Source organism: Dermacentor silvarum, chromosome 9 (genome assembly GCF_013339745.2).
Source record: "Dermacentor silvarum isolate Dsil-2018 chromosome 9, BIME_Dsil_1.4, whole genome shotgun sequence".
Lineage (NCBI taxonomy): Eukaryota > Metazoa > Arthropoda > Arachnida > Ixodida > Ixodidae > Dermacentor > Dermacentor silvarum.
The window spans coordinates 121,212,371-121,328,398 of record NC_051162.1 but is presented as its reverse complement, the minus strand read 5'-3'; the positions used below and the strand labels follow the sequence as shown (position 1 = coordinate 121,328,398).

At 46.5% G+C, this 116,028-nt stretch overlaps 6 protein-coding genes and 1 long non-coding RNA gene across 16 annotated transcripts; 4 read left to right on the top strand and 3 right to left on the bottom strand.

Moving 5' to 3' along the window:
* Nucleotides 1–3,544: 3,544 nt before the first annotated feature.
* Nucleotides 3,545–12,964, top strand: LOC119464200 (uncharacterized). 8 transcript variants are annotated; one of them, XR_007463431.1, is made up of 9 exons: nt 3,545–4,793; nt 4,868–4,958; nt 5,041–5,239; nt 9,286–9,477; nt 9,554–9,758; nt 9,832–9,896; nt 12,082–12,239; nt 12,698–12,758; nt 12,827–12,964. XR_007463431.1 is itself a non-coding variant. In XM_037725068.2 (7 exons), exons 3-7 carry the CDS (start codon nt 5,127–5,129, stop codon nt 12,083–12,085), a joined length of 579 nt encoding a protein of 192 aa, XP_037580996.1. In that variant the 5' UTR covers nt 3,545–4,793; nt 4,868–4,958; nt 5,041–5,126; the 3' UTR covers nt 12,086–12,958. The 8 variants fall into 8 exon arrangements, 4 of the variants coding, with proteins under 4 accessions (XP_037580996.1, XP_049511957.1, XP_049511958.1 ...); XR_007463428.1 differs by having other exon boundaries at nt 12,082–12,758; XR_007463430.1 differs by lacking the exon at nt 12,698–12,758 and having other exon boundaries at nt 12,827–12,958.
* A 5,160-nt stretch (nt 12,965–18,124) lies between these two features.
* Nucleotides 18,125–19,904, top strand: LOC119464201 (uncharacterized). Its single transcript, XR_005194406.2, has 3 exons — nt 18,125–18,286; nt 18,364–18,566; nt 18,643–19,904. It is a non-coding gene; the product is annotated as an uncharacterized LOC119464201 (long non-coding RNA).
* Nucleotides 19,905–26,659: 6,755 nt separating this feature from the next.
* Nucleotides 26,660–58,337, top strand: LOC119463870 (retinol dehydrogenase 7). 3 transcript variants are annotated; one of them, XM_049655968.1, is made up of 7 exons: nt 26,660–27,101; nt 30,485–30,591; nt 32,785–33,000; nt 33,404–33,610; nt 50,543–50,725; nt 52,439–52,571; nt 57,766–58,337. In XM_049655968.1, exons 1-7 carry the CDS (start codon nt 27,079–27,081, stop codon nt 58,109–58,111), a joined length of 1,215 nt encoding a protein of 404 aa, XP_049511925.1. In that variant the 5' UTR covers nt 26,660–27,078; the 3' UTR covers nt 58,112–58,337. The 3 variants fall into 3 exon arrangements, with proteins under 3 accessions (XP_049511925.1, XP_049511926.1, XP_037580620.2); XM_049655969.1 differs by lacking the exon at nt 50,543–50,725 and adding an exon at nt 33,857–34,039 and having other exon boundaries at nt 26,664–27,101; XM_037724692.2 differs by lacking the exons at nt 50,543–50,725; nt 52,439–52,571; nt 57,766–58,337 and adding exons at nt 33,857–34,039; nt 35,692–35,824; nt 38,252–38,630 and having other exon boundaries at nt 26,705–27,101.
* Nucleotides 46,607–50,507, top strand: LOC125940180 (estradiol 17-beta-dehydrogenase 2-like). The gene is made up of 3 exons (XM_049655970.1): nt 46,607–46,700; nt 49,429–49,644; nt 50,022–50,507. Exons 2-3 carry the CDS (start codon nt 49,440–49,442, stop codon nt 50,234–50,236), a joined length of 420 nt encoding a protein of 139 aa, XP_049511927.1. The 5' UTR covers nt 46,607–46,700; nt 49,429–49,439; the 3' UTR covers nt 50,237–50,507.
* Nucleotides 58,338–65,811: 7,474 nt separating the features above from the next.
* On the bottom strand, nt 65,812–70,593 carry LOC119464198 (short-chain dehydrogenase/reductase family 9C member 7). The gene is made up of 5 exons (XM_037725063.2): nt 70,384–70,593; nt 69,585–69,791; nt 68,107–68,289; nt 67,460–67,592; nt 65,812–66,303 (listed from the first exon to the last, which is right to left on the bottom strand). Exons 1-5 carry the CDS (start codon nt 70,478–70,480, stop codon nt 65,967–65,969), a joined length of 957 nt encoding a protein of 318 aa, XP_037580991.2. The 5' UTR covers nt 70,481–70,593; the 3' UTR covers nt 65,812–65,966.
* Nucleotides 70,594–73,529: 2,936 nt separating this feature from the next.
* Nucleotides 73,530–77,422, bottom strand: LOC119464199 (retinol dehydrogenase 7). The gene is made up of 5 exons (XM_037725064.2): nt 77,024–77,422; nt 76,373–76,579; nt 75,310–75,492; nt 74,659–74,791; nt 73,530–74,108 (listed from the first exon to the last, which is right to left on the bottom strand). Exons 1-5 carry the CDS (start codon nt 77,226–77,228, stop codon nt 73,772–73,774), a joined length of 1,065 nt encoding a protein of 354 aa, XP_037580992.1. The 5' UTR covers nt 77,229–77,422; the 3' UTR covers nt 73,530–73,771.
* Nucleotides 77,423–93,285: 15,863 nt separating this feature from the next.
* On the bottom strand, nt 93,286–100,827 carry LOC119463868 (retinol dehydrogenase 7). Its single transcript, XM_037724690.1, has 4 exons — nt 100,638–100,827; nt 96,220–96,405; nt 94,476–94,608; nt 93,286–93,625 (listed from the first exon to the last, which is right to left on the bottom strand). Exons 1-4 carry the CDS (start codon nt 100,825–100,827, stop codon nt 93,286–93,288), a joined length of 849 nt encoding a protein of 282 aa, XP_037580618.1.
* Nucleotides 100,828–116,028: the final 15,201 nt, after the last annotated feature.

Sequence of the window (116,028 nt, the reverse complement as noted above, 5' to 3'; positions counted from 1 at the left end):
TCGCTCGAAGCTTTGGGAAGTGTTCGCCGGAAGTACATCGAAAGGGGACCGCCGGGGCCGTGATCGCAAAAAAAAGAAGAAGGAGAAGAAAAAAAGAAAAGAGAGAGGGAGAGGCTCTGAAGGAAGGTGCGAAACCATTTTATTAAGGACAAACGCTCAGATCACAAAAGCGGCGTCAAAACAAAACCAGGCCCCTATAGGTCGTCCTGCTCAGCTTAAGGTGCTTAGCTCTCTGTGGCTTCTCGAGCTGTTAATACCTTTGACTAAGAAGTGGAGTTCCTCAGGACCTGAATAAAAGTTCTTTGTCTGTCTGTCTCATGCTTACTTCTTCCTTCTGAGCGTCGCATCCAACACCATTGGAGCAGAGGAAATTACTCTTTACAAGAGCCACAACATCGCAGATGCTGTTCGTGTGCAGCTCTAAAATGCTGAAGCATTCTGTGAATATGTTCTCAAGAGCTTCAATAAATGAGTACAAATCTTGCGACGGATACCAAAGTCCACCGCAGTCTCACTGCTCAGTGTACTCTGAGGGTAACAGGTGTGGCTTCTGTTCGCCTGACGAGGAGGATGTGCTCACATAAACAACAGTTGAGGTTTAGGACGCACTTTATTGCTACGTAGCCTGCTACGTAATATATTAGCCGCGAGTCACTCCTCTCCATTACTAATGATGAATGGCTAGCATGGGGAGCTTCTACTATGGCTAGAGACTCTTCAGCTTCTTCTAACCTCCCTTGGGCGAGTAGCTCATCAACATTTTTTTGAGAAATGTGTGGAGTTTTGTCGGCCACGCTGAGAAGTGCATTTATGATATCAGGGGTGCCATTTGCACCGACCACACTCCTTGACATGTTGTAAAATGACAAACAGTTCACTGTGATAATAAACTGATCTGGCGAGGGGTGGGCATTACAGCGGCTGGACTGGCAGATAATGCCAAACATGTGCTCTACGGAGCCGGTGCTGAGACAAGCAGCCATCAAGTACTTGAACCCTACATTCTCTGCCAAGTACTTCAGGAGAGACAATGTACTGGCAATAGAGACTCTCAGCCCTGTCGCCGTGGAGTTCCAACCTGCCTGCTCCCTTGCGAACTTGTAATGAATGTGCTACCTCCAGCACCTCCTTTGCCTCGTCCATCGTCCGTGACACACTCTCACATATACAAACGTCTTTCGTACGTACGTGCGGCAAATTACTGCACTATACGGCTCTCGCCGTAGTTCATCAGCACAGTCTTCTCAACGGCGACAGTCTTTTTCTCACTGTCCAACGAAGCCAAAACATACCAAACACCATCATAGTTCGGAAACGTGAGCAGTGCCCAATGCTCAGTGGGTTTGGGAATTTCACTCAGTACAAAGGCACGATTTTCAGCGCCGTCACCTATGTCCACAGTTTCACTGGTCTGCAGGTCGTCCTCTTGCAGGCGCCGCCTTTTTGTCTGGTCGCCATGGAGATGTAAGGCAGCCCTTTTCCTTGTGGGTCGTTCGCGCGATGGATTTTTCGAAAGGTACATGGGGAGATTAGGCAAAATCGTGGGTACGGCTTCTGTCGAGAGAGAGGGCTTTCCGCGTGGTGTACGTACCTCTTTGCTTTCGATCACGTGTACGTAATCTCTCAGTACATACTTTCCTTCAAAATGAAGCTCGCATACGGCGTCAGTGGCATCCAGCGGCTTGTCCTTGCGGTGTAGATTCCGCTCCCATGTCAGGCGCATTTCTTCATCCTCGGGGACACTGAACAGAGACAACTTCGGGGCATCTTTCACTCTGCTGTACCCAGTCTTACAACCAGGCGGAAAGCAATAGTTCTTTCGCCGAGATCTCCCTATCTCACAATTCAGTAAATCAGCCAACTCAACGCGCACACGCCACCAACAAAACCACGCACGTGCAACTACAATCGGTAAACACGTCGGGGCCTGTCCGAACGCGTGCGGCGGGGATGCGGCTTCAGGTGACCAGACGGCGCGCGAATATTTCCGTGTGTTTCGCCTCGCCGGCGCTGCCCCGATCCCCTCTCCCTCGACCAACTACCCCTATCTAGTTCACTATACTGCATGTGAGCAGCTGCCGGCCGAGCGCGCACCGAATAAAAACTACCGGTAACCAAACGTCTCGGCAAATGTCGATTCTCCCGTGATCACGACGCAAGTGTTCAGGTGCTGGGACACCACTGCTGGCTACACGAAGCGTTCGCTTGCCAAGGATGGCTGCGTGACGTAATGATCCATCCTATATTTTCCTACCTGCATGTTTGACTCCCATGCTAAGCCTTCGAACCGACGACCACGTGCTTAGTACGAGAACGCCATACATCAATGAGGCCACTGTTGAGAGGTCGCCGCGCAAAGCAAAGACAAAATAATGAAGTTATGAAAAAAAAATTAGGACGCAAACAAAATTCAGTCTACCATCGGCCAGACCAAGGCGAAGGAAGCGGTGGGATCAGATGTATTAATCTTTGGTAAAGAAAGTTTTGGACAATGAATTGAAATACATTTAAAAGTGTGGATTGCGATTAGGTGCTTTATTGAATAGTTCGTCTTGTTGTTTCTAGTGCATGGTTACAAGATATTCATGCGTGAGATTTTCTCGTCCGAAATCTTTTGCCATGTCTTTTCGCCGAGTCATTCAGAGTATAGAAAGAATAACAGCTTTCCATGAACTCTCTTTTCTTCGTTTTTTTTTTTTTTGCGTTGTTAGCAAAGACAGGATGCCAACAGGCGGAAAAAAACGGAAAGTGACGCAAATCATACAGAAATGGAAACGTTCGAAATGCGGATGCCTTAATTTAATGGACGGCGAACCCGTGCCACGAAGCAGACCGTCGCAGTAGTTGATTGGCTGTGGGGTTCCGCTTCTGAGCTCCAGGTCGGGGGTGCAATCAGGGCCGCGGCAACCGCATTTCGATAACGGCCGAAATGCAAAAGCGCTCATGTACGATTTGGATGAGCGTTAACAACAGATGATCAAAATGAACCTGGAGCCCCCAGCTACGGCGTTTCTCTTAATCAGATCGTGGTTCCAGCACGCAAACGCCTAGAATTGTAATTTTTGTTTAAAGGGAAACGGTGCGGCTGGAGCAGGTGGCCCCGTGTACAGACAACTCGAAACATGATGCGACGCGCGCTCGTGAGTTGCAAGTCATGCTCACGGCCGGATCCCAACGCGAATGCCAAGGCGGCCACGGAACCATAGAGAATATGCCGTCGGCGGGTTATGTATATCGATAAAACGAAGGCGACAGTGATAACGCCTTTGCTGTCCAAGAACACAGTGGAAGCATGTGGAAGCTTCTAGAACATTCCGAGTTCGGAAACAGTATACATGCTATATGACTTGTTTTTTTTTTTCTTTTCATTTTATTCCTTTGTTTTACTTTACCATCACCAGTCGCGCTTATCGCGGTGATAACGGCGACGCTGCGGCCAGCGAGCCACTGGCGTAGTTTGAGACTATAGACCAATGCGAGAAGAAAGGAAATGCCCGGGAGTATCAACGCATGCGCGAAAGAGCTTAACATCGCGGTCGTCGTGGTCATATCAGGCCATATAGCGAACTTCCGGGGGTTTGGGCCGCCATTTTGCATTTTTCTGTCGACTTCGATGTTCCTCGTGTCGGCTTCCCTCTGCGTCGCACCTTAACCTGCGGGCCTGCTCTTCCTAATTACGCGCTAACAGTGGCAGCGCTTGACGACGTTGCACGCTACGCGTGTTACTGCCTCCTCAGGCCGACTCTGGAAGAACTGGCTTCATCCCCCGGGCCTGCAAAATATGAGGCACGCTTCGAGAGACTTGGTGCCTGGCACGCCTGCCGACACCGCACCAGCAAACGTTTATACCGGCTGCTACCAAAGACTGCTCACTGCTAGACCTGTGAAACAGCGGTGGCCGCGGACGTTTTCCTCCGTGAAGTTGCTCCTTCTCGGCACATTCGACCTCCCGGAATGTTTTCGACGGCCAGCCGGCATTTAGTCCTTGGGGGCGTAGGCTACGTTACTATACGCAAACGACACCCCAAGTTGAGCCGGCGAAGTGCATGAGTCTCAAGTCGTGCCTGCCGAGTACTCGTTTTTTGTTTGTGTGTGTGTGTTCCCACTCGTCGCCGACGCTTGGACTATGAACTGCGGAGGAGGACCTCTGACCGTGGCTGTTAACGGAGGACCTGCGCAGCAGCCCCTCTTCACCTCGAGCGTCGTCACGGCGAGCTTCCACACTTCGAGCGTGAATGCTCAACAAGTAAAGTGCTATAGATGGTCACCAAGCTGGCGAGGGTGGCGCACGCCTTAGAGAAGTTAACTGCTTGTTGAGTTCCACTAGTTAGCGCTCGCTACAATTGCATAGCTACATTTGAAAATTACGTAAAGTTACTTTTGTTGCTTAACTGTAAGCCCGAGTTTCGTGGGCATGGCTGCGGCCACATCGGGTCTTCTCCGTGCCGGAATCGAAGAGGACGGGCCACCGTGTTCGGGGTGGCGGCGTGTGTAGCTTCAGGCTTAGCTGACACAAGGCTTAGCTCACACTAGGCAGGCTAGCTGACAGCCGTCCTCTTTCGACTGCGTCAGGGACATGGACCCGTTCCGAATTGCGTTGCGACCCGAGACCACTATTTCGTGACAGGGTAGCCCGGGCGCGTCAGTGCTATCGAGCGAAATGTGGAATCGGGGAAGCAAACGCGGCATTCGGAATTTCCTCGCCAGCTTTAGCTACTAATCCTGTTAATGCAGCCCTCGACGCCGGACGTCTCCTTCTTTCCGCATCGGAGCTCGGCCAGGCAGCAGCGACAGTAAGCAGGCCGTTTCGTTGCCATTGTTGCTGTTCGTTTTTCAGTGCGTACTTACTGTCCTCGCTGTCTTCCAGAGCATCACTCGTACCACGGCCTACCCTGTTCCCTCGTCGGTGGGGTCTTGCTGGCAGGCGAGACCATGGTCATCACCCTGAACCAATACGGGTAAGTACCACGTACAGACGAATAGTAGTACTACAGCGATGTCCTCGAGTAGTTTGAAAAATAAGCCTTCTTGTCGTTTCAGAATCCCAACGTCTGCTGTCAACTGCGGCCGACGAGTCGGAAGAATATCCAGTGTGCTGCTGCATACTTGACATTCTCCCACAGGAGATGGCCTTGTGCACCACGAGTACCGTGGCTGACCGCGTTGGCTCCATTGCATTCCCACACCGATGGCGTCCTGCTGCGCAGACCGGACTTGGCTTGGAGCCCTGCTACTACTGGTAAATATCATACGCACGATTTGTATTACGGATATGTCTTCTATTATTTTTTGTTTACAACATTAACGCTCTTGATGGAGAGCATAGCAGGTGGGCATACTTGATGCGCTATCGCGCTGAGTGGGAGCCACAGCGCGGGACCGCTTAGCCACACGCTTTCATATTGTAGCTCATATTGACCGTGATTGTACATGGTAATATTAAAATGAAGATATGCGGATCGCATGCACTGTTGGAATCGATGTAAGCGAAGTTTTCTGTGCTGTTTGCGTTTGACGATTCGGCGTTCGGCGGAATACTCGAGTGGCGAGTTGGTGTTAAACGGTACTTTGCGTACCGTTTCAGGTACCTTGCGTACTGGCGTTTCAGGTCGCATAGCGAGACATGTTTGCTTAGGCGTTGTTGTGCGCCATTGTCTATAGGCGGCGAGAAGGTTCGCACTGTCACTTCCTCATACGACGCATCGCTTCGTGGCAGAAGGGACACACTTTATATTATGTACTGTACGTGTCAAACCTTTGATTATGTACGGCCACACTTTAGATTACGTGTCAAACCCAAATCTCATTGAAGTGCGGGGTCTCCGGATTAATTTTGACCACTTGAGATTATTTTAACAGTACAGGAGCGCTTTCGCATTTGACCCCCGTCGAAATGCGGCTGCCACGGTCGGGATCGAACCCGCGTCCTCGAACAACGCCATAGCCACGAAGGTATACCGCGGCGGGTACGGAAGTCTTGATGTTTTGATTTGATGAGCGGCCAGCTTGTGTAGTGGCATCTATAGACGCAAAATTCGCGTGGTGTTTTTTTTTTTTTTTCATCAATAGTAGAAACGTATGCGGCACCGTAGCTTGAATTTACATTTATCCAGGTTATCCGCAAATGCTGCCCTGTCTAGTTTCGTTGCCTTCGCCTTTTCCGCCCCCCCCCCCCCCCCCCTCTCCCCGCTTGCATGCGAGCAGCTGCAAGCGAGGGGGTAGTAGGTGATGTAGTAGCGAATAGCTGATGTATGTGAGCTAGGAGGAGAAGGGGGTGGGGGGGATAAGGGGGCGGATAAGGGGGCGGCCAAGGAGTGGGCGTCATAATGGTAGTCTGGGCCGGTATTTTGTAGCGATGCGTTATGCTTTATTCTATACTAGTCTTATCATCCACCGCTCACGGCCGTCTAATCCCCTTGATAACGTGAGCGGACCGTCGCTTCCACCACTGACAAAGCGCGAAAAGCTCGAAAAGGCATTAGCATCGGGAAGGCATTGCTACAAAATCGCCCTTATGACTTATTGTACTCTAGTCCTATCATCCACCGCTCACGGCCGGCTGATCCCGTTGATAACGCGAGCGGACCGTCGCTCCGACCACTGAAAAAGCGCGATAAGCCCGAAAAGCAATTATTACATGAAAGGCATCGCTACAAAATACCGGCTCTGTTTCACACTGAGGGGGAAATCTCGGAGCGCATTGCATCGTGATGCGGCGAGCGCTGGAGTCGGGTGCCGGCAGCAGCTCCGCGTGAAATCTTGAACCGCGTCGACTGCTACGGCGGCGCGTGCTGGCCGCATGGGCAGAAAGCGTGCTACTGTCAAGGGCAGTGCACGGATTTCATCGTTACTGAGGGAACTGAGCCGATATTCTTAACTAAACGTTGTGCAACGCCAACCTCTGAGCCTTCATTGGTGATAATGGGGTTCTACAAACTTTTGACAGCACCCTTCGTTCGTTCTTTCGAAAGGCCGGGGTACTGAGTGCGTGCACGTATATTTCTTCAATGTGTCTACCGTAATACGCCGCGACAAGAGACACCAAAATGTGCTCACAACGTTCTCGGTCTTTATTTGACGCGAAAGGAAGACAAAGCACTCAACAATAAGTATGCGGGTCAAACACGATGAACACCTGTCTGGTTTCATGAACTATTGTCGAGAAGAATCACTTCCAGCTGGTTGTCTTAACCTAAAGCACTCCTTTATTCGTATCCGTTTTTTTCATCGTGTTTGACCCGCATACTTATTGTTGAGTGCTTTGTCTTTCTTTCGCGTCAAAGACCGAGCACGTTGCGCGCACATTTTGGTGTCTTGTCGCTGCGTATTACGGTATAACACACACAGCGAAGAAATATACGTGCACGCACTCATTACCCGGCCTTTCGAAAGAACAAACGAAGGATACTGTCAAAAAGTTCTAGAACTCCATTATCGTCAATGAAGGCTTCAGAGGTTGGCGTTGCACAATGTTTAGTTAAGAATATTGGAGTTCCCGCAGTAACGATGAAATCCGCGCACTGCTCTTGACAGTAGCACGCTTCCCGACCATGCGGCCAGCGCGCGCCGCCGTAGCAGTCAACGCGGCTCACGATTTCACGCCTCCTGCGCGAGCTGCTGCCGGCACCCGACTCCAGCGCTCGCCGCATCGCGATGGAATGCGTTCCGAGTTTCCCCCTAAGTGCGAAACAGACTGTACATGCCCGGAACGGCGAATGCCCAAGTAGGAGGTACATATATCGTGCTAACGCCAATAAGCTCTTCGCGATGACTGCCGCGTGTTCATGATTTCCGTATTATGGTACATACCCACAACGGTGACTGAAGAAGTGACCGGTACAATTAAATAAGAAATGAAGAAATAAAAGTCCATATAAGATGCCGCATTATGTAGCACTTGCGTGAGAGAATATGCCCGCGGATTTCTTTCCAGCAAATACGACGGAATGAACCGTTTGAAGAACGCTTTGCTTAATTCAGATTCAAATGTCCTTTGGATCTGCGTTATTTGTTTGCGATCACAATTTATCGGTTATTTTGGTCGCAGCAGACGTATGGCCGATTGCTGATGCATAGCTTGTCGAACACGAGCGGCAATTTTGGTTTTATTACGTTATCTTAGTGTCGTACCTAGCTTTTCTAACTTTACTTCTTTCCTTGCAAAGTATTGCCCGATAAACCAGTCCGTATTTTACGTTTTCAAGTGCCTTTTTTCGGGAATTTAGGCGCCTAGATATAACAGGCCTTGCTTTGTTTCTTGCCTTGCATAAATGGTGGATGCGTTCAATAGTTACCGCTTCCTGACCAAGCGCGTCCTCGTTGAGTTTTTGTTAACTATGCAATGACGAACAGAGCTCACACAGCGCTCCTGCCACTTGGCTGCTGAGAAAACTGAAGCCTCGGCGCTGCAACTCGCGCTAGGCTAGAACGGCTTGGCTGCTCTGCGCGTGACCCGACATAACAGGGCTTCCCGCTGTCAACAAGCCCCGTTGCAAGTTTATTTTTTAGTAGCTTAGTTGTTTCCCATTCCACCTCGGGGATGCCATAGACAATCAAATGTGACCGTCCAATGTGATTTTTTCCAGGTGGTCGTCTTTCACCGAATGTTTGTCGTATGCCATTCACATTACTAACCTCGATTTCGCAAGCATCATTATTTCCACTGTCATTAACGAGTTTAGTTTGGCTTCTATATCAACCGGTCGCTTTTCCTTGATGTCATTGATAACGGCAACAGTTTCCTTCTGTTCCTTAGTAATCTGCGTAAGGTCTAGTCCTGGGTTGGTTTCAATGTCCGCTCCAAGCAGAAGTAGGCTACTTATATACACAGCCGTGTCGATCGCAAAGGAAAATGTCCGTGGCCATGCCAGAACTAGCAAAAACTAAGTGCTCGTTCGAAGGCACGTACGTTTACGCGCTTGCGCAATGTAGGCGAAGGGGTTAATTGCGACATGCATGCTGGTATAGCGCTGCTATGCCCCGTAATCATGACGTTACCGGTGCGGCCTTTTACATTTCAGAGGTATCGTTGCGCTGTTTCGATATGTGCAGAGTGGTCCACACGTGTAACTGTTCGGAGTTGCACCAGATAATCGAACGAAAGGTGTGGCAGGAAGCAGCTTGTGGCGTTGTGCTTTTACACAGCTCGCGTCACGTCGAAACGCTCCGCTTGTCCCACGAGCGCAGGCCGAACTGACGCGAACATTAGCTGTAGAATGTCAGTGAGCGTTTTAATTGCGATCTGAGTGCTGGTCGCGCTGCCATGCCCATGCCTTGTTGTTTCAGGATCCCGACGTCTGCGTTCGATTGCGGCCCACGAGTAGGAAGGGTATCCAGTGCGCTGCTGCACGTTTACCATCCTCCCAACGTCCCAGAGGTGATGGCCTTCAGCACCACTCGTACCGTGACCGACCGTGCTGCCTCGCCGCTGTGGTCTTCCTGGCCGACAAGATTGCTCATCGCCCTGCTCTGCTACGGGTAAGTACCACGTACAGACGACTCGTACTATGGCTGTGTCCTCGAGTGGTAAAAAAAATAAACCTTGTCGTTTCAGTATCCCGACGTCTGCGTTCGATTGCGGTCCACGAGTAGAAAGGATATCCATTGCGATGCGTCACGTCTACCATCCTCCCAGTGGTCTGAAGGAGATGGCCTACAGCAACACCCGTACCGTGGCCAACCGCGTTAGCTCAATTGCATTCCCACGCCGACTGCATCCTGCTGGCAGACGGGACCTTGCTCCTCAGCCGTCACTACTGGTGAATATCGCGTACAGACGACTCGGACTTTGGCTCTGTCCTTGAGTGGCTAACAAGCTTCCTGTCGTTTCAGGTTTCCAGATGTCCATTTTCGATGGTGGTGCGCGACAAGGACGTTCCAGCCAGTGTTTCCAAAAGGTGGGAAGTTCTTTGATGTGAGAAATATTTTGTCGCTTTTTGTTGGTGCAGTGTACCGATAGGGGCAATAGTAATTGATTTTGTTAGTAACCAATTGAATTCAAGCCTTCCGTTAGATGCTGTTTATCATAGTTTCTAATTATGAACATCTTGCGTGAGGCCAGCTTTGGTTACGCTTCCTAAAGCTGACCAGAAGTTGCAAAGTCGCACTACCTAATGCTCACGTAAGCGACCTTATTGAGTTTTGTGGTAAAAGCAGTGCAGGCAAGGCTAAATGTTGGAACTTTCAGCCAAGCTGGTTTGAGGATCGTTTGTTAAAGGGAGGAGTTGCTTCACTTAAGGGCGATGACTACCAGTTTCATTCGTATTGTGCCATCGTGTGTTCCGCAAAAACCTACCCATGTAGCAAACTGAATACTGAGTGATCTTTCATTTTTCTCAGGCAAATATGATGTTGGAAACCCTCTTACGTGGAGGGGCAACTACAACTGTTATTTTACGGATTGCTTGCTTAAGATCAATAATGCTTGATGTGTGAAGTTTAAAAGAGCATCTTTATCAAGGCACTGTACCCGGTTTCGAAACTATTTCCCAACTACTAGTCACACAGGAGCATATGCAGGGTGTTTCAGCGAACACTTAAAAAAAAAAAAAAATTGAAAGTGTGCCTATCGCAAGATAGCACAATTCTTGTTCATGAGGTGCTCTACTCAAAGCGGTGGACGTAACGTTACGTGCACAAAAAATTGAAATCCATAATCGAGTAGTTAACAAAAAGTCACTGAGAGTTTTTAATTACTTTATGGCCCATATTGCAATTTACAAATTGTAGCCGTGGAGTTCGCAAGGCGGATCTACTTGGAACGAATTATCAGGATGACACCAGTTTCGAGATATTAATTCCCGAAATTTGCTGAGGAGTGCATTCGCGTTCCAGTTAATTTGGTGCTTCGATGCATAAGTCAGTCAGTCGTAAAACTTTATTCTCGGTACTGGGAGTGATGGGTTCTGCGACCCCACCAGGGATGGCCCTCAGTCAGTGCTGAAGGCGACCTCTTGGGCTCGCGCTGTGACCCGGACTTGTACTTCCGGATCGGAGCTGGCCAGCAGGGTCTCCCACTTTTGCGAGCCTACAAGCTTCTGGAGTTCTTCGGATGGGGGGGTCTGCGGGGCACTTCCAAAAGATATGTTCCATTGTGGCTCTCTGACCACATTTCGAGCAATCGGGTTTGAATTCTTCTGGGTTGATGTGGTGCATTCGGACCGGGTTTGGAAGAGTATTGGTTTGGAGTTGTCATAAAACGACGTTTTGTTAAGAAAGTAACTGGAACGCCAATGCATTTCTCCGCAATGTTCCGGAATTAATATCCAGAAACTGGTGTCATCCTGAAAACTCGTTTCAAGTGGATCTGCCATGCGAGCTCCACGGCTATAGAATGTGCAAATTGTAATATAGGCCATAAGGTAATTAGTTGAAAACTTAATTACTGAATGTTTGTTAGTCGATTATGCATTTCATTTATTTGCGAGTAATTTCCGCCTCTTGTGAGTGGAAATAAACTTGTTTTAGTTATCTAACACAGCTTAATGCATTACTATAAGACAAATTCGTTCGTTCAGTTTTGCTGTGCGGCGAGCTGCTTTGACAGTATCTATGGGCACATTAATATAAGACATGTGCATGCCTTACCAACGAGAACAAAACAAATTATGCAGAATGTTCAGAACGTCATTCGTATAAGCCGGAAGAGCTTGTGCAACGTAACCTCTTAACGGATTCTGCCTACAGGCAACATACCAGAAAAATTAGGTATATGTTTAACAAGTTTCCGTATATAGTATGAACTTTCCGACTAAATGCTTTCTGCTTACACTTTATGACAGGTAGGAAGCGTCATTTGTTTACAGCACGAACACAGGACACGAAAACGGCTCAATCGTGCTTGTTTGAAGTTCGACCTAAAATAAGTTGAAACCCACTCGATCGCGTTTGGCGAGAATCGATTATAACTGCAGATGCCCGGGAAGTGACTTTGTCGCTGATTAGATTCTTTTTCTAAATAAGTATGTTCATGTAATAAAGGAATGGAAAATTCCGCCCAGGAATGCGGCAGAAATGCGTCACAATTTGGCTGCACTAGTTCGAGCACATACCTATACAAGTATTTTCTTACCTACGTTCCAGATGAGATCATATTCAGCCGCCATCGTCCCATGGCTCCACGTTAGCACGTCGGCCGGCAACTGTGGACGTCGAAGTCTGAGCGTGGAGACTATAACCAAGGACCTGCGGAACAACCCCTTGACACAGCCAGCTTCTACACGAGCTTAAACGCTCGGCAAGTAAGATACTTGGTGGTGTCTAAGCTGGCAAGGGTGGCGCACGCTTTTGAAACGTTAGCTGTTAATTGAGTGTAGCTGTATTCGAAAATTACGTAAGTTTAGTTTAGGTGAATAATTGTAAGCTCGAAGATTGTGGGCAAAGCTGCGGCCACATCGGGTCTACTCCGTGACGGAATCGAAAAGGACGGGCCACCGCGTTCGGGGTGGCGGCGTGTGTAGCTTCAGGCTTAGCTGACACAAGGCTTAGCTCACACTAGGCAGGCTAGCTGACAGCCGTCCTCTTTCGACTGCGTCGGGGACATGGACCCGTTCCGAATTGCGTTGCGACCCGAGACCACTATTTCGTCACACGGTAGCCCGGGCGCGTCAGTGCTATCGAGCGAAATGTGGAATCACGGAAGCAAACGCGGCATTCGGAATTTCCTCGCCAGCATTAGCTACTAATCCTCTTAATGCAGCCCTCGACGCCAGACGTCGCCTTCTGTCTGCGGCGGAGCTCGGCCATGCAGCAGCTATACAGTAAGTGGTCCATTTCGCTGCAGTTGCAGCTGTTCGTTTTTTTGTTTACTCTCCTCCCTATGTTGCAGAGGATGACCTTGAGCACCATTGGTCTCGTCACCGACCGTGTTCACTCCTTCGCATTCCGTCGCCGTTGAGGTCTTGGTGCTGGACTGCACTTCCTTCCTCGCCCGGCCCTACTACTGGCAAGTACCATCTGCACTCGAGTCGTATACTACGGATGTGTTCTCGGGTGCTTAATAAATCCCTGCGTTATTTCAGGTACCGACCATCTGATTTCGATTGCGGCTATTCACAAGGACATCCAGCGCGCTTATGTACACCTAGACAACACCCTACGCTACAGAGACTAAGCTCTGCTCGTCCTATGGCCGGCCGTGTTGCTTCTGCGTTTTCTCGCTGGTGGGTTCCTGCTGTGAGACGGAGTGTTCGACTCCCTGCACTATTTCTGGCAAGTACCAAGCACACACCAATCGTAATGCAGCTGCATTCTCGTGTGGTTTATATTCCTTGTGGCATTCCAGGTTCCGAACGTTCGGTTTTGAATGAAGCGCTGTCAGAAGATGGCTTTTCCAATGACGGCTCTTCGTGTTCTCTCAGTGCTCCGCTTCTTAGTCATGTTTCTAACTCTTCACGGGGCCGCAAATAAACCAACGTTGTGGGCTTCCGAAGAAACTTGCTGTCAGATGTTCTTAATATGCAAACCCTCGAAGTTTCGTTTATGCTTGGGAAAAATTCTTTCGCCACGCAGATTTCCCACAAGGCTCTTAAATCTTGCTCTCAAAGTAAGACGATGTCACCTTTCTGTCACTGGTGATATTTCTTGAGTGGTTTCATTTTGACACCCCTAATTTCTTTCCTGTACTCCGAGTGCCAATATTGTTCCCGACACCTTTGTAAGTTCACGTAGTCGAACCCTTTATTAATCAACAAGATCTATCCGGAGATATCTACTAATACAACATGGGATAAATGTAACGACACCATAGATCTAAGTCATATGCTCTGACGTTGCTCCGCGTTACGCAGTGACAAGGATAACACTAAAGAGCGGTGGGACGCACCTCTACGCAGTCTCACATTAGATGAACAGCTATGGGCAGTCCAACGGGCCCGCGAAGCGGCCGAGAGGCTAGGCCTTTCGGTCTCAACGTGGGAGCGGCCCGCTTCGGACTAGGAAACTAGCGCGACCCAGTGGACCAAAATAGTTTTTCCATCCATCCATCTTTGTTAAAGGTTCCTGCCCTATTCTTCACTGGCTCCTCCCAGTTTTCTGTTGCCGCTAGTCGGGTCCACAGGAGTTAATGGAGTAGGTTCTACAGGTTCACCATAAACGTATGTTAATGATTGGTGGTTTATGATACCACCTACTTCGTATATTACGGTATATAGTTCTCCAAAATGCAGTACACATCGGCCAATAGCTTTTCGCAGTTTTGAAACTAAGGATGATCGTTTCATAGGAACTACCCAAGCGCGATGCGTTTTCCGGAAAGAATTTACACTTGGTGAAATCTTGAGTTTGGCGATGCCGTGTTGTCGTGACCGCGTTCGATTCCTTGTTAGTTCTCCTCAGTCTTGCGTTGTCTCTGAGAACATTTCATTTCTCGCTAGCAAGCACCGAAAAGCTGGCATAAAACTGAGGTGAAGCGTCTCTAACAGTTTCCAAGTGTACAGCGCTTGTGACGGCACATGTAAAAATCACTACATACACTTTGACAGTGTCTTATTTTGTTGTAGTTCCCAGAGAACCGGTGAAATTTTTACGATTGTTGGATTCCAAATAATATTATTGCATCCTCGCCTTTATTTTAACATTCTGTCCATGCTATGGCCGTGTATAGTAGAACTTGGCGGTCTTTTTGCGGTTTAGAAGATGCTAGTAAGTCTATATTTTGCTATCAGCCACGTCGTCTTTCCCTCATTTTATGTCGTTTGACTTGATCTTGTTGATTTTCGTCCTGCACATTTGATTTTGCTTTGCAACGCTTGCAGACGACGGTTGCCTTACAAAATTTTGCACTGTTTTGGCCTCGCGTGCCGGAAGCACTTGTTTTCGTCTCGAAGCTTCTGCTCATGTTATTGATCGGTGGCAGTCTTCAGTGCAGTGGTTTTTGATTATAGTAGCAACATTTTGTCACCGAGTTACTCGCGAAGTTTGATCTATCAATCCATTTTTCTTTAAATTATTTCGAAGACAGTGAAGAAAGAGCTCAGTGCCTCGCTGCACCTTACTTGCAAAAATAGAATGTGTGTGTTTAGAGACTCTGCACTGGACATTCCTTCGTTTCTTTCTCGTACAGACTGTTCAGTTCTGCCTGGCGTAGCTTGCACACACCTCGTAAAACTGGTAGTTTATGAACAGTTCTGGTGTACGCAACAGTACGCTTTAAAATTGGCATCCGCATCAGAGCGTAGAAATCTATTCACTCCGAGCGCTTCCACTCCATTCATGTAAACTGATACCGTCTGGCAGACTTCTCGCAAACCTTTGAATCTTCTAAATTTTGGCTGGTTTTAACTTGATCAACGCATTCATTTGAGTTTCATTTAAATGTTCTTCATTACCGAATTCTTCTTTAGATAATACTTACCATACAGCTAAGTAGCTTTAGGAGTACTGTAACCGTTCAATCAGTGCAGCTGCCTTCCGATCAAGGATATAGTTTAGTGTAATTTCTGGTTAATTCTGTCGAAGATGAATTGCGCTCTGAAGCGGTCTCCAAAGTTTTGTCACGACAGCTTGTTGCCGTCAAACATCTCTAGTTTCGGCCGCTTCGCGTAACTGCCATGATCCGGAGACCGCTTCTCTGACGCTGACTGTTGATTTCCTGTTGCTGCATTATCGCGATCATGCGTCATGACTCAATTGATATTGGACTATTCTTGAAATTGTAATTACCTCCATGTCATATTCCACTACTTTCTAAAATTTGTAGGTCGCTGTTTCCTCGGTGACAAACGGCTCCATCTGTATATTTTCGGCTCCTAAACTGTTATGCCCCCGATTTCACTGGGGGTCATGATTCCAGAATCTACGTCTTCGTCCCTCATTTTTCTTTCTGCGTCTCATGAGGATCATTATCTACATTTTCAATGTTTTCCTCTTCAGCGAAATGACTTTTCGGTTCGTGATCGAAATGCAAGCTTACATTCACGCAGCAGGGAAGGCTAAAACTCATGTGCTGTTGCTGTAGGCCACTTCCGGGCCGGCGTCCGTTCCCGACGGTCAATCGCACGTCAGCTGCCTCGATTTTTCTTCACGGATGTCTCTTGCTGGCGAGGGTCGATCTTGATCACGGCACGATGCTGTGAGCGAAGGAACCGAAGAGCCGTGATCATTAGAACGAATTGCAGCGTCTACAAATTCGACAGCTTTGAACACGTTTTATACACTAGCTCCGCCCCGCTTAAGATTCTTTCATTTAGTATGGGAACCAGGCCACCGAGACATTCATCTGAATGTAACAGCAGGTTCTTTAGCACGAACTTCTCTAAAAGATCCGGTGATATCTGTGCTGCCGGCGACTGCACATGTCACTGCAGCCAGATATAGGCAGTTTTCTTTGACCGAAGACAAGAGCCTCTCATTAGCAAAATCTAGATTTTATACATCTAAACTATTCTTGGAACGAACAGTGGTGTCCTAACCGGCAATTCGAAGTATCATTTACAAGGCTGCATTGCCGTATTGCACAACTTCATTTTTACTTGCAGAGATGTAGTCTGGCGGCATCCCCTTCATGCTATAGCTCTGCAATGAACCGGAATCCGTCGATCACTTTTTTAGTATCGTATCGGTGGTTTTATAATTATAGAAAACGATGTTTGGAAATTCCACTTCGAAATCTAGGACTGCCATTATGCAGTTCTGTTATACTCCCACTTGGAGCAACGGTATTGGGATATAGCCACAGGAACGTTTGTCGAGCCATTTATAATTCTGACACAAAGATTGCCTTATTAGTTTCCCACTTTCCAAGATTGAATTTTTCTAAATTTATAATTCATGGAAGAAAAATAAATCGGAAGGTAAACACACAAATTCACAATTATATTAATATTCAAAATTTACTTACACAATTTTGCGTCTATCCTTTGCTGTATTTTATTAAGTACATATTACTATTCCTGTCTAGGCAAGGCTGACCTAGTATAGACTGCTTTATTTCTTTTGTCGGTTCATTTGTCATCTTCAATTATTTTGCTTTCTTTATTTAGCTATAGGACAGCCTAGACGTCAGTGTCACGTGATCACTCTGGAGGAATTGCCATGGACCTGGCAGTTCAATATAAAGGAACAAATGTAAAAATTCAAACAAAATTAGGAAATAGGTAGAAGATAATCAAGTGTTAGATTGTAATGATTTTACGAAAAGAATAAATGAACGCAAGAAATACAGATAATCGAAATCAATTACGTAGAAACTTAATGCTGACCTTCGCTGGCATCGCGAACCTTCCTGTCACTGTGCCGAAAGGGGGTCGAGGCCCCCAAAGATAATAAAATCAGAACATTTCAGAGGAAGCTATAGCTCGCGGCAACTCGGATGCCACCTATTAAAATACATGGGAAACGCTGAAGCACTTTCATTAAGCAATACCTGGACCAATTTGACAGAAACTTGTTTCAAAGGGAAATATAAATTAATACCTAAATGTAGATTCGGCTTCCACAATTCAATTAATCTTATTTTCCGAAAATTGGCGTGTTTCTTTAAACACAAGTATCAGTTTAAAAATACGTAATAACGCACCAATAAAGAATAAAGTTCTGTAAACTGCATGTGCTGCGTCTAGAGAAAATTTGACACATTAGCAACTTGCGTGAATTTGTTAAATGTTTAGGAGGGTTCCGAAAAACTTCAACCCACAGACGTATATTTCATAGCGATGTATATTACATTACTTTTGTCCGCTTTAGATGCATCAGGCGCAGTTCACGGAATTGTTATAATTTTTCATTTTTGGAATTGTAAACATGAGTTTCGTCTTTTTTTTTGTTTCGCGAAGTTTTTCGCAAAACAATTTTCACCAATTTTTTACTCAAGTTGACAAGTCGACTAAATCGAAATTCCGCTTCTTAGCTTAGTCACTAGATAACTTTTTATCAAATGTAACAAACCTCATCAAACTCTGGGCAGTGGTTGCTGAGAAAAGCGATTTCTTGGTTATATGTTTAGGCCGAAGCCGCCGAGCTAGAGCTTCCTCTTAAATCTAGTCTGTCTTAACGGTGTGGCAAATGTTCTTTTTGATATTGGTAAATGTTTGCGAATAAACGACAAAATGATAGTTCATGTTTCACATAAAAGTAACATGGAGCTGTTCTGAGGAAGGCTGTTCATCTTCTGTTCTCGTTTCTACAGCGCAATCAGCAAGGATATACAGCGTGCGTCCGTACACCCACTCTCCTGCCTCAAGTTCAGCACGACTATACTCCTATGTCCTACCGTGTTACATATGCATTTTCTCGCCGCTGTGGCCCTGCTGGCAGACTGGACTTTCCTGCTCACCCGGCACCGCTATTGGTAAGTGTCGAGTACAGACGACTCGTATTATGGCTGCGTCCTCCAGTGGTTAACAAATAAGCACTGTGTCATTCCAGGTTCTGAACTGCTGTTTCCGATTGCGGCCCACAGGGATGCGCAGCCCACTCCTACACATTGACTCTCCGGTCAACGCTTCAGAAGAGATTACTTCGAGCACCACTCGTCCTGTGACCGACCATGTTTACATAGCGCCATTCTCTTGCCGATGGCAACCTGCTGGCATATTGGACTTAGCCTGGCGCCCTTTCACTTAATACTGGTAAATATCGTATACATACGACTGTTCTGCGACTGTCTTTTCGAATGACCAACGAACATGCCTTGTGTCGTTTCAGGTTACCAGTGTTTATTATGGCTTGTGGCGCAAGAGAATGTTCCAGCATGCTGACCTACAAGAACACTCCCGTCCTTAGCTCAAGAGTGACTATCTTCCAACCGATCGTCCTGCCGCAGACTTTATACAGCACGCTTCTTCTGATCTGTGAAAAGCGTCGTGCACTTTGGTATTGGCAGTATCCTGCACTGCGTTGACGGCGTGTTAATCTTCTTAAGGTTTGCGGTGTCATTGCCGTGCGGCGACCGTCCGTCGGATGGACTCCTACAGTGTTTCGCTGGTGCCTTTTCACGCAGGAGTATTTCATAAGATTATTGTAGCAATGTTTTCTGCTTTGAAATAGTGGTAGATTGCTCAGAGAATGAATGGCGCTTCTGCAGTTAGGTCTGGCTACGTGTACGTGGAAACCACCCAGTTTTTCATAGGAATTGTTGGTGTCTTCATGAGCTGATCTGCAAAATTTTGGTGGCGAGAGTAATGGACATTCATTGACATTGTGCACTTTTGTAGTAGTACGTTGAAATTGGTGTGTGTGTGTGTGTGTGTGTGTGTGTGTGTGTGTGTGTGTGTGTGTGTGTGTGTGTGTGTGTGTGTGTGTGTGTTACCCGTTTATGCACGTTTTGGTTCATTTCGTATGTGCACACCTATTCCATGCCGCCCTTTTCTTCGGTGGGGAACGGACGTATGACCAAGTTTTGCTTGCTATTCGACGCACTTCCAATTTCTTATTCTTCGGTAGAATTTCCAGTGTCACCGTTGTCAACAAAACCCGTTAATGGTTCACTTTTCCCGATTCATCCCAGTTGAAGGTGCCTGGTTTGATGGTTTACTATCGTCTATGGACATCCGCTTTTGGATTGGTTGAACCACTCGTTTCTTTAGCTTTGGTCCATGTGTTGATCTCGGTGCTCGTTTCAGCATTCAGCGGATTTTTTCAGGCAGCTTTCTCGTATCGAAAACGAAGGCTTCGTATACATTCTCGGTTCTTCCACGTCGCCCATCATCGATTCGAAAGATCAACATGCCACTACAGAAGCACACAATGTCAATGAATGGGAAGGGAAGAGTAATTACTCTCGCCAACAAAAAATTGCTGATTGGTTCATAACAATTGCGTCCATTTTAAAACTGGTTGCTGGGAAAGGTTGCCATGTTCGCTGTTTCTAGTTTTTTTGATTTGCTGATTCATTAAATGCTTTTATGGATTGGTCCGCAGGGTTTCTTTCACGGGGTATGGGGCCGCTCTTCAATAAACCTATTTGATGTCGACTTGGGTCACTGGGTATGTCACTGAGTATGTTCTGTGCGCATCGCGAACGCGTGGCCGGGCTTTCCTTTCACGAAGGAAGCGAGCCTTTCATTATTTTCAGACGAAAGCCTTAGCCGGCTCGTGGGACAAAAAAAAAAAAAAAAAAAACCCGATATCCGGCGTTATGGCACCAGAATTCATAGGGAGTCGAACCGACGACCTTTGGACGGACCGACGACGTTTGGAGTTAATTAGGGTCAAGTTATGACAAGGTAGAGGTAAGGAACACGAGCCCGCCATCTTTGGTTGGAGAAAACAATAGAAAGTAAAACATTAGAATGAAAATGTCAAGTAATGTAATGAATGTCTCGGGAGCGGGCAGGCTTTCGCCTTCATCCTGTTTAGCGTATACGTATCTGGTGGCACCCACCCATACTTGTACAATTTGTTGCGCATGCGTGCCGTCGCATCATCACATAACAAGGGAAGAAACCACGATATAAGGCTCTCGCATATTAAAGAACGGCTTGCATGAATTCGTACGCTGACCAATGCAAGTTTGTCGGAGCTTCGCTAATACAGAGACGTTCTTTTTGATAAAGAATGCCTCCAAGGCACCTGTGCCCAAGGTAAACGCGGTTGCCAAACGAGACGTGAGTACTCCCTTGTGAAATGCTCCACTGGAGTCATTTACTCCATCCTAATATGTGGGGAAATATACATCGGCCAGACGGAAAGGTGTGGCAGCGACCTCTTTGGGAGCATGCTCAAGACGTAAAAAAGTGGCCCGCGTCAACCTAGGGTTGACGCGGGGGGAGGGTTGAATTTTTGTGGGGGTGGCGGGGACTTTGTGTGTGTGTGTGTGTGTGTGTAGGAGGGGGGGGGGGAATTTTCGCCCTTACAGGCGAAAATTGCATCCCCCCCCCCCCCCCCCCCTAGAGCTGCTTAAGTGAAATTCAACGCTATGCCATCGAGCACGCGGTTGGCGCACCTTGAATAAATGCAAGACAATTATGGTGTTTTTGTTAATCAGGAAAATTCGAACTCTAGCTACTTCCTGAACTGTACTGACAATGTGAACCGAGCACTGAAGGCTGAAGGTACACGGACTGGTGGGGCTCGACGCATGGGGGGACGGGAAGGGGGGGGGGGGGTGGTTAGAACACCCGGACCCCCTCCCTCCCCGACGGTGCGCCAGTGCGTGGCTGTGTGCTACCACAGATGGCGTGTACGACACCGCCTGTTGATTACAGGTTTTCTGTGGCGCTACCTGTGACACCCACGCATGCGAAGAAATGAGCCACGCGTGAGCCTATTTGGCACGCAGTCCTATAGATGTTAGCGGCTATAAACAATTTAAGTACCAGACCCCGCGCCGAGAGCATTGTTGCGGGTCGGAGATTTGCATTTATCCCGCCGCTGCTGCCTGTTTGTTGAGACTCGGGTAGTGTTTAGGCCGGTGATTCTTCAGCCAAAGGGATGAGTACGTCCGGGAGTAAGAGCGAGAGAAAAAAAGGGTTTATTTTACATATTTACAGTGGCTCCAAATATCGAAGCCCACTCCATGGGGGAGCACTTTGAAAGTCTCGGCTCACTACATGTCTGAGCACATGTCAGAACTCGTCAGGACACACCACTGCACGTAAGGTGTCTCCTTATAAAACGTAGGTCTTCCCTAGTTAACCCGGCTAGGGAATCATATCACCTTGATGCGACCAATCAGAGGGGTCGTATTGTTCACCGAACTCCGCCTCTAATGTTTCACCTTCGAAGAAAGGACGAGACAATCCGGAAACTGGGGGGTGACACTCCTTCCACGAAAGTCGGTGACTTAGTTTCTTACCCTCCACCGGTCAACTTGCCAGGGTCGGGAGAATGACCTTCACGTTAATCCCCGCTTCTAACGAAGGGTGGCGGTTGTCGGTCGCTTCTAAGTGAGCTTCTTTGTCCGAACGTCACTGCCGGTGTGTGGCCGCGTCGCCAGGTAGGCGGCCGCTGCTGAAGGGGGTGGAATCGGGGGAAGCACCCAAAGAATGCGCACTGCCGAGTTTGGGCGCGTGTTTGCCCGTCTCGTCGGTGTCTGGCACTGTCGCCGTCTGGGCGACGCTCATGAAAGGGCCTGCCTTGGTGGGAAACAAAGAATGCGCCCGGCCGGTTCGGGACGCAACAGCATGCAGTCATAGAAATGATTCCAGGTGTAGGTTACAGAACATTTGGACACAGCTACACTCGATCATGAAAATTTCTGCAAAATTATACCAAGGAAACCGTGGCGTTATAGTGTCTACGGGAGCTTCAGGCATGGAGGAAGGTGACGAACTAGGAGCGACCATTACGTCACACAGCTGCCCTTCGCAAGCCAACTCTCTGTGAAGCCGCACCCTTCCCCCTTTTCTCTCTGAAGAGTCGGCCCAACAGGTGACCATGCTCGGCGACCGCGGCCCAGTGGGCTTAGTTCGCGGTAGGGTTGAACTGACGCAACCTTGCTCAGGAGGTCATTTGCCGAACGCTCTGCCCAGCTTCTCTTTATACATGCTTGTGCGACTTCGGTCGTTTATCGCAACGTATACATTAGTCGTATTCGTTGCAGTCTGCGAGTGCGAGAGCAGTCCACGCTACTGTGGCACCCGTTTTCTTTACGGAAGAGCGTGCGCTGAGCGCGTCAGTGGAAGACACTAAAACTTACAAGGACATGATCACGCGTTGGGCCGACCGTCTTGGTTTCAGTTGTGGTGCGCAATGCCCCCTTCTAGTTACTTCCTTTTTCCGCGGCTGCAAGTATTCGAGTATATGGTGTATCAGCCAGGGTATGGTATCAATTTCTGCTATGTTGTTCACTTCCGCCATGTTGGCGTAATGAGCCAATCAGAGAGGCCGTAGCAGCCCTCTGGACCAATGAGAGCTGACAAGATGGCGAATTCGACAATGCGGTGGTATTTGACAATGCCCCGAAATGAAAACGATCAGTTGGCACATTGAAAGACATGGCCCACTGCCGACATGCGCCGTTTCGTCTTGCCGGCTAAACCGCAGCTTCGCTAGACCGACTCCCGCAGTGCGTCCGGAACTGCGTGATCTCGAATAATGGTCGGAGAAGATGATTCTGGCCTCCGTGCAGTAAACGAGCGGATAAGTGCGGCCGTTGCCATATGCTGCCCCAATCACGCTGTCGTCATCTCCATCTTGGTCACGCCGTCGTAATCGCCGCTTTGTCAGGCATGTTGACCGAAGTATGTCGGCGATAACGAGGAGCAGTATATCGCTACTGCGTATTGATTTCTGCAATCTTATTTATTTGACAATCATGTTCGATGCTTCGCGCAACATTTTTTTCTCTAGAAGAGATGTGATTATGTATCCCCTCAAGACACCTTGTACAATACATTACACATTGCCTTGAACAATTTTTTTTTCGAAATTCACTCGGAAGTGATTAGGCACAATATTCATTCTGGGTATGAAGTACGGCGCATGTGTAACTGTAAAGAAGTGGTTAACTCATATTCTTGTCATCAGCTTTCGAGAAATTTGACACTCAATTGATCTAAACGTCTTTGTCGTCCCAGACGGCCGAAAGCAACCTTGAGGTGGGTTTCGAAATCGGTGAGATTGCGTGAAAATACCGGAAGTGGCAGCAACATGGCAATGTACCATCTTCATCTCTGCGTTTAAGCAATGAAATGCAGTTTTTACCATACCAAACATGAAGAGATAATGGATATATTTTTTTCACGTACATGGGGACATGGAGACGCAGCTTTTGTCATCTAACCGTGATACTCTAATTGTTAAAATTGTTTTTCAAGCTCATAGCATAGCATAGCATAACAGTAGGCAATAAAAACCACCTTGAAGAGCGATTATATCCCATAGTTGTGTTTGGGTCTCAGGAGGATATATATAAAATTAGTAATGGTATACTCTACAGATTTTTTTTTCTCTTCGACGTATTATGTAAGGGTATGTCTAAGGCTGTGCGTGTATCGCACGTGTATTTAGAAGACGGCAGCATTTGGGTTTTATTTAGTGCGTGAAAGTACTTATAAATAAGCGCGAATCTTCTTGTAGTCTTTAACGCGTAATTTGCGCATTTATGTGTGCGTTAATAACGGATGTAGAGTACGAACAGACAGTTCATGGCGTTTGTGCCGCATATGATATTTCAACGACCATTTATTTGGGGTCATCCTGCAGTTAAGTTGGAGGATTATGGTGCTCTATACCTAGACGTGTAATGTTCTGTTCGTTTTTTTTTAGTATAGTAATCTGAAGGTCGTAACTTCGAATCATACTCCAGTCCACTACATTTTCAGGCATGGAGTGGCGCCTGACACCGACAAAAAAAAACCGCCGAGAGCTAGTGACGCTATACTAGTCAAGGTGCAGCCAATGTAGGAAGGCCCACTAAGCTTCAACAATGTCACTCCCTCACCAGAACAGGAGTTGGCCTCCCTGGTGCAGTATTCGGCCGCTACCTCCGTAATGACTCCTACAATTGACCCATGGCCCTCAGTCCCCAGCGGCTGCGGAGCACCTGATCAAGGTGGCGGTCAGACCTGCTATGTGGCAGAGGGTGCTAAGAATCGCTGGGTCCGGACAGGCCGCCAATGGAAACTGAACCTCGCAACGTTCAACACGCGCACCCTATCGAGTGAGGCTAGTTTAGCAGGGCTATTTGAAGAATTATCAGGTATTGCCTGGGATATTATGGGCCTTAGTGAGGGTGAGAACAACTGGCGAAACTTATACAGTACTGATGAACGGCTACGGCTTCCGCTACAGAGGTCTTCCAGATAAGAGAATTCGGGGTAGGATTTCTAGTCCATAAGGTCATAGCGAGCAACATTGATGAATTCTACAGCATTAATGAGAGGGTCGCAGTCGTCGTAATAAAGCTTAATAGGAGGGATAGAGTGGCTATGGTGTTGGGCTGCTGAGCACGAGGTCGCGGGATCGAATCCCGGCCACGGCGGCCGCATTTCGATGGGGGCGAAATGCGAAAACACCCGTGTACTTAGATTTAAGTGCACGTTAAAGAACCCCAGGTGGTCCAAATTTCCGGAGTCCCCCACTACGGCGTGCCTCATAATCAGAACTGGTTTTGCCACGTGAAACCCCATAATTTAATTTTTTTAGAATGAAGGTAGTACAAGCCTACGCCCCAACCTCCAGTCACGATGATGAAGAAATGGAGCAGTTTAATGAAGGTGTTGAATTAGCAATGAGGAAGGTGCAAACTCAGTATACGGTAGTCATGGACGACTTCAATGCGAAAGTGGGGAAAAAGCAGGCTGGCGAGCAAGCAATTGGCAACTACGGCATCGATTCTAGGAACACTAGAGAGATGTTGGTAGAATTCGCGGGAAGGAATAGGCTCCGAATAATGAATACCTTCTCCAGGAAGCGCAGCAACAGGAAGTGGACCTGGAAAAGCCCTAAAGAAGAAGCAAGGAATGAAATAGATTTCATACTCTCTGCCGATCCCAGCATAGTGAAGGATGTAGAAGTGTTAGGTAGGGTAACGTGCAGTAACCATAGGTTAGTGAGGTCTAGGATTTTTCTCAAGTTGAAGAGAGAAAGAGTAAAATTAGTCAAGAAGAAACAGGCCAACCTAGACGCAGTAAGGGCAAAAGCAGACCAATTCAGGCTGGTGCTCGCAAACAAATATGCAGCTTTAGAACGGGAAGATAAAGACAACATAGAGGTAATGAATGAAACCGTAACAGGGTTGATCTCAGAAGCAGGAATTGAAGTCAGAGGTAAGGCACCAAGGCAAGCAGTAGGTAAGCTCTCCCAAGGAACAAAGGACCTAATAAAGAAATGGCAAAACATGAAAGTGTCAAACTCGAGAGGTCTGGTTAACGAAGCGCTGATATTGCGCTATTGCCGCAGTGCTGCTGACTTCTATGCACTTTAAAGGACATTTTGATCGGTAACGCGCTAAACAAACGTGTGCCGGAACACCGAACAAAGCAGCAGGGCTATTCTCGGCGTAAGGGGACAGAGACATACCTACCTGCATTATGGGCCATAATAACTATGACCACTTAGCGCAAATCGACATAAAAATAAGGTAAGGAAGGGACAAGGTGAGCGCAAACTCTCGACTGTTTATTGTGCACACGGTGCACCGAATATATACCAAAAACCTTCAAACCCGAGTTTTAAACGACATTTGAATTGCCTGTTTTCGACTGGGTTTCCCCGCGCGCTCATTACGTTTGTCGCCGAGTCGCTCCTCCAGAAACTGAAGAAGGCAAAGCACCTGGTGAAGAACGTTGTATGGGCAAGAAAGAGGCACTGTTTCTTTCGAAAGTAGCTTTGCAACAATGACATGCGGTGTGGCATTTTCTTCACTCTGTATTTTTCGATGAGCCCGTTGCGCGGACGCACACGCACACGCACAACACACACACGCACAACGCACGCGCGCACACACTTTCAAAAGGTGCTTAAGGTCGTCAAGAAAGTTGCCGTGAGCTGAAACAATGAGCGCTCGTTAACACACAGGTAGTAGTAATGGTCAGGTATTTTAAAAATAGCAGGAAGGAAATGATGAAAAACACCACTTGCTACGATAACTCATGAGCACCACAAAGAGAGCCATTGACGGCCTTATCCATGCAGTCTCTGTAATCTGAACCTGTACGAGCGGAGAGGCACGGCCTTTCTGTTCCGACATGGGACTAGCCAATGGCTAGCAGGCCACCCTGCCTAGCTTCTGAGGACCTCAATAAAGTTGTTTACTACTACTACTACTACTACTGAACCTGTGTTCACACCGTAATCATTCTCACCCCCGTTTTTATCCATTCTCATTTCCGACCGTGACGCAAGTGATAGCGCAGGGGCGAGAAGTGTGATCCCCACAGTTTTCTCAGCATATAAAGCAGGTGCCGTGCACAGGTGAGTGTTCTCTACATGGTCTGCTCTCCTTTTAACACCGCTGTGCCTGGCCGTTAGCTGTAGCTTGAAGTTCTGTGGCGAGCTTCATTGCACATTTTCAAACTCAATCCTCAGTTTTGTAGCCGCGTCCCCACTGAAACCGGCATCCTCTCTAAACAAACTATCTGCTCTTTCTCTGCTCAAAACGTCTTTTATGACGTCTGCTTCTAGGAGGTCTTTCAGTTATCTGGAAGCGGCAGTCAAAGCTCAGCTGATGGCGCTGTGACACTATGTGAGACATAAATGTTTCACCGCATATCGACCGGGTGAGTTTGCATGGCTGGAATGTTCTTAGAGCTTGGGCTGTTTCATTTGATGGTGGAGGGAAACGTTGGGTGTGAACTCATTAACTTGATGTGCAATGAGATCAAGGTTAAGCGGCGTGTGATCGGATTTCAGTTATAGAATAAATAAAAATAGAATAGAAAAAGCAGTTTATTCGGACATTTGCAAGAGAATGCTCAGAGGCACTGGGCTTAATAACACACTGCTTGGCCTTGTCTAGGCTCCGAGCTCCTGAGACGTACAGTCACCATAAACAATACAAATGTTACACGCGGCAACGCGAGGCGGGTGACACAGAGTAACGACTATAATGACAAACAATAAGAGTGCAAATTTTAAAGCATTATTATACTGCGAGAAAAATGAATATTACCATAGGAGCAGCCGAGGACGGCAGAAAACTAGGTGGAGTGATGAAGTTAGGAAATTCGCAGGCGCAAGTTGGAATCGGCTGGCGCAAGACAGGGGTAATTGGAGATCGCAGGGAGAGGCCTTCGTCCTGCAGTGGACATAAATATAGGCAGGATAACAAGTGCGATTTAATTAGAAATCGCTTAATGAATTTGATATTTTTAGACAACGTATACAAAAAAAAAAGATCAAGGACGGTTACTATGGCATGTTCACTTAATTGTGAACCGTAGTTAGTTCGGCAGTGCAGTGCAGCAAACCGCGTCCCCCTGAAGTTGTAAGTACTACTGTACATGTCACATATTTTTGCATAGATGCATCGCGGCGATCATGAATTTGGGTGGAAACAAGCCGAGAAATCTGAAGCTGTATTATGCGTTGAAAAAGAAGTATCTCCGATCGAATGAAATAGGACATTGAATGTTCGTATCGGCCTTGGCAATAAATAACAGGCATTGCCCGTTTTTGTAGTATGTGGAATCAGAATCAGAATTTATTATTAAAGATTGGGACGTATTACAAGTACTTAGTATACACAAGGATGATCCATAGTCAGAGACTGTATCGGGACCTCATAAGGAAATATTCAGCTGTGTTGCAACAAACCAATCGAGGAGACCATATTGCTGTCGAGATCCTATAACGTTGCGATACAGCGGTGTTTTAAGCCGCACATGCAGCGCGAATTCATATTTGCCTAAATGTCTCAATGATTTCGATAAGAAAGTCTTTGATACCGCAACAGGTTCATTGCAGTTTAAATACTAATCGATGACAATCAAAATTATTAGTGAATTCACGCTCTCAATATTATTATTGTCATGTGTAAAACAGAATTGATCAGAATTTTTGTTTTGTTTCAGGCAGTAAAGTGGACATACTTTGTTTTCAAAACATTTATAACGAAATGGTTGCCGCTTACCCAGCGGCCCAAGTGCTGCAACCACCCGTAACAGTGAACTTCATGGCTACGGCTATTTTCACTCGAGAAAATGTTTCTTGCATTCTCCGCGTATAAAAACTAAAAGGTTTGTTAAAGGTATCCCAAGAAAATCCTTGACAAGCCCTATAAATAAAACGCCAAAAGGTTGACCCTTGGGACACACCATGCATAACGGCTCATAAGTTTGAAAATCCAATTATTTCTGTAAATTGATAGCGATTTCTTAGGGTAGCTCTTAATTGCCATCTTGTCTACACGGCGAGATGGTGGTGATGCTTAGCGGCTGAATATACATTCGCATACTAACATTTACCGGGAACCGTCTATAGGCAGAAAAACTTTGACGAAGTCTCTGTGGAGACGTGTATGGCCGGATTCGCGCATGAAGCAAAGAAAAACAATGGCCACGTATTTGCATGCTTAAATGCAAAGTGACGTGTAAGCGCGAAAGCCTGGTGGGGCTACGCCACCGCGCGACATGCAAGAAACATTTATTCCGCATCTTCTACACAGGTGTCGTGAAGTGGCCCACTGAATAAGCAGTGTTACATTTTGTAAGGAAGGTCGGGCCCCCTTCTGCAGCGCAATTCCAAAAAGGATCAATGTAAAGCTTGTTTTGCATGTACAAAGAAGTATAACATTGCTGACGTCGTCTTCTGTGAACATGGGTTCAAACAAGGCTGTGTTCATAGCTTAACAACATGCACCACAACATCATTCCAACTTGATTCCAGCAGCTTGTTATTTAGATATGTCAAATGAAACTTAGAAATAACTTTCTGCATAAAATTTGCTGTCTAGTCGATATCACAAATTAGGAGTGAGGATCAAGGGCGAATACCTCAGAAACCTCCGATTTGCAGATGACATTGTCCTATTCAGCAATAACGGGGATGAATACAGCAAATGATTGAGGACCTTAACTGAGAAAGTGTAAGAGTGGGGTTGAAGATTAATATGCAGAAGACAAATAATGTTCAATAGCCTCGCAAGGGAACAAGACTTCAGGATCGCCAGTCAGGCTCTAGAGTCTAAAGGAGTATGCTTATCTAGCTCAATTACTCACAGGGGACCCTGATCATGAGAAAGAAATTTACAGGAGAATAAAATTGGGTTGGAGTGCAAACGGCAGGCATTGCCAAATCCTGACTAGGAGCTTACCACTGTCGTTGAAAAGAAAAGTGTACAATCATTGCATTCTACCGGTGCTAACATATGGGGACGAAACTTGGAGGTTAACAAAGAAGCTCGAGAACAAGTTAAGGACCGCACAAAGAGAGATGGAACGGAAAATGTTAGGCCTAACGTTAAGAGACAGGAAGAGAGCGGTGTGGATCGGAGATCAAACGGGGATAGCCGATATTCTAGTTGACATTAGGTGGAAGAAATGGAGCTGGGCAGGCCATGTAATGCGTAGGATGGATAACCGGTCGACCATTACAGTCACAGAATGGATACCAAGAGAAGGGAAGCGCAGTCGAGGACGGCAGAAAACTAGGTGGGGTGATGAAGTTAGGAAATTTGCAGGCGCTAGTTGGAATCGTCTAGCGCAAGACAGGGGTAAGTGGAAATCACAGGGAGAGGCCTTCGTCCTGCAGTGGACATGAATAGGCTGATGATGATGATGACACATCACAAAAGGTTATCTTTATAGAAACCATATTGACAACCCTACCGCACTGACAACGGTATAATCAATCACATTTTGCAAAAATGTAGTAAAATCTAGGGAATTATTTTATCCGAGTTAGGGGGAAACCTGCTTCGCAGCTTGGAAGCACTGTCCCGAGGTACCAATGCTTACAAAATAATGTAAAAATCGAAAGTAATGAAGCTTTATAGCAAACCAAACTTTTCTAAATCAAGAGCATTGAAAACAGCCGTCGTAATGTGCTCGATGTTTTCTTTGGTGTTAAGCTAGGGTTTATTGTCTCAGGGAACTACACTTGGCATAAATGCATCGCACTCTACCTGCAAGAGAAACGGGACAAACTAAGCAATTATAAACAGTTTCAGACCAGAAGACCTACTATGGCCGTGGGATGACAAAAGTCAAATTTCGTGGCCCTTCCGTCTACGGCGGCATGATCGAGCTACGGCAGCTCCTCTATTCAGAGGTAAGCTTAGGACTATTTAATGTATTATTTTTACTCAACATAAAAATACTTGGACGTTTTAGTTTTGCTCGCCGACGTGTAATATGACCGGCTATACAATGTGGCGGAGTGCGTGAATTAGTACGCTAGCGAATGTGGCCTAGCCTGCTCGCCGGATAAGGCCTAAATAAAAAGAATATACAGCAGACAATGCGACAAATCCCTCAAGCTGGAGGTTACGCTTGATAGGCAAGTTATTCCGGAAGTCCAGCCCCTGAGAATACTGGACTTGTGAATACAGTCTAACCACGGTGTAGAATACACGCTCGGATTTCTATCCCCAGCCACGGCCCAGGTGACTCGCATGATCTCCAGAGTCGGAAACAACAAAAGAGGGCTCCAGGAAGAAGATATGGTGAGGCTAGTACGAGCCCTATTGGTCAGCAGAGCCACGTACAGTCTGCCCTACTAGAACCTCCTTCAATCGGAAATTGAGCAGGAAATTGAGCCTTCGCAGAACTTATAAGGTGGCCCTGGGCGTCCTTATAGATCAGCGGCTGTTGCTAGGGCAGGGCACTCTCCGTGCAGAGAAATCGCCAGCATCTCCGTCAGAGACTGCAAACCCACCGAGGCTAAAGAGGTCGCTATTGCTCTAGCGCTAGCCATCGGCAACGCGCGGGGAGAGTGTGACCATAATCGCCTACGCGCAGCAAGCCTGCAGGAACTACCTCAACGGAAGACTAGGCAAGACGGCCATGCGACTCATTCGTCAACACGGTGGGGCAAGCCCCAGAGTACTATCAGATACTAGGGCATCAGGGCATGCAGGGCTTCTTGAGAACCACGCGGCTGGCACGATCACTCGAGGCCACAATTACGGAGAGGAGTCTGAGGCGTGGCTACCGCACCCCTACGGTACGGTGAAATACTGGATCACGTAAGGGGCAGCAGGAGGCAGTATCCCCACCCTAAGCTCAGCAAAGGGCAGGCGTCACGCTGGCGTCAGCTGCAGACAGGCACCTTTCCGTTCCCATATATACTTTTAAAAAGTTCATCGTACCGCGGATATGTGTCCACACTGCGGCGATAAGTCTAAATTATACCACATCACGTGGGCCTGCCAACATAACCCGGCAGTGCCTCCACGCAAAATTCCCCCATTGGAGCAGTGGGAGTCAGCCTTGACAAGCCCAGCCCTGGAGAACAAGCTCGCCTTTATAGTCCCAGTCTGCGAGGTGGCCGCCTCCGTGAGGGTCCTGTACTAGAAGACGGAAGGTCGGAGCGACCCACACTGCTTCTAAAGTGAAGCCTTTTTAGATAAACCATAAAGTTTCCTGCTCTCGTTCTCTCCTTCTTGGGCCGACACACACACACACGCACACGCACGCGCGCGCATGCCCATGTTTACGGGGTACGGGGCGTACAGCGCTTAATTTCGTCTTATATAGTCTTGTTTTAAAGGGGCTTGCACTGAGTCAGCTGCAGACCGTAGGTGCTGGTGAACCAGCACGGTGAGCAGATACGTCTGTTGGCGGCTCGCGCGCCTCGAACACTCTGCAACACAGCCGGCAGTGCAGGGGCATCAAAGCTTTCCTTCGTCCACGGAAGCAGGTTACCTGCGCCAGTAAATATGATCCACAGATGTCATGCTAGGCCCCATGTCAGAGCACCCTCACAGGGAGAAGCTGCGTCCGTGACTTCACATGCAAGCTATCCATAGAATAAAGCTCTCAGCAAAACGCAAAAAAAAACACGCTATAAGTTTAACTTTGTCGCATGGCCACTGTTATGTGGCCTGCAAAGGATCATGCCCACTAGGCCGGAAAACACTGTGGCCAGCGGTTTAAAGGAAGGAAAACGCTTTGGCCAACAGTCGGCTAACCAAAATTGGTATCGTGTCGGCCTGATGTGAATGAGCCTTAAGAGATAAAACGGCAATGTTCAGTTTATTGTCAATGGTTGCTTGTGAATTCCACTTGCAACGCCGAGTGGATTCCCAGTTTTCTATAGTCACAGTGAAGTCAGGTTGTCTGGCTCGGTACTTTGCAGTGTCATGCTTCAAGTAAGCTTTAGGGGAGTTAACCAAACCTTTCTGATTGCGGGTAGACTAGCGTGAAGGGACTCTTGAGATAAACTACAGGGCACTATTACTAATGCCACAACATCCATGCCGCACATCGGTGAGAAGTAACCGCGGCCTACTTGCTTTTCTAGCAGCCTTCAGCATGCTGACCATCAACAGGCTACTGCTGGTGGCTGCTCCATGCACCTGGGCTCTTGCATCGACAGTGCCCGTGCTGGCGGTGACCTTCGCAAACCTGGGGTTCGCTTTCATCGTGATTCTTGTATCCTACTGGTCACTGTGGCACTTTAGGCAGCTGTTCTTCAACGGGCTGGTTAATCACAAAGGGAAGGCTGTACTCATTACAGGTGAGTGCGCTAAGACTATACATCGAAACCAAATAGACTGTTTTAATACTTTATGCGGTTGCAGTTGAATCAGTTCTCCTTTTATAGAGGCGCAGGGTTAGACAGGAGACATAAGGGCAACGAGAGATATATATTATAGCTGAGGTCGGCCTGAATCAATGTTCTCACTTGCTACTCGGCGTTGGTGGTTCACATGGGTTCCAGATTCCAACCATCAAGCTTTTCTGTCGCGTTTAGTTATTACTAATGAATCCACTCCAACTCACCCGGCTTTCAGTACTTATGAAACAAAAAGGGAGTATTACGTGACCATGTAGTTACGTTGATGAAAGTACGTTTCTAATAATAATAATAACAAAAAAACGGGCTCAGAAACTCAAAATATCATTTTACCTCCCGCCAGGTTGCGACACTGGCTTTGGACACTTGCTCGCTGATCGACTAGCCGAAGAGGGCTTTCTTGTATTTGCTGGGTGCCTGGAGGCCGCTGGAGCAGGTGCCAAGATCCTCAGAGAACGAACCAACATCCGTGTGCTTCAGATGGATGTCACCAAGGAAGAAGATATTCTTGCGGCAGTCGAAATCGTGGAAAAGGCCCTAGACAACAAAGGTCAGTAATGCCATTACAGATTGTACCTGGTCAGCTGAAATCAAAATTGCGGTCGCTTTCGCAAACCGCCACTCAATGAGACCACCACAGGCATGGTAACATGTGCTGCCTGCGATTGCAAAGTAAACTAATTGGTGTCACGTGCTTCCTTATGACTGACAGAATTGCGAAATGACACTTGGGTTGGTTGTGCCTATTTTGTGACGCCCTAAGCGTGCAGTGAGCTTTGGCCAACTTTCCTTGCAGTGTTGTGGGGAGTGGTTTGCAACGCCGGCGTGGCAAGCGTGGGCTACATAGACCTGCAACCACTGAGCCGCGTGCGGGAAGTCGTCGAGGTCAACACCTTCGGTGTGGTCGCTGTCGCATGCGCTTTCCTTCCGTTGCTGAAGCAGTCGCGAGGAAGGCTTGTCATCGTCGCAAGCTTGCTGGGTGAGTCGCACTCTTTTATTGTAGACGTTTGGCAATGAAGGAGGAACCAGAAGTCTCGTAAGTGCATCGTGGTTCCTCGCTGTTCTACGACGCAAGTTCGGCCAAACCAGCAAAATTCTGTCGCCATAATTGGTGAGATGAAAGAACAGTTTCATGCTAAGAATGGTTGAAACTGATGGCTGGCAGTCCGCCAACATCGCATTGTCGGTATTGGCGTTTCCACTGCTTCAATTTCGTATAATTAAACTTCTCTCTCTCTCTCTCTCTCTCTCTACACTGTTTCATGACCCTACGGCTGGCTTATGTAGGAGTTTCCTGTGAGAGTGTGCATTAAACTTATTAAATGTATAAAGAATCTGATATTATAATGAGGGTGCAGTAACTTTGTTGACTGACTCAGGTGCCTTCGTTTTCGCCCACTCACTGTGGGCGCTTTAGGTATAGCTATGACGGGATAGGTGCTGTCAGGTGTTCTAATGAACAAACCATATATCCCATACAAGCACTACTTGAGCAAGTGACTACAAGAGCGATACTTGTATCGGCTGTCGAAAGTCATGCCGCGTGACGTTTGAAGCAAGAGAAAAAAAAACGTATATTTTAGCAGGCAAAAATGGTTCAGTCGTGGGACGCGATTACTACGGGGCGAAGTCGACAGCGCAACCAGGTACACTGACATCGCTAAATGGCACTACACACTGTTTGCCTGCTGACAGTAGCGACACGAATTCATGTTCGAAACCCCGAGTGGCTTATCGCACCGTTATTGCCAGAGTGTTGCGTACTTTTTTTTCCCGCAAAAGCATGAATATTAAAAAAAGTCATCTGTTCAAATCTACTCGTCTTTACCTATAACACGCATTCTAGAGAGTATATGTTAACCTTTATGTCATGCCGTTTGATAGTATAGCTCAAGAAAAATGGTTTCGCGATAAATCCGCCGCCTTGCCCACGAGCGGCGCTGGGTAACACTCCACGGCTAATCTTGGCCATGTACACCAACACACAAGACAGTGGTAGCCACATGCAAGCCACATGCGCTTACTGCAGAAGATGTGGATCAGGTCCCCACATCAGAGAAGTCATCTTTTCATGCACATTCATTCCCCATTTCCTGAATATTTCTACATTTCAGTTGAACATCACTGTTTTATCCCTCCCTACGCTTTATCTGGTGTCACTGTGTCTGCTACTTCGTACCCTTGCGTCTGACAAAAATCTAGCACATAAGATCCCGTCATTCTGCTCATTCTTCGTAAGTATTTTCTCACTTGTATTCTTTTCTATTGCTTCAAATGCACTTCTATGTACTTAGTAAAACGTCTTCTAGATTTACAATATAGGTATACTCTAATGCTCCGGCATACCAAAATTCTTGTTTTCGTTGTTTGATAAAAAAATGCGCGTACCGGATATGGATTATAACTACGCTGAAAATAGGGCCTCATATCAGAGCGCCCACAGCAGTCGTAAACGACACGCCGAAGATGCCATGTGTAAGTCGCCCGTCCGACTAAACAAGTCCTTTGGCCATCGGTCACGAAGCACTAGTTACGTATCTATAAGTTGTTGGTTAACCATGTAAAAAAAAAAATAAGAAATTATCACTTGTTCGCCCTATTGTGTTTTTGTTTCGTTTCCCGGAACGGCAGCAAGGTTATCTGTACCAGAGTGCTTGGCGTATTGCATATCCAAGCGGGCTTCCATTTCCCTGGCTGACGGGCTCCGCCAGCAGTTGTACTCCAAGGGCGTCCACGTATGCACCACTGAACCGGCGGCTTACAGGTTAGCATGGAAATTGAACTCACGGATGGTACATCTTGTGAAGTTCAGCTGTTTGTTTGGTAGCATGTTAATACGTATACGGGGACGATCATGAGAGACTAATCATGAGTCCTCCACTACGGCGTGCCTAAACACATTGTGGTTTTGGCACGTAACATCCCAAAATTTAGTTTTAGCCTCTCCCCTCCCCCTTCTCAACCTTCACCTGTGCTATACAGCTACATAACTCGATAAAAAACAGAGTAATCGAAGCCGGAGATAATCTTGCACTAATTAAAGAATCGGAGCCGGACATACCACCTTGAGTTGGACTTAAAACCACCCTTGGTACCGGCTGAGAGTGTAAACAGGAGGCTAGCAGTTCGAACTGTGAGCGCGCGAATTATTCTTTAATCGGTTTTTAAGATATTCACTTGGGTTTCCTTTTCTAAGAGCCTAATAACAAAGTCATACAGCATTTTTCTTCGTAAAAGTGGAGTTTGCTACTGGCCGACCATCAGCTATGCCCAACATTGCCTATGGCGGGTACCTGCTTTGATGGCCGTTTTAAAGTAATAACTTCTGTTTTGTGAATACGCGTCCTGGTTCAGCTACCAGTTGATGATACCTCCTGCAGTGATAGCTTCATAGGGTGTTCTACTGCTAATCGTCATGGCATCTGTCAAAGGTATGACCCGCCACGGTGGCTTAGTGGCCATGGTGTTGTGCTGCTAAGCACCAGGATGGGGGATCAAATCCCGGCCGCGGCGGCCGCATTTCGACGTATCCCGTGTCTCATGCATTGGGGCACAATACACTAAGCCACCGCACAATCCGTAGTGCCCCACTACGGCGTGCCTCATAATCAATTCAAATCAAATTCAGTTGTCACAGGTATCATTGCGCTCAACATGGTCACGTTTTCATCACAAAAGAATGCGGCAAAACACTCCACTCGTTTTTGTCCAGGATGCACCCTGCACCCGGAAAATGCGATTTGCCGTAGCATATCGACAGCCGTACTTGTTAAGTTTATCCGGTGACCGCTTTTTACCGGCTAACATGTGTTGAATGTTATCGCTCTGCGCAAGATGCGCAATTCTCTATTGGAAGCTTCTCGAATTTTATCGCTGGTTCTGTTTGTTGTCCATGCTTTCGCCGAGCCTTGAGTAATCAGATTGTATACGGGACACGAATTGTGCAGTACTTTATGGAAGGCGCGAAGGCACCAGCGATTACGCGGCAACCTTCGACGAATCATGTGTAAAAGCCGACGCACTTGACCGGCAGGTCAGTTTCTCGACAGTCGTGGACTTTACTCACCGCTATCGTTGTGCCTAAATTTTACTCATTTTGCTGGGCACATGTTCACCTGAGAAAGAGTTAAACTCGTAACTCACCGTCCTGAGAGGGGGCCATTTTTGACAGTGCGCCGTCATTTCCACGCTGCCCTTTACCATCATCGTACCGTCATCGTTGAAATAGTTGTCGATGAATTGCCTGTTTTGTGGTGGCACCCAAAAGTCCAGTAAAGACCAGTATTAAGTGTCACCGTATTAGTAAACTGGCCCTTGTGCCATTGGAAGATCTCCTCTTTAAAGGAGAGGGTGTCAGAAAAGACACGAAAAGGAAAAACCAGTGGTGACGCCGACCTCAAGTTTCAACCCCGTTTGGCCGTGATACCGCAATTTTGACAGCATTTGGTCTGCTCTAGTTAAGCCAACGGTAGGAAATAACTGACACGTTGCATTCTGAAGGAATCACATGTTCAATATGAGAAATTTAAATAACGCTTACTGTGCCCGTAATGGCAAAATCACTGCAACATCCTTTGTAATCTATGACGTCCCCCAGACGCACGCTTGCTGCTGTTTAAGCAGTTTAGGAAAGTTAGGTCGTCACATGCTCCTCTAGTAACCAATATTTTGCTGCCAAATGACATAAACGATGTTCTTGATGTATGGTTTGCCAATCTGTGATTTAGTGTTCTCTAGTGCCCATTTGTATTTGCCAACATTTACATGTTCGTCTAAATGTTCTTGTCTCCGTCTCTTTCACAAACTCTATCATTACGGTCAAGTGTTTAAAAGCACTCTGCATTCTCGACCTATGTACGTTTCATTGCTTACGGGTATCAGATGTCAAGTTGGCGTCTCATCCTGCCGAGCTAACCTGTACAATGACTCTTTCGTCTCAAAAACGAGTGGGGAATTTAACCACCTTTGTCGCCTCGGTCTGACACTGACAGTCTGAAAACTGCCATACAATATGCTTCTTGGTAGTCATAAATTTTCTGCCCACTCTTGTATATGCCTAACTATTCCTTTCTGTAATGCCTTCGGGCCTCGAAAGCATTTGTAATAAATGAATCCATCAATCTACGATTCGCTTTCCTCGACGACGCAGGAGCTGCTACCGCAATTCTCCTTACATCCCCCTACGTTTCAGGAATCCGGTGACCAATCACGCCGTACTCGAAAAGGTGATGGATGCCGACCTGCAGCGGTTGCCTGAAAGAATTCGCTCAACGATCGACGAGCGGTTCGTGGAGCGTCTGAAAAGTAGAACGCGAGTCCTCTTCTCGTGGTTTATTCGGATCAACTCCGGGGAAGTTGTTGACGTCATCAGGAGGGCCACGCTTGATCGGGTGCCCAAGGCCCACTACACTACTGGTGGCACAGTGTTCTGTCTGTACCGGCTATTGATCGACTTGCTCCCGGCCGAAGTGATGGACGAAGCACTGCATGTCATGAGAGCATTGGCAACGCGTTTCGGGAATAGGACACAGAAATGATTCAATATATCATTCTTTTCACTGTTGTCTGAATGCGCTCTTGATGAAATGGATGTCCATTATTCCTGTGCATTATTCTTGCTTGAGTCATGGCGGCGTTCTCCGCAGCCGTTTACGTGATTGCGCGTTGATCATTGCACAGTGTGGTACACTTCTAACGACAATAGCCAATTACTATTCAGACCAACATAACTTGAATACATCGCCAGCTTTATAAGAAACAAAAAGTTCTTATGCGGCTCGTTACTTAAACTACTATTAGATTAGAAAATATTTCCAAGGCGTTTTCGTCATTATATACTAAGCTGTAGTCACTCCCAAATACTACAATTTAGTGTTCCCTAGTGGACAATACAGTACATTTTAAAGCATGTAGCACATAGAAGCCCGAAAGAGAAAAGGAATGCACACATTTTTGCCGGTTTCATATACGAGGTGTTTATTTTGAGGTGCACCAAATTAAAAAAGAAATTACCTGTGGCAGATAGCACAATTTTAAAGCTTCAGCTAAAGTACTAACGATGTGGTGGTCATTACCTCTACGAGAAATGAAAATGGGGAATTGAATATTTCCCACAATTACAATAATTACATTTTAAATAATTCCTTTACGGCACATAGTATTTGAATTCACGAAATGTATCCTCTGAGTTCAGTAGGCGTGTTCACTTAGAACGAGTTCTCAGGACTACACCTGCTTCGAGATATTAATTTTCAAAGCGCCCGACGAAATGCATTGGCGCCCTTGTTAATATTGTGCTTCAATGCATAAAGCAGCGTTTTCAAAAAAACCATGACGTTAAATAACAGTGCATATTTACCGCACGTTTGAGGCCACATATCTTGAAACCGGTGCCATCGTCAGAATTCGTTCCAAGTGGAAAATGCCTTGCGAACTCATAGCTACAATTCGTAGATTGAAATATGTACCGTAAAATACATAAATAAAAAGGTAATTAGTGTAATGATGTTGAATTATTAGTGTAAATATTCAAATAAGCATGTAGATTTCTCGTGCAAATAATGACTGCTTCAACGAGTAATTTAGCTAAAGTATTAGAATTTTGCTATTTGCCACAGTCAATTAGAAAAAAAATTGATGCAGCTAAAAATACCCCATAGATCGGCACTTACAAAGCGCCACTTCCACCAAAATTATTCAGAGAAAAAAGTCACAGGCCTGCGCGGCACACGCAGCACAGTCACGGCGTAAGCTGGTGGAGCGACTCAAGAGTAGCTCCAATTTGGGCACCACGCACAACAGGTTCTTCGCGGCAGTCTGTTCGCCTCGTTTTGACGAGAACGATCAGAACTGCCCGCCCGGCGTCGACGGCGAGCTGCGGCTTGTAATGCTCTCTGCACAGCAGTCTGCTGAGCCCGATCAAGCCTTACAACTGCAACTTACATGCCGGGCGCGCCGCGTTTGCAGGCACCTTAACTAGATAGCACCACCACACTGGCGGAGGCTCGGCAGCACGTTGATGCGTGCCTCGTCTGAATCGCATATCGTCGTCTGCGCTTGCGGACGTTGCATTTGCAGGCATCTTACCTAGATGGCGCCACCATACTGGCGGAGGCTCGAGTCGTCTCCCCCTGCGTGCTTGGGAGCGTTTTAAGGCATGTTTCCGCTGCACGTACGTTAGCAAGCGCTTGCGTGGCTCAGTGGTAGAGCATCCGGCTCCCACGCAACGGGCGCGGGTTCGATCCCGGCGGGAATCGAGGGCTTTTTTCGCGTTTCCGGCGATAGCGGTTACGCGGCCGCCGGCGGCGGCATCATCGCGACCCGAAACGGCTATTGGAATGAGCCCATAACAGTTTACGCTGTAAAACAGGGACCATTAATAATACGGAAAGTGCTGTCAAAGCGCGTCAATGTGCAGACAGACTCACGCAGTGCTGGCCTGCTTCAATGATTCTTCTTGTCTCAGTTATCAATCTCACCCACTTATCAGGACTCCCTGCAACAACACAGCATGCGCCAAAATTTAGTGTTCACTTAAAATACTCAGCAGTGAACTTAGTTTATGTGCGGGAAGTTCTAGGAGGTCTGACTTGGAATTCACAGGAGCATGAAATTAATTTCACGAGGCATCGCTTTTTGACTTAACCTCGGTCTCTAAGCTTGTGTTTTCCTCAGTTATTTTTTCCTAGTGCGAAAAAGAATTCGGAATGAAGGTGGACCCACCTTCTTCGCCAGCGCGACAGCTGCTCTCTCATAAGAAATTCCAAAGAATCAACACTTCTCAATGGCTGACTTTGTCAACACCAAAAAGTGACACAGCTGTTGGTGGTGCTTCTCACGGATGTGCTTTTCACAGAAACGCATTGCGTGTAAAAAAGCGTCAAGAATATGTAACACATTTCCATAGTGTTTGCGGCCCTCGACATCTCTGCCGCGAAGAACGGACAGCCCAATGGCACTCGCCGTTCTCAAAATGCGCTCACCTGATCAGACCTCACTACATTGGTCATACGTTACCGTTCGCGCCAGCAGACCTTGGCGGGGATTTTGTAGCGATGGCTTTCCGATGCTAATGCCTTTTCGCGCTTGGTCAGTGGTCAGAGTGACGGTCCGCTCACGTTATCAACGGGATCAGCCGGCAGTGAGTGGTGGATGATAAGACTAGTATAGAATAAGGCGTAATGCATCGCTACAAAATACCGGCCCTAGTGAGCAACGTTCACAATAGCGTGACACAGACTGAGCATTCTAGGAGACCTGGGCCGGTATTTTGTAGCGATGCGCTTTGCTTTATTCTATACTAGTCGTATCATCCACCGCTAACGGCCGGCTGATCCCGTTGATAACGTGAGCGGACCGTCACTCTGACCACTGACCAAGCGCGAAAAGGCATTAGCATCGGAAAGCCATCGCTACAAAATACTGACCCTGCATTCATAAAGTTGCTTTCTTGGCATCCCTGAAGTTGATGTCAAGACCCCGCCCCCTCTTTATTTCATAATCAGCGAAGTACTGCTCAAACTCGATCATCCTTCATCCAAACTTCTTGGTATTCTATCTTCGATACATAAAACTGCACCTTCTTTCGATTTCTTTTTTTTTTGTTGAAAACCATTCTGTATCTGGGTGATTTGACTGGGCTTAGAGAACAAATACGATATTCTATTATTGTTGACGTCATCAGCTATATTAAAAACAACCGGGAGCAGCGAATCCGGGTGATAATTATTTAGGGTCCGTCATTGTAGCCTTTGTTAAGTATTTTCGTACTATTTTCGTAGAATCTGGGAAAATACCAGATGAAACCATGATGTTGCAGCCTTGACCTAATGGCGAGCTAATAAGTGCTGCAGCGGCTTTGAATGGTAAAATGCTAATGTACTCGTAACCATGTAATTTGTTTGACTTAAGAGAGAGAATGACATTAACAACCTCCGTAGTGTCACATATGTCCAGGGATATAGTTGATGCCCCGTCTTGTTACAGGAACTCCTGCAAATAGTTCGCCGAATTACTGTCGCCGACGGAGGAGCTAGAAGCGAGAAAATGGGAGTTTAACTGAATGGAAAGTGTCTTGCCACTATAGACAGCTAGCATCGTTTATAAATTCGTTAATACTCCACATTGGGTCACTTTGATAAAGATGTCTGAACACTTTGCAGATTTGAGAAGAATCGTGTGTGGCACTCGTAAATTTAAACGTGTAGTATATTGTATTAGCTTTCCGTAAATCTAAATTTAATTTGTTTCAAAGTTCTTTAAATTGAAGAATTTTTTTTTCGATGGACGGGTCTGAAGAATGCCTGCAAAAAGTCGAATCTTTTACGTTTATAATCATGAGCAGCTCTTTCGTCCCCCAGGATTTCCGGAACTTCTTATGGAGCCCGCATTTAATTAGTTGGTCATTTTCACTGCATGGTTTCGGAATCTGATGATTTTTTTTCATAAGGAGAATTTGGACCATATTCACCAAAAACATCGTGAAAACGTGTGTGAAAGCGGAAAACGCGGCTGTAGGGCTGTTAATAAGTATTCAATGATGCAATACATCAGTGTTTGTGTATTACCGCCTTTCTGGAGATTTTCTATTGAAAAGATAATGCTCACTAAGACTGCTAGAAAAAACACCGCTTATGACTACATCCGTATGATTATTTGTAATGCAAAGATCCAGAAATGTGGCATCAGTATAGCAACACCTAGTAAGTAAGCGCTCTCAATTCTCACTACAGTGAGCACTTAAAGGGAAGTAAAGGTCTGGCATATTATTGTTTCATGAGAAAATAATATCAAAATCACATTGCGCAACAATAGGTGTACTTGCAGGATTACCCAACTCCGTAATTTTGTCTAAACCCTGCAGGAACTCGGAGATAGAGCCCTACTAAGGACGATGCAAAACGGCAAAAACGATACCCATTGATTCAGCAGGTGTGCTTTCAGCGGAAGATGCAGTGAAGGGACACTCGTCAAGTATTACGCGCTGCAAGTGAGACGCCAGATAAAGTGGCATGCCACCACCTCGTCTTTGTTCTTGGGGGACTGATAAACACGTGTAGCGAGGCATAAAGTTTACACTGCTGGAAGCATTGAACCATGTTTCTGAGGAACCAACCACGTCAAAACTATAATGCAGACTGGATAAAACTCTACCATTGCATCGCGCTTGCTTTCAAAACTCTTAATACTAACACGAAAAAAAAAAGACAACCTGTAATCCAGGAGCTTTGATTTAGCACGCAAAAAAAGACAGAAAAAGATGTGATGCCCATAGTAAGAATTTTCCTCAGTTACGTCATCCAAGGCTATGGGGCGTCAGAACTAGGCGTTGAAGTGCTGCACAATTTTTTTTTCGACATAATATCATTTTGCGATGCGAACTGCGTGCGAGTGGGATGCTTTGCTGGAAGAAACCTTGCCATTTATAATCGACGCGAAGCGATAGCGCATTCCTTTTGCTTTATAGTCCGAGTCATCAAGTACAGCTTACGGCTAGCAGCTGTCTTGTTTTCCCGAATGTGCACATTTATGAGGTTTCCAGGAAAGGGTCACTTTCTTAGCAAGCCACTTTCCATGGTGCGACGTGAGCAGGAGCGAATTAACGGCGGAGTAACTTTATCACTACTTGAATATCTTTTAACATGTTCAAACCCCCAACCAAACATACATCAGATGCTTTTTCTTTTTTGCAGGAAAAGGAAGCTTTAAGAAAAATAACGTATTTGACGCTTATCAGGAGTACACGCTAGGATACTATCCTTTGGACAGCTGTAATGCTTCGGGCCTGTTTAATTCCTTCGCCGCAAATGATTGGTGAGGTGCCCACTATAATGAAAAAAAAAAAACTGTAGATGGCTTGGTTTAGAAGTCGTTGGGCGTCGCTTTGTCGGCATGTGTTCGGAGGCATCGTGAGCAAATATCAGATCTGTCTCACTCCCCGCTACGCCTTCAAGCGAGGGGAGCCAGAGACACATTATAATGAAACCGAGGCTGCGCAGCTGCACTAGAATGATCAATTAACTTTTGGTTCATTTGCATAGGATACCCGTGCTGTAACAACAGCAGAGCGAGCGCGACACAATTGTGGCGGTTTGAGCGAGTTTGTACATCTTGAATTCATATACGTAGCGCAGAAAAAAAAAATCGAGAACAAAAAAAAGAGAGAGAGAAGGAAACGCTTAAAAATGCAGTGCTGCTGACTTTCCCGTGTTTGTTTACTGACGAGAAACATTGCGAATATACACAGGGCGTTTTTTTAAACCATACATAAAAATTTTAAAAATCGCCTTTGGCAGATAGCATATACTTGTCGTCCTTGAGGTATGCCTCGAAGCGTCGGGCATTACTTGCACAAGATCTCGGAATACTTAATGAGTATATTAAAATATATTTCTAAAATAACTTTTTAGTGAAGTACTTTACGGAACATATTGCAATGCACCAATTGTAGCAGGTGAGTTCGCAGGACGTAACCCTTGGAACGAAATTTTAAGGGTGATACTAGCTTTGAGATATTAATTCACATAGTGTACGACGAAACGCATGGAAATTTCAGTTACTTCTGTGCTTCAATGCATAAAACCGCGTTTTGTTTCAACAGTCACTGTGTTCTCCCAGCAGACGATCAGGGTGGTTTTCCAGTCCTTTGCATCATGTCATCGGGGAAAGGGCGATAGTAGCGCTTTTGTCACTCTTCTAGTGTCATGCCAATGCGGCTCTGCCAACGCTAACGAAATATCCCTAGATATAGGTATTTTATGCATTCTTTAGACAAATAAAAGATGTCCCAATATAGGGAATCTTGCGCTATGAAGAAGCAATGAACTACAGCGACACCACAACCGATACGCGGAATTGCTGACGGGAAGGACGCCATGTTTGCGTTCAGTAACCGGAAATCACTCTCGTAATACCATTTGAAGTATGGCATATATGCCATACTTCAAATATATGATTGGACTGCAACGTGGTCGCCACGTGGTGCTAAGCAAACGACCGGGTATGGATACCCTGCGCTGGTTAACTAAACACTGATATCGCACTATTGCAGTTAAGCTGCGGACTTTTGTGCACATTGAAGGAAATTTTTGTCGGTAACGCACGAAACGAAGGCTGCGCGGAAACACCGAACAAAGCAGCAAGGCTAATCTCGGCGTAAGCGGACCGAGACACACCCACCTGCGTTATGGACCATAATAACTATGACCACTTAGCGCAAATCGACATAAAAATAAGGTAAGGAAGGGACAAGGTGAGCGCAAACTCTCGACTGTTTATTGTGCACACAGTGCATCGAGTTTATACCAAAAAACCTTCAAACGCGAGTTTTAAACGACGTTTAGATTGCGTGTTTTCGGCCGAGTTTCCCCGCGCGCTGATTACGTCTGAGGTCGAGTCGCTCCTCCAGAAACTGAAGACCGCAAAGCACCTGGTGAAGAGCGTTGTATGGGCAAGAAAGAGGCACCGTCTCTTTCGAAAGTAGCTTTGTAACAATGACATGGGGTGTGTATTTTACTCTGTATTTTTACGATGAGCCCGTTGCGCGGACACATGCACATGCAGACATGCACAACACGTACACACTAAGTGGACGGCGCCTAAAGCAGGTCTGGCAGTGCCAGACCTGCATGCAAACATCATACTCCTCATTTACCGTTGCACACACACACACACACACACACACACACACACACACACACACACACACACACACACACACACACACACACACACACACACACACACACACACACACACACACACACACACACACACACACACACACACACACACACACACACACACACACACACACACACACACACACACACACACACACACACACACACACACGCACGCACGCACACGCGCACACGCACACGCACACGCACACGCACACACACACACACACACACACACACACACACACACACACACACACACACACACACACACACACACACACACACGCACGCACGCACGCACGCACGCTCTTTATAGCCTACTTACGGTTGTCAAGTAAGCTACCGTGAGCTGAAACAATGAGCGCTCGTTAACACACGGGAAGTAGTCATGGTCCGATATTTCAAAACTAGCAGGAAGGAAATGAAGAAAAAGACTACTTGCCACGATAACTCACGAGCACCACAAAGAGAACCACTGACACCCTTATCCATGAAATCTCTCTAATCTCAACCAGTGTTCACACTGTAAACATTCTCACCTCAGTTATTATACATTCTCCTCTCCGACGGTGACGCAAGTGATTACACAGGGGAGAGAAGGGTGATTCCCAAGCTTTGTTCAGTATATAAAGGCAGGTACTGTGCACATGTGAGCGTTCGCTACGTGGTCTGCTCAGCTTTTAAACACCGTCGTCTCTGGCCGTTATCTGTAGCTCAATGGACAATTCTGTGGTACGCTTCACTTGAAATTTTCGAGACGTAATCTTCAGTTTCGGAGCCGCGTCTACCCTGAAACCGGCATCCTGTCTAAACGAGCTCTCTGCTCTTTCCCTGCTCAAAACGTCTTTTGCGACGTCTGATCATACATGGGGATTTTAAGTCATCTGGAAGCTGCAGTGAAAGCTCAGTCGATGGCAGTGTGACGGAATGGGAGACTTTTCATCGCAGATCGACCAGGTGAGTTTGCGTGGCTGGAATTTTCTGAGAGAGCTTGGGCTGTTTCATTTGAAATGGTGGAGGAAAACGTTGCGTCTGAACTCCTTAACTTGACGTGCGATGAGAGCAAGGTTATGACTCGTGCGATCGGCTTTCAGTTAGAATATAACAAAACATACTTGAAAACGCAGTTTAATCAGATATTTACAACAATGTTAGTAGGCACCGGGCCTAAAGACGCACAGTTTGGCCTAACGAGGCTCCGGGCCCCCCGTGATGCACTCATACAGTCATCAGAAATAATGCAAATTTTACACGCGGCAACGCGAGGCGGCTGACCCAGAGTTACAATTATACTGACAAAGAATAAGAGTACGAATTTTAAACCATTAGCATAATGGTTGTCCTTTAAAGCCGTAAACCAATCCCTTGTGAAATGTTGGGTTGTGGTTGGTTAAGGGTTGCCCATTTGGTTTGTTGTCGTTCCGCTTCTGCTTCGGCTTGTCGGAACTCGTTCATCGGTCCGGCGTTGTCATTTCGCTTCCGCTTGCCGAAACTTGGGATTTCTTCGGCCAGCTCGCGCCCGTTCGCGGGCCCACTCCCGTTCCGTTGTCGTTCTTTGAAGGCTGCCTCCTCTTCGGCGGAGCGGATCATAGCGCAGCTGGCCTTGTACTGGCGAGAAACGGTGCACGCGGAGGTGCCAGCTATGGGTGAGGAGGGTTTCCGACCACCAGCTGCGGTGAGGAGGAGAACCTGTCAAGTGCCGGCGGCGGCGCGCAACTGTGGATTTTTAGCGTACGACGACAGCCACACCGACGGCGACACGAGCCATGGGCAATACAAGCTTCGCTTGAAAACGGAGCGCGCGGAGTGCGTAAGGATTCTGGAGAACCTGTGAAGAAGCTCTGTGTGAGGAGGGTTTCCGGCCGCCAGCTGCGGGTTAGGAGGACTTGGTTTTTCGCGTACGACGACAGCCACGCCGACGGCGCGAGTCAGGCAATACAAGCTTCGCTTGAAACATAATCTGAGTATCTCCAAGCGACGGCAAACAAGACTAGCTTGGTCCAGCTACGTGGTATTTGCATATTTTTAAATCTTGGTGCATGATCGTTGAGACATCCTGTTTATTAGGTGCTGTTGCTACGGCAGGGGACTCTGCGTGCAGATCAACTGTCAGCATTTCCGTCAGGGACTGCATACCCTCCGAGGCTAAAGAGGTCACGCTTGCTCTAGCGGTAGCCTTCGGCAACGCGCTGGGAGAGTGTTTGACCATAATCGCTTACGCGCGGCAAACCTGCAGGAATTATCTCAACGGAAGGCTGAGGCGTGGCTACCACACTCCAACGGTATGGTGAAGTACTGGATCACGTAACGGGCAGCAGGAGGCAACATCCTCACCTTAGGCTCAGCATAGAGCAGGCGACATGCTGGTGTCAGCTTCGGACAGGCACCTACCTCTCCGTACCCGTATATACTTAATAAAATTCATCCTATCGCGGACGCGGATATATGTCTATACTGCTGGGATAAGACTACATTATACCACATCACGTGGGCCTGCCAGCGTAACGCGGCAGTGCCTCCACACGAAAGTCCCCCATTGGAGCAGGCGGAGTTGGCCTTGACCAGCCCGGCCCTGGAGAACAAGCTCGCCTGCATAAGCCGAGTCTGCGAGGCGGCTGCCTCCGCGGAGGTCTTGCACTACAAGACGGAAGGCCGGAGCGACCGACACTACTTTCTTGGACGTGAAGGCGAGCAGGCGGGCACGCATGCACGCACGCATGGTGCGGGACGTACAGCGCCTCATTTCGCCTTAGACTGTTGCTTTAGATGGCTTGCACTGAGTCAGCTGCTGACTGTAGGCGTTAGTGAACCGGCACGGTGAGGAGCGTGCCTCATAATCATAACTGGTTTTGGCACGTAAAACCCCAGAAAGAAGAAGAAGCATGGTGAGGAGAAGCGTCTCTTGGCGTCTCGCGCGCCTTGAACACTCTCCAACATAGCCGGCCGTGCATGCAGGGACCTCTTCTAAGCTTGACTTCCTCCATGGAAGCAGGTTACCCGCGGCAGTATGATAAACTGACGTTATTCTAGGTGCCATATCAAAGAGCCGTCACAGTTAGAAGTTGTGTCTGTGACGTTAAGTGCAAGCTATCTATGGAATAAAGCTTTAACAAAATGGCAAAAAACATGCTATAACTGTCGCATGGCCATGTTATGGGTTGCAGTGACAACAGGTAAATGGCCTGTAAAGGCTCATACACACTAGGCCGACACGACACCGATTTTGGTCTGCCGACTGTTGGGGACAGCTGTTTATACAGGGCGGAAAGCGCTGTGACCAACGGTTTAAAGGAAGGAAAAGGCTTTCGCCTACAGTCGGCAAACCAAAATCGGTGTCGTGTCCGCCTGATGTGAATGAGCCTTAAGAGATAAAACGGTATTGTCAGTTTGTTGTCAATGGTTGCTTGTGAATTCCACTTGCAACGCCGAGTGGATTCCCAGTTTTCTGTAGTCACAGTGAAGTCAGGTTGTCTGGCTCGGTACTCTTTCTTGTGTCATGCTTCAAGCCAGCTTCAAGCCAGTGTCATGCTTCAAGCCAGCTTTAGGGGAGTCAACCAAACTTTTCTGATTGTGGGTAGGCTAGCGTGAAGGGGACTCGAGATAAACTACCAGACAATATTATCAATGCCATAATTTCTATGTCGTAGATCGGTGTGAGGTAACAGTAGCCTACCTGCTTTTCTAGCAGCCTTCAGCATGCTGACCATCAACAGGCTACTGCTGGTGGCTGCTCCATGCACCTGGGCTCTTGCATCGACAGTGCCCGTGCTGGCGGTGACCTTCGCAAACCTGGGGTTCGCTTTCATCGTGATTCTTGTATCCTACTGGTCACTATGGCACTTTAGGCAGCTGTTCTTCAACGGGCTGGTTAGTCACAAAGGGAAGGCTGTACTCATTACAGGTGAGTGCGCTAAGATGACATCGAATCCAAATAGACTCCTTTAATACGTTATGTGGTTGTAGTGGGATCAGTTCTCCTTTTGTAGAGGCACAAGATTAGACGGGAGACATAAGGACAACGAAGAACACGATAGACAACCGCGGAGACTGCGGTGCATTATTTTATCATAGCAGCTCTCCATGTGGGTTTCCAGATTCCAACCATCAAGCCTTTCTGTTGCGTTTCAATTATTTGTAATGAATCTACACCAACTCGCCCAGTTTTCAGTCATTATGAATAAATAAGGATGTAGGATGTCATAATGTAATTACATTGATGAAACTGCGTTTATAAGAAAAAAACGAACACGCTCAAAATATAATTTTACCTCCCGCCAGGTTGCGATACTGGCTTTGGACACTTGCTCGCTGATCGACTAGCCAAAGATGGTTTTCTTGTATTTGCTGGGTGCCTGGATGCCTCTGGCACAGGTGCCAATATCCTCCGAGAACGAACGAACATCCGTGTGCTTCAGATGGATGTCACCAAGAAAGAAGATATTGATGCGGCATTCGAAATCGTGGAAAATGACCTCGACAACAAAGGTCAGTAATGCTATCAGAGATCGTACCTGCCCCCCTGAAATAAAATTTAGTTTGCTTTCATAAACCACCACTAAATGAGAACACTGCAGGCATGATAACATGTGTCGCCTCCGATGGCAAATTAAGTTGACTGACTTACGACTGGATGGATGCGAAGTGACACTTGGGTTCGTTACTCTAGCAATCACCTTCGCGTTCGGCAACTAGAATTCAATAGCGCTTGTTGGGGCTATTTTGTGACCTTTCACGTGCGCCTTTCACTGATTTAGCAATGCTCTAAACGTGCAGTGAGCTTTGGCCAACTTTTCTTGCAGTGTTGTGGGGAGTGGTTTGCAACGCCGGTGTAGGAAGTATCGGCTACATAGACCTGCAACCACTGAGCCGCGTGCGGGAAGTCGTCGAGGTCAACACCTTCGGCGTGCTCGCGGTCGCATGCGCATTCCTTCCGCTGCTGAAGAAATCGCGAGGAAGGCTTGTCATCGTTTCAAGCTTGCTGGGTGAGTCGAACTCTGCTGTTGAAGACTTTCGGCAATGAAGGAGGAACATCGTGGTTGTGCATCGTGGTTCCTCGCTGTTCTACGACGCAAGTTTGGCCAAACCAGTAAAATTCTCTCACCATAATTGGTTAGATGAAACCAGAGTTTCATGTTGAGAATGGTTGAAACCGATCGCCGGCAGTCCGCCAATATCGCATTGCCTGTGCTGGCATTTCCACTGCCTCGTGACCGCACACGGCTGGCTCGTGTAGGAACTTCCTGCAAAAGCGTAATTCCAAACTTTATAAATGCATAAACATTGAAATATTATAATGAGGGCGTAGTAACCTTGCTGGCTGACTCAACCGCCTTGCTTTTCGCCCACTCACTGGGGGCGCTTTAGGTATATAGCTATGACGGGATAGGCGCTGTCAGGTGCTCTATAGGCGCTGTCAGGTGCTCTAATGACTAAACCATATATCCCATATAAACACTGTTTGAGCCAGTGACTACGCGAGCGATACTTGTATCGCCTGTCGGAAGTAATTCGTCAGGACGTTTGAAGCAAAAAGAAACCTATATTTTAGCAGATAGAAACGACTAAGTCGTGGGACGCTGTTACCACGGGACCAAGTCGCCTGCGCGACCGGGTACACTGACATCGTTAAGCCCGTTTACCTCGCGGCAGCTTCTTTCCATTCCTAGAATAAGCAGCCGTGAAATGGCAAGGTACACTGTTCGCCTCCAGATAGTAGCGATACGAATTCACCTTTGAAATAATGATTGGTTCATCGCCTCGATATTGCCATAGTGCAGCGTACTTTTTTTTTTCGCAAGAGCATGAAAACTTAAAAAAAAAATCATTTGCTCAAATGTACTCTTCGGTACCTATAACTCGCATTCTAGAGAGTGCATGTTAACGTTTATGTCTTGTCGTTTAATGATCTAGCTTACGAAAGAAACGTTTTATTGGTAAATCTGCCGCCATGCCCATGAGCGGCGCTGGCTAACACTCGAGGGCTAACACTCCAGGGTTAATCTTGGCCAAATACAATAACACCCAAGACAGTGGTAGCCTAATTGGTAAAGCCCCACATGCTTAGTGCGGAAGGTGTGGATCAAGTCCCCACATCACGGAAGTTATTTTTTGTGCACTTTCATTCCCATTTTCCTTTATACGCGTATTTCTACATTTTAGTTAAACATAACCATTTTATTCTCCGTATGTTTTCTCAGGCGCCACTGTCCGCTACTTCGTATTCTTGCGTCTAACAAAAATCGAGCACCTTGAATTCCCTCATTCTGCTCATTCTTCGTAAACATTATTTTCTCACGTCATTGCATGTATTCTATTTCATTGATTCATATTCACATTTATGTAGTAAATAAGACGTCTTCTTGATTATGTCTGGTATTTTTTACGATATTGGTATACTCTGATGCTCCAGCGTAATAAAATTCTTGTTTTCGTCGTTTCATAAAGAAATGCTTCTAACAGATATGGATTGTAAGTACGCCCAGAATAGAGCCGCTTATCAGAGCGCCCACAGTCCTCGCAAAAGACACGCCGAAGATATCATGTGTAAGTAGCCCATCCGACAAACAAGTAATTTGGCCATCGGTCAGGAAGCACCAGTTACGTATCTATAAGTTGCTAGATAATCATGGAAAACACGCCAGAAAATGTCACTTGTTCGCTCTGCCGTGTTTTTGTTTCTTTTTCCGGAACGACAGCAAGGTTATCTGTACCAGAGTGCCTGGCGTATTGCATATCCAAGCGGGCCTCCATTACCCTGGCTGACGGGCTCCGCCAGCAGTTCTACTCCAAGGGCGTCCACGTCTGCACTGTTGAACCGGCGGCTTACAGGTTAGCATGGAAATCGAACTCACAGATGGCACATCTTGTACAGTTCAGTTTGTTTGGTAGCATGTTATTACGTATACGAGGATGATCACGAAAAAAAAAAAAAGTGGGCAGCTTGCACTAGTGGTGCAAGGCTGGAGTAAACAGCGGAGCTGGTGATCATTCAGCTTCTTCCAGGTTTTACTAGGCTTGGTTAAGTTTTGTTAGGAAATGCTAAGTGCTGCTAGGCACGGTTTTACGAATCGGCTCGCCACCGACGCGCAGATTCTCGCTGGGCCGCGCGACGCGCTTCAAGGTGAGCGGCTTCTTCTTCGTGTGTCCGGATCTTCTTTGGCCGTACCATGTCAAGGCTACATGTACTCGCCACAGTCAACGAGAGTTCTGCCGCCGTCGCGGCGGCTCCGAGCTTTATCTACCCTGTGACGTCACGGCCGTGCTGCGCCTCCACATTTGCCGGGGCGTGGCTGGTACAAACCTGCCGAGCCGCCGCCATGGCAGAGACGCCGGCTGCAGTCGCGGCCATCGCGCGCGTTCGGCGCGAACGTGGGGAAACGGGGAAACACGGACGGCGTCGGCAGCAGGTCTGCGCGTTGCCGCGTTGGTGCTGCTACAATGTTTCTCTCGTTCTCATTTTCTATTTCTCTCTCTCGAGCATAGCGCGCGCCGCGATCATGCTCTCCTTCCCTCTCCTTAACGTCCCATGTCAAGGTAACATGTGCACGGCACGGAGAGGAGGCGAAGCACACGCCGCTCCACGAGGTGGTTGCTGGGCTACCCAGGTGACTCATCGTACTCATCGTACAAACCGTACTCATCGTTTTTTCGATCGACGAGTACGGATTTACGTGTAGCTTAAACAGCTTCGCTGTTAAAACTAACCATGAGTCCCCCGCTATGGCGTGCATCCCAACATTGTGGTTTTGGCATGTAACACCCCAAAATTTAGTTTTATCCCCCCCCCCCCCCAACCCTCACCTCTGCTATACACCCACCTAACTCGATAAAGAAAAAAAAAAGTAATCGAAGCCGTATATAATTTTGCACTAAATAAAGAATCGGAGCCGGGCATACCACCTTGACTGAGAATTAAAACCATTTTTGATACCAAATGAGAGTGTAAACAGGAGGCTAGAAGTTCGAAGTGTGAGCGTGCGAATTAGTCTTAAACAGGTATTTAAGCTGTCCTCCTTGGTTTCCTCTTGCAAGATTCGAGGAACAAAGTGAAACAGCCCTTCGTACGTAAGTGCTGCTCGCTACGGATGGACAGCCATCTATGCCTAACATTGTAATGACGTGCACCTGTTCTGATGGCTGTGGTAACGCAGAACTTTTGATTCGTGAATACAGGTCCTGGTGCAACTATCAGTTAATGACATCCCTTGCAGGGATAGCTGTAAAGGGTGTGTTACTACTAATCGTCATGATATCTGTCACAGGTATCACCCGCCGTGTTGGCTTAGCGGAAGTTTAGTGTTGCGCTGCATAGCACGAGGTCTTGGCCACGGCGGCTGCATTCCGATGGGGGCGAAATGCAAAAAAACGCCGGTGTCCCGTGCATTGGGGTCGCGTTAAAGATAGACAAATAGTGGGTTTGGCACGTAGGACCCAAGCGTACAATTCAATTGTCACAGGTGTCATTGCGCTTAACATGGTCACGTTTCCATCACAAAAGAATGCGGCGGAAAGCTCCACTCGCTTTCGCCCAGGGTTATATTACTGCGCCCACAAGGTGCGTTTTGCCGTAGCATATTGACATGCGTATTTGTTCAGTTTATCCGGTGAATGCATTTTACCGGCTAACAAGTGTTGAATGCTATCGCACCACACAGGACGCGCAATTCTTTATCGGAAGTTTCTCGAATTTTGTCGCTGGTTCTATTCGTTGCCCATGCTTTCGCCGAACCTTGCGTAATGAGATTATATACGGGACACGAATTGTGCAGTACTTTATGGAAGGCGCGAAGGCACCAGTGATTAAGCTGCAACCTTCGACGAATCATGTGTAAAAGCCGACGCACTTGACCGGCAGGTCAGATTCTCGACAGTCACCGGCTTTACTCGCCGCTTTGGTTGTGCCTAAATTTTACTAGTTTTGCTGGGCACAGGTTCGCCTGAGAAAGAGTTAAACTCGTAACTCCCTGTCCTGAGAGGGCGCCATTTTTGACAGTGCGCCGTCATTTTCACGCTACGCTTTACCATCATCGTGCCGTCATCGCTAAAATAGTTGTCGATGAATTGCCTGTTTTGTGGTGGCATCCAAAGGTCCAGGACTGTGCTTGCCCTGAAATTTTGTGCAAGCTTGATGACGCTCGTCTGCTGATTCGTCGCCACCTACTCAAGCAGCATCCAGACCAGCGCGTCGCAAATGGAACGTTCCCGCCGCGTGTTCGCGGTCGAGGCTTGCCTCGTCGCGCTAGAGCGCAACTACTCAAGCTAAGGGTTGGCTGTGTTAATGTGCACGAACGTTTACACAGGCAAGGACGTGTGACTAGTCCATCGTGTACGTCTTGCGGTGGCTGCGAGGCACTTCAGCACCTGATATTGGAATGTCCCGCTGTCAGCGCGCAACGCAAATGGCTAGTGAGGGACTATCATCTCCTTGGCCTGCGGTGTACGACTCTAGATGAATGTTTATGCCCCAGTGGTTGTGCGTCTCGACGTGATCAAGCTCATCGTGCTCTCCTTACTTTTCTAGAAGCACCGAACTTAGGGGCACGTTTGTAACCCAGCAACCATTTCTTTTATTTTACATTCTTTAGTAGCTTGACCTGCAGGGACGGGCCCTACTGTATGTTGTACTTTATTCTTTGAGATTTGTCATCTCGCTCATTCTCTCCTCCCCTCCTTCCTATCTTTCCTTCTATGTTTGTCTCGTCCTTTCCGAAGAGTAGGCAGGTGTCATGCCCCTTCTGGTGGCAGTTGCCAGCCTTGCTTCTCGCTTTCTCTTTCCTGTGTATATGTTTGCAAATCAAATAATAATAATAATAATAATAATAATAATAATAATAATAATAATAATAATAATAATAATAATAATAATAATAATAATAATAATAATAATAATAATAATAATAATAATAAAGGTCCAGTAAAGGCCAGTATTAAGTGTCGCCGTATTAGTAAACTGGCCCTTATGCCATAAGAAGATCTGCTGTTTAAACGAGAGGGAGGCTTGGCAAGTATGAAAACATTCCAGAAGGCTGATGGTGACGCCGATAAGTTTCAGCCCTAGTTGGTCGTCATATCGCGATTTTGACAGCATTTAAGTGGCTCTAGTTAAGTTAACGGTAGGAAATAAATGACGAATTGCGTTCTGAAGGAAACAAATGTTCAACATAAGAAATTGCAATAGCGTTTACTGTGCCCGTAATGGCAAAATCACTGCCACATTCTATGACGTCCCACAGACGCACGCAGCAGCTTAGGAAAGTTGGGCCATCACTTGCTCGTGTAGTAATCAATATTTTTGCTGTCAAATGAGATAAAGGAAGGTTTGGAGTATGGTTTACCAGTCTCTAGTGCCTATCTGTGTTTGCCAACATTTACATTTTTGTCTCCCACTCACCACTGTAGTTGAAAGGAAAAGTGTACAATCATTGCATTCTACCGGTGCTAACATATGGGGCAAGAACTTGGAGGTTCCTGGGGAGGAACTTGGAGGAGAACAAGTTAAGGGCCGCACAAAGATGGATGGAACGAAACATGTTAGGCCTAACGTTAAGAGACAGGAAGAGAGCGGTGTGGATCAGAGAGCAAACGTGGATAGCCGACATTCTAATTGACATTAAGAAAAATAAATGGAGCTTGGCAGGCGATGTAATGCGTAGGATGGATAACCGATGGGTCGTTAGAATTACAGAATGGGTACCAAGAGAAGGGAGGCGCAGTCGGGGACGGCAGAAAACTAGGTGGGGTAATGAAGTTAGGAAATTTGCAGGTGCAAGTTGTAATCAGCTAGCGCAAGACAGACGTAATTGGACATCGCAGGGAGAGGCCTTCATCCTGCAGCGGACATAAGTACAGGCTGATGATGATGATATTTTCGTCTAAATGTTCTCGCCTCCATCTTTTTCGCAAACTCTACCAATAGAGTCGAGTGTTTGAAAGCAATCTCCTTTGTCGACCTATGTACGTTTCATCGCGTACGGGTATGAGATGTAAAGTTGATGTCCCATCTTGCCGAGTTAACCTGCACAATGACTCTTTCGTCTCAAAATCCAGTGGTGAATGCAGTAACTTTTGCCGCCTCCGTCGCTATCATTACTGGCACTACCAGCTTGAAAACTGCTACACTATATGCTTCTTGCTGGTCATACATTTTTTGCACATTCTTGTAGGTTCCTAACCACCGCTTTCTGTAATGCCTTCGGGCCTCGAAAGTATTTGCGAAAATGGTTACCAAATTATTTAAAAATGATCACTTTGCAAAGTTACGAATCCATTTAAAGCCAGAAAGACGAAGTTTAGGCAAGTCCAAGTACTACCCATCATTCCCATAATGGAGGAAGGCAAAATCATGAGCCATTCTGCTCAGTGAAGGTGGATGACCAGCGAAGCTGTTTAGCACATAGGCGCGTTGCTCCTCGGGAGACCGGACTATACGCGGTCTCCCCATTAGGACGACGGAAGAGAAGTGAAATTCAAAACGGAGAACGGCAACTTGTCTGTCTGTTATTTTATATACATTCGTGTGGACGACGGTACCACCGCCCCGAGGAGCCGGAGGAAACCCGACACGCGTGACGTTTCGACGGCATCACCACCACGGGAGAGCGGAAGGAAAAGAAATTAGATACGCAAACGCTTGGAACGTTGACAAAGAGAGGGCGATGCGAACGTAGACATGGCCGACGCGGGTCGCACAGCGGCTAATCTTTGAGAAACCTTCATTATCTACCTGGGAGTCTACTGATCTTGAAAATGGTGCCTATTCATAACTACTCTGCTCAAAATGCATATTCGAAGGGCGCCGACGAGCCAGCTGTGAAAGAAGACGACGACGAACGCGCGAGCAGTGGCACGAGCGCGTTCGCGCGGGACCCGAGTATTTGCTTACGCACACGAAAAATCCCCGGTAGGCTAGCCATAAACAGCTTCACTGTAAAATAAATGAACTAATCAATCACGAAGCAGCAATGAATCCACGAAGCCCCAGCAGCTGTTACCGCAATTGTTATTACTTTCCACTATGTTTCAGGACTTCCGTGGCCGATCACGCCGTACTCGAAAAGGCAATGGACGCCGACCTGCAGCGGTTGCCTGAAAGGATTCGCTATACGCTCGACGAGCGGTTCGTGGAGCGTCTGAAAAGTAGAACGCGAGTCCTCTTGTCGTGGTTTATTCGCAACGACACAGCGGAAGCCGTGGACGTCATGAGGAGGGCCACACTTGATCGGATGCCCAAGGCCCACTACACTGCTGGTGGCACAGTGGACCACGTGTACCGGCTGTTGATCGACTTGCTCCCGGCCGAAGTGATGGACGAAGCGCTTCATATCATGAGCAAAGTGGCAACGCTTCGCGCGAATAGGACACAAAAATGATTGAATCTAACATTCTTTTTATTGTTGTTTGAATGCGGTCTTGCCGAAATTGATGTCCGTTATTCCTGTGCATTATCACTGCTTGAGTCATGCCGGTTTTCTCTGCAGCCGTGTAGGTGATTGCGTGCTGATCATTGTACAGTGCGGTAAGCTTCTAAAGAGAACAGCCAATTACTATTCACACCAACATAACTTGAATGCCACCATCTTCGTCCTTACTTAAACCACTAATATTAAAGAAAACAATTCCAAGGCTTTTGTGTCAGTACCAAGCTGTAGTCACTCCCGAAATACAACAATTTAATGTTGCCTTTACGCGTTGACAATAGAGTTCATTTTAACGCAAATGAATGCACTCGTTTATGCCGGTTTCAGTGTTTATTTTTAGGAACAGGCACGAAAACGACAACATTTATTTATTTATTTATTTATTTATTTATTTATTTATTTATTTATTTATTTATTTATTTATTTATTTATTTATTTATTTATTTATTTATTTATTTATTTATTTATTTCAAGAAACACCTAAAGGCCCTCACAACGAGGGTATTACATGGGTGACAAAAATGCCATGACAAAATAGAGAAACGCATTAAATGAATAGACGACAAGAATAAAAATGTGGCGGAATAACACTCAATGAACCAATGAAAACACTCAACATAATAAACAGTGCCGAAAAAGTATGCGTGGCTCTGCTACCGCAAACCCCAAAGACCAGCGGAGCTGGGGAAAATCTAGTAAAGTAGTGGCAAACCACACATTTAGTTTCCTGGCGCTCAGGATTTCTCCGCGATGTTCTGCGTAGTATCGCGATGAATTCAACCGGCCACGTTCACAAGCCTCCGGATCTTCTTTTCTTCGCCTACGCGAACTCTCGGCTTCCCTCAATCTAAACTCGGGATGTTCTCTTCTGCGACGCTTGGTTTCAGCTTCCCTATAGCTCTCGCTTCAGGCTTTCGGAAGCGACGAGTGTCCAGTTCTCTTGTCGAAACCTGCCGAGCCGCAGCCAGAGACATCGGCTGCAATCACGGAGTAGTAGTAGTAGAGGTTGAGGGTAGGAAAAGATGCATATTTCTGGACAACAGGTGCGTTCGGCGCGAACGCGGGGAAACGCGATCGGCGTCGGATAGCAGCTCAACGCGTCCCACTACCACATGCCTCACTCCTCCTCTCCACCTCGCATCCACTATGCTGCGCGATGCTATTTTTATACTCCGCGTTCACTCTCTCTCAGCTCTCTCCTTCCCAGCTCGGCGAAGCTATCGCACAGCTAGTATGGGGTTGCTAGGCAACGCAGTGACGTCATAGCTCGGCGAGGTTCTGCGGCTCGCCGCATAACTTACGGCCGGCTTAAACAGCTCCGCTGTTAAAATCAAACACATTGCGGTAAACGGAGCAGAACTAGAAGAAAAGCTACGTATCGTTTCATTTATTAGAAGTTCATGAAAATTTGGTGTATTCATTTCAGTTGCGATTGTAGGAGGCAGCCGGTTCCACTCAATAATGGTTTTGGGTATGAACGCTTTCGCAAATGATGAAGTGCGGCAGGTGATGCGTTTCACCTTAAAAGGATGGTCATGGCGTGGAAAGATGGCTGAGGGTTATTGAAAGAAATCTTCATGGAGTAACGGATGATGGTAAATTTTGTAAAAAAGAGTTAAGCGAGCAAGTTTGTGACGATGGGAAAGGTTATCAAGATCCGGACGAGCTTTTAACACCGTGACACTAGTGAAACGCGAGTAATCTGAAAAAATGAAACGAGCAGCACGGTTCTGCAGGGATTCGATCTTATCTATGATGTAGGCTTGATCCGGGTCCCATATGGCTGAAGCGTACTCGATTTTAGGTGGGATTTAGGTAATAGAAGCAAGGTTACGCACCTGCGCAGGAGCATGTCGAAGGTTACGTTTTAAGAGGCCAAGAGAACGGTTAGCAGCTGCTAGTATCAAATCAGTGTGATAGTTCCAGGTTAAGTAGGACTAAAGGAGAACTCCTAAACATTTGTAAGTGGAAGCTGTCTCAACTGTTGTGCCATTCATACTGTATGTGGTTAGGATGCCGCAAGAATTCCTTGCAAAGGAGACGAGCTTTGTCTGAGAGTGGTTCAGGGTCATTAGCCACGATGAGCACCAAGCGTTAATTGAATCGAGGTTAGTTTGTAAATATTGGTGGTCAAAGTCACATTTAATGGCTCGGTACACAACGCAGTCGTCAGCGGACCGTCTAATTTGGGAAGATACGCAATTAGGCAAATCATGAATAAATATTAGAAATAGCAGGGGACCAAGCATACTCCCCTGGGGTCCACCAGATGTGACTTGAGCGATTGAAGAGTGAGAAACATTAACAGAGGTGAACTGAACGCGAGATGAGAGGAAGTCTTTAATCCATGCTAAAAGCTGAGGGTGAATATTGAGATGCGATAACTTGAGTAGTAGTTTACAGTGGGGGACCCGGCCGATCAAAATTGCTTGGAAAAACTGAGAAACAAAGCGTAGACTTGAATCCCGGCGTCTATTAAAATAAATGAGTCGTTAGTATATCCAGCAAGCTCAGTGTCACAAGAAAATCTTTTGGGAAGACCGTGCTGATATTTAAATACGATGTTGTGACCATTGAGACAATTATTGATTGGAGGAGGTGCAACTCAATGAAATGGGTCTATACTTTAGAGGATCAGAGCGGATGCCCGATTTGAAAATTGGCATTACTTTAGCTACTTTAAAGTCGTGAGGGACGGAGCCAGATGCTAATGACTGAGAAAAAGGTGCAGATATGACTGGAAAACTACTCTGAGATGTATTTTTAAGTATTTTGTGGTTAAAGCCGAGCGGGTCAGTACTTTTAGTATCTTTAAGGGTATTTAATAAAGAAAAAATACTATCACAACTCATGACTATAGGGGGCATGGAATAATCATGAAATGAGCTGAGAGCTAGAGAAGGGGTAATGACTTCATGAGTGAAGACAGCCGAAAACGCGTTGTTGAAGAATTGAGTAGAATGGCATCGTTCAGCTGATCACCAATAGGATTTGTTAAGGATGAATCAGGATGTTAATGTGGGTTAATTACTCTCCAAAATCTTCGGGTGTTATTAGATAGCATAGTGGGTTGGGGTAACACGTACGAGGTGTTTATTTTTCGAATTCATTGCATCAAATTCATAAGCATCAAGTTATTAAAAATTGCCTGTGATAGGTGGCACATTTCTAAAGCTTGAGCTAAACTTCTCATGAGGTGGTCATTACTTCTACGAGAAATCAAAATGCGCAATTGTATAATTTCCATGATTACACAAATTGCCTTTTTAAACAATTACTTTACGGCACATATTTCAATTCACGAATTGTAGCCGCTGAGTTTGCTAGGCGCATCCACTTAAAATGAATTCTCAGGACTACACCAGTTTGGAGGTATTAATTTTCAGTGTCCGACAAAATACATAGGCGTTCCTGTTACTTCTGTGCTTCAATGCATAAAACAGCCTGTTCTTAAAACATTACGTGGAACAACAGTGCATCTGTTGTGCACGCCGTATATCTCAAAACCGGTGCGTCGTCAGAATTCGTTCTAAGCGGATATGCCTTGCGAACTCACTAGCTACAACTCGTAGATTGAAATATGTACGATAAAAAAGGTAATTGGTGTAATTAAGTTCAATTATTAGTGAATATTCAAATAAGCATTTAGATTTCTCGTGGAAATAATGGTCGCTTCACCAAGTCATTTCGCTCAGGTGTTAGAATATTGCCATATGCCGCAGGCAATAAAAAAATGTCACAGTTTCGCCCTAAGGGCGAAGCAATGAATGCGATAGCAACACAGCAATGTCACACGAAGTAAGGTGAGCGGCTTTGGTAGCAACAACACGCCGAACTGTTGTCGACGCCATCGGCGTTTTGCCCGCGTTAGCTCAAAATGCGTGCGGCGTTGGTGACTGTTGCTGGAGCCTCTGATATAAATAGGCACTTGGTGCCGCAGCTAAACGTCGCCTCCCTTCCCTCCCCCTCCCCCACGGCCTCTCGCGCGTCCGAAGAAGGCGCGTTTGCTCTACATATATGGTGATTGTAAAGGAGGAAAGAGACGCCTACTTCTGCATAAGCGAGCACGGCGCAGAACGCGCGTTTGTTCTCCGCCGTGCGTTCACTCCCCGTGAAAGACGCGCCCCTCGCGCCCTTTCACTCGCACATACAGCGTTCGGCGCGCGGCGACGATTTCATCTCCAAATGACGTCATACAGAACCTACGGCGACGGCGACGGCGACGGCAGCTTTTGAGTGTCCATATAATTGCTATCGCAATAACATTACGCGGAACAACGGTGCATTTTTACCTTAAGTTTGACGCCGCATATCTCAAAACCGTTGCGTCGTCAGAATTCGTTCTAAGCGGATATGCCTTGCGAACTCACTAGCTACAACTCGTAGATTGAAATATGTACGATAAAAAGGTAATTAGTGTAATTATGTTCAGTTATTAGTGTGAATATTCAAATAAGCATTTAGATTTTTCGTGGAAATAATGTTCGCTTCACCGAGTCATTTCGCTCAGTTGTTAGAATATTGCGATATGCCACAAGCAATTAAAAAAACTTGGTGCAGCTTAAAAAAAACACCCTATTGGTCGACACACATAAAGCGCCACTTCCAACAAACTTATTTAGAGAGAAACCGGGACCATTAATGCGTAAGTTGTTGCCAAAGCGCGTAAATGTGCAGACGCACTCACATAGTGCAATTCTTTGAGTTATAATGATATAGCTACTAGAATCACGCAATGCTAACCGGCTTCAATGATTCTGCTTGTCTCAATTATCATTCCACCCACTTATCTGGACTTCCTGCAACAACGTAGCATGTGCGTAAATTTAGCGTTTACCTGAAATTCCCAACGGTGAAGTTAGTTTTTAGTGGTAAGTTCTAGGGGGGGGGGGGGGGGGTGACTTGGTATTCAGTGACATCAAAGTAATTTCGCGAGCGATGGCTTCGTTACTTAACAATCGCGGTCTCTAAACTTGTGACGTTTTCTTCATTTATTTTTCCTAGTTTGAAAGATATGGCGCAAAACGCGAAAAAGAATGCGGAATGAAGGTGGACCCGCGCCCGACAGCAGCTCTCTGAAAACAAACTTCAAACAATCAACACTGGGTGACTTTGTTACCGCCAAAAAGTTACATAGATGTTGGGTGATGCTTTTGTCGGATATGCTTTTCACAGAATCGCATTGCGTTTGAAGAAGCGTCAAGCGTATGTAATGCACTCCCACGGTGTTTGCGGCCTCTGTCATCTTTTGCCCCGAAAAACGGACAGCCCAATGACACTTGCCGCCTTCAAAATGCGCTCACCTGATCGGACCTCCCTACATTGGTCATTCGCGCCAGCAGTCCTATCGAGCAACATTGACAGTAGCGTGAAAAATACCACGCATTGTAGGCGACCTGTGTTCCTGGAGTTGCTTCTTTGGCTTCCTCGAAGATGTCAAGGCCACCTCCCACCTCTCTTCATTTCATAATCGGCGAAGTATACTACTTAAACTCTATGAACGCGCAAAATAGGTCATCGTGAATCGTCGCCTACTTGTTTCTGGCATTGGCGAGGACACGCCTTGATAACTGCGACATCTCGTTAGTCAGGTGACGCGTCTTCATCGACAACAACAAGTGGTTCAGAAGTAGGTTCTTGCTACACACGACGCGGAGAGGTGTGTAGACCCTCCATGTTTTTCTGTGTTGTGTTTGCGCTGTGGTTTCTGTTGCATTCGACGAATGGAATGTATCTTAAAGTGAGTAGCTTCATTTGAATGTTTCGCCCGTTTTTGCTGGTGGTTGGTATTGGTCGGCCTTAAACCGCCGATGCAACTGGCGCGCGCTGTCCCGCAACCGACTAGCAGCGCGTTCGTTGCCGAATGTCGATCTTTGAGACGAACTGTGTTTGTCGTGCTGATAGCTTTTGGCGTCTGAAGAAGAAGACGACTAACACTTATTGAGGTAAAAGGGAAGGGGTTTAGGAGCTAGATGGGTGGGGCCCCTAGTCCAGGGCTCCACTGGCTTCGGCCGCCAGCCGGACGTGGCCCAGAAGCGCTAGTCCGGGTCTGAGCTAGCGAGGAGTGCCTCTCATTACACCAGAGAACTTTCTAGTCTATATCTATCCTGTAAGGAATTTAGTTTATCTCGCCTTTTTATTACATCCCCATGAGACGTGGTAGAGGCGTCTGAAGGTTTAGATGCTGTGGTGGAGCGCTCGGTAATAACAGCCCTCTTCTTTTCGGCACCATCCTCTCCCCCGGCTGCGGGAAAGGGCTCCAGCGGCGGGAGAGGAGGATGGCAGTCGCCTTATGTGCTGCTGGAGACAAGGCCAATATGACGAATCAGTCTGTTCGTATAACCACCTATACGACAAGGTCAAAGTATAGGTGTTTATACTTAGACTACTGCTGCAGAATAACGGATTAACGGATCTGTTCTTTGCAAAATTACGCGATGAAAAGGCCTCACTGCAACAGTAATCCTCACTGCAACAAATATGCCCCTTCAAACGCTTCGTTCCTTTAGTAAAGCGACTAGCTTTCTAAAAAACGTTCAGCTATTCACTTACACCGACAACCATCGTCGATGGTTTCTCCGCAAATATTAGACAGTTTTAGAATAGCGTTATCGCCTTACCTACGTTAAACGCAAGCACATTTGCGGGACGTTAGGGTGCGCGTCTCTTAAAGACTTTTACCAGCGGAGCTGTTTACGGGCCGGCCGTAATGTGTGCCGCCTGCCACTGCGTTGCCTAGCAACCACCTCGCGGAGCGTCGCGCGCTATGCTTGGGAGAGGAAAAGGAAAAAAAAATGAGAGAGAGAAACAAATTGTAGCAGCACCAACGAGACAGCGTACAGAGGTGCCGCCGACGCCATCCGCGCCTCCGCATTTCCCCGCATTAGCGCCGAACGTATCGCGGTGTCCGTGACTGCAGCAGGCGCCTCTGGCGGCGGCTCGGCCGAGCTGCGCGCTATTGCGCATGCGACGTGACGTCATCCCGGCGTGTCGTTTGCTGCGCGCCGCCCGTACACTGTGCAAATATTTTTCGCCCCACTTCCCTACGTGTGCTCGGACTGCAAGTGCTTCGCGAGGCGTTCCCCGATACCACGGACCACGAGGAAATGCTTATACACTTCGTATAACTTAGCATAACTTGGCATTACTTCGGATAACTTAGCATCACTTCGTATATCCAGGACCAGCTAGGAACCGATCAGCTCCTCTGTGTATTTAGCCTTGCGCCACTAGTGCAAGCTACCCCAATTTTTTAGCTTAACGTACGGGAACGAAAACACAAGGAAGATATTAAGAGACAGCTAGGGCGCCGTCTGGTGTCTCGTGCCAAACGTATCTAAGCTAAGACAATTTATTAAAAATCTATGGGGATGTGTCTCGTTAGGCTTACGGTCGCCGGGATCGCCGAACGATCTCAGAAATTGGACGCGCTATGCACTGGTAACTAACGTTTCAGTCAGTTTGGAGGAAGCGAAACCTAATTTAAATAGTTACTGGCGCTATCAACGAGAGAGCGTAGTCATCACGATCATTCCCGCTGAACCGGGAGCCAAGGGTGCACAACGCTATTTCTTAGCGTGCGTAAACATACGAACGCTAAATTCGACAAATAACATACGTTATCATAGCGCATGTAAACCACATAAATCTAATAACGTTCGGAGCACGCGCAGTGAGGAGAACGCTATTTCTTTATGTACATAAAGCGTTTACGTTTGCCCGCAAACGCTATTCGAAATCTGTCTGTTGTTTTGCAAAGAAGGGCCAATTTCACTCTAGTTGAGGACCGGGTGAAAGACGTGTTCCCCTACTTTCTCTTCGTAAGTATCGCTATCCTGCGTGTAGCGTCGATGGCTTCGTCGACCATGTCTGTCGGCGCCATGTCGTAGAACCACCGTATGACGGCGTCCGAGAGTCCACCGGGTTTGTAAGCCGCGCGGGGAAGTCGCTCGCGCACGGCCATCTTCATGGCGTCCACTGCTTCTTGCGGGGGTTCTCTCGTGATGAAGGAGTGGAGAACGTGCGCCGTATGTTTAGAGCGCGCGACGGACCGCTGGTTGATGGCGCTGCGAACGCTTTCCGGGAGAAGCGCCATGTCGCGGTCGTAAGTCTCCTCCATCTTGGCATGGTCCATCATCGCCGTTCTGCAAGCAAGAAGAACACGCAGCGTTTGTCTATAGCCTAACCCTTTATTGAGGAGTCTTGCCTACAGGAAACATACCAAAACACATTTGTTTCTAGCTGAGTTTCGGTATTAAGTGCGACGTTTCTCGCTATATGCCTTCAGCCAACACTGAATGACAGGCAACAAGTGTCATTTTGTTGATCTAGGGCGGGAACAACCGACGAGGAAGTATACTTTGGCACGTGACTCGCCTTCTTTTGAAAGCATGGTCAGAGCAGACAGACCGATACAAGGTCTCCGGAGGCAGTGGTGTCATACACGTGATGCAGAGCAACTGAAATGTACGCCTGTGGTTCACATATGACGAGAACTGTCTGTACAAGGTGGCTTGGGGTGAAACCGACTTCGAGTTTTCGGCCTGGCATTCTCCACTATTGCTGAAAATGTTTCTGCAAAATATTTTTTCTTTTCATTGACTATGCTTATTCTGGATATGTTGTGAAAATTTAGATAGAAAAGAAACATTTCTTTGGGGTGTTATTATGTGCCGTCATGAAAGGGCTAATAGTCAGTAGTGTCTTTAGCTTGATAAGTGCACGTCTAGCCACGGTAACAATACCATAGATCGCCATAGAAGAGTGCGCCTAGGAGAGCACCATAATTCATTCAAGGGACCAGTATGGAGGTCCAACTTCGCTATGCACGGCCGCGACTGCGGCTATGCGCTGGATTTAAATCTTATGTCCGCTTTGTTCACCCACGACGTCCAATTGACCAGAGAAATAAATTAGGAGTAGAAAATGAACAAGAACGGGACGGCATGTGTGAGCTAGCCACAATTATCATCGCATGACAAAGAGGTATGCTTCCTATATGACAAGGGTTATTGATGACTCCATGTCCCCCCCCCCCCCCCCCCCCCCGCAAGTACTGTTTATTGCGTTTTTACGCCTTTGTAACGCAACTAATGCACTGCCTCCGAAAAAAATCTGTGCTCAATACAAGTGCGCATTCAGTGTTACAGTTGTTTTCTTCAACCCTTCCTTTAATATGCAGGTGCAGTGTAACTTTTGCGCTGAACAGTTAAATATGAACACGTACCAACTCGCTTGATCACTTTACCCTACTTCTAAGGCTACTAGCCTGATCGAAAAATAAGCAATCCAGGGACAAACCTGTAAGCCGCAGGCTCTACCGTGCACACGTGAACGCCCCTGTTTAGATACTGACGTCGGAGGCCGTCGGCGAGGGAAGTGCAGGCACTCTTGGACATGCAGTAGGTTAGGGACTCGGGGAGAGTCATTCGACCTGCGCAAAGCAGGGCAGAATGTCGTCGGAGGACGCCGCATGCCGAACGCACGTGAAAAAGAAAAGAAAAAAAAATCATGAAAAGACTCCCTTACGACCACGACTAAGTTCCCCCCGATAGCACGTGTCGTCATTTCAGTTGTTCCTACAACAAAGCCACAGGCCTTGCCTCGGTTAACTCGATGGCCGGCTTGGGGATCGATCAGATATAGCAGGAGCGTGTGCAGTCGGGTCGCGTTTAGCTGCATGACAGCTCTGCCAGTTTTATTCACGATTCCCCTGTGCCCGCCCACTATAGCAACATCATCCTAAGGAAAAAAAAAGTAAAGCTACTTGCGCTGCATATGCTCTTATACTATCCCCAATCGGCGAAAATGCCGGCCACCAAATTACCATTAGAGAAGAGTCTAGCAGACAACACTTGCGCTCCCTGACGGTCAAAGCTCACGCAGTGCATTCAATACAGTCAAAGAATTGGAAGCATGTGTGCTAGAACGAAACAAGCAGTACAGACCCAAAATACTGGTGACGAGGACGAGCCTTCCGCGAGACGCCTTGAGCAGCGGCAGGAAGGTGGCAGACACGGAGAGGGCGCCGAACGTGTTGACGTCGAATACGGAGCGAACGCGGCTTAAGGGCTGCCACTCGATGTAGCCAATGTTGCCGACCCCGGCGTTGGCGACCACTGCCCACAGATCTACATTGTCGCGTAGAATGTAAGTGCAACGACCGAATCAGAATCGCTCGTGGTTGGGTCAGCCAACAAATCCGTGAAAGGCATGAGCGGCACACAGTGCATGCAAAGATACAGATAGAATAAAAGTAACGCAGTTGTTTAGTGCTAGATAATGCAGATCATCCGGCACTTCACTAGAACAATGCAGTGCCGGAAGCTACATCATGTGGGTGTAATTGCTTGACCCCTGTTTAACACCGCTTGTTCCGACTTATCGTACTCTCCGAAAGGAGTGTGCTTACTCTACTTGTACCTAATTAAGCTGAATGCACTTACGTGGGGATATAGACGTGGGAAGTGAGGGGAGGGAAACTTTTGGGAGTGGAGTAAAAAAATGAGACAATCGCTTGCTCCTACAGCTTCGACCATTTACTCTTTCCTTAGAGTGCGCGATAGGAAAGTGTCTCAGGAACACTGAGCACAACCTCATTAACGCTGAATAATGTTTTCTGCGTAGTAATGCTTTCCGTTGAGCATGCTGACTATCGATATTATCGATATTACTATTGTTAGTGTTGTCACTGCAATGATTGGCTTTCATGGCGTGTTTGTCTTGTTTTCCCGACAGACCATAGCCGCTTCCTCGACCCTCTCTCATACACATGCGCACGCGCACACAAACTGGAAGATGGAGGTGTGAAGCGATAAACAGTGGTAAAACAAGAAATGCCAATGGAGGCAATGTTTCGATACCGAAACTTGTCTTCGTCAGGGCACCAAGTGCTCTCCCTAGCAGCGTTTATAGACGCGTAGCTCACTCTCCTCCACGCTCAGTGTCAGGAGGAGGTGAATAAGTTGACGCTACTAAGCCGTTTTTGTCATCCCTACTTCTTGGACGAAGCTACAGCAGTAGCCTACACCTGATCGCTCCTTATCATGGGTAAACAACCCCCCACCCCGTCTCCATGTGTTCTGCTTTTTGAACACTACTTTGCGCACGAGATTATTCTGCTCTTCCTCAATTGAGGGCGGGATAACATAAGCTGTGCCTACAAAATTGTTACTGAGGAAAGCAGCTGCTGTCCTGACGCAGACAAGTTCCCTTGTCGAAGTGAAGGCTTCAGCAGCATTCCTTGTTCGACCAAAGTTCCCTTCCGTACACTAGAAAATGTTCGATGGATAAAATGCAGCCTTCTAACGGGGTGATGAAAGACAAAGGCAGGATCGAAAGAACATAACTATCGCTAGCATCGAATTTCTTGCTAACCCAATAATTGCAGACGATGCTTGTACGAGCGTCAATAAGATTTGCTTACGCCTCCCGTCAAGCGTCTTCTGCACAATCTGGAAAGCTCGAGCGACTTCTTCCTCCTTCGTGACGTCCATTTGTACAACCCGGATGTTCGTCGCCCTCTTCAGTATCTTCGAGCCGTCACCGTCTTCGTCCAAGCATCCGGCGTAGACGAAGAATCCCTCATCAGCTAGCTGCGTAGCAAGCATATGCCCAAAGCCGGTGTCGCATCCTGCGATAAGTGCTTCCGCAATTATTCAAGGATACCATACACAACCGCCACACCATATTAACGCCGCTGTGGAACTACAGCGACCAAGTGACTGCAAACACGTAAAAAAAAAAAAAAAAGAAAGCGTCACCAGTGTCTGCCCTCTAAACTACATTCTGGTACTTTATGGAGCGAAAAAAAGGAAATCACCAAGTGAACTGAGTACTGGTTCCCATTTGTTGTCTACGGTATCATCCGGGCTCGTGCTTGCAACTTGAATTTCCTACAACCATAGGCGTCTCTCAAAGGTGGAAAGTCAGATTCAAAGTCAGAGAAGTTGGAAAGTGTAGCGCTCGTTTCCCGTCTCGCTTCTTCTTTCTATGTTGTTCTGCGCTACAATTTGTCATTACAGATTGCCTAGTCATTTAGGTGCATACTGCATAATGCACCTAATGCACAGGTGCATAATGCAATAAGCGTGCAATGTACTGTGACTTTGGCGTCGGCCAAGAAGACTTGAGCCAATGAAGATGAACCCGGAGTACTAAACCATGGCGTTCCGTACAGTCCGCGATGCACTTTTCGTAAGTTGAAAGCAAGTAGTCTGTCTTACCTGTTATAAGTACGCACTTTCCTTTGGGATCGATGAATCCGTTGAACAAAGCACGGTGCCCGTACCAGAGCAACCAGTAAGCGGAGAACAGCGTCATCAACAGTAACCCCACGTTGGTCGCCAGACCTAGCAGCCATGGCACTCGCGAACACACCACCCACAGCAATAATGCAGCCAACCAAGTCAGGCGGGTGGGGGTCAGTTTGTACATTGCTAGTGCTGCGCGACGGTTGTCACAGTACGGACAAGTAATGTGACTAGAAGAGACGGTTGTCACAGTACGGACAAGGAATGTGACTAGAAGGCACTCTCGTTGGGAACGAGGCGGTTACCTTTGTGTCCTATGAAAAAGTGTGACGAAAAATAGCGGCTGAGTTAAGAAGCAGACTAAGAAAAAGAAATGTAAGGGCTTGAGCATATGGGAGAGGAGAACCGTTTATGAATTGTCTTTCTTTTTTCGACACCGCTGCTTTGCAGTGATACACGGCAAGGTGATGGACGCGAGCATGCGGGGCACGTGGTTACAAGTGGATTCCTTCATGTCCGCAAGGAAGGAAAACTGGGTTCAAGGGAAATAATAAATGCGGTATAGAGATGTTTCATTCTTAAGGACAAAAAGAGTCGGCACAAAGAAGATGAACAGGTAGCCAAAAAAGAAAAAGGGAATTGAATACAATGTCAATTTCAGCGCAACCGACGCGTTGGTACGATAAGGCTCTGTTGGTTGCTAAGCAGGCGCCCAGCACCACGCAAAAAAAAAAAAAAAAAAGAAAAGGCTAAACGAAAGGTCTACGCGACATTCAATTTCATCACGTAGAGTTAGAAACGCTTTTCCTTACGCTAACGCGGGGAATTTCGTTTTTTAAAGCGGGGTGGACATACTACGTCATATAGAATACAGCAACGCTTTAAATACGCAAGTACGCGTTGTGGGCTTCCAGTGAGCATAACAATGCCTTGCAGTCAAAATATGCATGTCACACAGGGAGCGTTGTTTTCAGTGTAACTATCCTTTACCGTGCTATGACAAAACAGTCGCTGTTTTTGGACTGGGTGTAATTGTGTAAGGAATCGGCCGTATAAAAGAGCCGCTAATAAACCTTAGCAGACGCACAACCACATCTTGGCGACATTCCAAGTCATGATAGTTTCATAGCGCGGGAAGCGAAATACAAACCCAGCCGTGTACATTCATTTGTGCGCACCTAAAGAGCGCGGGTACTAAATATGGATTCATGTCCGGCGTCTGTCGCAGCTCGCGAGTAGTTGACGTGAAAAACTGGTAAATAAAATCGTCACAAGTTGACTTACGTCTGCTGAAGCAAATTAATTAGCTTATTTGACCCTCGCACAATAACCACGGTTTTGTTTTTTAGAACACGCTGCAATATTTGTGGCCTGATGCGATATTTGGAGTTCTCACATATTCTGTGTTTTTGTATTTTAACATATCGGGAATTTCTCTCTTTGTACAACCTCACTAAGTGAATGTTTCTAGGGCAAAAAAAACAAGAAAAAACAAAAACAAAAAACGCGGCCTGTAAGTTTCTGTAGCTGAAAGAAGTTCTGTCATGATATTAGCGAGGACTTATAACTCTCAGTGATTTGTGTACTGTGGGGAGCAATATCAAAGGCAATGCCCGATTTCTATTCAAGATTCTAATTCTTTCCTTTTGACTTCTACTTGAAGAAAGAAATGAACAAAGGCGCATGTTCTTTCATCAACAGAGCTGCTCAAACGTGTTTGCGATTGATGTTGGAGGCCGCACTTCTGGTGTAATTGGTGCTTGGACACTGATTAGGGATTTTCGTTCATGCTGAAACATCCTGCGATTACTCTCCAACTTGAAAGCCTGGAAACCGCAAGCAGTAATGTAATACCAATATAAAAGTAATACATGCGTGTGTACACAGACAGTTATAGAGACTACAGTATTACAGTATGCCATAGTAATAAAACAGACAGCAATACGTGCACATAAAATGCGCAGATCCATCGGACATGTTGGAATCTATGTGAAGTGAAGGTGTCTTTACCGGTGATGCAAACTTTGTGCTATTGCAAAGACTGGTTTGATTACCATTCAACGTTTGAGGACTTCCAACGTTCTCGCTCCACATTTTAATTATGTCTAGTAGCAGTTCAAAGAGAGTGAAGCAAATTAACATTATTATGTTAAGACTTTATGTATGAATCGCAGTTGGACGTGTCCATTCTGCAGGATTTGCCAAGAACGGGCGCACAACCAGTGGCACATACTGACCGGCTAATTAAATCAAAGAAAATGAAGCAAATCAATGAATCCGGTAAATATGATTCACAATTTCATTAACAAATCGGCGTTCTTTCGAGCTGACTGTGAGCCAACATAATATGTTCTGGTTTGATGCATGAAGGCATCTTTAATGCGTTAGCATTCTTAAGGTACATCACGCCCTTTCCGGGCGCCAAGTATCAATCTATGTTCATATCTATATGTATGTTTCTATGCATGTATGTTTGCATCTAACCGTTTTCCCGCCTATACCTGGGTGACTGGGCACACACCGAGCGCCGCAAATGCACTGGGTATGTGCCTTTTTTCAAGGAACGTGTTTCGCGCCAACGCTACGCCCTGAATGCGCTGGGTATGTGTCACTCTTCAATGAATCTCTCGGTGCCACGGGTGTGCGAGGGAACTATTATCAGCGTTTGTAGGGAATGGCGAACCATGCTTCTAGTTTCGGAGGCCACGCGGGGACTTTTCGGCATTGCCGCTAGATGGCAAAGCGTGTCCTGAAAGAAGCGCGAGAGAGGAGCCCGGTTGCCGTACGACGCGTTTCTAAGCGTTGTCACGCACCCGCGCTCCACGCATCTCTGAGGACACGCACAGGCTTCGCGGCCGCGGTGCTAGATGGCGCCGAGTGTTCTTAGAGTAGCGCGATATATTAGTCCCGCTGCAGCACACGCCTCATAACTTGTTTCGGCGGTCGCAATACACTGGGTCGCTGTACTGATTCTATGCTAAACGTATTGCTATCGACAGTCGTCGTGAGATGGGTTCAGCCGTATGCTTTGTTGCCCAAAACAGAGGTGCCCATACTTAGTCAGCAGACAGGGGTTATATAAGCCACTAAACCGTTGTACATGTATCCACAAAATATATCCTCCGAGATAGCGACCGACCCAACAGCCAGCAGCCACACCAAACTCGGGAAAGTAAACTTCAGCTTTAATACATTACACACCTCTAGGAAGGTTTACAGAGGCTTACATAAACATGTTTAAGAGGTTAGCATGGGTTTATTATCGATGGCACTCTTAGTAGTTTTGGCCTTGAGGTTTCAGGTTGAGCAATGATCAACTCCTCAAGCCACCATCAAGCCACGCTCGTGCCAAGAACGCCTGCTACTTTCTCTTTACGAGTGTCGATATCCTGCGGGCCGCGTCCATGACTTCGTCAGCTAGCTCGGCCGGTGCGATGTTGTGCAACCATCGAACCAGACCCAGCACGGTCGCTCCCGGTCTGTAGGATGCTCGAGGCAGCTTCTCTTGAACGGCCATCTTCATCGCGTCGACCACTTCCTGAAGCTCGTCTCTCATGAAGGACGAATGAAGGACATCGGCAGTGTGCTTGAAGTAAGCGACGACTTTCTGATTGACGTCTTTGCGTACTCTGTCGGGAAGCAGCTCCAAGTCGCGGTCGAACGCTTCTTCCATCCGAGAGTGGTTCACCAGTGCTGTTCTGCAATTGACAGCAGTGTGTGAATGCAGTTGACAGCCTCTAATAAGTAAAATTTTGATAGAGCGGATCAACATACTTCGAATTTCACGCATTGTTAAAATGCTATGTAGACGTCGCAAGGGGCGTCTGAGCAGGGACGTTGCAAGTGCTGGGCTGTTGAGGGAGTGAAAAGAGAGGGAGATGCTGCTTGTTCGCAATTGAGATTAGTGGCGTAGTATGGCCAAAGGCAGTCATCTGAAGAGAAGAAGGAGGCACAATCCTTCCATTTTTCCACCTGCGCCGGTACTAATATGCGTAAGCTAAGCACGTGAGTTAGTCATTCACGTTTAAAGATTATTGCTAAGTTCACAACTTTGAGCTACGACGTGGACGTATTTCTTTATCTGCGCGACGCTTTTGCAATAGCACTCCACCGCCAGAAACGTGCTTAATGTGCTAATGGACTTGCAGTGCCTTTCACGATAGAGGATATGTGATTAGAATGCAGCTGTGTAACAGGGGTCTACAATATTGCGAAGTTATGTCACAAGCTGAACCACGTAATACCAACCTGTATGCTCCTGGCTCAACCATGCAGACCCGAAGACCCCTGTTGAAATATTGTTGACGAAGGCCGTCGGCCAGAGAAGTGCAGGCACACTTGGACATGCAGTAGGCCAGGTATTCGGGCATGGTCATACGACCTGGGGAAAACCGCAGGAATAAAATTAGGGGGACACTTAGTGGTGATGCCTCGCTGAAGTGAAGTGAGAAGAAAAGAAAGACACAGAACATTTTCAACGATTTCTTCTGCTCTGAATTTAGTAGCTCACCTACTCCTACAGTGAAGACCGCCATCCCAGTTTTGATTGCTTGCGGTTTGTGTACCATGCACGGAAGAATGGGCGAGGAGTCAATGATTATATGGTTGTCGCTTTGGGAAGGAGCGGGGGGGGGGGGGGATTGGTCGCAGATTAATGTAATAACTTAAATGAACCATTTCATGGCTTTCTCTTGCGGTGAACCTCGGTCTGGTTTGGATTCAAAGACTCCCAATTACCGGAAAAAGGTACCCGACTGTATCAAATTCTTTGACTGTGCTGCAAACAAACCCAATTTACTGAGCATGAGCACAGCAGCTCTTCAAACCTCCATCTGCAGTTTCTGTTACTTGCGATGTGCATTGGACATGGAATAAGAGAAAAGGACACGAAACACAAACCCAATAAGCTTGTCACGATGACCAGCCGGCCCCGAGATTTCTTTAGCAGTGGCAGGAAGGCTGTTGAAACCGACAGTGCTCCAAACGTGTTGACGTCGAAAACTGACCGCACCCTGCTTATAGGCTGCCATTCAATGTAGCCCAAGCAGGCGACTCCAGCGTTGGCGACAACTGCCCACAGCTCTGCGGGCAAGGAGAACAAAAGTCCGGAACTGTCTTTAATCCATTTGAATCGATCATGCGGCAATGGCTGTGCAGATAGCTCTCTTCAAAACAGCAGTACCTAATTACAATGTTCTTGGGAGTTTTGTGTCAGATACATGGCCACTACCCACATCCTGATTGCTGAAACTGTAGGGTCGTTGCGATGCTGCGAATTCTTCCTCGTGATTTCTGGTAACTAGGGGTGCGATCTTGTACGCGTTCCAAAATGGAACGGAGGCGGTCCGTTCCATCGAGCCGCACACGATTGGTCAATTTGATCGTCATGGTTCAAATTGACCAATCGTGTGCGGCTCGATGGAACGGACCGCCTCCGTTCCATTTTGGAACGCGTACAAGATCGCGCCCTTGATCACTCATTAGTGATCACCGCCTACGACCACAACACTATGAAGCCGATATGTAAAAAGACACGTAAAAAAAAAAGACGCGTACGAAACCCAGCACAGCCACTTTGTAAAAGGGCAACTCTAGCAAACTACGGAAAAACGCAGGGGAACTGGAGTGAAGAAAAAAAAAGAACTTGGAGAGTCAGAAATTTAACTCCGTAGTAAGCTTGAGTTGGACATGTTTTTGGCTCAGTTGATATGGGTAAAAAACAAAGGTTGAAATGGCTCAATAGAAGATGGCACATAAGACTAGACCAATAGGAGGCATCTCTCCTGTCATCTATTCTGAGGGGTCTTCTTTTGTGCCATTTCTTAAAAAACATATCGTAAAACATCACACGAGTGAACAACTGCAAATACAGAGCTTTTCAACCTCATATTCGTACAGTAGTATTTCACCTAGTGAGCTTGAATAAAAAAAAATCTATCGCCGAGTTGACTGAAAGGCTCACCTCTTCCTTCCAAGTGGCATTCTACGGCTCGTAGCGCTTCACTTATTTCGTCTTTCTTGGTGACGTCCATTTGCAGCAGTAAGGTGTTCTCCGCGTTCTTTATAACCTTGGCACCATCACTATTTTCATCCAAGCACCCCGCAAAAACGAAGTATCCTTCCTTGGCCAGCTGCATCGCCAGCATGTGACCGAAGCCGCTGTCACAACCTGAAATAACAAATGAACTAAATAAACGGTGTTCTGGCAGTTCCTCGCGTGGGAATAAATATTTGTGTCGTAATGAGAGTATCTGAGAGAGTTCTTGTACTCTATTACGGAACATGTTGCCTATTCTCAAATGGAACGCACCCCATAATTGAGGCCAGCTCTCAATGTTCAGGGCTTCCGACGCAACATATATCTAGTGATCACTGGGGAAAGCCTTCGTCCTACACTTGATAGGTTGATAATGGCAATGAAAATTGCTGAGGTGCCGGTCAGAATGATTATTAATGTCTCTTTACTGCAGTAGTACGAGGAATCTTGCAACAACCGCTTACTCGCGGTACCAAACGTTTACAGTTGGGAAGTATTTGTCTCACCGTAAGCACCGAGATTGGCGTCGCCAAAGCCATATAAATGGCGTTTCCTTTGTCAGCGAAGCCTTCTTACCCGTGATGAGAACGCACTTCCCTTTCGGATCGACCAGGCCATTGAAAAGTGCTCGGCGGGCGTGCCACACCAACCAGTATCCAGAGTACAGCGCCAGCACCACCAGGCTAAGGTTGGTGGCTGCGGATAGCAGTGAAGGCAGTCGCTGAGCGGCCAGCCACACCAAGGCGGCCGCCGGGATTGTTAGCTGGGCCACCGTCGGCATGTTTTTCCACGAGCACGGTGCCAACGGTGGGCGCACCACGGACACAAGTGACAACTCGCACTGGAGACGCGCGTGCTACAAGTTGCGGGCATTCTTTGTTCCGTCGTAAAGTGACCTCGACACGAGAAAGTTACACGCGTCCGGCGGCCAAGGATTATGCAAGTAGGCGGAACCGAGCTCGACTTTTAAAGCGCCTGCCATGGTATCCCTCCTGTCTGACGCGCTGGACAACACCTTTAGAAGTGATTGCAAGAGAGAGAGTGATGCTCATTAAGGTAAAGGAAAATGGGTGTTATAGAGGAATTAACGCGGGAACGCATTTACCATGTACTCTATACACAAAGTGACCTCACCATCCACCCTCTGTTTAATGTAGAAAAATGAGGGACAGCAGGCATGCTCGTGCTAGCAACGCGGAAGCAAATGTCTGTGCGAGGCGCGTCATGTGCCGCTGTTTCGAAACGATGCCTTTTTCGATCATATTCCTTTTTCGCGCTTCATCAGTGGTCAGAGCGATGCTCCGCCAGCGTTAGCAATGGGATCAGTCGGCCGTGAATAGTGGGTGATAAGACTTGCACAGAATCGAGCCGAAAGGCATCACTGCGAAATCGCTGCCCTGTTCACGAAAGTAGCCGTGAAGATAGGTGCTTGAAACGTCAGCGAATTTAGCGATCGCAGTTGAACCAGGATTTTTATGAACAGGAACACGTACGCAAACAGACGTACCCGCAAACACGCGCAGAGGCACATAAATTTATATATACGCACACACATGGTATATATGCATACACGCGCACGCATACAACTTCCACAAAATTGTTTTTGACGGCGGTAATTGGAAGTAAGCTCGAATACTTCGTGGCTGAAGCATGATTGGTGCGTTTTGTAATTTGGCGCGGGGTCCATGCCTGCAGTACTTTTTAACCAGCATGCTCTGTCCCCGAAGTATTCAAAACTTTTCGCAGTTTACTCATTCGAAAAAAAAAAGAACAAAAAAAAAAGCTTTGAGGACAGAGGTACAGGAAAAGCTCACTTGTGCGCCTGGCAATAAAACATACCAGCACACAAGAAGACGCACACTGGAAACGCGATTCAGGAAACTGCGACAAGCGACGGTGGTAATTATTTCCTTACAGAATCGCGCAGGAAGAATACACAAAGAATACTACTTTATGGTATTAATTCCAGTATACTCTTTGAATGTAGAATGGCTGACATTCGGTCACACACCAACACTTTTTGGCGAGAGAGACACTATTTTTTTGTGTGTGTTGACAAGGGTAAATGAGGAGAAGAGAGAGAAGGGAGGAAGGAAAGGCAGGTAGGTTAAGCTGACTTTGTCCGGTTTGATACCCTTCACGTGGGAAGGAAGATGGGGAGCGAAAGAGAGAGTATACACGAGTCTTGATGACATTTTCACATGCACTAAGCTAGGTGCAGCATGTCTACAGTCTGGCACACAAGTCTGTCGCCTTTAGGTACTGAAGAAGAGCTCGAATGGCTTTCTGGGCTGATGAGCTGTGAGGCCAGACTCCCATGACCTTTGCTTCTGTAAATGGCCTATCGTCCAGTCTGTTCAAGGCACACTGGAGTGTCTGACATTGTTTCTCGAAGCGAACTGTTGTGTCCAAGGATCGCCTAAAGACAGGGGTTACCGCGTATTGATAGCCGGGAGACAAGGGTTGTTTGGTTGAATGGGAAAGGCGCTTGAGGCTAGCGGGGCTAGTCTGGCATCAGTACTTTCTTGTATCGGATGAGTTGGTGCATATTTGGCAGCTTTGGCCGGGAACTGCTCCACTTGAGTGCCTCTTTTCGCTGTTCAGCAACATGTTACAACGTGTTCATTAGTTGTTTGCATTATTTCTTGAACCATTAGTTCGGTGTCTCGGTGATACGTTAGCAGCGGGACGAGTAGAACTTATACTAGGGTGATTTAGGCTTGCCACTTTTGCCGAGACGCCTGTGACATCTTTCAGTCGGTTGCCGCGTTGTTTTTCCTTTTAAAGGGGGGTGTGGGTTCTCATTTCAGGGCCCCTTGGTTCTAATACTCTTAGATTCAGATAAGAAGCTCTTTAACGCGGTAAAGTTTCCAGACGCACTGGAGTTAACGTTTGTTTGGAGCCGTAAGTTTAACTAGATGTGAGGAAACCAGTCCTAAAGTTATCATAATAAGCCCGACCAGCTTTCGACCGGTTTTTCTATTTACGTCCTGAGCCATCTGCTGAAACGTCTATACGTATTTGAACAGCGTTCTTTTTTTAAGCTAGTGCAATTTTTCAAATATAATTTGTGGCATGTAGCACAAATCTGCTCCTTGAGATGGATTGTACTCTAAGAGGAGGATATTAGTAGCACAGGAAAGTGACATGCTTATTCAAATCATCACCATTGTATTGCCTGTATTGCTAATTATTACTTGGACTAATTGCTTTACATGTTGAAAATTTATGACATGATGACATGTTGAAAATTGTTAATTTCAGACGGTACGCACTAGATATGCATTAATATGCCGACCAGAGCTAACATTTTTTTTGTTGAGAATAGCAGGAGACTTCCCAGTTCCCAAAGGGATAGAAATGGCTGCCCACCCATAGAGTTTTTCACTATATTACCTAGAGGGAAAACTGGTGCTGCTGCGCTGTGGTATCCACGGGAATGCCGGTATATTGTGACTTCGGATTGGCATCGTTCTTGGAGAGCCAGAACGCCTTGAAGACGCGCCTGGCTAGCACCGCTCCGTCTGTCACAATGATTCATTTCCTGCTAAAACAGCACGTAAAAACTGCTTTAGCTTTATTATTACACAAAAATATGTTTTGTTTAATTTTGAGGACTTACTATTGGATACACAGTTATATGAAACATAAAAAGTATCAGCTGGCCGCTAAAGTTGGAGGGCAGACGACAACATTATCGCTCGCTTTGAAACATTTTGTCGTCTGTTCTTGCTTTTCTTCTCTTGATTCTTCATTGTAGGTGAGTAAACTTTACTGAGAGATGTAATATGGGTGAATGAAAGCCTTTTAGGTAGATTTTACTTTAAGAACGCATTATTTGTGTAGCCATATCCACGTTTTAGACGAAGCCTCGTTCAACACGAGCCAACACAAGCCTCGCAGACACATATCCCGTCATTCCCACGAGGGCACGGCGCCCTTTAAGAAACTCGCATAGACGGTGGCGCCAGTTTACCCTCTAGGTGTTATAGTGAGAAACTCTATGTGCCCCCCAATCACTTGGGCTCTAGGTACTCGGATCTGCCGGGGACAATGGATTTCCTTGCGTATAATAAACGCTTTCGAATAGCAGCATAACGTTTTCGAGCCCTTTCGGCACATGTACGACATCGCCCTGCGAACTCTTCTTAACTGAGGATCCGCTTTAGCGATATTTTCATCCTCTCGTTGCACGCCGTCGCGATTGTTGTCGACCAGCCACCACAAGCTAAGCAAAGGGAAGTGGCACAATCGCAGACGCCGGCACCACCCTTCTCTTCCAGCTATATACTTTCACTTTGCTAGCTCGGACCCATCGAAACGTGGCCGCCGTGGCCGGGCCCCCAATTCGATTAGGAAAACCGGCCAGTGTATATAAGTAATGCTATTTGCTTTCAAAGCAAACAAAAGTGACCTCCTAGAAGCAAGGATAGCGTTTGAATGGGCTCTTTGACGTCAAGAGATAGGAATAAAGTCAGGAAGGAATAATTTTACGTTATACGGCCCCTGTGCGCCTCTTCGAGTAATGAAGCTCGAAAAGTATAATGGCGTCATATGTCCCAGAGGACTTCAAAAATGTCTGTTGACTGTAAAGAACACCTCGTATGTGCCCACGGAATTTATATTCCATGCAATCCCGGGCTTATTTAATTTGTTAGCTCACCTTAGGCCAGTTTACAAGAAGACGTGCCACATACATGGCCTTTGAGACGGCTGTCGGCTTGTTGTAGCAAAATAATTTAGCTATATGGGACGCTTCATGGGTTAGGAATTATGTTTGATTCAGTAGAGATACCATCACTCATAGAGACATTGCCTAGTGACAAAGTACAGCAAGGATACATGAATATCATAGCAAATGTATATAAAGACTCCACAGTTGCCTTAGTCTCCACAAGACAAACGGTCATATACCGACCAAGAAAGGGGTCAGGCAAGGAGACACAACGTCTCCTATGCTACTCATCGAACGTTTGGAAGCAGTATTCAAGTTGTTAGACTGGGAAGAATTAGGACTGAGGATCAACGGGGAGCACTTCAGCAACATCCGGTTGGGAGAGGACATTGTCCTGTTCAGCAACGATGGAGATGACTTGGAATAAATGACCGGGGACCTTAGCCGAAAAAGTGTAGGAGTAGCGTTGCTTATCAACATGCAGAAGTCTAGTCTAAGGTAATGCTGAATCGCCTGCCAAGAGAAGGAGAATTCGTGATTTTCAGTCAGCGCCTAGAATCTGGCGAATAGCAAGTTTATCTAGGCCAATTAGTAGCAAGGGGCCCTGATCACCAGAAGAAAATTCACAGAAGAATTAAAAGGGTTCGTAGCGCATACTGCAGGCATTACCAACTCCGACCAGCAGCCTACCGGTATCCTTGAAAATGAATGCGTGCAATCATCCCATTCTACTGGTACTAACATGTGGGGCAGAAACTGGGAGGTTAACAAAGAAGCTTAAGAAGTTAAGGACCGCGCAACGAGCGATGGTGTAAAAAATTTCGGGGAAGATAGAAAACTAGGTTGTGTGACGAAATTAGCAAAATTTCAGGCATTTGCCGGCATTAGATATTGTCAGTTGGCACAAGACTCGGGTAACTGGAGACCGCTAGGAGAGGCCTTCGTCCTGCAGCAGGCATGAAAGCATGGAGGAAAGAAACAAAATAGGAGAGGCCCTGACGTCACATTTTTGAAGCCGGAAGTGTTGCCATGTTGGTGCGCCATCTCCCTTTGCGCCTACAATCAGCTCGCCAGAGCAGATAGGCCCGAGCAGCGCGCGAGCTTTGAACTTGCATTGTTACGAGCTGCTGGAAGTGTGCGCTGACGACACGTGTCAAAACGAAGCCCACGAAACTTCTGTAGCAGTTTTAGTGAAGCAGACGCGCTCTGTGTTTATTCGTGGCACGTTGAAGAAGACGACGAAGACCCGCGCCATGATTGCTTGAGTGCATCTGTTGCTGGCTGACACTCACACTCACAGACCTAAAACGTAACTTTCAAGCTGACACACCACACTCTAAAGTCGGCTTTTCTCGCGAACAAAATCTTCTACGAGAGAGACACCGGCGCAAAAATCTTGTCTCACTTTTCAGAGGCCGAGAGCAGCAGCGAGAGCTTCAGGAGCGTGGTTGCTATGGCAACGTTGACGTTTGGGGTACCAGTCCCAGTGCTCCTTTGCGAAAAAATGGCCGCGTATCTGCGTGCTTCGCTGCAAATGTCGTCAAAAGACGATAGTCTTCTGCCGGCCGTACTACATGAGTGCTGGTCTGATCCTGGTCTGGCCTGTTGCCTCCGGGTGCGCCTTGACTCACGATCTTGCGCTAGCCGCTCGGCTCGTTGCTCGGACGTTTCCTGGGCACGCTTGAGACGACGAGCGTCGGCACGCCGGCGCTTCTCCGCTGCAATTTGGTCGTCGGTCTTTTCCCTGCGTTGTCTGGGCATGTCTTGTAGAGTGGGTTGTATTTCATCAAGCGGCCATTTATGTTTTGCCCTGCCTCAGACAGCGCTTCCTTTATGTTGAATCGGCCGCATCTGGCTGGCATTGATAAAATTGAGGAGGCGGAATCGGCCGCATCTGGCTGGTATTGATAAAATTGAGGAGGCGCTGCGTGAGACATGGACGCCATCTGGCAATACATCGGGAAACATGAGCTTGTGCAGAGGGTTTCCTTCCTCCATGGCAGAGGGCGCTCGTCGGCGCGCAGTCGGGGAAACACGAGCTTGTGCAGAGGATTCCCTCCCTTCGTGGCAGACGTCGTTCGTCGGCGCGCATAGCATGGAATTTTCAGCGCAGCTTAAGAAACTAGGGTCTTTAGAGTTACGTATCTATGTATTTTCTATTAAAGGAACACACCTCCTAATACTTACCTAGTGATGTTGCGCCTCAGATATGCGTACTATTTACTTTTTGATCGATAACGTTCACAAGTATGAACAGCCGTACCATTTTAAGTAGTGTGGGCAGTCAGCAAGTGGTCCAACTTTGGCCGGGTGGCTGAATCAGTTGACAGACAGACAGACAGACAGACAGACAGACAGACAGACAGACAGACAGACAGACCAGACCAGACCAGACCAGACCAGACCAGACCAGACCAGACCAGACCAGACCAGACCAGACAGACAGACAGACAGACAGACAGACAGACAGACAGACAGACAGACAGACAGACAGACAGACAGACCGACCGACCGACCGACCGACCGACCGACCGACCGACCGACCGACCGACCGACCGACCGACCGACCGACCGACCGACCGACCGACCGACCGACCGACCGACCGACCGACCGACCGACCGACCGACCGACCGACCGACCGACCGACCGACCGACCGACCGACCGACCGACCGACCGACCGACCGACCGACCGACCGACCGACCGACCGACCGACCGACCGACCGACCGACCGACCGACCGACCGACCGACCGACCGACCGACCGACCGACCGACCGACCGACCGACCGACCGACCGACCGACCGACCGACCGACCGACCGACCGACCGACCGACCGACCGACCGACCGACCGACCGACCGACCGACCGACCGACCGACCGACCGACCGACCGACCGACCGACCGACCGACCGACCGACCGACCGACCGACCGACCGACCGACCGACCGACCGACCGACCGACCGACCGACCGACCGACCGACCGACCGACCGACCGACCGACCGACCGACCGACCGACCGACCGACCGACCGACCGACCGACCGACCGACCGACCGACCGACCGACCGACCGACCGACCGACCGACCGACCGACCGACCGACCGACCGACCGACCGACCGACCGACCGACCGACCGACCGACCGACCGACCGACCGACCGACCGACCGACCGACCGACCGACCGACCGACCGACCGACCGACCGACCGACCGACCGACCGACCGACCGACCGACCGACCGACCGACCGACCGACCGAATTTTCAGCGTTTAAGTTCCCCAAGAAAGACTATCGTCTTTAAAACAGCATGTGACTTCCGCCACACAGTCTCCAACACGCCCGTGCCGGCCGGGGCCTCTCCTGCGCTTTCCCTACTCCGTGCATGAAAGATAGGTTGCTGTTGCTGATGATATACGAGGGATACCCCCAGGCAGGAACACGCAACGCGGTAATGCTTGCATGATTGCTCAAACTCCCCAGCTTTTTCTGCGTGTTGCACGTGTGGCATCATGATCAACTGGGACAAACACGCTTAGATGAATCGTACCGGATTGCAACTCTTCGAAACAATCTCTATTGACAGAAGAAATGCTTTATCGCTACGGTACAATGGTGATTCCATTACATGCAACCCCCATTCCATTACATACTTTACATGTCGTGCACTTAGCCAGATCGCAACCCGGACACATGGTTTTACAGCGAAAGCTGTATATGGCTAGGCGAAACAAAAAAACCGTTCGTCCCATGTTTCGATAAACGTCTTCATTGGCTGCGCCGTCAGTTACGTCGTTCTCTACGTCGCACCCAAGCGCGCGCGCCATTGGCAGCGCCCTTAAGTGACGTAATTCTCTGCGTCGTACCTGCTCTGCCGCTATTTTTTCGTATGCGTTCGATATTTCGAGTTAGCTCGGCGTCGTGGTTAGCAGCATCCGCCCGCAATAAACGCTTGCGTTCCACTAGAAACATAAGCATGTAACCAATAATTGAGAAAAGGCTTCATTAACCCACTGCTAAACTCCGGGGCAGCACGATTCAGCTACGCTGGTTAACCATCTCTATGGAGTTCTTGGGCGTTTTTTTTTTCTTTTTTTGGGGGGGGAGGGGCTAAGTGCCCTCATTTCTAGCGATTCGTCCAAATAGAATTGTCTGCAGATTCACTAAACAGAAGCGAATTTGGGCACTGTGGCTTAATGGAATCCCTTGCTAAATTCTCCTCTCCCTCGTGACCTTGTTCTTTTAAGGTGTCCACCACTGAGTGAGAGAGCAACCATGGTTTTCCTCCTTTTATAATGGCTTCCTGTTACTCCTCCTTTCTTTTCAGATAAGCGGGGAAGGAGGGAGAGAAAACTGTGCCTTATTCGTACTTTTACAGCACCGGCTGATTTGGTGATGGTGTTCAGCTCCACAAGGCAATGCAGAAGCTACAGGAAGCACCGTAGCTTACAGTATTTTAGAATTTGACCGAACCGGGCCTTTTGCAGTCTGCACCCAAAGCGCGGGCATACGAGCGTTAATGCATTGAATCGCAATGTGAATCAAGTCACCGTGGTCGGAAAATGAACCCGTGACCTCGTGCGCAAGAGCAGGACACAACGGCTGTCGAGCCACTACAACCGGTACAGTGATAGCCGCGTGTGGGACACATTGCAGGGCTTCCGACCTTGTTGTACGGGGGCGAACGCCAAGTCATCCCACGATGTTAAGCGCACTAGCAACTCCCCCCCCCCCCCCCAAAAAAAAAAAAAAAAAGCGGACCTTAACCACAACTTACGCAGCATGAAGCGCTGCAACATAACACCAGCATTTGTTGGGTGGGACTAACACTGCATAATTTAAATTCTGAGCGTCTACTCGCCCAAGCCGCGATCTGATTATGGCGCATGTCGTAGTGGGGGACTCCGGATTTATTTTCACTACATTGGGTTCTCTAACCTGCACCCAGTGGCTGGTACACGATCGTTTTTTGCATTCCGCGCCCAGCTGAATGGTGCCGCTGCGGCCGAAATTGAACCGGCAATCTCAGGCTCAGCAGCGCAACGTTATGACCACTAACCTTCCAGGGCGGGTTATGGGCGAAACTGCCTATACTATTTTTGTCGTGACACAGCGCATTCAGCGACCAAGTGCAGCTCTCGTGCGGGCGCTGCCGTTTAATATCGCGAACTTGTAGACTTCACGCGATATTTACAAAATGCCGCCGTAGAGAGACGCTGTAGCCAGGGGCTTCAATTTAATTTGAACATTCTAGTTCCCTTAAAGGGGGAGGGGGGGGGATGTATACCTGAACCATGGTACTTGAGGGTCCTCGCATTCTGCTCCAGTGCACCGCGGTTGGCACGGCCCCAGACATCCCGCCGTGCGTGGCTCAGTGGCTACGACGCCTTGCTGTTGAGCACGAATTAGTCACGGGTTTGCTGCCCGGTCTCTGCGGCTGCATTTCAGTGAGGGCTGAGGCTGAACCTCGTGTACTTAGACTTGGGGACATCTTAAAGAGCCCTTGGTGGTCGAAATTAATACGGAGAGCCCCCCCCCCCCCCCCCCCCCTTTCCTACCTCTCTCGTACTCCTCTCTCAATCACTTCACAATTCCGGTATTTCTCATAGCCCGTCCGTTTCGTTGGGACGTGCATACCAAAAATTTCATTCTGAACCTGTGACCTTGAGCTGAGCAGGTGAATACTGTATCTACAGGACCGCAGCGGAAGGTTGTAATACGGGAGCCAAAATGCTCGCTCTCCGTATTCTTGCTGGCGTGCAAACGCTTTCCGCCTTTGAAACAATGGGTGTCGTTGCCACCGCTTGGTGGCCGCATGTCGACGCAATAATTGTGGCGGCTCCCGGGGAGGACTATCGCGGACGGTAAATGCCGCCGGGCGACCTTCGGGCGAGCGCGTGAGAGACTTGCTTGATGTTGGTTTCTGGCCATTTTGTTTTCCGTGTTAATGTACGGGTTCTCCCAGTTTTATGCACTCGCTGCCACGTATTTTACAGTATGTTCTGCGCGCGTTGAGAATGCAACCAGCTGGTCAAAAAAAAAAAAAAAGAGATGGTCATGCGACCCGATCGTAACATAACGCTATAGGAAAAGCTTCATCCGGGCATTTGGAATAGTAAACTTCGTATTTGAAGAGAAGATAAAGCTGAAGCTGTTTCGTCTAGAGTCCGAATCGGTGACGCGGATATCTTGTTTCTCGCTACCAAATGAGGGCGCTTGCCCAGTACGGGGAATCGACGAAGAAGCAGGCGACTCTAAAAGTTCAGTATATGTGTATCTAAAGAAATGAAACATTTTTTGGAGTTTGTTTCGCGCAAAAGTTATCTTTTAGTGTCACGTGTCCTAGACAAATTTACGTTGACGATGCCTTTCTCAGAAATAGTTGTGAAAGACATTCGTCGCAGTGCGCAAGGACTCTCCCTCGAATGAATCTTTTTTGCTTCACGTTCCTTTCATTCGTATTATTTCTTTCGGCCAGCTTCAAGTAGTAAGTTCATTTTTTTATTGCAATGGCGGATGCCTAAAGTCACTGTAGTATTAAAAACTTGATTACGAAGGTTGGAAACCTCTTTCGTGCAGAAAGTTCCGCAATGGAAGTCTGCTTATATACCAGGAGGTCAGCATGCCGGTCATTGCGAAATCCAGACTTTTCGAGGAAGAACTTCCGGATATGTCGCGCGGCTCGGCAAGTCCAGAACAGGTGGTACACGTCAGGTCCTTCAAATAAGCCTTCTCACTAAGTCGATGGACTAGATTGTCCTTTGTACCCTAGCGTGTACCGCAACTTCTGCCTTGTGGAATAATGCTGCTTGTCTATGTTAGCAGCTGTGTCTGGAGCACCTTTTCTTTGTGACGCCGTACGATTTCAGCGTGATTTGTGCAGCTCAGGCTGGTGCTTTTGTGAAAGTTCCTATCTATAGAGTGCATTTCAATATATATATATATAATGTGGTATTGCCGAAGTTGAGTGAGCGTCAGTCTTCTAAAGTGGCCCCAAGTTCGATACCAGCTAAGGTCTCGTTCCTAATGTGGTAGCACAAGGTAAAAGCGGAAAAATGTATGTGTGTGAAGCTGGTCACGTGGTAGAGGTAGAGAGGGGATGGTACACCTTTAGAGAAGCGTATATATATATATATATATATATATATATATATATATATATATACAGTGCGAATGATGGTGGCGTGCTCCGGAACACCGTCAGGAGCACTTGGCTCCACGAGGGGAGGCCGGACATGTTTCGAGCGAGATCCTGAACAACACTTCGCAATGTGGTGAACGTCGTTTAAGTCATCGATCGGGGACGTCAAGGAGGTGTGACGTATTGCTTTTGCATTTCTGTCGCATTTAACGCCAAATCGCCACTGAATTTTTTTCGTTCTCCAGTCGTCTATAAACATTTAAACTTTGGCATAAAGCCATCATAGGTGATCACTAATGGGGCGCTAATGCAAGCATGACTTACGATGACGTTGCGAACGTAGTTGAAAAGAAAAAACGCATTATAGGGTCTAAGATATTGCCGCGAAATATTCTATGCCTTAATTTGGTCTAAGTGGGGTCTTTGACAACACTACTGACAAAAAAAAAAAAAAAATCTCCCGGCAGCTCAGAAGCTTTGGTTTTGCACACTGCGGATGATGTCTTGTGAAAAATGTAAAATTCGGTCTCCTGGATTGTATCACAGGACTCCTGCTTGACTGACGCAGTCGCTTACCGACTTAACAAACTGATTAGCTGACAGTGGGTAACGCAAGGGTGAGCCAACCTTCAAATGGAAACTTATATAGGAGTCGAATACTTGCGTGATTAGTGAATTGTGTCGTCAGATTTTACAATAATAATGGCACAACGCGTGGAGTCATTGTGCATCGAAGGGCAGGCAGTCAAACAAATATGTATCCTCTGTTCGAGCGCAAAGTTGTGCACTTCTAGATACCTGTATATGTGTTACACTGTGCAAGCTCGTCGCGCTTGATCAACCATGCATGCTTATCAGTAGGCTGCAAGAAAGCCATCTTTACGGCGACGATTCGCGCGGTGTTGCTTCTTACTGCAAGGTCACAAGACAAAAGCTATACCAGGGTCACACGCACACTTCCTAATCGTGCGTTTTGTTGACGTTATCTCAGGTTCAAGGCTATGCTCGTTGTGCTCTGTGCCTCAATTAGATTCACCTTCAACGGGGTCAATACAAGTCAAGTCAACCTTACTTTTGGCAGCGGAAACACTCGAAGGTTTTTAGGGATAAAAGCTGCTCTAGGCAGCTTCACGTAGTTCCTGAAAAGCCCAGTACATTAGCAGGTACAGTCTTTGACTGTACCATTATAATGCTAAGATGTATATCAGAAGGCTCGGTATTGTACATTGGTGATGATTATATCAAAATTACATCAAATCAAATTTAGTTAGCATCACACGGATGCCTAGTGGCGCAGAAAACTATCACATGGAAAGGCTAGACTAGGGGCTGGCGCCCCTTCAGGAAACTTGGGTCTTGCGGACAGCATATTTATAATAATTATAAAAAACAACAGGGTCTATACACAAAGCTCACAAATTGAAGTTTACACAATAGTTAGCGGCAATAAATTGCAAAACAAATTGTGCACATAATATGTCCACCAACCAAATGTATGCAAATGGGCGCGAGTGGAAAAAGTAGAAAGAGTAATGAGAGCTAGTAAGAACCACGTTAAAAGGAAATACAAATACAAGTACAGAAGTAATTTACTTATACTATGCACATATAAGAGAGTATAAAAGAAACATGACAAAGTAATAACACCAAGAAGAAAAAATATTTTCTTTATTAAATATAGGTTTTATTTATTAGGTATGACAAGGTATGTGAAAGTAACACCAGTTAGTGGCAGTCCATGTATCATGAGTGTGTTGTTGCGGTAGATTTATCAAAGTTAAAAGAAATGCATTGCCTGCTTTGACCCCTGATATGTACTTCTAGTCTGTGCTTGTTCCATAAATTTGGCAGTGGAGCTAGTGTCAAGTGCATGAAAAGCCTATGGTGTGTGAGCTCCGAATGACATAGGCATGTGACGCTCAGCACGCATTTGCAATTTAATGTAGTGGTTTCATGTTAGAACGCGCTGTTGTTCCTCACACCAAAAAACAGCAACTTATTATGGATGAGAACAAAGTATAATACAAAATCTGTTTGATATATGGTGGTATCATACATCGCGAACCTTGAGAGTACACCGGTAATTTTTGATAGTTTTTGTGTAACCAGCTCTACTTGACTGATTCCAGGATAGTGTTTCTTCAAATAACATCGCCAAGATATTTTATATTATATCATATACCTAGCAGCACAGCCTTCAACGGGGTTGCAAGAATGAAATACGTGGGGACGTAAATTTTCATTAGGTGGCTTCTGGGTGTGCATAGTTTAGAGAGGCTCTGCATCAGTCAGAGAAGCAATCCTCAAAAGTACGCGTCCCTGCATCGTCTTTCAAATACGTGTCACAAGTAGTGATAGCATCTCTTCAGTCTAAAGCGCCAGACCGCATATTGTAGCGGCCAATGCATCGGTAATATATTGAGACGCTTGTTTTACTTAACGCCAGTGAGCCCGAACCATTCGACACAAAGGAAAATTAGGACAACTTGTTCACATTTATTTCTGGCGATGGATAATAGTGAAAATATAGAATGAAATGTTATTTGAGGTATAAGTAAATTACTAGAGGAAATTATCAATTAATAATTGGGTTTGCTGAGCTATCCTCAACTGAAAGTTTGCTCAAGATTCTAAAGAACGCTACTGTGGCTTTTGCATTAAGTTTTACATGTTTAAATCAGCGTTTTGAGGTATTAAAATTCCTGAGAGACTGTCATTGCTGTACTCGACTGTTTACTTCATCATAGGGCGTCGGCAGCCTCTGTTCGTGCCATTACGACGTTGCGGAGACGTGGAAGGCTTCGCCTGCCACACAAACATACAGTTTTTTTTTTTGTTCTCAGACAATGGTACAAATACCACCCCGGATGATGCCAATAATCAACCCAAGTATGCAAGAGGAAATTGTCATCGTCGGCCTGATGGCACCCGTGGCTAATACCTACTTTGAGTCTTGGACGAGAAAGAGGGGGTTAATGAAGGAAGCGTATTAAGCGTCACCTTATTCTACGTGCAAAAATGGCAATGCTATCTCAAGAATCTGAAATTCGGCTTAGTGGGGATGATGCAAATTAGAAACAGCCCCATCAAGCGAGACAATGCACACTAAGGAAGAAAAAAGACGTCACACCACTTCATTCCCAACTTTCGTTCAGTAGGAAAGTACCATACACGCACGCACGCACGCACGCACGCACGCACGCACGCACAGCACGCACGCACGCACGCACGCACGCACGCACGCACCACGCACGCACACACCCACGCACGCACGCACGCACCACGCACGCACCACACACACACACACACACACACACACACACACACACATATATATATATATATATATATATATATATATATATATATATATATCAACAAAGACACACACACATACACGCACATACATATACTATACGTAGATACATACATGCATACATACCTACATACAAAGAACCACAGTCAAAACCAACCATGCACCTCGGCTCAACGAAAATAATGGATTATGTTCCTGCTGAAAAAAAATACCGAATTTCACCTAATTTGTCTTGTCTGGTGATATGAAAATTTGTCAGTGTAGCTGGTTTTTCAGACAGTCGTGAGTGCGAACAGTGCTGGGAGAAATATGAGTGCACATTACATATCAAAGTGCATGTGGTTGTAGCTTCGTTCATAACCGAATAACGGTTGTTCAGAATACGGAAACTACACGTGGAATTGAACGTCGAGGTGACCGCTTGAGGTTATTTAAAAAAATTGCAAAGCGGATGAAACCAGCGGTAGCTGTTATCTTTTCGAGTAGCGGGAAGATTAGCTGCGAAACGGTCATGGTAGTGTGCTTATGGACAAGTCGTAGTAGGGTTAAGTTACAGCTGGCTGGAAGAAAAACACACCGATAACGCGAATCAAAATTTACATATAAATATAAAACAAGTTTATTATATCATACGTAAGACAACGTTTTAAACATTTCAAAACGATTATGTGAAACGCGCTTGACGAAGCGAAAAAGAGAACTACTCTTTGAGGTGCTGCAGGTTGGATGAATATGCCTCGAGAGTCTTATATTGCCTACCCGTCACCTGTTATGGATGCTGGCCTGCATGAAACTAATAATTTACAACATTAACAGGATGGAAGTTGCCTGCTTAAAGGTTCGCCATTTTGATATTCGCACAAGGCGCATCAAAGATTTAAAGATATGTTTTGAAGACCATCTGTTGGACTTCGCGAACATATAGTATATAATCATTGGCTTCTATGTATGGTACTTTATTGACGTCACGATAACGATTACTCGCTCATTATTTTGCATAATTCGAAGACATGAAGTGAACAACAACAACAACGACGACGACGACAACAACAACAACAGCATCAACAACAACAACAAACCCACGAAAAACACTGCACATGCTAAACAAAAGTCACAAGCATGTAAGTAGTGTCACCACGGGCACGAACACCGGAAGCACGGCCTAGTTGTTTGTTGCAATCACCACATCGCACTTTCAGAATCTCACATCAAAACTTGTACATAAACTCAAGTGGAATTCTTAGCACTCAACTAGCCCTCGCACAACCCAGAGTTGGCACTCGGAGGCTGTTCATGAGATTGCTGTCCACTAAGAAGTCATGAAGAGCACCGACGGCACGCTTCCAGTTATCAGGACACAATCATTATCCAAGCACCTTGCTCGCTGATAGATGGCTTTCTTCAAGAAGGTTCAAAGGGTCACTAAGGTAATGCCGCTGTTGGCCATATTGTGGAAGTTCTGTAAGTATATTCCTTATGCACTGGACTGCAGCACTTTTTCTGCACCTTGTTCAGCAACCTGAAGTGCCTTGATCTCGAGAAGACGTACACGGGCGGCCGAACTACTGAAACGAAGAGGAACGATGCCTGTACTAGGGAGTATGGTATTTGTTTAGTATTTGGGCTTCGCTGCCCTATATGTGGAATACAATTTCAAGCCCCTCAACAGTCCAGAGAGGCCATCGTCATCACCGTGAAATGCATCTGTCTATGCCTTACGCCGCGCAGCGCGCGCAACCTTGCGGATCATGTGTACGAATTCGTCCGTAACTTCGGCTGGAGCCACCTCATACAGCCGGCGTAGGAGAATGTCCTTAAACCCTCCAGCTCTGTAGTAGGCCTTGGGAATGAGGTCTCGCACGGCCGATTTCATGACATCCACGGCCTCTTGCAAATCGTCGCGCATGATCGACGCATACAGAGTGTCCGATGACTTGCGCAGACTTCCTAGGGAGTGGTCGCTGATCACGTCACGCACCCGAGGTGGCAGGAGACTCAGGTCCTTTCGCAGAGTCTTCGCCATAGTGTCGTGGTTGGCCATGGGAGTCCTGATACGCGTGAGGAAATAGAAGAGACGCTGATGAGGCTTACGGTGCAGGCTTTCAGAAATAAGCAGAATTGAAAGCACTTGCTTAGATTACTAATCGTCTTTGCTTTACGGTTCCATGTTGTAACGGGTACAGGAATGGCTGTAAAGTGTCCCAGCAAAGATTTATATATATATATATATATATATATATATATATATATATATGGGCGTGTGCGGAAATACCGTGCACATACTCACGTGCATACAAAATATATAGTTCTTGTTTTGACAGTTCGTTTCGACATTTCATTTACCTCTTCACGAGATGTGTGCACAATTGTGTGCGCCAAGACAGCGCACCGAAAGCGAAAGCTTTGATGAAGATAACGGCATTTATTATGCGTCACAAGCATCTTTAAACACTCCTTATTGCACTTGTGCTGCACGTTTGAATAATGTATGCAAAGTGCTTTAGTAAAACATGGGTGTTTGCTCTCGATATCAGTTTGTGATCATGGAGAGCGTTAACGTTTTCTTCACTGTTTTTGACAATGTTTTGCATCGAGCATATATATAAAGAGGCGAGATGGGTGCCTTCTAAGAGTGCTAGACATAAAATACTTTATCCTTGCATTTCAGGTTCCTGTAGGAGAGCTCTTTCATGTAGAACACACTGTGTAAACATGACCAACCACACCGAAGAATTGAAAATTCTTAAGTCGTTCAGTATGATTTTCATTACCAAGCAGATGCAAACAATCTGGCGTGACTAAAATTTCAGTGAGAAGAGCTAAATGGCACTTGAAGGGATGAAAAACAAAGTACTGTACTCTGTCGTTGCAGCATAGCAGAAGACCTGATTCGCTCACCTGTATGCACCTGGCTCAACGGTGCTGACGTGCACTCCTCTGTCGTAGTATTGGCGGCGAAGCGAGTCCGCCAGCGATGTGGAAGCATGCTTGGACATGCAGTAGGTCATGGACGCCGGCATTGACATTCGTCCTGCAGCGAAGCACACGGATGGCATACAGGTTCAAGCCAACGCTACAGGAAGGCATCTCGACACCGCAGTCTTTCAGCCAGAGTGGGCGCCGTGACACAGTGCGGCGTGAATTTTACAGTGTTAGCAGTTACAAGACCTACTTGGTAGCTTCCGCGGTGTTACGGTTGCATTGCACCGATGGTTAAATTATGGAGTCCAATGTCCCGAAGAAACGCACGGCCTATGAGAGACGGTGTTTACGTGAACTACGTGGAGATATTTAACGTGCACACAAAGTGAGGTAAACGAGCGTTTTTGCATTCCACCCCAACCAGAGTGTGTCCGCCGGAGCAGGAAATGGAATCAGTCACTTCGCGCTCTGCAGTGGAACACCGCGTAGCATCTAAGCCCCAAGGTGGGTCACACCGATAATGATTATCGCGCCAGGTCATAGTATACGTCTACAATGCGTATCACTCGCTTAACCCTTTCTGGTATGCAGTTTTTAACGACGGGGGAATGTTATATTACGTGCATTTGAACAGCAAATCTCAGAGAGAAAACACAAAATTCCCACGGGAGTTCTTGGCAGAAACCTGAATGTAACCTCTCAATGTAATGCTTTGTTTTTTTTTCTCACTAGCTTAGAATTAACTCCGACTTAGCACCTAAAGTGCTATTTTGGGCACTGTCAGCTTCCGTCATGTTGGCGTTTTGAGCCAATCAGAGATGCCGTAGCATCTTTATGGGCCAATCAGAGCTGACAAGAAGGTGAATCGGACAATACGACGGCAATTTGCCAGCATTCAGAGTAGCACTCTCGGTACGCCAAAGGGTGTGTTCAAATTATGGCTTTCTTTAAAGACAGCCTTCTGAGTGCGAAGAAGACAGCTTCAAGCCCAAGTAACGGAATGCATTCGAGGGAGGTCTCCGCCACTTAACACTAACTTGAATCGATAAACCAAAAGCTAAGGACAGCACATATTCTCGCTATATTTTAGCCCTTAGCATGATCTAAACTTTAAAAACGACAAAGTCACTTACATTAAGTACACTAAGGCAGCGTAACTATATATTTCCTTGAGCACAAGCGATCTCTTCGTCGAGTTTCCAAGCATTAGCTCAACTGTGGTCTTGTTTGGACAGCAAAGTGGCCTGCATCGTCTTCTGCTGTCCTCACAAAGCTGTATGTTTTGCAGGCTTCGTAAGGATTGGAATGTCATTTAAGATGTCGTGCGGACAAGATGATGTGTGGTTTTTGACGTTTGTGCTTGTTTAGTTGTACTTGATTTGTGTTTTTATATATACAGTATTCTTAATTTCTTCGTTGTTTGAGTTTATGCATTTTGATGCTTTCTGTTCCTTTACGCTTGCTGTTATTTTTTACTTCCCATATTTGTTCCATTGGTGCGCACTGATGTTAATCGTTGTTTTATTTATCCGTAATCTTCATCGAAGGTCCCGTTGCAGCCTTGTACTTTGGGACCCTCGTCTGTACATTTTATATGCTGTCATTAACATACGATATAATAATAATAACAAACTGAATAATAATACTTCAGGGGGACAGCCGGTGTCAGCTTAGCTGTCTGGTTAGCCGTCTACGCAATAGGTATATCGCGCGCACTTACCTAAAAGACTGGTGACAACGACGAGTCTGCTGCCGGGAGTCTTGCGCATGAGCGGAAGGAACGCCCTTGCGACGCGGATCACGCCGAAGGTGTTCACTTCGAACACGTACTGTATCCGGCTCATCGGCTGCCACTCAATGTAGCCGAGACTTGGAACGCCGGCGTTGGCCACAACGGCCCACAGCTCTGCGAAAACAAGAAACAATGTGGACAGGAGTCACTCACGGCTAGAGAATATAGCGCCCCATGAAAAAGTTTCCATTCTTCACGAATGGGCGTACACTCTGATTACCGGAAACAGTTTCCAAGGCAATGAAATTGGCATTCTTATAGTCAAGCGGCACTCTTTACCGTAAATAACTGCAAGAGCCACGGGAGCCTTGAAGTTTTCGCTATCTTTTGTTCCCTTAGATCAGGTTCGGTTAGGTTAGGCTTGATACGTTAGATCGTCATTATCAAAATTTGAAGGAAAATTATTCACTTCAGTGCCAGGCGTCGTGCTACGGCACGTGCTGTTCAAAGACACTCGTTACCACACCTGCAGATTGTTGGCTCATCTTAACTTTACTCTTATTGATGTAGATTGGAGGCCCCATATTACTTTGCGTCTGATATAAATACTATGAAAGGTAAAGCACGCCAAATACCACTTAAAATGGGAAAAATGTGCATGTTCATCAAGTTGTTGATTTTAGAGTTAACACGACCGAAGAGCAAAAAGATAATTTGTCTATGAAGACAAAGCGCGAGGGGCACGAAGGCGGAGAAGCTACAGGACGCGATTATTGTGAAAGTAAACATTCGTACAATCATCAAGAATAATTTGTAACTTTAGCAATGATAGTACTACAATATTTTCTTGTGTTTTTATTCTCGTTCTATTACCCACCTTTTGACCAGTCTACCGTGTTGGGTATGGGCCAATGCTTAGAATCATCATAATCCTAGTGCTGAATTTGAAACAGTTCATGTTCAATTGCGAAAAAAAACTGAAAGCTGGTCGAGTTGGTGATTATTCATGGTGCAACTGCAGCGTGTTGAGTTGAGTTTATTTATTTATCACATACATGGATACATACATGGAGTGGAAAGGACGAAGGAAACAGGTAGTTTACAAGCAAGCTCTGAGTGCTTGTTTGTAAACTACCTGTGTCCTTCGTCCTTTGCAATTTTACCATTCAGCCGTGTTCAAGCTCATGGGCGTTCTTCGTTACAACAATGATTGGTAATTGATTTCAGCAGCAAAGGTCACGGAGTACTCCGTGGTGAAGACTTGAAACTATCGCTTGACACGGGCATGAGACATCATCGAACGCGATTAGTATTCGGGGGGAATTTGGCAGAATGGAAATTTGTCGACAAGCGTTAAAAAGCTGCGTGTATTACAGTTCGCAACCACTCTGGTGTTACAGTAGTCAAGAACAGGACAAAGAAGGGGTCTTTGGCTCCTAATCTAATAAGTACTGGTAGTGACTGCTAGTTTGTTAGAGCGAGGGGAAGATCATCAATGGAAGGGAAGCGTAGTGGGTACGTCCGAGAGTGATTGCCTGGCTTGATTAGATTATTTCTTGGCAATCGAGGACCGCATTTTTAGTATGATAATGAGTTAGAGAATTTTGGAAGAGGCTCTTGTCCCGGTCACAGGGATTAATTATTTTAACACATCTTTGGTGGAATGTTCACGGAACGTTCACGGAAAATTAATTTCAGCTTCTTAGCAATGGTCCATTCTGTCACATATAGCGGAAGACTGGTGTCGTCATTGAGCCAGTCTCCAGTTGCTCTGAACGTAAAGTTTGTTCTGTGATGTGCTTGATATGTGCAATACTTACTGTTTTGGGCAAGGAGGCTAGTTGCGGTCGCTGATAGCGCTATTTTGATTCCAAAGAGTCAAAATAACTAAACAAAGAACTCATTTCGTCATTGCCTCCTGCCCATCAATTGCGGAGACCATGGCTGCGCTCGCGTAAGGAACATCGATGCTTCGCAATGTTGCGTCAGAAGCCTGACACAAATTTCGTGTGAGCGAAATGTAAAAACGATCGTGTACCGTGGATTGGTCGCACGTTTAAGCACTTCAGGTGGGCAAAATAGTGTGACAGCCCCCACAACAGCATGCCTCCTAATCATGTCATGTGGTTTCAGCGAGCAAAACGCCAGAATTTAATTATTGACTTTTTTTGCATGGACGCAAGTAGCACTCATTTTTGAATGATGCTTGCGCTGCGATCTCTGATGCACAGTCATTCGTTGGAGTAAGAAATGTTTCCTGGATCACTTCAGCTTCTTGAGAAATTTCAGTGGTTGAGCATGGCCGTCAGGCCTAAAGCACTATGCTTACGCAAAAGAGATCAGGACCTACCTCTTTTGCCAAGGGTCATTTCTACGGTTTCCAATGCCGCTTCGACGTCTTTATCTTTCGTCACATCCATTTGCAGAACTTCTACGTTGGCCGTCCCGCGAAGAATTTTGGCCCCTTCTCCAGCGGCATTTAGACAGCCCGCGTAGACGAAGAAGCCTTCAGCAGCCAATTGTTTAGCCAAGATGTGACCAAGACCGGTATCACAGCCTGTGAAGGAAGCATGATGATCTCGTGATGTACTAAGGTATTCTTATTCTTAATCTTTGTTATTATTATGATTATCTTATTCGGCGCATAACAGCAATACATAATTTCAACCAAGAAAATTAACAAAAGCTTGTTTGTGGCACTGGGCAACTCGTACTTTCTTGTCATACACATTTTACTCCATAGTTTTGTTTAAAGATCGTACCAAAATTGCTCAATAAACATAATGACAAACAAAATCAAATCTTTTCAGCACTAAGACATATTTTGCTACGTAACTTGAAATTTCAGCATAATTATACATTTAATAATTTCACTTACCGATGAGCAGCCTAAGAATTTGAGGATCCGGAAAAAAATACACATTTGCTCGTAATATTAAGCATATTTGCACACCCATCAAGCATTAACATTCATAGCTGACATTATTAGTTGAAACACGTTTTACAAGGGATAAACTACAATGCAACCCATGTGGTTTTAAGTATACAGATTCCGCTCTTCGCACAGTGTGTACCAATGCTACATTAGTACGAAAGAACTGTTAGAACATGGCGGGTGTAATAAAAAAGGAGAAATCAACGCTTTTGTGCACTACCTTTTGGTTTTACACAACCGTACATAGGCATTAACACATTGAATAAGTCATTCGGACAGCAGTAATTTGGACGTAAGAACAAATTGCGGGTCACGTCTAGATCCACAGAGAGTGTGTTGCGACTGCTTTGTAGTAAGCCACAAACTTCCAATTACTTGGATTTAACCTAGATGCGGCACCTTTAGCTGTCTCCGGCAGCTCCTAGTCATAGAGCGAACGGAAAAGGAAAGCACGGAAAATAGTTAAGAACAGATCCACACGCGTACAGTTCCGAAGACGAGCAAAGCAACATGCATGCAGTGAACCTCACATATCTACAGCTGCACAAGCATACTGCTAGCAACTTCAAAATGCTTAAGTACAAATAGGGAAAGATAAAGTTTCAAAGACTCGCAGTGGTTAGAACAACGCGTACGTACGTAAGTAGGCCGATGCAGTCACGTTGCTAAGTGATTTGCTAAGTACACCTTACGGACACTGGAAACTTGTGCCTAGTTTGTACCTTTCTTGAAACGAATAACTCTTAAAGGCCAAACTTGATACACTTAACTGAAAGGAGCACGAATCATGTTCTAATCGAACGTAATAAATTGCAGTATGTGACACTAATATAACGGAAGTCTTGTACACGGCGATCATCAAAGCAAAACGTGATTTATTTTACAAAGAAAATTGACACCCAGAAGTGCTGCTATTCGTAAAGTTTCGGCTGGCCTGGGCTGAGAAGGTAGAAGTGAGTCGTTGGACATCGACGTCAGATCATTGTTCGGTGTCTGCCTTGCAACGTCCTTCCAAAATCAGTAGTATTCTAAATGCGAAGATCAGTGTGCTAAAGCAGTTTCCGGTGTTGTGTTGAGTTGTGTGCCTGCAGGTTTGAAAAGAGCGTCGGTTTTTCAAGGAACGACTGAACGATGGAATACGGTGTTGGTCCTGTAACCAGGCATTGTACTGGGAAGGAAAAGGTCTGTAGAGGAAACGCTGTATATTGGCAATGTCACTGCTGTCAGAGTAGTTTGGCAGAAGTATATACAAAGACTCATATTTGAGATGTTTGCTGCCTTCTGACGATGAGCGCAGAAACATCATAGCAAAATTGTCACATTACCCTGTCTCCGACACAATACTCTTTCGTCACACACTAATCCTAGCATAACATGGAAACGCATGCTGGAGGTATTCTACGCGTTGGGGACGTGATGTTAATATGCCATAGGACGAACAATATAATCAAGAAAAAAAACATTCACTTACCTGTGACTAGAATACTCTTGCCCTGGGGCTCCACGGATCTGTTCAGGAAAAGCCTTCGAATGTGCCACAGTGACCAGTACGACACAAACACTGCCAGTGCTGCCAGGCCAAGGGCAGTGACGAATTCCAACGTGTGATACGGCAGTCGCCAGCCGAGCAGCCAAATAAGGGCCGCAGTTGGCACGGTCATTTGAGTAACTGTCGCCATTTTCTCGGCTAAACGTCTGATGGCGCAGATAAGCAGTTATGAAATAGTATGCTCGACAGATCTTCCCAACAGCTGTCACGCCGTAATATTAACTAAAAGCTTTACAATTACAATTACAATTACAATTACAGCTGGAAAAATAAGGTCTTTGAGTTCCAGAAGAAACCTGACTATGCTTGAAAGCGGAGATGACTCTTATCTCCCAAGCACTTGGGAGTAGCGCAAGAAAGTATAAAACAAACTATACTTAGTGACTAGAGATCTGGAGAGAAAATAGTACGAATATTTCTTGAGCCTTGAGTTAGGATAATCAGTCCGAGCTGGGTAGTAAGGGTCGATAGTTCTTGACTCCTGCTCACGAAATTCCTGGATCGCTTTTCATTCAAAGTGTTTGCTGGTATTCTATGTTCCCGCCGCAGGGAAAGACGCGACCGTAACAGTGCCTGAAGACATTTGAGGCTAGTAAAGTGATGGTAGGACACTTGTCTCGTAGTGGCCGTCAGTTCGGCAGCCACGTTCTTTAAGTAGCGGGGACCATCCACGAAGCCGACTTGACTCTTCCTTGTGGCTTCACAGTTTTTGAATTGCGCTGTAGCAATTACTGCCGTATCTTTCTGGGAGAATCTGTCTATTATGCAATGATGGTTTCCCTTGCTAGATTGGCGCTCTCGAAAAGCGAGAACCCAAGATATCGTTCTGGCATTATTTCTGCTCATTGCTTTTTAAATTAGACCGTCAGCGCAGAGTCGGAACAAAAAGAATACAGTCTGTGGCAAGCATACGAATAACCCTGGTCACAATTTGTCCATGACACAGGAACCTTGAGAAATCCACGTAGCCTCGGAAGGCTCATTTGAAGTGGCCTTAAGAATTTGTTCTCAAGTAGGGGCATTCCGAGAGACGGGAGCTTTGTGGTGACCACTTATGATTGATGCAGCGCGATATTTCTGAATCTGTATTAGTGAGTCAGACTAAGGTTACGGCTATAGTTGAGGTCGGAGCTGTTTACATTGAAACGTCCATGATGCCAATATGATAGCTAAAATGACTGTCTGGCACCCCGTGCCAATATTTGTTCAAACGACTAGCGTCATTAGATTTAACTACGCCGACATTGAGACAAATTTCCATGATCGTCACTTTGCAAAGTGTTGAGCTTACGGTGTTTGCAGACTAACTGTGCCCTTATACAAGTGTGTTGAGACGGCCTTTACATTTTGCAAAGACTTACTGCAGACCATATAGCCTCTTTATAGATTCGTTCTTTGGCTGCATAACGTCTACACACAGTCATTAAGAAAGTCATTAACAATTCTATTTTCTTTTATTTTTATGGTCTACATACTTCCAAACTGACTCTTTGAAGTGAGCATGTAAAAATTATTCTTCGGAGAATGGGAGGTATTCAGTCAGCAGACTGTCTCTAGAAAACCTGCTGACTTAGCAGAAAAACAATTTTTTATTTTAAATAGACTGCCTTCGAAATATTGTTGCGAGAGCTGCCGGATCTTTCACCTAATCATCTGGAGTAGCGTGCCAGGTAATTCACTAGGCTAACATCTACTGCCCTCATTGAATTCGTTCACACTCTTTATCTGTTCTGAGTATAGTATATTGATTCAACCCTCCCTGGTCCTTAGCGGACCTAATCCCCAGAAAAAGGAAGGTGCGATCAATATCTCTGCGCAAGGAAATTGCTGTACCGCCTATAATGCGAGACAGGGACATGATAGCAGGCGCAATATTAAACGCAGTAAGTCCTGCCGTGTTATGCCAGGTATTGTATTGTTTACGTAAGCATTCGCAGATAATCGTCGTGCTGTAGAAATCGTGGTGCATATTCTGTTGGAGTGTCCAGGGGCGCGATCTTGTACGCGTTCGCCTCCGTTCCATTTTGGAACGCATACAAGATCGCGCCCCAGGTTACAGCGACCAAAGGACATATATTGCTGTAGAATTGGCTTCCTTCCCAAAAATTCACTTGATCTAGGAAGCATACTACGTCCTGTGCCTCTTTCTTCAAATCTATGCACTGCCTTGATTTCTTTTCATCCCTTCAAGAATTAATTAATACCATCTCCATTATCTTACCTGTACTTACCATATTAGCATATTTTCTTGCCTTTTTTCACGGCCTGCTCTCCCTAAGACTTTTCTGTCTCCGATCCCCTTCTCTATGCAGATCAGCATGTAAACGCATACATGCACGCCGGCCAAATTCTCTGTATTCCGTAAAAGAACTTTCTTACTGCTTCTCTATCTCCCGCAGATATACGTGGTCAATCCGGTTGCAATAATGAACCTTTCTTCAAGGCGAAGTTTGTTCATATCCTGTTCGTTTGTGGAGGTGCTGCTTTTCCTTTTACATATAACCACGGGCTGTCTTTAACTTATTTACGTTTCGTGCTTGTTTATAGGTAAATAAGCTTCAGATGGTGGAGTCCCCCAGTAATAGCATCTAGATGTGTAAGCGCGCTGTCCAGGCGCAGTATTTATTTCTCCCGTAGCATAGGCGGAGTGACTGAGCGATGAATCTATGACTGTCACCTGCGGGACCGCAGTTGGAATCCGCTCAGGACACTGCGCATTTTTATTTATAACCTTCTCGCAAAACAATTTGCAATTAATGCGATGGATGTCTGTGGATATCAAAATGATGAGGGGAGCGAGCCCTGAACAGCTAGCTTTGTAAATAGTTCCCGAGCCAAGCGTGAAGGTCAGAATCAGGTCAATTGGGCGTGACTAATGCCACATGTGCCCGTTTAGCGCAGGAAATGGTCGCGGAGAAATTTTACTTTCGCATTCGTGCCTCATCAAGGACAATAGGCGGCGAAGAACGGAATGACAATATCCGGAGAAAGAGAAAATGACCTGGGTCCGATAACAATGGAACCTCCTGAGACGGCGACGAGGTAGGACGATGTTAAGGAGCAAACACCCGTCGGCCACGCGTTAATTGAGTGGACTGTGTCACGTAGCCATTCCCGCGTTTAAAACGGTGCACTTACAATCGTAGTGTGTGAGGACGGCGCATATTTCTTGAAGACAGTTGAAATTTTATGCATGGTATGAGTAAACTAGGGTGCTTAGAAAAAGTTGATAGCCAATTTCACTTCTCTACACCAACCCGTTCATTAAAAAAAATCCGAGGACATCTAAGCATTTATGAGTGGCGAATGCGAAAACATTAATGCCCAATTGAACGCCGCTCAACGGCCCTTCGAATTATGAACTCCTCCCGGCCAAGCGATCGCGTTGAGACGCTTGGCCAACGCCTCCTAGATAGCACAAGGCCGGTGCACTTCGATTCGTGACGCCATGCGGCCTTGCCCGACTGCCATAGAATCTAATACGGATGCTCCCGAGTAAGCCGCGGTGCTTTTGACGCCCCCGATTTCGTCACGCCGCGCTTGGCAACGGAAATTTCGGCACGATGTCATGAAGCAGAGTGCACAGGCTTGCCATCTAGGAGGCGCTGGTTCCGCCCAGTGGGTATGACACTCAGCTTCTGAGCGTGGTGTAGTAGGTTCGAAACTCACTACCGTCAACCTTTTCCTTTCGAATTTATTCTGTTTTCTAACATAATAGTGTTTTTATAGCGATTACCCTGACAAAGTTAGAACTCAGGCCAAACCTTGCACGCACACCGAACGCGCGGATCAAGCACGCTTTCGAGAGTGAGAGCGAGGGTGACGTGGCGTCGTGGCGATGCCCTTTCCCCTTACGCAGCATCTCACACAGCAGGTTTTCCCTTTCTCCCGCTCTGCTCCGTCGAGGCGTGCGCATGACGTGGCGTCGCAGGCTGCGGGAATTTAGGGGCCGTTTCATGGCTACACACGCCGGCTTTTTTGAACGCTCAATGAGCCATTTGATACTTCCGCATCAAAAATGCCCCACCGACAATAAACGATGCTTCAAAACGCGGGTCGCATACCTCCCACTGACCCCGTGGGATCTCGGTGCATAAATATTATTTACTACTTCCTTCGTGAAACAAAACTCTTGAAAGTATTTGTGCGGTATCACTAACTCAGGTGCTTAGGAGTAGTTTACAACTAATTTTACTTATGTACAAAAAGCTGTTTATTCTTGAAATCTGGGAAGTCTGTGTCCCACTGACACAAAGTGGCCTTTTTTTTTTGAAAAGTGAGACTCATTTGTCGCACTGAACTTCTAGGCTCTCAACGAAACATCTTATGTAATAACTTCTCCCAAAACAGGCCTCGATCACACATTGAAACAAGATATATATGTGCGATGGTCAACCGCTCCAAAATATTCGAAAGAAAGATCTTTTTCATGCAGCGCTATAGAGAGGGCTGGCTGACACATCTCGACCCGATGTTCTGTATATTTTAGGCATCGGTAATTTCATTCATCATCTGGTCCACAAGTCGGAACAGAACCGATATGCACCTGAAATCTGCTGCGCACTACTGCAGTTTCAAGGCGCTATAATGTAAAGCGATTTGAAACGGCTTCGAATGCATTGGTGCAATGAGCCAGGCCTCCAGGATTGGTCAAACATTTTTCGGGCAACATCCGCATCGCCTGTCTGTCACGCGACAAAGACTTTCTCATATAATAAGACGTGTATACACTGATTAGGCATGATTAGACAAGACAAAATAAAAATAACAATTTCCTATCCCACTTGCTTTTCGCCATTAGCCTACCGCTATTGTGTTTCTCCTCCTCGGTTTTTGTCCATGTTTTATCGCTAAAGTTTCGAGGTGAATCAATATCAACTCGCTCAGTTCCCTCTCCTTATTGATCACTGCGGCCTCTTTCATATTCACGGGCAGTAGAAATGTCAACACTGAGGTCTTTGCGGTGTCTGTGCCACGTTTTTCTTCCCATGTTTATTTGACGCGTATTCACTTTCTTTCGTGTAGTTAGCACCAGGGTGCTAACTACACGTATACATAATGAAGACGCCTCAGGCGGCCCCGGCACGGTCGTTCAATGGATACGGCGCTCTGTTGCTGAACACGACGTTGTGGGTTCGATTCCCTAGCACCAGCAAGCGCATTCCGACGAAAGTAGAATTAAAAAACAACCATGTATTGTGCGTTGGGGGAACAATGAAGAATCACATCTGCTCAAAATTGATCCAAAACATTCGACTACAGCTTCTCTCGGAGCCTCTGTGTGGAAGTGGGAAGCTATGCCCCATCACTGTAGAGTTAAGGAACACTTGACAAATATATGCCCAAAAACCAGCGTGCACTACCCTATAAAAACGGCCAGTGTAGTACGCCTGGCTACTGAGATGTCGGTGCGGTGAGATGTGTGTAGTTTTCGTACAAAACGCACGTTCGCACGAAGATGCACATTTGAAGCAATCAACAGTACTTGCACAAAAGATGCTTGTCTCGGGAGCCAATGTTCGCCAACGTTCGCCAACGGGAGTTTTCTTCGTCAGGCCATATAACGAAGACAAGATCACTTTGTTGAAAAGTTGGCTCCAGGGACAGGTATTTCTTGTTCAAGCGCTCTACTGAACGCGCTAATTCTCTTCGTCGAGCCTCAGAGGCGTTTAACTACGTAACTGAGTTAACCGGGGAGTACGCACTGAAGCGAGACCAAGTGCAAGCGACTGCCTGTTTATATGTGGGAGAGCACGTTACAGCGTGGCTTAAGTTATACGGCACGTGTCAAGGAAATTACACTTCGTCGAGCGTTGGCACCACCTCGGCCATTACCCATTGTTCTGCTGAAGATCTTGGTGGCGGCGTGCGCGAGATACCGTATGAGCGCTTAAACTGTCCGCATGCCGGGCGGACACTTGAAACGGGCGCTTTTAGATACCTCAATGCTTTATTGCTACACTGTTACCGCGATTGCAGGGACAACAATGACATTGAATCGGCTAGTTCGATCAGGTGCACTGACCAAAACAATAAATAGCTTGTTAGACGTATATAGCCATGTCGGGAGCTAACCACTGTCGTTGAAAAGAAAAGTGTACGATCATTGTATGCTACCGGTGCTAACATATGGGGCCGAAACTTCGAGTTGCAAAGCTCGAGAACAAGTTAAGGACCGCGCAAAGAGCGATTGAACGAGAAATGTTAGGCCTAACATTAGGAGACAGGAAAAGAGCGATGAGGATCATAGATCAAACGGTGATAGCCGATATTCTAGCTGAAATTAGCTGGGCAGGCCATGTAATGCGTAGTGCCGATAACCGGTGGATCATTAGAGTGACAGAATGGATGCCAAGGGACGGGAATCACAGTCGAGAAAATTAGGTGGCGTGATGAAGTTAGGAAATTTGCGGGTGCAAGCTCGAATCATCTAGCGAAAGACAGGGGTAATAGGAGGGTGCTGCGAGAGGCCTTCATCCTGCTGTGGACATAAAAATAGGCTGATGATGTTGATAATGCTGACGCTGCTAACGGCGATGATAGTCGTGTCGAATGGTTGAATAAATGCAAGTTCTTATATCACAACCATCTTTCATATCTATTCGTGCAGTCAGTGACAAAAGTAGGCCTATATAGTGGCAACACCTTAAATGAATATTGAGATGTCATTTCCGACTTGACTATTTTTTTTTTGGTTACATGATGACCGAAACATTTTAAATCACACACACAAAAGAATACTGCAAAGCGTCAGTATGATCTCAATAATTCATTGCAATACTTGTTTTGCGAGCTCGGGCCCGTATTTCCAAGACGCTCTTACGCTAAAATTGTTGTTAGGAAAACTTCCTAGCCAGTGCTGATGTTAGAAATATTAGAAAAGGTCGCCGGCCAAAAGCAAAAATCATGAGCTAAACCACTTTCGAATTCGGCCTGTTTTCATTTCGTACCCAGGAAATGAATGTGCCATAACGTCATAAAACAGTGGCTCGTTCCGCTCCTGTGGCCGAATTAACAAATCTTTTTGTTCGGAAGTGTTCTTTTCGATTAGCCAGTTTCCTTCGCTAATAATACGTATATCCCGTATCAGAATTGGTTGAAATTTTATAGTAAGAAGAATTTTAGTGTAAGAGCTTTTTTGTGAATACAGGCCCTGATTTTTGGGGATGCCACAGAAAAGCACACGTGTTAACGCGAGCAATACTCTTGGTTACTCTTTTCCTGAAAATCACCATCGTAGCTAACCTTCTTAATTGCTACACAGCGTCAGCAAATTACGCTCTGTGTTATGACGTCACGACAACGTCGATGACGCCAGGTCCCACATTTCTAGGCCAACTTTAGTGTCGAATTATAATTTATTGTAAGTGCTTCCCAACCGTTCACACTTGCTAAGTTTAATTGTTTTACTGCGTGCGAAATGCGTGCGGTTCAGTTTCTGTCACTTCCAAAACGTGCATCAATCGTCGCGTGTCAATCTCGACTACGTCAGTAGACACTGCCACCAGCACTGCTATGACTATTTCAGCCTAAACCTGTGGCGTCAGGGTTAAACGCCGTGAAGAAGTTTTAGCAGCCTGGAAACTTCGACTCTCACATTCAAATACACGAAAAAGCCAGAAAAGCTGTCTTTATGAAACTACCGAACCTAAATTAGTGATTGTTCTTGTATTTAGCGTTGAAACGTAAATGCTTCGCAATGCGGGTAATAGATGTTCATTTTGGAGGCTAAAGGTTTTACAATGTTTTACAAACCGAAAGACTATAAAAATAAACGAAAAAGTGAATGCCTGGAATTCACAACTTTGTAACGGTGTGACAAGACCAGATATCGCAAGTCCGTAACCTCTATCTAAGGGGATAGCAAAGGGCACAATGTAGCACAGTAATTTATAGCTTATGTTATATTGTTAAGTGTGGCTCGAATCAATTTTGTAAAATTGTTATTTAGAGATTAGTGGAACATATCAAAGTGCCATTATAATATATCTGTTTCGCCAGCTTTGCTCTTATTTGATTGATGTAGCTCACAGTATTCTGACATGCGTAATAATTGCACGGTCACGTGGATGGGAGCCTGACGCTCAATTTATATAAACTCTTCATTCGCGTCATTTCTTGTTCTAAAGGAAGTGCAGGTCTAAATCATAAATGCGCTCAGAGCACTCAATACCACATTTTTATATTACGGGGAATTATCCAAATAAAAATCAGCACATCGAGTGTCGAGAAAAACGAGTTCACTGTTTCCATGAATTTACATGCACAGCAGCTCCCAAGATAAGGCTTCCTATCAATGTCAATACAAGTACGCCAGTGCAAAGCCCTCTATTTGCGTCATCATGAGTTAAGCCTTGACGCAGCTGCAGTAGAGCAACGAGGGCACTGGTAGCCGAAGGCCAGATCAATTAACGAACTGTACGAGCGTATGGATAGTTCCACTGAAATCGATCGCTGGAGATATGTTATAAGGCGGCCCAACAGCATTCAAATATTTATGCAAATATTCTACTGTTTCTTTTTTTTACTGTATACACGTGACTTCCATGGGGAAGCTTCTATGCCTTAGCCCTGCGCCCTTCCCCTCAAGTGGGCACTTAATTTGTCGCTAGTGCTGTTAGACAGGACCTTTATATCTCAGTGACGTCAGCATTAGTAATAAAGGATAACATTGCCTTTCGTAGTCCAGATGAAAAAGGCGAGATCAGATGATTTTTTCGGCGCAAGTCATGTTAGGTTTGTTTGAAGTAACTTCCGTAACGGTGCAAACATTGTTGCGATCTCCGTGAGAGCATTAAATATGAACGATTAGGCCAAACAAACTGCCTCTACAAGCTCCAGGGAAAGTCTCAGATCGAGGTAATTATTTTTTTTGCAGCCTTTCTGAAACTGTTCGTAGTAACCATATCATGTACGAGCGCCAACCAATCAATATGTGTGAATGCGCTTGCTTGCAGCAAGTGTGAAGGACAAGACCGACTTGTGCAGATGAGCTATGATATAGATTGCTACGGGAAAACCCACGTTGTCAGTAGAAAAAACAACAACAGAGAACTTGTATCTGTGCTATGTTTGCTTTCGCATAAGGCCACGCACTAACCGGTATCGGTGAAATCAACCCTGACAAGAAAAGCTCGAGGGATGTAAGAACTATGCAAAAGGTAACCGACTGGATGGAACGATAAACGCCGCTGTTATATGCTCCACTGGCCGTAAATAACACTAAGCTGCTTCGTGGAAGCTGAAGCCATCGTGATGTAATTATGGGATCAATTCTGAGACATTCGTCCTCAGGTAATGACAAGGTGGTGTTAAAAGAGGGGCCGTTACTTTAACTGTTGTTTTGCTGTCATCTACAGCTGCCACGATTGCTCTATTACGGGCACCGGAGTGCAATTTGTTAGAGACATACATGAGAGGATGTTACTGTTTAATAAATTTATTCTTCTTCTTTCTTTTACTATCTCCCCTTTCGTTGTCTCCATTGTAGCGATTCTAGCTGTCTTGTCCTCAACACGTCTTAGAAATCCCCCTAAAAGAAACGATATAACTGCCTAATTGCAAATCAGTATGGAGTGCATTAGCCTTCAAGTAAAATTATCGCATAATGTTCTTTCATTTTTTTGTGCGCACCAATAAATATTTTTCTAGTGAACTGAGCGGATTGCTTGCATTTTCTAATTAAGCAACAATATGCCATATTTTGTCCATCTACACATGCTTTTCGATATAGCTAATATGTACAATTCACAATAAATTGAGATATATTTCTTATGTTAAGCATTATTCTTGAAAGTATTTATTGTTCATATACTTGTTCACATGTCTATGCTTTGATTACTGCTTAGTATTTGCAGTATGATATGTACATAGCCCACCGGTTATCCTAGAGAAGGGAAGCGCAGTCGAGGACGGCAGAAAACTATAGGTGGGGTGATGAAGTTGGGAAATTTCCAGGCGCAAGTTGGAATCAGCTAGCGCAAGACAGGGGTAATTGGAGATCACAGGGAGAGGCCTTCGTCCTGCAGTGGACATAAATATGGGCTGATGATGATGATGATGATGATGTACATAGTCCTTTTTATTAGGTATAATCAACCTATTAGCATTTACGTTGTTCACTTGCCCGCGCCTTTGTTAGTTCTAGCCCTCTCTTTAAAATTATTCTAATTATGTAATTGTAGGAAGTGTCTCTGATAGTTTTCTCTGTCAACTCGGGGACCTCCTGGTTTGGTAATTTTTTACTGTGTGCACATAACTACGCCGTGCTTTTTGAAATAAACTGGACACATGGTTGCTGCTGATACTGAGACGCGTATAGCTCGCCCTCTATTGCGTTATCGCTGATAGAAACCTCTAAGAAAGGCAGTCGAACTCTCTTGCTAACCCTCCAGACATTTATCATGCCAGCAGTTTCTGAAGTCGCAACACGACGCAGCAATGACTCAGCGAAGGTCATCGCACTCTTTTTGGCTTTGGTTAGCTTAGCAGCGACGAACAATGTAGATACAAGTGAGAAATGACATGCTTTGGACATCAACGAGGGAGACTTGCAACGCTCGAAGGGCTCCCAGGAGCTTTCTAGGTGGCACATGGTATCTAGGTGGCGCATGGTGGGGTATAGCGACAGGCCATAAAATTATTTTTTTAATTGTTTATTTCATACCAGTAGCCTCCTCGTAAAGCCTTGGATCATGCCCACTTTCATTGCTGAGAACGTTTGAAGTTTTCGGTTTTACTCGCACTATTGCACCATTGCCACTTTTTTCCGTTTGCCAGCTTTTTTCTCTCTTTTCTAACGCTTTTTCTCCTGCGTCGTTTCCGCCCCCATGACTCTCTCAACACGAACAATTTAAAACGACCGCATTTTTGCGATAGCTCTTGTTCTCGAAACTTTTGAGAATGACCCGAAATGCTTGAAAAGTTGGCCTTTCAAAACATTCATGAAGCTCGTTTTCCCAATAGGTCCCTGTTTAGCTGCACGACACAGTCACGGGAAGGAGTGGACCTGAATTACTTTAGAATTTCAGCATAAGTTATATGACCAATTGAGCACTGAAAGTACCGTCGAGTGTCACAAGAATTACTACTGCAGAAATTTCCGACACATTTTATCATGCGCCGCCATTGACTAGGCGGCTGGTTGTATGAAAGGTAAGCAGCACATCATGAAAGCGGTATGGTGCCATCGACATTACATGAGAATGTTCGAGTGCTCACCATGGGTGGCAGTCGCGACGTGGACGGCCGGTCATGCTGCTTCGGCGTCTATGCGATATACCGAACACTTCGATATTGACAAGCCTATAAAAAGTCAAAGGAACCGAGAAAAAAAAAAAAAACTCCGTAATTGACTCTGTAAAAAGAAGATGAAAATATGCTTTGTGACAAGCGGAACTTTTCACCCAGGTTAGGATGGAGGGTGTGACGCGTCAGGTGTGACGCGTTAAGGCTCTGGAGGTAATCTTCAGCACAACAACCTTGCATCTACGTAGGTAGACACTGTTACGAACTCAGTTGGTGCGCATGACTTCTTTTCTGGAGCGCGCTGAAGGATTCATGTATTGCAGATGCTCGAGGTGCTTTAGCTGTGTTTTCATGAGGACACGTTACATATGCGAAATAATACGCATGGACAGATGAGTGCTTTGATCCACAGACTCATGCGCTCCCTTCAAAGCCTGCATGCTAGTGCGAAAAAGAGACCGAAGATGTGTGCGATTTGGCTAGTCTTCGGGAGAAGTTTGTGATTGTGACGTCAATGGCTCCTATCGTCTTCAAATGGGAGACAGAGTGGTTTAAGGTGTTGGACGCGACGCGGCCAATAACGTTCACAACATTCTCTCGAAGCTGATTAAAAAAATTCCTTGACACACATTCACGCCTCAACCATAGCGTGCGGCAAGACTCCATTTTTTCCTCGAGCCTTTAGAATTTTGCTGCATATCGTGAGTGTACAGTGGGAAGGTTAAACGTTTACGTAGACAAGACAAGGATAAGCGCTGTCCCAGACAATATGGATTCAACAAGACCTACCGTCTACGTATGTCTGCAATACCGCTCAGGGGACCAGGACACGCAACTCGCATGCGATTGGTTTGCATGCTACTCCGTGAGCACCGACGTATTATTTCCCCGCTTGAGTTTGGGCTCATTGTCATATCGAAGCGTTAAAACAATCCCGAAACGCACATCGACACTGCATCAAGGAGAGAATCAAACCTTGACCTAAGTCACACATACGATAAGAAAGAAAACTCAGCGCGTGGACTAAATTTTGATGAGATCGATAATCCTCGAAGTAGAAGGATATCGCAGCAGACCATCTGCGTTCTCTTTCATTTATCTACTCAATTATTTGTTAGTGTGAAATTTTGCTGCTGCTCAGCGTGTTACATTCCATTCTGGGGCTTTACGTGCCAACAGCACGATCTGATTATGAGGCACGCTGTAGTGGAGAACTCAGGAAAAATCAAAGCCCCTTCCTTAAAGAAAGATGGTTGAACGCGAAGCTTCCGCCCATGCAAACTGAATCAAAGTCCAACCACCACGCAACGAACCCAAGAAATGCTGAGCGACCCGATGCGATGCATATGTGATTTGATTGCTTGTTTAGGATTGTATTTTTTGAAAGTTGAAGTTGAATGAAGACACGTTTCGTTAAGTTGCATAGCCTTTATTTTAGATCATGCAGCGGTTGATTACACGCGCACACTCACACTTTCACGGACTGCATGCCGTTGCCGATACACGGGATCGGCCTTACGGGCACGATCGCGCTCGCGCTTACGTTTGCGTACGGCAGCCTCTTCCTCTGCCGTGCGCTGCACCCGCGGCCTACCCATAGTGACGTCCGGGAATGAATTGCGTGACGCGCGTAACGCAGTGCAGATATATACAGTTCGTCTGGGTAGCGTGGCGTTGCATTTCCCATTGGTCTTGTCGGTAGAACTGCGAATGTAAACCGTAGTGTTCTACGATTGTGTGCGCAGATGCGCAGATAGTTCCATTGTGTAAGTTGGCTATCCTGCAGCGCGTTTTCGGCGCTCACGGACGAATCACTGAGACATAGAAAGCTTCGCTCTAATAATTTGGGCAACCTGCTGTCCTTTAGGGTGCACATAAATCCAAGTACACGAGCGCTCTTACATTTTTTCCCCATCGGCTCGCAGTGTTGCTGCAACGTACAGTCATGAGCGCCATGACAGAGCACACCGAAGTCGTTTCTGTAAAATGATTACTTGCGATGTGTGGATTCAAACCTGACATCTTAAACCAACTAGTTTTCCCGCGGGACATTTCATTTCATCGAGTACTTTTATGCGAGGTACGTCTGTTTACCCACTACGAACTCTTGAAAGCAATTTCAGTGCTTCCAATTATATTGCTTGAGAGGGTACTGAAAAATATTCAGCTACGTTTCAATTAGGCTGATAAACTATCAACCGACATATTTTCTTTGCTTTCTTCGACAGACTTTCATAATGCAGCGGGGTGTTAGTGTTGCGGCAGCGGAGTAGAGGTGGACATGTCGTGGGTATAATACAAATTTATGGCAGTGTCTTCGCGAGACTTACTGCAACGGTGTATTTCATTTTACAGCATCGGGAACTACAGTTTTCCAGATACAGTCCTTCGGTGATTCATTGGCGTTTTTCAAGCGAAGCTTGTTATAAGGTACATATTTTGGTGGCGTCCGTGTACGCAAACTACTATAATCAGCAGCGTTGGCTCGACCACCGTCGTCTTCTTCCGCACCTGGCTCGTCGGCGCCCCTCGGTTGGCGCTCGGGCCGTTGGATACCGTGCCGAGCACGCGCTCGTGCCACTGCTCCCTCCCGCGTTCGTCGTCGTCTTCTTCCACAGCTGGTTGCGTTGCCACTAATCATTCCAGCGAAGAATTTCACTTCTGTCGTCGTAATGGGGAGGCCGCGTTTATGGGGGTATGAGCCATTGCCTAAGGTGGTATGAGCCGTTCATTGTCTTACCGTAACGGACAGATTTAATTTTGAAGTAATTTAATTTCGAAGAATCGCAAGTGGCAATGGCGGGCAAATGCTGCTAACCACGCCGCCGACCGAACTTGAGACGTCGAACGCAAGCGACAACGGCGGACTGCGGGCATGCCGTTTGTGACGTCGTTCTCTACGTCGCAGTTGTCGCACCATGGTTAGTTTAGGTGCACACAGGACAAGCTTCGCTTACCCCCATTTTCCGGTAGGGGAAGGGTCGATTAGTTTTTCTGTCTAGTTCCCCGAACCTTCAAAGTCTGTTTTACACTGCCAGTATTCATGAATTGAGAAATTTGCATTACTCTAAAAAAAAAGAAGTATTCCCCAGTCATTTTATCGTGTTTAACTCTCCGTATTTGCCGTGAACGCTTCCGCTCTCACATAGATTACCTGCTCTGCTGGTTAGTGTGACCGTACTTTGGTGCGGAGCTAAGGACATTAAGAAAAATCGAGTCAAATACGTGACAGACCTGTTACACGTGCATAAATGAGTTTCCAGCAGTTCTTTCGTTCTTTCTTTTCGGGAGCACGTATAGCGCCTGTTTAGGTGAAATCCCCACAATGGCCGTATAGCTTTACGGTGAGGGTCAGTCAATATTCGGAATTGAAAATACGAATCGAATATTATGTTATTCGACTCGTGGCCAATTCGACAATTTCCTACTTTCTTTAGAATAAGAGTGCTTGTACGTGGCGAAATACTGTGTGATGCAACTGGTGATTAACGTGTCATGTGAAAAGGAAAGCACTGTGAGCTCGCCTCAAACGAAATCAATCACTAATGAAAATATTGAGCCAATACTGAGAGACAGGGGCTTCAGAGGTAAATGCCGTGGAGCAGTGTTCATTTTTTCACGATATCGTGGCTCGGCCTTTCTGTGCCGACGAGGGAGCGGCCCGCTGCGTGCTTACGCGCGTTCCGAGGGACAATAATAAAGTTTTACCATACCATACCATACCATATTGCAGTTAGTTACCTAATGAAAGCTGCTTATTCCCTATAGCCTGCCGGCTAATATCTGACCTCAGGTTAGAGGAAATATTCTTCCGTGAACTTCACTATGTTCGAACTTAACTGGCCGCTCCTTTTGTTCCCCTTGTATAGGAATAATTCGGTATTTGATTCGATAGCTAACGCCAATCCTTCCCTAATGATTTCATTGAGTTCGATCTGACAACTTCACTCAGTTCGAAACCCATCGTTACAAGCAGTCAACAGCTGGTTTTGCTGCTGTCGTTGTTGTCTAAACGTTTACGCACTCTTTAGTCCTTATAGTGGATTTCGTGGCGAAAGCGAAGAGA

Bases quoted from the DNA above. Each gene is read 5' to 3' on its own strand.
- LOC125940180 (XM_049655970.1), top strand. From the start codon at position 49,440: ATGCTGACCATCAACAGGCTACTGCTGGTGGCTGCTCCATGCACCTGG. The intron at 49,645-50,021 runs GTGAGTGCGCTA...ACCTCCCGCCAG, and splicing joins GAAGGCTGTACTCATTACAG to GTTGCGATACTGGCTTTGGA.
- LOC119463870 (XM_049655968.1), top strand. From the start codon at position 27,079: ATGTTTCACCGCATATCGACCGG. The intron at 33,001-33,403 runs GTGAGTGCGCTA...ACCTCCCGCCAG, and splicing joins GAAGGCTGTACTCATTACAG to GTTGCGACACTGGCTTTGGA. The intron at 52,572-57,765 runs GTTAGCATGGAA...ACTATGTTTCAG, and splicing joins GTTGAACCGGCGGCTTACAG to GACTTCCGTGGCCGATCACG.
- LOC119463868 (XM_037724690.1), bottom strand. From the start codon at position 100,827: ATGACCGTGCCAACTGCGGCCCTTATTTGGCTGCTCGGCTGGCGACTG. The intron at 94,609-96,219 runs GTAAGTGCGCGC...GCTTCGCTGCAG, and splicing joins CGTTGTCACCAGTCTTTTAG to GACGAATGTCAATGCCGGCG. The intron at 93,626-94,475 runs GTGAGCGAATCA...CACGCGTATCAG, and splicing joins GTTGAGCCAGGTGCATACAG to GACTCCCATGGCCAACCACG.
- LOC119464198 (XM_037725063.2), bottom strand. From the start codon at position 70,480: ATGACGCTGTTCTCCGCTTACTGGTTGCTCTGGTACGGGCACCGTGCT. The intron at 68,290-69,584 runs GTAAGCAAATCT...GCGACAATGTAG, and splicing joins GAAGACGCTTGACGGGAGGC to ATCTGTGGGCAGTGGTCGCC. The intron at 67,593-68,106 runs GTCTGTACTGCT...TGCTTTGCGCAG, and splicing joins CCTCGTCACCAGTATTTTGG to GTCGAATGACTCTCCCCGAG.
- LOC119464199 (XM_037725064.2), bottom strand. From the start codon at position 77,228: ATGCCGACGGTGGCCCAGCTAACAATCCCGGCGGCCGCCTTGGTGTGG. The intron at 74,792-75,309 runs GTTTGTGTTTCG...GGTTTTCCCCAG, and splicing joins CATCGTGACAAGCTTATTGG to GTCGTATGACCATGCCCGAA. The intron at 74,109-74,658 runs GTTGGTATTACG...TGTCAATTGCAG, and splicing joins GTTGAGCCAGGAGCATACAG to AACAGCACTGGTGAACCACT.
- LOC119464200 (XM_037725068.2), top strand. From the start codon at position 5,127: ATGGCCTTGTGCACCACGAGTACCGTGGCTGACCGCGTTGGCTCCATT. The intron at 5,240-9,285 runs GTAAATATCATA...TTGTTGTTTCAG, and splicing joins TTGGAGCCCTGCTACTACTG to GATCCCGACGTCTGCGTTCG. The intron at 9,759-9,831 runs GTGAATATCGCG...CTGTCGTTTCAG, and splicing joins CTCCTCAGCCGTCACTACTG to GTTTCCAGATGTCCATTTTC.